The following is a 128,197-nucleotide window of genomic DNA, read 5'->3' as shown; positions in this document are numbered from 1 at the left end:
AGAAGATAGGAGCGTCATTCTCAGTCGACTAGTTACTCAGTAGGATAGATCTCCCTTACAGTGCCAAGGTGATGGCCACCCCACTCCCACCAAAGTTCAAGGTTTTGCAAATGGAGATGTATGACGGGTCTAAGTACCCAATCGAGCATTTGTAGAAGTTTAAATCTCACATGACACTCTAGGATTTCCCCGGGGGGATTGACTGTCCAACATTCCCTTTGACACTTAAGGACCCGCCAGAGAATGGTTCATGGCCTTGCAGCCAAGCACCATCAACAGTTTCGAGGAGCTAGGTAGCCAGTTCCTTACCTCAGCTTACCTCTCTAGATTCAACAAAGAGTGTATGACTATAGATGATCAGGATGAGAAGATTACACTAGCAGCACTATTGGGCGACATCTAGCCCCGAAGTCCCTTCACGGCTTAGTTGGAGAGAAAGACCCCGCCACGCTATGAGAATTCATAAACTAGGCCGATGTCTTTGTTCTTCGTGCCTTAACTGCCTCGAGAAAGTATGAGCCTTAACAAGTCCAAGGGAACCAACAACAACAGAAGCTAAAAAGAGAAGCCCAAGACGAGAAAATGACAATATGACAGGAGGGACGACAATGGAGCACCGTCTAGAAAAACACACTCAAGCATGTGTATGCAAGCCAAGGAACAGTCTCAGGGCGGTGACGATTGCGGAGGTAGGATCCATAAATATTGCATGTATCACAACACAAAAGGACACTGAATGGATGATTCTCATCACTTGAAATGGAAGATAGAAGAGTTACAGGAAAATGGGGACCTTAGGTGACTAATTTCCTAACATTCCTAGCCGCCCAGACATATAGAAGAAAGGAGACCTGAAAGGGATCGAAGGCCCCATAGAAATAAAAAGTGTAGAGAACACCCCTGTAGAAATCAAGATCCAAACCATTGCTGGAGGATTTGCTAGGGGTAGCTTGTCCACCAACAACACGAAGACGTATGCTAAGAGGGCAAGGTATGCATAAATTTTTAGCATCGGAAGATTGGCCAAGCAGGCTCGAAGCTATAAGGCCATGGCAATATCCTTTGATGAAAATGACTATCCAGGGGTAATTTATCCCCATGATGATGCCCTAGTGGTAACAATGTTAGGCACCAACTCGACCACTTGAAGGATACTAATAGACAGTGGGAGTTTGGTTGACATACTTTTTTATGAGGCATTGGCAAAGATGGGATCGACCAAGGAAAGTATTCACCAACACCCTTAAAAGGATTCTCGAGGGACACTATACAACCCATGGGTTCTATAACCCTACTGGTGATAGTTGGAATAGATGCATATAAAGCTACTACTATGATGAACTTTCTGGTGGTCAAAACTCGCTTCTCTTACAACGCAATCATCAGGCGGCCGACCTTGAACAAACTGAGGGTCGTGTTGGCAAGAGAATACTACGTATAAGAACTTAAAGAATGGGGAAAATAGGTGTGTATGGCAAAGCCACTTGTAACTAAATTATGAGCCCTACCCCCATCTCTTGAGGAGGGTTAGGATAGGCACAAGGATGGAGAGGAGGGTTAGGATAGGCACAAGGATGGAGCCCGGAATGAGATCACAGTTAAAACAACTACTCGCCGAGCACCAGGATGTCTTTGCCTGGAGTCATGAAGACATGCTCGGAATCGATGATGGTGTGATCGAACATCATTTGAACGTGGATCCTGACGCCAAGAAGGTTCAACAGAAATAAATAAGCTTTTGTACCGAGAAGTACGCCACAATAGTAGAGGAGGTTGATCGACTACTTGCCGTAGGGTTCATTAGAGAGACCCATTATCCTGTATGGCTCTCCAATGTGATCCTGGTTCGAAAGTCGAATGGCAAGTGCAGAATGTGCACCGACTTCACCTACTTGAACAAAGCATACCACAAAGACAAATTTCCTTTACCACATAACGACTTGACCTTGGATTCAACAGCTGGGCACAGAATGCCAAGCTTCATGGATGCTTACTCTGGATAAAACCAAATCCGGATGAACCCTAACGATGAGGAAAAAGCTACTTTCATAATGAACCAAGGATTGTATTACTACCGAATAATGCCTTTCGGACTAAAAAATGCCAGGGCAACCTATCAGAGGTTGGTAAACCAGATGCTTAAGGAACAAAGTAGGCATAACATGGAAGTCTACGTGGACAACTTGCTCGTAAAGAGTAAAGAACCAAAACAGCACACTAGCAACTTACAAGAAGCCTTCACGGTCCTTCAGAAGTACAAAATGAAGCTAAACCCCTTGAAATACACTTTTGGAATAGAATTGGGGAAATTCCTCGACTTTATAGTCTCAAGAAAAGCAATTGAGGCCAACTCAAAGAAGATCCAAGCCAGTATCGACATAAAGTCTCCCAAGACTCTCAATGAGGTACATAAACTAGCAGGAAGGATCGCAACACTTAACAGATTTGTTTTCAAGTGCTACGAAAGGTCCACGAGTGGAACAAAGAGTGCAAAGAAGCATTCACTTGACTCAAAGAATACATGTATAACCCTCACATTCTAAGCCAAACTGTATGAGGACAACTATTATACATGTTCTTGTCTATCAGGGCAGAAGCTGTATCGGCAGCATTGGTGTTAGAAAAGGACAAGACACAAAGGCCGGTTTACTTCACCAGTCGAGTATTGAAAGAAGCCAAAACTAGATATCTGTCGATGGAACTGCTAGTGTTCGCATTGCTAGCAGCAGCCCACTGATCGAGGCCATATTTCCTAGAGCTCTCAATAAGGGTCTTAATGCAAGCCCCATTCAAGAAGGTACTACAATGCTCAGACACATCTGGACGCCTAGTGAATTGGTCAATCAAACTTAGTGAGTTCGACATTGACTACACCCCTACCTTCATCAAAGGAAAAGCCTTGAAAAAATTCATTTTCGAGATGACAAAACCTCCAGAAGATGTGCCTACCTCATCCGTCGAAGGTCACTAACGAGTATACACTGACCTGCTGATCAGGTGGGGGTGTTAGGGTGTAGGGGTGCACATAATATCAAACTTCAGAGAAGAGACCTATTACTCAATAAGGCTTAAGTTTGAAATGAATAACAACAAAGCAAAATATGAGGCCTTACTGCTAGAACTCATCATAGTGAAAGTACTAGGCACAATGGAAATAGAAGTAAAGGCAGACTCCCAAGTGGTAATGAATCAAGTCAAATGGGAGTAGGTGGCAAAAAGAGAAAAACTCTAGCTTTATCTACGATGAGTATGGGAAGGACATGACTATTTTCGGAGCTTCACCATCAGACAAATTCCCCGAAAGAACAATTGGAAGGATGACCGGTTAGAGCGAGCTGCATTGGGCATGGGCGATGTGGCACTACCATGGATTGTGGTCACCAAAACATTAGAGACTCCCATTGTGGGGCTTGAAGTGTTAGAAGTGGGGGAAGGAGTACTCGAATGGGCATGAGAGATAACCCAATTCTAACCACAGGGGAGCTGCCTATGAAAAAGAAGAGGCAAGGACGCTGCAGAATAAGATGCTTGATTCACCTTCTTGCAGTATATCTCCCTAGAAGAAGCCCAATATGTAATAACAGAGATACATGGGGTGATATTTGGAAACCACTTGGGCGGAAGGACCTTGGCGGGTAAAGTAATGAGGGTCAGTTGAGCCCTCAATGACATGGAGCAATTTGTTAGGAAATGTGCAAAGTGCCAAATACGCGCATCAGTTCCACACTGTCTACCTGAGAAACTGGCATCTATTACTTCCCCGTGGCACTTCGTGCAATGGGGATTGGACATTGTAGGACCCATGCCCCCGGGAAAAAGGAGGTGTAAAGTCCTTCATAGTAGCAGTAAACTACTTCAGAAGGACCGTACATAGTTACAACCTACCATTGACCCAGAGCTTACTGGCTAAAGGATGCTAAGGGAAAAGATTTGCAGTGCCCATGGAATGCAGAGAATCTCAAAAGGTATTCTGCTTCAAACTCCTTATGAAAGAACATTTCATGGACATCATGTAAGCCAACATTTTCAATAAAATTATTTTGTGTTTGATTATATCTCAAACGCTTATTATAACATTGAAAGCACGCTCTTAAAGTTAAGCTCTGCGCTCGCCCGGTGAAGGAAAAAGGAAACAGCTTCCTTAAGCGTCTCCCTCCTTGCTCCCTAGCGTGGTCGAGTCTATATCCCGCCTAGCTCTCAAAGTCGATGTCCACACTCGCTCGGCGAAAGGAGAAAACAACTTCATTAAGCATTTCCCCCCTCGCTACCTAGAGCAGTTAAACCTGACCTAACAAAACAAGAAATCAAACTAAGGCAAGGAACCAACAAAGTCATGTAGGCCCAAACCATCCAAGGTCATCCGGGGTACTCACACTTAACATAGCTTGAGTAAACAAATGAAGAGAGGTAAAAGCACACGAAAACCAATAAGAAATAACGCTGAACTACCAAGACAAAAGGAAATTATCACCACACTCATAGTGTAAGAATTTGTGGGACAACTGGAGGGGATGTTCATACCCTATCAGGCTAGGCTTGGTCCACCTCTTGAAGGCCTAAGAACCATAAGCTACTATCCCAGCAAATGGCTTAGGAGAAGAAGGCTCAAATCCAAAAAGTAAGATGGTATGGTGTTCACATCGGCACACCTCTGACTAGATAATTTGTGGGGAGCTTGCCACATTAAATGATCCGGTAAGGATCATAGGCAGGAGATCTTGATGGAAGATTTTGTCTCTGACAGTCTACCCAGAGAAAGGCTGCGCCTCATGGGAGATGTGACCCAAGGATTCAAACCTATAGATACAGAATTCAAGCCTATAACTATCAGTTTCCAATCGTATCATCAGGTACCATGCATTCCTAGGACAACTTATGGTTTTAAATCGTTCTGATACCACTCACTGTGGCGCCCTCAGCCCCCGCTTGGGATTTGACAGAAACTGAAATGCCGGGACATACAATACCAGGTACCAGGGTTACCTGCCCCCCCTCGTACATGACAGATAAGATTCAATGCACCTACTGATAACTTGCAATAAGCAGTATATCGCAGTAGAAAGTCAACTTAAGTCAATTTAAAGGAAATATTAGTCATGGTACCGAAACATAAGATCCCAATACTTTTGCATAATTCCAAAATAGTCATCATAGTTGATATGAGTTTCTAAAAAATTCCAAAATGAAGCAAACATTTAAAAACTTAAACAGATGATCATTTCCCAAAAGTGGTCCCATAATATTGTCTTGATCTTCAAAGAGACTCGGGCCTTATGCGCTTCTTTAAAGCCCAGTCCTTGGCCCTATTGTGGGACCTTCTAAACTTTTCTATGTCTTCAATTATCTCAGTAATTGCTCTATCAATCGACTTGAGATTGTCCAAAATGGAACGCTCGGATGAGCCTATAACCATCTTAGGCACGATCCTCTCTGGAGGAGGTATTGTCCTCTTGAGCTTCATCATTTGCGTTGACTAAACCTATCATAGTTTTTATCATTAACCCGAGTGAGGAATGATAGTGGATAAATACAACAGTGAGATTTCGAGAAATCTCAGTAAGTAAACAAATAACGTACAACAGATATCGTAAGTAAATGAAGCAAGCTTAAGAATGAATGCATGGACATGAACTTATGTATATGCTCTTGACCTTTTAAAGACTTTGTATAAAAACATGACATTTCATAGCTTTGACTTTCGAAAACATGCTTTCTCCATTTCATAGTTATGAGTTTGTAACGTTTATTGACTTATAACGTATCATAACATAACATAGCATTGGATACCTCACGGCTACCTTGTTCCTCGCTAGTTACCGCATCAACCATTGGCCATTTTGGCCAAGGTGACTACGTCTTAACTTTTATATACGGCAGCTCGCATTTCGCCTTCACCGTAGGTGCACCCACTAGCTTTAGGTGCGATTCCACTCCGGTATACTTTTCTTTTAGGTACTATTCGAGATCCATCGACAATACTTCATCGACCTAGGGGTATCCCTCCATTTTAATCACTCCTGAGAGGACAGGGAAGTTCCACTAGGACATTCCCACGTCCCAGCATTTGGGGTCGTGATGAAAACTTTACTTTTTAAAAGAGTTTTTCCTTTTAAAAAGGATTTTCACAATTCCAATGTATGTGACATAACGATTGACCTTAGAACTTTCATGAGACACATGAAATACCAAAATGCTCCATCATAACCTTGAGATGCCGAAATGCTTTATCATAATAACCATCAAATATTCATTCATGAAATACATATTGCATTATGGCTTGAAAATATTAGAACATGCAAACATGTTCATTTATACTTACTCGAAGGCATGCATATCAACCAAAGGCATACATTCCAATCATCATCATGTCTGGGCCGAAACACATAAAACCCTAACCTAACCAAACCTCATTCGTATCACATCAATCTCAAGACACCAATGATCATGCTTCATCCATGGGGTTGGCCGAAACCTCTTATCTTAGTAAATATGCATTTCAATTAATTTTCATAAATTTAGAATCTTCTAGTACATTGAAGAAAAACCTTTAATAAAGAATTTCTCATGGGTGGCCGAAACCCTTCCTTGTGATCATGGAGAATATTTTCATGAGTTTAGTCTCATACTAAAACATTTGAGTGACAACCATTCATGTATAAACAAACATTGCAAAAACCGAACCCTCGCATGGCATTCTTACTCCGTTTTTTATATCATTCACAGCTTCCTTAAACCATTTCAACCATGCTTTAAAATAATCATAACAAAAGAAGTGCATAACACATGAAAGAACATCAAGTCTCAAACAATCATACAAAACCGAATCAACGAACAAGTTCCAAGCCATATGCATAAAATATCCAAGTATAAGTTAGAGGTGTACTTACAAAATTCTGAATGTGTTTAAAGCAAGTAAGCTGAAAATCACATGTAATACTAGTTAGGATTATTGCTCAAGAAAACCCTAACCCATGTGTTCATGTGTAGTGCTTCTTACACCCTTTTCTTTCCAAGAAAAACCCCAAGTTTTTGGACCTTTCCCTCTTGAATCCAAAACTTGCCTTCCAATAGAAACCCTAGCCACAACTCACTAATGTCATGACCCTCTTCCCTCAAAACACCATGTTTTTAGAGCTTTAAGACAAGTAGGGTTACATTATATTTCTTGAAGAAAAAAAACCCTAATCTAACTGTGTAAGTGTAGGCGTGGTTCATGAGGAGTAACCTTTCAAAATACAAGATAAATCCATCTAGCTCAAGTGTGTGGATGTTAGAGCATAAGTTCTAGATAAACTATGCTTAAACTGAAACTTCCTCTCCCTTCAATCCGTGCATGCGTGTGTGTAGTAAGGGAAATGTTGCTTCATACCTTCTAGTCTTTCCACTTGAAAATATGTCCTAATTTTGCTTAACTTCCAAGTGATGTTTGAATGAGAAGAAGGTATGGTGGAGAGTGTTTGGATGGTGAGAAAAATGATGAAAACTTGGAAGAATTGTGTAGTGACCGAAAATCACAAGAGAAGCATAAAATGGCCAAAGGTCCTAGGGTTTTTGGTTTGTCCCCTTTTATAGACATTTTAAGAAGCCTTTTACATGAAACAAGTTCATGCATGGATGCCATGTGGCGCCTCCCTCTTCCAAAACCGAATTCACCTTCCTCATTTGCCCTTCTTTTTATGTCTTGGTTCAATGTATCTAGTGGCTAAAAGTTACTTTGTCCACTCAAATCATTTTCAATCTCTTACATGTGTGCATTAATGCCAAATGGCATGTGAAAAGTGTGTGTGTAAGTGCATGGGCTGCCGAACCCCTTTCTCTTGCCTAGGAGATAATTTTCACCATACTTTTCGACAAGCATGTGATTGGTCCTCTTTTGGCACAAAGATCTTGCCCTAGCCGACCACCTCAAGGGTTTCTTACACAATCTTCTCTTCTAGAAGCCCTTAGGCGCCTTCTTCCCTCCTTGCTCTTGGTCCCTTCCAAGGCAACTTTTTACCTACCTTCATGCATGGAAGACACATGGCAAAAAAAGCAATCCTCTCTCCTCTCCTTGTTGCCGTCCAAGGTCTCTTGGCCTTCCCTAGTTCCCTTTTCCCATAATCCTAATCATTTCCTTCTAAGTTCATTTCCCCATGGTGACATGTGTTAAAGGCTTCCTTCCACAAACAAAGATTCTTCATGCATGCGTGACTCATGGCAAAAAGTGCTAGCTTTTCCTATGATAGGCGTGTAAGCCAAAATTCCTAGCTCCTTCTCACCTCCCTTCTCTTATTTCCATCTAGATTCATCATATCCTATTCTTAACCTCATTGGATGACAAGCATCATGCATAAACCTCAAGTTGGGCGTGAGCCCTAATTGCATTGGGTTCAAAACCCTAATTTCCTAACAAGGCCAAAACTCTTATGGGTTTTTTTTTTTTTTTTAAATACACAAAAGCCTAGAAAGTCTTGGTCGTCACATCGTCGACTAGGGTTTGAAACACTCCCTTAACAGATTCATTAATTAATAAAATAACGAATAATGGTTCCATGGTCTATAGTGTTATTTTGTAACTTTTTTAATGTGATGAGTACATAAAAAAAAAGATGATTTGTTTAAACATTCAATACTTGTGGCTATGACCCGAGTAAAAGATTGCATGAGCTTTAAAGAATTCTCTTTTTTAGTTGTATCCAATTCCATAAAATTCTCTCATTTTCAACTGCGTTTATGTCTCTAACTCGAAGCTTATAGATTCAGAAATTAACCAAAAGAAATCTCGATCCCATACATTATTACTAAATTCCATGTTATGATTCTTTAGTGTTAATACATAAAACAACAAGACAAATACCCTGAGTAAACTAGGGGCCTTGAGCAAGCTGAAAAGGAAGCTCTATTTGCCTTTCCCAGTTCTTTCAGACGGCCAAGAATAAGAAGAATGACACACCTAGACAATAGCTAAAAATCTCTGATTCTCCATCGTCGTCTTTAGTGATCAAAGTGGTAGGGCTAACTTGCCACAACCCTAAACTTGAGGTGACTATCATGGAGTTGCAGAGGCATAGCTTAACCCTATGCAATGAGAAGTTTGAGGGCAACCATCGAGTTCCATCTTCATTGATGGAAGTAAAAACTTTTGATGTTATTAATAAGCTTGGTTTTTTCTTTATAATTAAATATCTTCACATTTAGAAAATAAGGAGGTCTTTTGTTTATATGACATCTAGGTCTGGACATTGAACTTAGTAATTGTATTGCTCTTTCAGTGTACTTGGATCCTATTTATGATTAATTAGTGGCTTCTAATTTTTGTTTATTCATTATTGCCCTACTCAAATGTCCATAAACCCCAATTCTAGAGTCTTCTTAATTCTATTTTAAATGCTTATCCAGGTCCTATGCTTGGAATAGGTGATTTAAATTTCACTTTTAGCCAATCAAAAAAATTTGATGATCGCCCCTTTGTAAATTCTTCCAATCCTTTAGGTATGAAAATATTCATGGACAAAAAATGTTTCAGTAGATTTAGGGTTTGCTAGTCCTAGATTCAGATGCATTAACAATAGATATGATATTGGTAATATTCAAGAGAGACTTGATTGAGGGGTGGCAAAGCACCACAATCTTCTTATAAAAAATGTCACGCTCCTCAACTAGCTATTTGTTCCTTAGACCACTCTCCCTTATTATTAGACACCTTAGGATTTATTAATAGTCTGAGATCTTTTAAATTTGAAGATTTTTGGATTAGTGCTCCATTAAGGCCTCATTTGGGAACCCATCTCATTGTTTGGGTACCTATCTCATCTTCTTCCCAAACATCTCTCAAATACAAAAACTTTTCAATTTTAAATTTTCAACTTTTTCATATAATCATCATCTGATCATTATAACTTTTCCAAACTTCCAAACAAAACAATAAAAAAATTAACTTTTTCAAATTCAAAAATAAAAATAATATGATAACAATATTTTAACTTTATAATATTTGTATTCAATTTTTTCTCTCTTAAAATATCTTAATTCAAGCCATTTCACTGCTATTCACAAATAATTTCATTGCTATTTACAGATTTCTTATATTATCTCATCTCATTCCCCAAACAAGCCCATGACAAGTTACCTACTCACATTCTTTTTGTGACAACCTGGACTTAGTCAAGTCCTCGCCTACCTTTTAGTCACCGCAAATTTTAATCTTTGGGCCCAATAGAGAAAAGGAGTGCACTTAGGACCAAGGTTCTTATTCTTGTTCTTAGTGCATTGGGCATCCAAGCCCACAAGAAGGCCCATAGGGTTTTCAGCCACTAAAAGGGATTAGTTGAAACCCTAGTTGGGCTCTGTGGTTGAGAAGGGAGGCGCCACATGGTGGGGTAAGACCTTTTAGTTTCCCTAGAAGCTCATTATTTGAAGATCTAGGAAAGTGGCACCTCGATTAGCACACAAATGACACTTGGCCAACATGCACCTAAGGTTCTAGAAGAAGAAGACAGATTGGGAGAAGAGAGAAGGCTCGACCACACGTAGGACACACACCATTCTCACCAACCACATGCCATGTGTCTCACATGTACAAATCACCTCTAGGTTACTTTGTATCTAGACGTAAAAGTGGGTAAAGGGAGTGAGAGAAATTAGGGTTTCGGTAAACCCAAAGGACCCACACACCACCCATAGGATTTTGGCAAGTTCCAAGAACAATGTGCAATGATTTGAGAGAAGGAGAGGCGTATGGGGACACTACAAATCAGAGGCACAAGACTCCAAGAGATTTCTAAGGCTTCAGCCATAGGGTTTGCATGCATTACATGAAAAGCCAACCACCCTTTTGACACTTGTCATGCATGGAGGGAAAGCATGAGAGTTCCTAGAAGATACACATGGGGAAGGCACGCACACACACACACTCACACTCACCGAGGTTCTAGAAGAATCTTTGTGAGGTGAAAAGTAAGAGATGGGCAGCTAGGGCAAGACTCACATGCCACTGCCACATGGCAAGCATGCACACACCTAAAAGGACCTATTCTAGAATTTAGGATTTCATCAAAAGACCAATATGTCCCAAAGGTTCAATGAACCTGGACCACATAGTGAAACACGCCCTAAGGGCATTTAGGGTTTCAGATTTTTAAGTAAGATGATAAGCCACTTGTCACTTATGCGTGAGGATCACTTGGACTTCCCAAGGAAAAACAATCATGAAGAAGAAGGAGAAGAGGTTTTGGCCAAGCCAAGAGGACTTGTGACACTTGGCTTACATGCATCCAAACTCTTGAGATTCTCTATGTCATAGGAAAATGGGGCTAGAATGGGAACTCAGGGAACTATATAAAGGGGAGCTTAAGGGCTGGCACCCAAAGGGCACACCAAGGGGTCACTTTGCCACTTCATTTTCAGATCACTTGTTCTCTCTCTCTCTCTCTCTCTCCCACCCTGGAAGGAAGCTTACCTCCCCATTTTCTCATTTTTTTTGCACCAACCAAACACCACGTACGTCTCACCCATTTTGCATCCAACCAACCCCATGAGTGAAGGAGGAAAGTCTATGCAAGGACAATGAGCTCGCACTATAAGAACCATTCAAGCCTCTACATTAACCATTTTCACCTTCACACACACACGGTTACATGAATGAAGGGTGGAGAGGGACAGGAATTTTGAGTGTTTTGCCATTACTTGGAAAGGGCGTGCGGTTAAATCCATGTGTTAGCTTGCACAATACATGTTCGGGAAACTTGGTTTCCACAAGAAGGAGAGCCAAACCTTCATTAGCCAAACAAGAGTAAAAAGAACCTTGACGAGGATGAAAGGACCGGTCACTATTAGGGTTGGGTTAAGATTTTCTTTTGAAAGTGTTTCGGCTAAGAGAAGAAACACCATGCATGGCGCTACACACACATACACCCACACGTTATGTACAATTAGTGAAACACCATGACCAAGCCTTGTTAAGGAGGCGTGAACATCATTCAGCCTAGGGCAAATTCTTTTAGGTCAAGCACATGGAGAGCCATTCTAGCCACAGGAAAAAGCTTTACAACCGTAAGGAAGTAAACCCTGAACGCATCACACACACAAATACTCGGAGTAGGGTCTTGTGTTGTCACTAAGTCTAATGGTTTAAACTACAATTTCAGCTTGCTTGGTCGCAATACTTTCGTTTTTCTTAGGATTTTTATAAGTTGATTTTAACCTACTCTTGGATAATATTTGTATATGACGTGTGAACTTTGCATTGTTTATTAGTCTAGTGTAAACTTGACATTACTTGTTAATCAAATAAATGAAGAGATATTTGGTATAGCATGCTTTGTATTTGGTTTCACGCTATTCTTGTCATGGCTACATGCTTGAAATGTTTCGGCCATGTATAGTTGCCATGGTTGGGAAATTATCTCTTGCCATGATAGCATCAATTGTATTGCCCATGTCTATGTGATAAGTAAATTGCATACCTCTCTTTATTGCACTTTCAAGTATCTCTCTCTTTATCCCTCTATTCAGTAGGTCGGACTTCTTCTCTTTTTTTTTTTGTGTAAATATTCCATACCTTTTTTGACTGCCTTTATGGATGACTCTCATCGGTCTTTTCTTGTTGGCCACATAGTAGACGAGTTGATTTTTCACACCTTCAAACTTATGATTTTGATATATTGCTATAATTACTTTACTTGTAGACCTTCTACCTCTCTTGCCTTTCATGCTCTTGTTAGTTTGTGATTTTGTGTAAATTTAGTTCTCTTGAAAGGTAAAGAAATCAGTGTTTAAACTCAAATAGGGTAGGGAATATAAGGTTTACAAGAAAGAAAAATATAAGACCAAAATATATTTCAATAAAACTTAATTGGGTGACTAGAGATAAAGATAATAGATAGGTAAGCTTGAAAGGTTCAATCGGTCTAAAGAATGCCTTAATCATTTTCTCGGTAATATTTTGTCTAGGATTTTGTCTTAAGTGTGATCAAACAAGTTCTAGAGTAAGTTGAGACCATAAAAATTCACAAAAAATTTCTCTAAGTACTCAAAACAATTAATGATCATAAGAAGCATTCATTGAACATAGAAAATATTAAATTAAGTAAGATCAAGTAAAGAATTAACAACTAGACTTAAGTAATGAGAATTTTTCCTAAAAATTATAATCAATTTCAATCATATTCTTATCATAGGCTTTTTTTTTTATTCATCAAACCATACTGTTTTTATCATCATCATCATCATCATTATTATTATTATTATTATTATTTAATAAAATAATATCTCTCTGAGGCCCACTGATACTTGTTAGACGCCAACTCTTCCAGAAGTTCATATGCAACTTTTGGGGTCTTACTCATTAATGCTCATCTTGCAGCTGCATAAACCACAGATCGATTTGTGAGTACCAAACCATTGTAAAATATCTGCACTTGAAGCTAGGCTGGGAGGTCATGATGTGGACAGTTGCGCAATACATCCTTGTATCTCTCTCATGCCTCATATAATGATTCACCCTCAAATTGTGTGAATGTAGTAGTGATATCATTCCTTAATTTCGTTGTCTTGGCCGGAGGGAATTATTTTGTTAAGAATTTTTGTGCCAACTGCTCCCAGGTGATGATGATGCCAGGCGGCAAAGAATTCAACCAAGCTTTTACTTTTTCCTTAAGTGAAAAGGGAAAAGTTCTCAATCTAATTGCATCATCTGTCACTACATTGTGTTTCAAAGTATCACAAATTTCTAGAAAATTTACAATATGCACATTAGGATTCTCTTGTGACAGCCCCCAAAACTGGACAGTCTATTGAATCATTTGAATCATGACTGATTTGTTCTCAAAGTTATTGGCTTGTATAGATGGCCGCCTTATACTAGATGTCGCCCCATTGACAGAGGGCATCGCATAGTCTCTTAACGTCTTGTGCTCCTGATTGGTCATATTTACTTCGAAGGCAGTGACCTCTTTTTTCTTCTCTTTATTAATTCAATGTCAGGTTCTTTCAATCTCGGGATTGAAAAGTGTATGCTCTGATTATTTAGATTGGCGCATGCACTTCTTATTCCTTAAAAAAAAAAGAAAAAATCAAACTGAGATCTAATTTAAACCAAATATTTTTTTAAACTAAAAATAAAATTCAAAGTAGTAAAAATCTAGCTAGTATCAATATCAATAAAAAATAACTAATCCCAACAACATCGCCAAAAATTAGTTCGCATAAAAATATATCTGCAAGTGCACAGAATCTTAACGAGTATTAAAATATTTTTAAGAAAACGAATATCGAACCCACAGGAAATACTTATGCTATTGAGTATTAAAATTTACTAAATTAATTACTATTTGGAAAACTAAAATTTGAAGAATGGATTATCTAAACTATACTGAAGAAAATAACATCAAAATTTAGATTTGAAAGATAATAAAAATAAATTTAGAGCGTTTGATTTCACCTAACAAATCTCACACAATTTATTCTTTATTGTTATAGAATTTCAATTATTCCAAGTTGATGATAAAAATCCTTTAACTATTCAATATTTTCTCTTGAACAGTATAAAAAATATCTCCAACTAATAACTTCATATCTCTATGTGAGTTTAACTAATTGAAGACTCATTAAGTCCTTTGAATTTTTTCTTGAAAATCACACTAATCATGTAAAGGATCTCTAATTTCCCTCAACTAATGGTGCTTAATCCTAAAACTTTAATCATAAATCACCTCTCGGTCTTATTATGATTCAATAGATTGAACAATAATTAGGTAGAAATTTACAAGCATTAAGAATAAGGAATAAATACTTAATCATGGAAATATTAAAATAAAATAACTTAGAATATAAATTGTGTGTTCAATACTAGATTACATCAAAACTCTAGAAAATGGAATTAGTTCATAATGAAACTGAAAAGAAAAACTATAAAACTTGTGTTCTTCGTTGGAGTTAGTTGATGAAGGATGCAACTCTCGCCTCTGCTCCTCAGATCTGCCTCCGTGAAACTTAAATAATAAACTCTGAAATATTTTTACTCTCAAACTTAGACTCACAAAACTCAGAACCCCATATTCATCCCACAAGATGAGATTAAATAGATCTCAAAATTCAAACCCGGAAACAATATAAATCTGGCTACAATCTAGCCTAAAGATCTAGAGAATAGTTTCTAAAGATAAAAGTTAACATAAAATAAATTATCTCAAGAATAACGAAATTATCTAAAATGGAAGATTCAGTGATATGCGGCTTGATTTACGGAGTTTAGAAGGATTTGGAAGTCAGCAAATTGATTGCGGTAAAGACTCCTGATCGTGATGCCATGTGCACTGAATATAACTGGTCTCCTCACCTACCGAGAGGAAAGACTCCCTATCGGGATGATAGAACCATCTCGCCAACCTACCAAGCGGTAAAGCTGCTCACATTTGCTAGTTGTCACCCACGATGTCATTTAGGTTGATTGTTTAGACTAGTCACCTAATCTAGTCGCTTAGAACCTTATGCCAAGTTTTCTCGCCCAGAAGGTAAAATATATTGCTTATCGCCTAACTCTTGTCACCATTCTGGTCGCACTTGGGTTTTCTCGCCTACCAAGAGGAAAGACTATTCACCTACTGAGGGGTAAGTCTTCTTGCCTTTCGGATCTCGTCGCCTCTTGTCGGTCTGGCTTTATAGTTTCTTATTTTGTATTAAAATGCTCTCATTTTGTACTAAATCTTCTCATTCCTTCAAATCTAAAAAAATAAAGAAAAATATATATAAATAAAATCAATAGAATTAAAGGAGAACTGACACTTTTCATAAATATAAGAGTAATAAAAATAACATAAAAATAACACTTATCAATAAGTTATGCGTTCTAGGTGAGAAAAGGGTACGACAAGGAAAGATTTGGGTGGAGTAGAGGCAGGGGCATTAGGCGAGCAATGTAAACTATTTGAGGAAAAAAGATTTGACTAATGAACTTAGGCTTCCCAAGACTCCATGCATGTTATGTGTAACGTATAATGATTGAGAATGATTATGTCAGTACCTAAATATTATAGGTACATTTCAAAGCTTGGAGGCACACACAGTTAAACATAATTTACACAAGGATCGAGGTAAGTAATTGTTATCATGTTCTTCTACACATTGCTTTATGATAAACTGTAAAATTTCTTTTGCAAATATATATGTAGTAAAGGTTTACAAAGAAATATATATATATATATATGTATGTATGTATGTATGTATGTGCCTTCATTGGAAGCCTCTTTTTACAATGAAGAAAACATCTTACAATTTTAGAACTGCATAAATAATGCATGATTGACTACTATGTAGTACGACTATGTACTTTTAAGGAATGAACGGTGAGGCAAGATAAGGAAAAGAAAAGAAAATGTAATGGTATGACTGCATGTATACGATGAGATAAATGAATGTGCCATATGAGGATAAGGAAGGTACCTATGAGATTGAGACAGATTGCAACATCAGAATGCATCACTGACAATACACCTAGTGATGACCCATTCCTGAAGCTTGAATCTTATCCAGTTGCTCCAGGAAGAACCATTGATCGTAAGGGTCACTAACTCTAATACATGGGGATTAACAGTCTGTAACAGCCATAAAGGATTAGGTTAAGGAAAGGAATGATTAATGCTTGAGGTTGAGGAAAGGAAAGTCTTTCTATAAGGCATTGGGGTAGAAGTGTATTTTCTTTTAATGTTCTGAGGTAAATGTATTATGCTCAAGTAATGTTAATCAAGAATGTCAATGATAACTAAACTCAATGTTTATATTATGTTTACTGCATTATGTGGTTCTTACTACGTATTCGACTCATTTTAGTTACTTTATATTTTCTCCACCCAAGGTGTCAAAGATTTTGAGGATGTTATGGGCAGAGATGCTGATTCGGGGAAAGATAACAATGTTGAGGCTTAAGGCATTAAGCAAGAAATTCTTTCCATTATTTCTTTTCAAAGTAATTGTAATACCAAACATTTTACTATCGTATTATATATCCGAACAACATTATTTTGGGAGCTTTTAGTTTAATGAAAATATTTCACATTTTTTTTTATAAATGTCATGTAATCTTTTATACATGGTGCATGGAATGATTGTCTTAAGTTTGGTAACATCCATTCTAACTTTACAAGCCCTAGAGGAGCGCATCATTACACAAATAAAAGGAAAACCTTATCTTCACTTAATCAAAGCCCCTCTACTAAATCATTAGGCCTTGATGGATTCACTAGTCATTTCTATAAATATTATTTGAAGGTTGTACAAGTAGATTTTATTATTGCCATTATGAATTTTCATTAACTATCCGCTTCTAAAGGAGCTGAACCACACTTCCATTGCTTTGAACTAGAAACAAGATAGTTCACTAATTTTATCCAATCAATTTCTTTAATGTTTGCTACAAGGTCATAGCAAAAACCCTAATCAACCATCTCAAAACTATCTTGAGACCTTAGACAAAGTCACCCTTCGTCTCCTTTTCACTTCATCCTTAGCAACAAAGTATTGTCCACGTTAATATCTCCGAGGAACTACTTAGCCACCAAAAACGCATGAACATAAGTGTAGGTGGACATTTCAATATCACATCTACTATGTGATGATGATCTAACCCTCTTTAGAAAAGCCTTTGTTAAACAATACAATCCATTGCCCTTGAGTTCAACACTTCATGGTCAAGTCAACCACCTAGAAAAATCGTCCATTTAATTCAGCAATATAACTCCTCAACATTAGACATTAGAACAATTAAAAAGGTATTAAATTTCAAGATTTCTCCTTTTACGATTAGATATATCGGCGTCCTTCTATGTTTTGGTATTTCTAAAAGAGTTCTTCTTTTTGAAATCCAACAAAAGATCCAAACAAGGTTAGCAGGTTGGAGACCAAAACTTCTCTCACAAGCTAGTTAAACTAATCTCATTAGATTAGTAGCAAGCTCTAGTCGGCCTTCCAGTCATCTTCCCCGTGGAGTTTTAAAATAATCTTAAAAATGATAATTTTTCCTTTCGTAAAATTCTAGTGAGGTTTTGAGTCTTGACCCTAAAATTCTCATCACAACTTCACTCCAAAATAATGGAGTCCAATTTTTTAATATGACCATTTTTTAATATGACCATTTCAACTTCACAACAGTAGAACTTCTTTTGCACTTTAATATGACCATTTCCAAATTAGGATGAAAATTTATCGATTGGAGTGACGATTTTGGAAGCCTATCCTATCTCATAAATACCTTAAAAAACTTTTCTTTTATATTAACAAAACTTAAATCTTCTGATTCAACATTTTGAAAAAGCTTTCTCAAGCAAAGAATGGTTAATCAATCATGTTTTTGCTTCCAGATTAATATATAATTCATCAATTAGAGTTTGGATTAACCTTTAGATCCCCACCTTGACCTCCTTTAGACCCTTTTCCTATTTTATCAGTGTTGTCTTAGATCATAACACCAAAGTCTCATACTTAATTTTAAAGGAGCAAAGGAGATGGGATGATCTACTCCTTCAGGCACTATTCTCTTATGATTTCGTAGTAGAAATTCTCAAGATATCTTTGTTATAGTACCAATTCTCATTTCTTATTGATAAGCCAAAGTGGATTCACCACTCATATGAAAGTCTTTCCATTAAGTCAAGATATGCAGTCATAGCTGTGAAATTTCCATGTCAATCACTCTTCATGCACATCTATTACTTGAAAAAACATTCTAGAAACTGAAAATCCATGATTATTTAGATCCTTTCCTTTGGAAGGCTCTAATTAACAAATCACAAATTATATTTATTTTAGAAAACTTCCTCCAAATGAAGATATAATTCTCTCTCCTATATGTCATATGAACGAAGAGACTTTATTCCACTGGCTCTAATGTTTTAAATTCCGTTCCGGTGATCATTCCAGTTTAAGTACTGAAAAAGAATATTTCGATATCAGTACATTCTGATATATCATTTCGGGATTAATTATATATTATATGTAAATATTTATATGTTTATATAAACTAACAACTAATTGAATAAATACACACACACATATGTATATATATATATATGTAAGTGTGTAACATGTGTATATATATACATGAAGAATTGAAGATTGAAAAATGAATATACGTTGAAAAAAATCACAAACTTGAGTTGAGACATGAAAATAAAGAAAAAAAAAGAATAGAAAAATTATTAAAAACAATGATATTTTAAAAAAAGGAATGAGAGGATATATTTAAAGTTACAAAAAATTTAAAATTATATAAATACATTTTATATTCTAGAATTAATTAAATACCATCTAGATTTAAAATTTACAAAAATACCATCCAAGTACAAGAAAATTACAAAAACAATCCAAAACGTAATAGGGTCCAAAATGCCAATTCCGGCCGGAATGATTGGAATTTGACCGGAATGGCTAAAATTTGACCGGGATGGCCGAAATGGGCCGGAATTTGGAGTGAAATGGAATGATAAGGTATATTGATTTGGATACTACACCGGAATAGAAAATTCCGGTCAGAACGAAACGAAATTTAAAACTATGACTGGCTCTTAAGTTGCCCTTTCTTTTGCCCTTTCTATCTGCCCAACAGTAAATATGTTTATTTCTAAAGTCCTCAATGTTCACAAAGAACACTGCAATGAATGGGAGGTCAAAACCAAATCATAAAACCATAGTTGGATTCCACCCCCAAAAGATTTCTACTCTTTGCATTTTGAGGTAGTAGTGAGAACTAGAAGTACCAACACAATATGTAGATTAGATAATGGCTCTCCGATTTTTTTCAAAACCGATTTTAGAAATAGTTCAAGCCTAAATGGCGAAGCCATGGCTACACATATTGCAATTCAAAGAAGCCTTAGATATGGAGTTTTCAAAAGAGAGCATGGTTTCTATTCATGGTAAACTATGCTTGGTAGGCCTCATTGTGACTAAGAAGAGTGTTAGTGGGGAGGCTTTCAAATCAACCATGCAAATTGTGTGGAAGGCTAATGGGAAGGTACAATTCAATGAGGTTGGCTCAAATTGTGTGGAAGGCTAAAGGGAAGGTATAGTTCAAGGAGGTTGGCTCTAATCTCTTTATCATCGAGTTCCAACATGCAACAAATCTCCAGAAAGTGATGAAAGGTAGGCCTTGGACTTTTGACCTTTATTTGTTATGCTTGACTTCTTTTGATGGCTTTGTTGCACCAAAAGATATTACGTTCACTATTAAACCAATGTGGGTTCAACTTCACAATATCCATTTAGGAGGGATGACTTGTGATATGGTAGGCTGATTGGTGAAAAGATTGGAATGGTGGTGGAAGTGGATACTGATGAGGATGGGGTTGGCTGGGGTCTTTATCTAAGGGTAAGAGTTGGTGTGGATATCACAAAGCCACTCATGCATGGAATGGTGATCAATGTTCTTGGGAGTAAATCTTGGATTTCTTTTAAGTATGAAAGACTCTCAAATTTTTATTTTAATTGTGTTATTATTAAATATGGTGCAAATGGGTGTGACCAGTCGATGAATGGAAAATCCTTGCATAGTGGGCATCAAAGTCAATATGGAGTTTGGCTTAGATCTTCTTCCCATAAACTAGGTTCTAAATCACCTCCCATAAACAATGGTGGTAAAGATCATGTCAATTCTTGAAGTTCTTGGGACTAGGAGGAAGATGCAGATAGTTTTGGTAAGAAGTCAAACTCTGTTGGAAAAGAGGCACATTCAGTGGAAGAAATCAAACCTGCAGTTGTTAATATGGAAAGTTTCCTTCCTAGGACTGAGGAGCAGTCAAAGGGTCCAAGTTTTGAAATGGGGAGAGAAGATCAATTAGAGGGCTTTATTCAGGGAATTGATGGGTCTAATTTTGACAACAAGGAAAGATATGAGGCTTCTGATATGGTTTCTAATTTTGTTGGGATCATCGCTGAAAAAGAAATTCTTTCCAATTCAGTAATTGGTATTCTTGGGTCCTTAAAAGTTGTTTCTTCTAGTCCCCCTCTAGCTAAGGAATGTGATGATAATCATAAGGAGCAAACTATAGGCGTTGATCCTTTTAAAGGGAGCAGTTCTATATGGCAGTTGATGGCCTTAATGACATGGGGCATAAAAAAGAAACCAAATGGGAAAGGAAAGCTCGGAATAAACCTAGTTCCCCAGGGCACCATTATGAAATAAGGTCTCAAAAGAGAAGTAGTGTGACTGGAATTGAAGATGAGGTTGACAGAAGGAATTTTTCTAAAAAACAGAAGATTGGACCATATGCAGGAATGCTCACTCAATCTCAATTGGCAGCGGCTGGTGATCAGCCCTGCCAAAGCTAATGAGTTTCTTAAGCTGCCGAGGGCTTGGTAACCCTTGAACAGTTAGGATCCTTAGTATGTTGATTAATGAGAAGTGTCCCAGTGTGGTGTTTTTTATGGAAACAAAATGCAATAAAGAAAAAATGGAGGCTATAAGGGTTAAGCTCAAATTGATGCTTGTTTGACAGTAGAGAGCATTGGTAAAAGTGGGGGCCTAGTTTTACTTTGGAAAGAAGATTTTAATGTAACTATTAGCAGCTGTACAAGATGGCACATCAATGCAACTACTTTTGAAATTCATGGCAATCAGCAATGGATGTTTACAGGCTTTTATGGTTATCCTGAGACTTCTAAGAGGGAGTAGAGTTGGACATTTCATAAAATGCTAAGACAAGACTCGACTTTTCCGTGGATTTGTATGGGGGATTTTAATGAGCTCCTTAATCAAAATGAGAAAATGGGGGCTAGTACCAGAACCTACAAACAGATGGAGCAATTTAATGAAGCAATTGAGTGGTGTTCTTTGACTAGAGTTCACACACAAGGAACAAAGTTTAATTGGTCAAACAATAGACATGGGGCCTTGTTCACCAAAGAAAAGCTAGATAGAGCTCTAGCTGATACTAAGTGGCAACAGATTTTCCCAAACAACTATTTTCATGTTTTACCTGTTGTTAAATTTGATCATGCCCTTCTTATGTTGGTTCTTTGCAGAAAGGGGTTGCAAGAGAAGAAAATACAGTTTGTTTTCAGATATGAGGCTGCTTGAACTTTGAGGGAGGAGTGTCCTATCAAAATTAAGGAAGCATGGAATCAAGTTTGCAATGGGGACACACATGATGAGATTATCATAGAAAGACTGTTTAATTGTCAAAAGGCCCTTCAGAAGTTGACAGCCTACAACAAGAGGAAAACTCTCCAGTACATTAAGAAGAAGATGGATATGGTTGCTAGGTTGTAGGATAGTGGAGATGTAATGTTAAGCAGCTTTAAGAGGACAGAACTACATCTTGTCGAGGAAGAACTCAAATGGAAGCAACGAGCTAAACAACATTGGCTGCAATTTGGAGATGGAAATACAACTTTTTTCCACCTGTATGCATCACAAAGAAAGAAAGCAAACTCAATAAGGCAGCTGGTGGATCAGGAGGGGCATGCAGTTACAGACAGGCAGCAAATTTGTGATCTGTTCTCAAGATTTTTCATCCACTTGTTTACCTCTTCTAATCCTACAGCTATTAATAGTTGCATCTCAGGAATGGCTACAAAAGTTATAGAGGATATGAACAAAAGACTACTTATGCAATTTACAGAAGAAGAAGTGAAGGAAGCTATGTTTCAAATGAATCCCCTAAGCTCCCCTTGGACCCGATGGATTCTCTACTCTTTTTTATCAACATTATTGGGAGATTGTAGGCAAAGAAGTGTGCAATTATGCTTTACATGTTTTGAATAATGGTGGTTCTTTGAAGGGTGTAAATTATACCTATATTACTTTGATTCCAAAGTTGATAGAGGCCAAAAAAGTTTCTGATTTTAGGCCTATTAGCTTATGCAATTTCATTTATAAAGTAGTTGCTTAGATGATAGCTAATAGGCTTAAAACTGTATTGCCTCATATTATTTCTCCTAACCAAAGTGCTTTTGTTCCTGGTAAGTTAATTTAAGATAATGTTTCAATTGCTTATGAAACTTTACATGTTATGAATTCAAGAATGAAAGGAAAATCAAGATTTATGGCACTTAAGTTGTATATGAGCAAGGCCTACGATAGGGTGGAGTGGTCTTTTCTTGAAACTGTGATGAGACAAATGGGGTTTGATGGGAAGTGGATTGCTCTTATCATGGAATGTCTCTCTTCTGTTTCCTATTCTATTTTGGTAAATGGAGATCCTCAACAGGCATTTCATCCATCTCGAGGTCTAAGGCAGGGAGATCCTCTTTCTCCCTACCTTTTATTATATATGTTGAAGCCCTTTAATGTATGCTACATCAAGCTGAGGAATTGGGCAATATATCAAGTGTGCCAATGGGGAGGGGAGCAGTCCATGTCAACTACCTATTTTTTGTTGATGCTCTTTTGTAAAGCAAACTCACTTGAGTGGTCAAGGATTCTCCATATACTTGAGACATATGAGCAAGGGTCTAGCCATATGCTAAACAAAGAGAATACCTATATTCTCTTTAGTAGAAATACACCTCTTGAGGATCAGAATACTATATTGCAGATTGCTGGAATCAAGTCTCAAAGTTCTCTTGAAAAATATTTAGGTCTTCAAGCAATTGTGGGAAGGAAGAAAATGGTTGCCTTTCATTCACTTATCGACAGAACATGGGCTCGAGTTACAAATTGGAGATCAAAATTTTTATCAGCTATTGGCAAGGAAATATTGGTGAAAGCTGTGTTACTGGCCATATCCACGTACACAATGGAGATTTTCCTGCTGCCTCAATCCATTATACAGAAGTTGAATAAGCTATTAAGGAAATTTTGGTGGGGCTACAATGAAGACAATACAAAAATCCAGTGGGTAAAATGGAGTCTTTTGGGGAAGGGAAAAGAGCAAGGTGGACTGGGGTTTAGAGAGTTTAAATCCTTCAACAATGCTATGTTATCAAAGCAATGCTGGAGAGTTTTAAAAAATCTTGAGTCTTTGGTAGCAAAGGTGCTTAAACACAAGTTTTCTCCCACACAGATTTTCTAGAGGCCAAATTGGGATCCAGACCCTCTTATGTATGGAAGAGCTTTATGGCATGACTTACATTGTTAAAAGAGGGCTTAATATGCAGAGTTGGAGATGGAAAACAGATCAGGATATGGGAGGACAGGTGGCTCATGGATTCAAGTAGTTTAGTGGTTAATAACCAAGTTCAGAGTGATTCTAGGATTGAGAGGGTGGAAGATCTCATTAATCCTATGCTCAAAGAATGGAATGAGGCTCTGATTTCTAACATGTTCTCCTCAATTGATGTCAAAAGAATTATGTCCATTCCTCTCAGTTCTGTTGGAAGGGAAGATATGATGATTTGGGCATATGCTAAGAATGGAGTACGCTCAATTACAAATGCCTACTTGCTGCAACAAGAGCTTCTCAGTCAAAGGGAAGGGGAATATTCAAAAGTGAAGGAAATGAGTAATTCATGGAAGGCTATTTGGAAGATGCAAGTCTATAATGTGGTTAAAATGTTCATATGGAAAGCCAAGAAAAATGCTTTGCTATTCCCTGAATCAGTTTTTCATGCTCTTTGGGAATGTGAATCATCTAAAGATGTGTGGAGTCAAGCTAGTAAAAGGCTACAAAAGATGTTTATCCATAAGCCCTCTTTTCTAGAGTTTTTGGATTTTCTGGTTCAGATACTACAAAAGGATGAGTTAGCTAAGTTTGCAATGATTGCTAGACTTATTTGGTTCAGGAGGAACAACTTTGTCCATGGAAAATGTTTTTCTCACCCTGGCTCTATTATTTCAAAGGCTATTGAGGAGAGATTGAACTGGGATGCAACCATTGCTAAAGAAGCTGGTAAAGTTGGGATATGTGCAATTATAAGGGATCAAATGGGTCTAGTTGTTGGCACTCTTCAAGCTCAGAGAGTTCTTTTTGCAGATTGCTTTATGGTAGAGGTGCTCTAATGCTAGCTACCATTGTTTGTCGAGACATGGGTAGAGGTGCTCTAATGCTAGCTATCATTGGAGGGAGATGCGCTATAAGTCATCAATATTATGAACAAAGCAACTACAAATTGGAGCCAAGGTGGAGTTCTAATTGCAGACACTAAAATGATACTCAATACCTTGCATTCATGGTTAGGTTCTCATGTCAAGAGGGAAGGAAATAGAGCTGCCCACATTTTAGCTAAAAATGCTCTGTCCCTAGAGGAAGACTTATATGTACTAGAAGATTATCCAGCTTGTATGCATTCCACTATTCTTAGTGAGATGATGTAAGTCATTCTTGAGCAATAAAACTGTTTGGTTTTTTCAAAAGAAAGAAAAAAAGCCTTGTCACGAAATCTTAATGAAAACATCATCAAATGACATTTTTAGATGAGAAATGATAGTTGCAGTCGTGAGTACGCAAGCGCCGCACAATCATTTTGAAAAAATGAATATATACGAGATTTACATGAAAAAAATTAATTTTTTAATAATAAATCTCATTATTTTTTAAAATAATTACTCGACGTTGATGTATTTCACGACTATATTAATATTACTCTTTTTAGATAGTAACAAAGGAAATTACTCTGCTAAACTTATACCGGATTGGACACTTGAATCCATCGCAAGAGATACTAACTTCTTAGTGCAAGCTTTAGAAAGTTGGACGACTAAGGCCAGGTTTGGGGGGTGGGATGAGACACAAAATTCTCATCTCATCTCATATCATCATTACATATTTTTCAAATATCCATACAAAATATAATAAACAATTTAATTTTTTCAAATCTCAATTCAACTTTTTCAAATCCCAACACAATAATAATACTAAAATATAATATTTTAAACACTAGAGCAAAACATAAAATTCTCATCTCACCCTCCAAACCTGCGCTAAGGGATTAATCAAATTCCATAATGAAAAACTTCAAACAATGTGTACGAAATCATCCCCTCAAGTATCTATCCCGTGTTTACTTGATTTTCATAATGGAGAAGACCAATCTAATTTAAAATTGTATTATCCTAACGAATTCTTCGCAGTTCTATATTATATATTTATTGAAAAAAATAAAAAATAAAAGTAGATATATAAGATAGTGCTGAATAGATTTTTTTTTTTTATCTAAATAGAAGTGCTTAAAAACAAAAAAAATAGTATTGGTTTCATTTCCTTATCTTATTTTTTTTCTCTTGAACAGAGAATAAACCATGAGAGAGTATCTGTATTCCTTACCCTCCGCTTATTTCCCTCCAAAGGATACCCACTTTACCCTCTTCCCTCGCAGTGGATTTTGTTTCCTTCCCCTCCTAACTCCGAAGCAAAGGCCGCCGTCACAGGCCACAGTTCACGCGATGGAGGTCGGAGGATCAGATTCTGATGGCCGCGAGTTCAAGAACGCCGACGAGATGTGGAGGGAACAGGTCGGTGATCCCAGCAAGAAGACCGACTGGTACCACCAAGGCGTTGGCTATTGGCAAGTATGTAATACGCTGCTAGCAGCGTTTTCTTATCTGGCCCCTCTATTTTTTTTTGGCTTTGATTATTCCATTTCGTGTTAAATTTTGGTTTCTGGGAAAATTTAATGTGTTCTAAATGGGTTTGTGTTTGCGGAAGAGAAGGGCGTCGAGGCATCGGTGGATGGGGTACTGGGAGGGTATGGGCATGTGAATGAGGCGGACGTTCATGGTAGCGAAGCTTTTCTCAAGACCCTCTTGTCTGAAAGATACCCCAATGCTGGCACAGACGGCCACCTCGTTGCACTCGGTACCCTCTCTCTCACTCTCTCCAGCTACATGTGTATATCTGTCGACTTTTATTTGCGTGTTTCAAGTTGGAGAAGTTAAATTCATTGCCAAGTTTGTTTGGTCAAACTGCTATGAACTCGAATCTTGAAAATATTGAAGTTTCAAGCCAGCATGACATATGACACTGCAAAGAGATAAATGGCGGGAAAATGTTTTGATAATTTACTTATTTTTGATAAAGTGATACTTTGGCCACAAAGAAATCCCACAAAAGTAAATTATTTAGTTGAAGTAAATATCCCGCAAAGAGATGTTTTTGATAGAGATATATCTCCTACCCAAAAGCAAGGTCCAAGGCTTTTTGAGTTCACATGATATCAGTTGATTGAACTTCAAATGCTTAAATTAATCAATTTCAAACTCTTTGAAGAACAATGCAGTAGCAGGCTCCATTTCCCTTAATGAAATCAGTAAATGAAAAACGTGCTTGCTGAATGACTTGTAGCCATTGGTGAGATGAGCATTGTTTGGGAACTTAGATGAGCATCTCATCTCAAAATTTCTCACAATTTCCTTCCCACTTCCTCTGTACATGGGCTTTGCCTAGTTTCATTAAATAAAGCTTTTCTTACTTATCAAAAAAAAATTTCCACAAACATCATTCAAACATAAAACACTTTTCAATTTCAAATCTTCAACTTTTTCATATAATCATTACCTAATCATTACAAATTTCTCAAACTTTCAGATAAAAAAAAAAAAAACTTTTTAAAATTTCAAAACAAAAATTATACTCAAACAATTTTTTAACTTTATAATATTTTTATTCAACTTTTTCTCTCATTTCCAAAACCCAATAAAACATCTTAACTCAAACCATTTTACTACTATTCACTGAATTCTCATCTCATCTCATTAGCTAAACATGCCCTAAATTTATCTGAGGATAGCTGTTTTGTCCTTCCCGCCTTCCCATTTCCTAAAGTTGGTGTCTAGATTTTTTTCTGCCAAAAGAAGTCAGTCTCACCTTTTTGGAGTTGTTCAGAATTGTTGTGGAGTTTGTGTCAATATCATTGTGATGCAAGCATGAAAGGTGGAGTTATTGAGGTTTTCTACATGAGTTTATTGTGCATTTCTCAAATGCATGCTTTGCTTAGTTTCTTTGTGAAGATTCTAATTGTTGTGTCAGTAGATGAGTTAGGTCTTCTCTGATCCATAGTAGCTAATATTGATAGGTATTTAGATCCCATCATTCATCTAAGGTGGATCTACTATACTAAATATACAATGAAAATACTATCAGATGTTCTAATTTGAGTGAGCAAACTGCCTAACATTTTGCAGTCATATTTCCTATGTTCTTGGGCAATGCCCTTTGAGTTTATTGATAAAATATATAAAAAAGAAGAAGAAGAAAGAAATAAAGAAGAAGTTTTGCAGTCATGTTGGTGGTTCAAGGATCAATCTTGAGGTCACTGAATATTCTTCGCCATGGTTCTTAATTTCTGAACAATGATATATATTTTTTATCCCAAAGACCAAATGAAGAAATGGTTAAAGAAAAAGAAGAAGACAAATGTTTAAGATATCGTTTTATTATTGGAAACATCAAAACTGATAAAAGGAATTGCCTCTAGATGCAACATCTAGAGGGAAAGAGAAACTTCAAAGACAAGGAGCGTTCCCTAGTTGAACTCAGAAGTTTCTTTTCAAGACACTATTCCTTTGGTCAATTGGTTTAGATTTCAATGGGCTTAATCTTCATGATTTTGTTGTTTCTATTTCTTCTCTTAATAAGGTGTCTCTCTTGTATACTTCTTGTGTACTCAGGCTTTACCGTGATTCTATTAATAAAATTCTCTATTACTTATATAAAAAAAAGAATTGTACCATACATATTCTTGATATTCAGTTTAAATGTTACACATATTTGGCACCTATGCTTGTGTTTGGGTAGTGAGGTATTCTGAGGTATTCTGTGAATAGTAGTGAAAAGTAATAAAAAAGTAATGATAGAATATTGAATAGTAGTGAATAGTAGTAAAAAATAGGTGAAAAGTAATAATAAAATAATGAATAGTAGTGAGATATTCTCAGAATACCTGAATACCCAAACTAGGCCGACTACAGAATTAATGTTTGATGCCAATGAAAATTTTACCAATGATCAAACTGCTGCAGATTGTGGTGCTGGCATTGGAAGAGTCACCAAAAATCTTCTCATAAGATATTTCAATGAGGTGAGGTGAGTTTTTCTCCCTTATATGTAACTTTCCTGGTGTACCCTTTAGAATAGCAGTATAAACATATTTTTAAGTGATCTGGTCCGAACTGAGCTTTGGACTCATAGTGCGTGTTGTAAATTGTATATGATGTGGTTGGATCAGAATGGATGGAAAACATTGCTGTGGTTTACCATGCATCACTAATTTCTTTTGCAAGAACTGAAGCATAATGTTTATTAATAATTAATAACTCATGTAAAACGTGAGACAAAAACTAATCACACTGACGTCTGCATAGAGAAGAGAAAAGGAGAAATGAAAGAAAACAAAGAAAAGAAATATCAAAAGATCAGTTATGTCTCAAAAAGTCAAATCTTCATAGAAATATAAGAATTAGAAATAGGTGGGACAGGGTGAGCATGTTGCTGAAAAAAATTAGCTTGAGTGTATATAAGAAATGGTCAATGCCCTCAAATTTTGGTGGTTCCTCCAAGATTGAACACAGCATACCAGGCATTGTGAGAGCTCCGGAGATATGCAATTATTTTTTACCTGTTTATAGTCACTCTCCCAGTCTTTGCTACTTTTCTATTTCTTATGTTCTTTTTATTGCTTTAATTAAAATCAACATCGATACAATTTTTTGGACTGGTGCTGGTTCTATGTTATGTGTCTAGGTGTTAGTTTATGATAATTTTTTACCGTGTTGGTGTTGAGTTGCCAATTGCCACACATATGGCCACCTATGATGTGTTGTGCCAGCATGGCTATGTGAAATAAGGTTCTGAGTAACATATGCCATATTCATTATAGGAAATCTGGGCAAACAAACTGTTTTTAGTTTTATTTCATTGAGAAGTGCTACCCACCATCCTCTCAATTAACATCCTCTCATCATCCCCTTATGTGGTGTCAAATGATTGGAAAACTATTTATCATTCTCTACTTCCAATCATTTGATGCCACATAAGGGGATGATGAGAGTAATTGAGGCTTCCAGTCATACGTGATCCAGTCACAATTTTCACATTGAATATAAAAGTCCTTGGCAATTCCTTGGAAGCCTCAACTTCTACATAAGTACAAGCAAAGCTAATTCCTTTTTTGGAAGCTGTCAGCTTGTCTGTGTGAAGCGGTTTGTCCACTGCGCTGGCTATGTGACTTAAGCCTACCAGAGTCCAATATTCAAGAGGCACTCCTTGAAGCTTAACACAATGTCCCAGAGTCAAGAGGGGCATCTGACAACCGAGTTAACCCTTTTGGATAATAGGTTGCAGCTCTTGCTCTCTCTTCCGCTCTTCGTCTAGAAGCACTATTCGATTAGGAGCTACATGACTCAGGGTTATAAATCCAGAAAGTCCAGTGCAGTGGCTACATCTAGGTATCTGAAGCTAACTTGTCCATTTCATTTCTAGAACGACGCTACTTAAATTGAAGTGGGGTAGTGTTGTGGCATCCATAGGATCTCCACAGCCCCTTGGCATCAGTCTAGTTGCCATTAATTTGGCATCTTTAAGGATAACACTACTCAGCATGAAATTTGTCACCAGAGGCACGAGTCTTGTTTTGTGCCAATCATCATATTTCTTCCTTGGTACCGCTATCACTCAGTGTGACTTGTGTTATCTTCTTGTTTTGCGCTATTTATATACTTTATGGTTCTCCTTGGGAACCATTATTTTTTCACTTTTGTAAAAATTAAATAAATAGTGTATCCTAGTTGAGTAAAGCCGCATTCACCCCATATTGAATATGGCATAACTCCTGCCTTTTTCTGCTCTTTGGAGGGTTGCTCAGGATGGCATACCATGGACGCTCGTACATATTCTCATTTTCGTATTGTTTGTATATTAAGATCTCTGCCCATGCATTCTGTTGGCTGTACCTTATTTCATTTTTGTGGAAGTTTCTGTCAGATAATAAGGCTTCTACGTGTGCTTACATTTTGTCTATCAGGCATATGAGGCTTTTATAAGGATTATTACCTGATGCAACATGTTCAAATTTTGGAATGTGCAACTCATTTCTTATACCTGATTGTATGTATTTTCCCTGAGATCCAGGTTGATCTTCTCGAACCTGTGTCACATTTCTTAGAGGCTGCCCGTGAAAATTTGTCTCCTGAAAATCATATGTCCCCAGACATTCACAAAGCCAGCAATTTTTTGTGTATGCCTCTTCAGGTATGAACTCAGACATTAAATATGCATATAAACATGCATTGATACAGTGACTGATTTTAGAGCAAAACAAAAAGATAGTACAATAAGCTAATTAGATATTCCTCATGTATACACTCTGTATACTTGGGCATTCTTTTTGGGTTTTCTAATAATAAAACTTTCTATTAAAAAAGAAAGAATACAAATATATGGTAAATCTATTTGATTCAAGAAATTGTATTCATAAAAATAAAAATTTCCAAAAAACATAGTCAATTATGTTGGCCAATGAATTTGTAAGTTATGCAATGGGCACCCTCTTTTGTTTTCTTTCTTACGGTGTTTTCAAGGTTACGAGCACACTGATTAAGGAGCAGTTGGTTGTTATGTGGAGATAATCTGATTTACTTATGTTCCTTTGGATAGGGGCGATAGATCTTAATGGGCTAAGTGTCTAAAATTTCTTATTTTGGTTGTAAATCCTAGTTAGATTTTACTCATGTATACTATTTGTGTACTTGGGCTATGCTATTATATTATTAACAAAACTTCTTGATTACCTATAAAATGATTTATTTATATATATTTTAATGCATATAATTTGATTGAAAACATGATCTCATATAATGGATCTTTTTATTTTGTTAATTCAAATCGTCAAAAGTGTGGCACAGGACAGCACCCGGGTGCATCAGCATACACAAGAGGAGAGCCAAAGGCAACAATAAAAAGAAAGTAACAAAAAGAAAATAAATTACTGGATGTCCTAAGTCAATAAATATGTTTAGTGTACCTATATAAAAAAAATATGTTTTATTGTAGAGGGATGCAAACCCATCTTCCAAGCTTAAAGTGTTTGAATAAAGAAGTTTTTTGATATATTGAATGGATCTTTCAACACCACTGGAAGTATGCCCATTTCTCTCCAACCATAAACAACATTTGTTTTTAATAAGTGCAACCGTAAACAACATAGTGAACATAAACGGGAAACTTTCCAGAGCTCCTTGCAAATATAAATCCAAAACCAATTAATTTTTACTGTATCATGGACCTCTAAATTTTACCATGCTAATGTGGACTTTCAACAGATATTTTTAGGGTTAAATACCGAAATAGTCCATTTGCTTTGCCTTTTGGAAAGTTTGGTCCCTATAGTCTAATTTTTAATTATACTCTAATTTGTCTATAAGGTCAGCCATAAGAATTTTTTTTAATATTTTACCTTTTGTTTTAATGTAAATTGTAGAGACTAAAAAGTAATTTTGTAGTGATTGTTGGCCCTAATGTTTTTAGATTTTCTGTGAGAAAATCATAATTTAATAGTTGATGAAATTAAAAATAGGGTGGGAGCACTCCTAGTTGTAGAATATTCAAAAACCTGTTTTTGTTTCTGTAAATAAATAATTGAACCATTGAAGTAATATAGTAAAGAAGTAATATAATCCATGAAATGACAATATTTTCAAAGATATGTAAAACAGGAGTATATTTTCCTTTTCTATTTTTCAAATTTTTTAGCATCCTTTGAATGTTGATAGTAATTATAAGAAATCATTTTCTGTGTCTTTGAAAGAAAATCATATAAATATGTGATAATTTTCATTTGCTTTTTGAAGCTTCTAGTAATTTTTCTTAACATACACACCTTTTTTTAAGCTTGAATCGTTTGCAAAAATTCTGGATGTCTTGCCTTCATCTTAGGAATTCACTCCGGATGCAGAAAGATATGATGTTATATGGGTGCAGTGGTGCATTGGGCATCTTACAGATGATGACTTTGTGTCATTCTTTAAGAGGGCTAAGGTAATGTCATTCTTTAATGTATCATAGAGGGTAAATTTGTGGGTTCCAACCCTGTGGGTGTGCGTCTTTATCAATTAATAATAGTAAATGATAAACATGTTGAATTATTTACTTGTCAAAGGAAAAAGAGTGCACTATGATCCTCTTTGATTGGACTCACCAGAAGCCAAAATATTACATGTGTTAGGTTTCGATTTTAAAAGGTTCAGTAAGAAGAATGGAGAATCAATTAAAAGTTCATTTACAATTATCGACGGACTACTTAAATTCCCAGATTTATGCAATTCTGCGTCAAACACCTTTGAATTTTCTTTTCCATCATTTAGCTTGTGGCTTTTAGCTTTTCTCTTCCTTTGTTTCTGAAATTTCTCCTATTGCTTGGATAAGCTTTTGGTAGGAAACTTGAATGTGGCAACCGCCATGAAGATGCCCTTGATAATTAATCCTTTTATTCGCATGATGCTTCTGTGGTGATATCCTGCACAAGGGACTATTTGCTAGGTTATACCTTCAGATACCCTAGTTTCCTGCAATTGTTACTAGTAATGCAATATGTACACTTCCTCAAGTTGCCAATACAACCAAGTGGTTCGATTTACTTTTCCACAAACTGATTACTGAAACAATTTTCTCTTGCTTTCCATGTATTACTTTTCTTCTGGACCAGCTTGTTTTTCTGACAAAGTTTATTGCATAGGATTCAATGCTGCAAACCAGTTTTTCACCCTCAAAAGAAAAGAAAAAGAATAACGCATATCCTTTATTTAGTCTTGGCAAAATGATCATCCACCAAATGTTTAATTAAAACTATAATTGATCAAGATGTAATGTAGTCCTTCTCTGACCGTTTAGGAGTTTCAAAGGGGTAAACTAAACCTTTTTTTCATTTTTATTGTTGATCTCAGTTGTCCTTACTTTTGTGCTACCAAGTGGTTGAGCTTTATATGGTTTGATTTATCTGGCTTTGACAGATTGTTCAGCAATTTGGTGGTAAAGCTAATCATAATATTGCGTTTTTGCTTATTGGGTGGTAAAAATTAACTTTTTTTAGCTCTTCTTATAGTTTGTTGTGACAACAAAGTTGTATGGATGCTGCAACCTTGTATCCTTATCCAGATTGTTTTTAAATAGTTTGACTGTATTTAGTCATCTAATGAGCATCTATATGTGCTCCCCTTCAATGGTACTAAGTTCTACATTACTTCTAGGCTGGCCTAAAACCTGGTGGATTCTTTGTTCTGAAGGAGAACATAGCAAAAACTGGTACGTTTCCTCTTTTTTTTTTTTTTTTTTTTAAATTTTTTTAAAATTTTTTTTTATCACTTTTTCCATGTGGAAATTTTCATTAAAATTTCAACCTATTATTAAGTTTACGTTACAATGTGGTAACTTAGGTTTTTACCCAGCTTAAAAAATGAAAAAAAAAAAGTTTTTCACACTGCAACCTCGAAGTGGATGTCCATTTAATTAAATGGTAGCCACCAAAGTAGAGGGCGAATATCTTATGACATTCAAAAATAAGCTGTCTGTGATAAACTTTTCTCTCTGTACAACTTTTCTACGTACAACTTTGCTTCGTCTCAATGGCGGTGGTAGGAGCTTGATCGTGGTTAGAAGGGAAGGAGTATGGGTCATCGGAGAGTAGTAAACATAGAACTAAAGTCTATTGAGGTGTTAAGGGATCGGCGTAGGATCCTTATTACAGAAAAAGGGTGGAAGCTGGTGAAGAAAATGAGTCTGGAGTTGGCTATGGCGCACTAGTTCTCTCATGCTCTGGAAGATTGTTTAAGGGCTGGGAGAAAGGAGTTCTATACAGGGGCATAGGGAAGGTGACAGGGGCTTTATAGCATAGAGGTGCTCTAACCTCTAGGGTGTTTTCATGGCACTGTTGGAGTACGGTAGAGGTGTTCGTTGGAACTGTATCTTTATTCAGGAAGATAGGGATGGTATGGGTTGGAGGAAGTTGGTGGAGGTCTTGAAGGAGGCTGGGCGTGGTGGTCTCCATGGATCGGCAATGACGGCAACTCAACTTTCGTACTTGGAGGCTTTCAAAAATCCGAGGGTTTTGAACCCGTCACGTCAACTTGTTGTAGTGGGTGGTGCAGCGACGTTGTTCCTGTAGGGATGCAGAGCAGTGAGGGTGGTGGCAGAGGGGGTGTCTGTCAATAAGGAAGCTATTCTTCGGGCTGTGATGGATATGCAGAGACAAGTGAATATTTTGCGGTCTAATATAAATGCCTTAAAACGGTGCGTTCAAGAGGATAAAGAGTAGGAGGGCGTGGGTCTGGGTGACGAGGATAAAATGAAAAAGGCTAAGGCCTTTGGGCCAATGGGCCAGGATCTGTTGGGGCCTAGATGCAATCTGCAGGCTGTTGGGAAAGAAAAAACAGGGCTGGGCCCAGGTGTTGGGCCTCAGTGTCCAACACATCTCACGGGCCCATCTGTATGGAGTAGATGTCTCCCGTCTGCCTCTGCTTTGCCGTCGGATGGGCTTCAGCCATCCTTGCCGGCGATGAGCCAAGTGGTCCCGGTGAACACGGCGACACCATCGGCGGTGGCGAAGTAGCCGGATACTGGCCTGGGTCCCATTTTTGAGTTTCAACCCACGATGAAATTGGGCCAGTCTCAGCCCACGGTGAGGGACGACGGGGTTTTGACGGAAACAACTTCGCCGGCGTCTCCGTTGTCTTTGGCAGAGGTTCCGAACCCGGAGTCCCCTCTCTGTCCTGTGATGGGGGCGTTCCCAGGAAACTGTCGGGGTGTAAACTAGGGGGAGATGGTGGAGCCCCTGCCACCAAGCGCCGCTGCTGTAGTTCAGTGTAGCCAGATAGTGCCGATGAACTCGGTGGGAGGCTCATCCCCCTCGTTGGAGGTCCAGGTCCAACTCGAGGATCACCTCGAGTCGATAAGGTACGATGACAGTGCTGAAGCTCCAATTCTCGGGGTAGAGGGGATAGGGATGGAGGTGGTGGATGTTGGGCTCCTTGGCAGTGAGGTTTTGATAGTCCCTGAGACTCAATTTCCCCCTAGTGATGCTGTGGTTGAATGGGAGGGTAGAAATTTATTTGGGGAGGAAGAAAGGGGGGAGCCTATCCCTTTGAACCGTTTATTACCAAATGAATCAACTACACCGGATTGGATGCTACAGAAGGTGAAGGACCTACAACACTTGATAGGTATGGACTGTGTGGGTTATGAAGAGCAGTTTTTGGTGCTACTTACTGCCATTGAAGTGGGCCACGCACAGTCTAAGAAATCAGGGTCGAAAAAATAGCGGGAGCTCAAGCGCCTCACTTGGTCCTTGAATTATGAAGGAAGCTCAAGCCGTGAAAGATCAAAAGGGAAGGGGCTTGCTTCTCCCTTATGAAGCTAAAAATTGTATCTTGGAACGTCCGAGGGTTAAATGCGGCAAATTAGAGGCTTCGTATAAAAAATTTGCTGCGAGAGTGGAAGGCGGATATAGTATGTTTACAAGAAACCAAGCTGAAAACTGTTTCTAGATGACTAGTTCGAAGTGTTTGGAGTTGTACTTATGCGGATTGAGTGTATCTTGCTTCGAATGGGGCTTCAGATGGAATATTAGTAATGTGGGATAAAAGAGTTAACAAAATGGAGAAGTTTGTGGGGGAATATACAGTGGCATGCTCTTTTAAGAGTGTGGCAGATAATTTTGTGTGGGCCTTTGTTGGGGTTTATGGCCCAAATGTTGACAACGACAGAAGATTTTTATGGAAGGAACTTGCTGGGCTACACAGCTGGTGGGAGTAGGATGCAACCTGCAATGATAGAGTTCTTAGATTGTATTTATGAGTTAAACGTGTTGGATATTCCTCTCTCGGGGGGCGCTTTTACTTGGTCGAATAATCAAACATGGTCCAGTCTGGACAGATTTCTCATCTTACCGGAGTGGGAGGTGCATTATCCGGAGGTGTGCCAGTAGAGATTTCCTCGTCTTTGATCATATCATTTTCCTATCTTATTGGACTGTGGGGGCATTCGAAGTGGGCGCCGATACTTTAAGTTTGAAAACATGTGGCTGAAAAGTGAAGGTTTTGTGGATAAGGTGAGGCAATGGTGGTCTTCTTATCAGTTTTACGGTAACCCCTCTTTCATCTTAGCTTGTAAACTAAAAGTTTTGAAAAATGACCTTAAGTTTTGGAACACATAGTCCTTTGGAGATATAGGGGAGCATAAGAAACTCATGGTGGAAGAGTTGCAACAGTTTGAGCAAATACTTGAGGCTAGAGCTCTATTATCAGATGAAATATCGAGGAAGGCCAAGTTGGTTTCAGAATTAGAGAGAGTATTATCATTAGAAGAGATTTCTTGGCGCCAGAAGTCGAGAGTATTGTGGCTAGGGAATCGGAGTGCAAAGTTCTTCCATAGAGTTGCTAACTCTCACAGAAGAAATAATACCATTGAAATGTTGAATATTAATGGTATGGTGTGTAAGGAGGCCCCTGTGATTAGTGACCATGTGGCGGATTTCTATGAACAACTGCTTACTGAATGTGAGGGATGGAGGCCAAAGCTGAATGGTCTTGATTTTGATACTATTGAGCCCCAAGAAACGGCGTGGTTGGAGAGGCCTTTTGAAGAGGAGGAAGTGTATGATGTAGTGAGACGTATGGGTAAAGATAAAGCTCCAGGTCCAGATGGCTTCTTGATGGGCTTTTTCCATTCTTGTTGGGAAGTGGTGAAAGTGGATTTATTGAATGTGTTTCAGTAAGTATCCTTGGTTGAGAAGTTTGAGAAAAGCTTAAATGCCACTTTTATTGCGTTGATCCCTAAGAAGATTGGTGCATTGGAGATTAAGGATTTTTGACCCATCAGCCTGGTGAATGGAATGTATAAAATTATCTCCAAGGTTCTTGCCAACAGATTGAGGGTGGTTCTGGGGAAGATTATTACGAAACCACAAAATGCATTTGTTAGGGGGCGACAAATTCTGGATTCAGTTCTTACAGCAAATGAGGGCCTAGATGGCAGATTAAAGGCTGGATCCATAGGGATTCTTTGCAAATTAGATATGGAGAAGGCATATGACTATGTAAACTGGGATTTCCTCTTGCATTTGTTGGGAAGATGTGGCTTTGGGGATAGATGGCGTAGTTGGATCAGTTGGTGTATCTCTACGACCAGATTTTTAGTTTGATTAATGTCTGCCCGACTGGCTTCTTTAGTAGCTCTCGAGGTCTAAGGCAAGGAGATCCTCTGTCCCCACTTCTCTTTGATATAGTTATGGAGGCATTTAGTAGGATGATATCGGCGGTGGTAACGCATGGGTTGGTGGTTGGTTTTTCGATTGGTGACCCCAATAGGGGTACTATTATTTTGTCTCATTTACTTTTTGCAGATGACACCCTTTTATTTTGTGAGGCTGATCACAACCAGTTGAGGACATTGAAAGCTCTGTTATTGTGCTTCGAAGTAGCGTCAGGCCTGAAAGTTAATTTTGACAAGTCCGAGTTAATACCAGTGGGGAATGTGAGTAATACTAGGTAGCTAGCTAGCATTCTTGGGTGTAAGGTAGCTTTTCTTCCCATTACCTACTTGGGATTACCTTTGGGGGCTGCTGCCAGGGCCTCATCTATTTGGGATTCTGTTATTGAAAAGATAGAAAGGAAATTGGCAGGATGGAAGAGATTGTATTTGTTGAAAGGTGGCCGGGTGATTCTCATTAAGAGCACCCTTTCTAACTTACCTACGTACTTTCTATCTTTGTTCCAATTGCCTGTCATTGTAGCGGCTCGGATTGAGAAACTGTATCGTGATTTCCTATGGAGTGGGATAGGGGATGAATTCAAATTTCACCTGGTCAGCTGGGACAAGGTGTGTAGACCAATCTCGTAAGGTGGGTTGGGTATAAAGAATTTGAGAACATTCAATCGGGCCTTGCTCGGAAAGTGGTTATGGCGGTATAACATGGAGACAGAAACCCTATGGAAACTGGTGATTGATTGTAAATATGGAAGCTTATGGGGGGGTTGGTGCACTAAAGAGGTAAATGGGACAAGTGGTGTGGGGATGTGGAAACACATTAGGCGTGGGTGGGGGGACTTTATTTCTCATTCTAAATTGGTGTTGGGGAGGGGATCACGTATTAAGTTTTGGGAGGATATTTGGTGTGGGAGTGAAGCTCTAAAGGATGCCTTTCCAGCTGTTTTTTGAGTGGCTCGCAATCAGGAAGCATCCATTGAGGACCTCATGATTATATCAGGGGACCAAGTGCAGTGGAACGTGACATTTAGTAGAGCGGCACAAGATTGGGAAGTAGACATCTTTGAGGCCTTTTTCCGCCTCATATATTCTATGAAGCCGAATAGACAGCAAGTTGACAGTTTATGCTGGAACCCTGCGGGCAAGGGCATCTTCTCAGTTAGATCCTTCTATAAGCCCCTTTCCCAAGCCGCAACCATTCAGTTCCCATGGAAGAGACTTTGGAGAAACAAGGCGCCTCCGAAAGCGGTCTTCTTTACATGAACAACAGCGTGGGGGAAGATTTTGACTACTGACAACCTGAGGAAGCGACGGATAGGTTATACTAGACTGGTGTTGCATGTGTAAGAGATCCGGTGAGATAGTGGAACACCTATTGTTACATTGCGAGATAACTAGAGCCCTGTGGGTGGAAGTTTTCAGTCGAGTAGAGTTATCCTTTGTGATGCCGGCAACTGTGTGTTGATCTGTTGGCCAGTTGGACACTTCCGAGAGGAGTTCAACAAATTAAGGAGGTGTGGAAAATGATCCCGATCTGTATCATGTGGTGCATTTGGCAAGAGCGCAATGATCGGACTTTTGAAAACAAGGAACAGTCGCCGGAGGAACTTAGAGCTTTACTTTTCCGTACTTTATTGCTATGGGCCATTGCTTTAGATTTTAATGGCCTGAATGTTCATGACTTTCTAGCTTCCCTTTCGTTGACCTAGATAGGTTTTATCTCTTGTATCCATCTTGTGTACTTGGATTTTTACCTATCTCTATTTATAATATTATCGATTACTTATAAAAAAAAAAATACTGTTTGAATGTATTATATCAAATATGTTTCCAGATATAATACTGTGGGAAACTGAGATAGTGTATTATATCAAATGACGTAACATAGCTTCATACAATTCAAGCAAATCTAATATACAGAATTTAGTATTATAAGTTCACAACTGAGCATAGTTTTGATAATCTAGCCTGATTTAATAGCTCCATTAACTTTCTGATTTGTTTTTAATATTTTATGGACAATGCAAAGTAATGGAGTTCGAGACTTCTAAGCTCAAAGTAGATGTACTAAGATATTAGGATTGATACAAGTATTATGCAACTTATCTATTTTATTTGTGAAGTGGTCAAAATGTAGTCATTGAGAGGAACGAGGCAATAATTGCATACGATTGCAATGTTGGATGAAAATTTACAAGGCTGCTTTCAAGTGTTACGTCACTTTCAAATTGTAGAAATCTAATATTCAATCTTGAGTTTCAATTAGAAAATTGGATTACAGAAATAGAAATCCCTCAGTAGGGAAGAAGACATTAAATTCAAAAAATTTAAAAATATTAGGTATTACACAACTCTAATGCTACACTAGAATTAGGGAGGTCTACAGGAAATAGAAGCTAGTCAGAAAAGAAAAAGATCAGGCAGTTTCTTTCACTGGAAGGAGTTTGGGTTCCTTCTTGAACAAAGTTCATAAATCTTTTTTTTTTTTTTTATAGGTAATAGGAAATTTTATTCAAAGTAAATAGGCATAGCCAAGTACACAGGAAGTATACAAGTGATTATACCTAAATACAAGCTAAAGAAAACAAAACTAAAAAAAACATTACAAGTATTCCCATCCCTTGCAAGGTTCCTCACCCAAAAACTTAAAGAGCTAAAGAAAAAATCCCTAAATTCTCCCATAGTACATTCGCGATCGTCGAAACTCCTCCCATTTCTCTCTAACCGTAAACACCAAAACAAACACAAGGGGATCATCCTCCAAAATTCTGCACTGCCTCCACAACCCACTATACCATGCCAACTAGCCAAAAAATCCACCACTTGCAATGGCATAACCCAAACAATGCCAACCCTTGCAAATATCTCATTCCACAAGGCTGTCACAAACTCACAATGGAGAAAAAGATGATAAGCAGATTCACCATCTTTTTTACACATAAAACACCAATCCATTACAAATAATCCTCTTTTCCTCAAATTATCTGCGGTTAAAATTTTCTCAAGTGACACCAGCCAACAGAAGAATGCAACTTTACTAGGGACCTTTGTTTTCCAGATACATTTCCAGGGGTATGCTGAGTCACCATGACTATTTAACACCTTGTAGTAAGATCTCACTGAAAATCTGGAATTACAATCATGTATCCATAGCAGCCTATCCTCCCTATTCTGATCGATCTTCATATCATATAACTTTGCAAAGAAATCAGCAGCTTCACACACTTCCCAATCCTGTAATTCTCTATTAAAATCCACATTCCAGTGCAGAAGATTATTAGAGATATGATACTATTCAGCCATTGCAGCCCCTTTGTTTCTAGCTATCCTAAAGAGATTAGGATAAATAGATTTGAGAGCTGAATCCCCACACCATACGTCATGCCAGAAAAAAATATTAGTCCCTTTCCCCACTTTGAAATTAATGTTATTGACAAAATCCCCCATCCCAACCAAATGGACTTCCATAAACTCACCCCAAATGCCCCTTTAACTTCGTTAGTACACCAATTCTCCCATATCCTTCCATATTTGACATCTACAATCTGCCTCCATGATGCATTACTCTCTTTGTTGTACCTCCAAAGCCACTTCCCAAGAAGAGCCTTATTGAAAAGCTTTAAATTCCTAATGCCCAAACCCCCACATGACACCGGGACACAAACTTTATTCCAGCTCACCAAGTGAAATTTTCTTTCTTCCTCAATACCGTCCCATAAGAAATTCCTGAAAATTTTCTTGATTCTTTTAGCTACTCCCGCAGGTAAGGGAAAAAGAGAGGAAATAAGTGTGAAGGTTAGACAAAGTACTTTTAATCAAAGTAATTCTGCCCCCTTTTTGAAAAATAAATATTTTTCTAGCCAGCTAATCTCCTCTCTATCTTCTCAATCATCCCATCCCAAATAGACACTGATTTATGAGGGGCTCCCAAAGGAAGCCCGAGATATTTCATAGGCAAAGTAGTTACCTTACAACCCAAAATATTGGTCAGATCAAGTGAATTTCTGACTGTACCCACTGAAACAATTTCAGACTTTGTTAAATTGATTCTAAGCCTGGAGACAGCTTCAAAACACAACATCAAAGCTCTTAAAGGTCTAAGATGATCCTGATTGGAATCACTGAAAATTAAAGTATCATCTGCGAAGAGTAAATGAGAAACAGTGATGCAGCCCCAAGATTCATCACCCACCATAAAACCCGACACAAAGCCAGCTTCAACAGCCGCATCAATCATACGACTCAGCGTCCATAACAATGACAAATAGGAATGGAGATAATGGGTCACCTTGCCTTAAACTGTGGGAGCTGTTGGAAAATCCAACTGGAGATCCATTCACCAAAATAGAAAATCTGGCCGTCGAAATGCAATGTCTTATCCACGAGCACCACTTCTCCCCAAAACCAAATCTCCCAAGTAAGTAGAGTAGAAATTCCCAATTGACATGGTCAAACGCCTTTTCCATGTCCAATTTAACTAAAATTCCAGATTGCCCCATTCTTTTTCTGCTTTCCAAACACTCATGAGCAATTAATATTGAGTCAAGAATTTGTCTACCCCTCACAAAAGCATTCTGAGATTTCGTTATAATCTTATCCATAACCACACTAAGGCTGTTAGCTAACACCTTAGAAATAATCTTATACAACCCATTTACCAAGCTAATAGGGCGAAAATGTCTTATTTCAACAGCGCCAACCTTTTTGGGAATGAGAGCGATGAAAGTTGTGTTGAAACTCTTCTCAAATTTCAGGAAGGAATGAAATTCTCCAAAAACTTTCATAATGTCATCCTTCACAATATCCCAACAAGCTTGGAAAAACATCATGGAGAAACCATCCAGACCCGGTGCCTTATCTTTGGACATACCCCTAACCACATCAAGGACTTCATCTTCTTCAAAGGGTCTCTCTAACCAAACTGCAGAAAATTGGTCAATAGTATCAAAAGAGAGCCCATCTAACTTAGGCCTCCGTGAAAATTCTTCCCGATAGAGCTTCTCATAAAAGTTCACAATAAGACCTTCAATCTCCTCCTTGTCACAAATCACATTATTGCGTACATGAAGGACTTCAATAGCATTATTTCTACGATGAGAATTAGCCATTTTATGGAAAACTTTCGTGCATTTCTCCTTCCTTTAGCCATAAAATTCTAGATTTTTGTCTCCATGATATTTCTTCCAAAAGTGTTAATTTCTCAATTTCTGCCAGCACACCTTTTTTCTTTTCATTTTCCTCAAAAGATGGACCCACAGCTCCAATTCCTCCAAACTATGCAACTGTTTCATAAGAAGTTTTCTATATGCACATTACCAAAAGTCTCCGCATTCCATTTCTTCAAGTCTTTTTTAAGCTCTTTAAATTTTCCAGCCAATATAAAATTGGGAGTGCCAGAAAAATGATGAGTCCCACCAGCTTCTCACTCTTTCAACAAAACCTTCATCCTTCAATCACATGTTTTCAAATTCAAAATGTCTTTTCCCACTAAAATATGTCCCAAAAATCCAACAAAATAGGAAAATGGTCAGAGACTATACGCTGCAATCTTTTCTGACTTAACTCATGCAATAAAGCTTCCCAAGAGGCCGAAACCAAAAATCTATCTAGACGGGACCGTGATCTCCCATTAGACCATGTGAAAATTCCACCCGCCATAGGTAAATCAATCAACTCTAACTCAGAAATGAGTTTTGAAAATTCAGACAGAAATAGATGAATCCCCTTCTCGTTCACAAGGAAAACGAGTAATGTTGAAATCCCCTCCAAAACACCACGGAAGGTCCCACCAACTACAAATACCCGCCATTTCTTCCCACAATAAACTCCTATTAGAATCAGAATTTGGCCCATAAACACCAACAAAAGCCCAATCGACACTATCATCCACATTCTTAAAGTGACATGCCACCAAGAATTCACCCACGTAATGATCAACAATATCTACAGCCCTCCTATCCCACATAACAATAATGCCTCCCGAGGCTCCATTGGAGACAAACTCTATTCAACCCACATAGTTACAATTGTGTGTTATCGATTGATACATGACCTTTAATTTAGTTTCTTGAAAACAAATAATGTCAGCCTTCCACTGCCTTAACATATGTTTTACTCGGAGACGCTTTCTATAATCATTCAACCCCCGAACGTTCCAAGAAATGATTTTAGGCTTATGGGAAACCATCAACCCTCTCTTTGCCTTTTTCTCTAAAGGCACTCCCATCCCTGGATTTGTAATTTATTGTGCATTCCAATCTTTTTAACTCCCTCTCCTTTTTAGCAACTGATCGAGCTAGAGCAGGATGTCCAGCTTCAATAGCGATGAGCAGAGCTTTGAACTGCTCCTCAAATCCCTCACATGAAATGCCAACACAACTTCTGATTTCTTCCACCTTCCTCAATACCTAGTCAGGAGAATTGCTAGACCATTCAATGCCTGGGTTAATAGAACAAAGAGGAACAGGTTCTAGGTCTTCATCAGAATCAAACAGCTCTCCTGATTCGCAAGAAGTAGAATCTTCACCTCCACCTAACACCAATTGCAAGTTAGAATTAAAAAACTGAGTGCATTGAAACTGAGAGGTTAATTGTTTAGACCCACTTGCCTCACTACCTTCAGAATCAACCTCGACAACCACCCCTGAATCTGGAACAATGGAAGGCATCGCAACCCCCACACTAGGCCTAGAATCAGACTCCAAAGAATCCCCTTGAGAATCTCCAACCTCCAAAACTTTCTGGGTCGACACAACCTCCGGGCCTGACGAGGGTGAGTCTCCTAAGCTTGTCGATTTCTTTTGTGAAGGCAGAAGCTGCGGCGAACCATCCCCCGCCTCAGACGTAGCTCTACACTTCTTAGTCGAGGACTAATTCACTATTGCCGGAGAAATTGTAGCAGAACTCGTCGCCGGCGGATCTCCAGGAGGATTGCACGCCAGCGGCGAGCCACACTGTGCAGACAGACCAGGCCTTGGTTCCAACGTGTGTTTGGGTTGGTGAGGTAATCTTCTCGGGCTGCCAGATAGTCTCTTGCGATAGATAGGCTTAAACGATGGGCCTTGCTCGAGCCCAGGCTCAACATGAGCGTTAGTAGACTTAGGACACAACAACCTCCTCTCATCCTTAGTTAGCCCATCAGACACCTGAAGAGGCCAGGCACATAATAAAGCCCAACCCATCATCTATCGTCTTCATCATGGAATCGATACTTTCCTTCCCGCCTAGGAGCTCTTCCCACAGATGCCAAAGAGACCTTTCGACTTCACCAAATTTCAGCAACATCTCAGGATGCCATCGACACCTGAAGAATGTTTCTGAGTCATATCCTTCGAACCAACACCCTTATTCCTATCCCTCAACAACGATGCATCTTTAAAGTTAATTCCATCTCCTAGAATGTTGCTGGGACCAGGGTTAACATTAACATCTTCCAATGTAGGGAGCTAATTGAGAGGAGGCGGCTCCATTTTGAAGATTAACCATACATGCTTCTTTCCCTTTAAAGTCCCTATTAACTGTTCCTTTAAAAATCATGCCTCTGTTTCCTGGAGCAGAAATAGAGGAATTTGAACCGACACACTCCAACGTAATCCTACCAAACCTTTACCTTCCACTTCCATTCCTCCCTTTAGGGATAACAATAGTTCTAAATCCCTTACCAGTGCCCAACTCCATAATCTTCACAAACCTGCCGAACGTATTTTGACATACTTGAACTAAAAAGAATCTATTTCCATCCCTTTTGGACTGATACGGGGCCCTATTAGTTGTGAACTTCAGACTACCTTCAACCACCTTAGACAACTTGACCACCACCTCCCTGCTCATGTAAATAGCCTTCGTAAACTTGTTACACTTCTCGACAATACATAATTTATTCCCTTCTATTTTCCTAATCACAAAAAGTTTGGCTTCAATCCAAAAGCTAAGAAGAAGAGAGAGCATAATGGAAAAAGAAAAGGGTAGGGAATTTAGAAAATATTCCCGACGAGAAGCGTTGGGAACAGAAGGTGAAAGGTCATAGCCTTAGAAAATGAGAGAGTTTCGAGAAGAGAGTTAGGCCAAAATCGTAACCAACCCTGAGGGATAGCTCAGCTGGTTTAGCCTTGGGTTTGCTCCCCAATGGTCACCGGTTCGAGTCTCCTTAGGGCCATTGGAGGTTTACCTAGTCATTAACTTCAGGGCCCCGTGGAATTAGTCGAGGTGTGCGCAAGCTGGCCTGGACACCCTCGGTTATCAAAAAAAAAAATCTGAGTGTGTACAGCTTGCTCTCGTATGAAAGCGAGTGCTATGTAGCATCACATTAAACAAAGTACTTCACTAGTGTGTGGCTCCTACTTTAGGTACATAACCACACAACACTTGAGCTAACTAAGCTTTTGCTGATTGAAGGATCTGTTAAACTACTTATAAAAAAAGACCTATTAAACTAAATCTGAAGACTTGAGTAAAAAACTTAAGTTTCCTGTTTGCCCTCAGTTACCTATAAATTCATTTTCTTTTGGTTGGACACCTTTGACTTACAAATTTGTTGCAGTGGCATAGTGAATACATCTAAGCTAATCATACTTGTTTGTAGGATTTGTGCTCGACAATGAAGATCGAAGCATCACCAGGTCTGATTTATACTTTAAGGAGCTCTTTCGTCATTGTGGACTACATCTATACAAATCAAAGGTAAACTTAAATTGTTGCATATATCATCGTGTGTATAAAAACTGGGTGGTGACTTAAGTGTAGTGATGTATACCCTATGGATTGAATTGACCTTTAGCTAGATGACTTTAAACGTTCAATACCCCATGTGATGAATTAAATTTCTTAAAAATAAATGAAAATAAATATATCATTGCTGCATTTGTTTGTTTTGGAAAAGCCAAGGACAAAATGAAACTAAAGGGAAAAAAGTTATTAATGAGCAAAATAAAAAAGTGGCTCATAATAAGGGGAGAACTTCTTTAAGGAAGATCCTGACCATGGCCAAATTACGGATATGCAGGATCATTGTTATTGACTGGTGTTGCATGCATAGAAAAAGTGGTCAAACAGTGGATCATTTGCTACTTCACTGTGAGGTTGCGAGGTCCCAATGGGATGAGTTTTTCGGAAGAGTTGGTTAGCTTGAGTTATGCCTACAAAGGTAGTTGAGTTTATTCACTGTCCAAACAAACACCATAGTTTCATTAGAAGGACATATTATCGTAAAGAGTTGTAAAGTGTACATATAAATCTAAAATAGGGTGAAAAGTAAAGATTATTTGACATATATAATGTGTAGATAATTTTGAGAATAATGTGTTAGATCTAGAATATCTTAACTACAAGACCATGTTCTCAATTCGAGGGCCAGTTTCGTAGCTCCCGATCTCAAGATAGCCCTTGTTAGCCAACCAGTCTAAGGAGTGGTTTGAATTCAAAGATGAGTTGAGATGGGTTGAGATGGTTTGTGAATAGTAGAATAAAAGTTAAATTATTTATTATATTTTGTGTGGGAATTTGGGAAAATTGTTTGGGGATTTGAAAAAGTTGAATTGTTTATTATATTTTGTGTGGGAATTTGGAAAAGTTGTAATGATGAGATGAGATGAGTTGAGGTGAGTTTTGAATGCAAACGAGGTCTAAGTACCTTCACCAAATTCAGTGATGTTCGTGCAAGTTTTAAAGTCATGGACGTTGATTAGGGATACATGAACGTGGATTTATATTTCCTTTCTCTCTTTCTATCTCCAATGACTTCTATAGACAACTTAAAATTTGATCATAGGGGATCATGTAAGTAGAAGAAACATAACTTCTATCTACAACTTAAAATTTGTATTTACATTGCCCCAAAAGAATGAATTGACTACATAAGAGAGATTCATTGACAAGGGACACTGTTTTAGAGTATGTAGTAGCAAGGAAGGATATAATCCAATATTAATGGATTATCCTTGGCTGATCTCAATGATATGAACTGTTTCAATCTTGTTAGGAAAGCACTTGAGAGCCGTGGATAAAAATCGTTCCATGGCGATAATGTAGGTGATACTTTTTTGTAGTTGTGGTGTAGCTGATTTGATTGTATTGTAAAGAGGCTTTTGTCTTAGAGTAGCATTATAAAAGCAGCTAAGAGGTTCTCGATATAAACCAATCAACATACTTTGTAGTTTTTTAGATTTCAAATATTCTTGCCCTTTTTCCATCTTCTTACTAGTTGGGCATTTCTTTTTTGTTTATTTTGGTGTGCTAGTTTCACCCCTCAATGGTATTGCATTACTCATAAGAAGATATGTAAATGGATTCCTCCTACTAACCAATCAAGAAAAAAACAAAAAAACAAAAAAAAATCTTGATTGGTATATGAGGTTTTTACTGAAGATATTATTGATTGACTAGTTAGAGAAGATATTCTGAAGGTGTTTGCTGAGTTCCATTTGTATATGAGGTTTGAGAAGAGTTTTAATGTCACTTTCATTGCACTTATTCTGAAAAAGGTAGCGGCTGTGGAGATGAGAGATTTTCGGCCTTTTAGTTTGGAGAATGGAGTGTATAAAATCATTTCTAAGGTGCTGGCCTACCGTTTGAGCAGGGTGATGGAGAGGATAATTTTAAAATCACAAAATGCCTTTGTGAGGGGAAGACAGATTTTAGACTGTTTTAATTGCAAATGAATGCTTGGAGAGTAGAATTAAAATGTAGAAAGCTGGTATTTTAATCAAATTGGACATGGAAAAGGCTTATGACCATGTGTGCTGGGATTTCCTTGATTATTTGCTGAGGAGATATGGTTTTGGATATAAATGGTGTTCATGGATGAAGCATGTGTATCGACTATGAAATTTTCTATTTTGGTGAATGGAGAACCGGTTGGTTCCTTTAGTAGCTCACGTGGTTTGAGGCAAGGTGATCCCATCTCCCTCTTTCTTTTTGTTATGATTATGGATGCCTTGAGTAGAATGATTGAGAAGGCCGTGGATGATAATTCTGTCCAGCTTTGTGGCGGGCAATGAGGTATGGAGTAGTTTAAAGGTCTCACACTTATTATTTGCTGATGATACTTTGATTTTTAGTGAGCCCGATTCTGATAATCTATGTGTTTTAAGAGCACTTTTGCTGTGTTTTGAAGCCATTTCGGGGTTAAGAGTTAATTTATCAAAATCTGAAGTTGATCCTTTGGGTTCTGTTCAGAATATTTCAGACTTGGCAAATATTCTGAGGTGTAGAATTTCTTCACTCCCTATGAGGTACCTTGGGCTTCCTTTGGGGGCTTCTTTTAAATCTATTAATATTTGGGATGGGGTGATTGAGAAAATGGAAAGGAGGTTAGCTGGTTGGAAAATGATCTACTTGTCTAAGGGGGGAAGATTAACTCTAATAAAAAGTACTTTTTCTAACCTTCCAACTTATTTCTTATCTCTTTTTCCGTTGCTGGCAAGGGTTGAAAGAGGAATTGAGAGTTTATTTCGGAATTTTTTATGGGGTGGTAAAGGAGTTGACAAAAAGTTCCATTTGGTTAGTTGGAAGAAGGTTTGTCAACCAATTGATTGTGGTGGGTTGGGGATAAAAAATTTAAGAGTGTTTAAAAAAAGTTCCATTTGATGGTAATTTTGAAGTTACTAAATAGGATTGAGTATAATGTGTAGAATACTAGTTTCTCGATATAATGTCAGTTCAAACATTGGACCTTTGGTATGCATCAATCCATATTGCCCCTGACCTCTTACCCAATAATTGGTGTTTTCTAAACAAACAGTAGATGTCGAGGGTATGCAATGTGTATAATTTTGTTTTTACTCATCAAACAAAAAATAATGTTAAAAACTAGTAGGTGTTTCCTCAATGACAACTTCGGCAGTGATAATTTTAAGACTCAATGTGCCAGCTTGAAGTCAGAATAATATCTACATACAAAACCATTATGTAAAATTGTTGAGCGTAAGCATGGGAGGTTTCCATAGGCCATGGAAACGGAAACATGAAAAATGCCCAGCAGAAGTATTTTTGTTTGTGCTTGGTACTAATATTTCTTGAAGTTCGTTCTAATTCAGTTTGAAAAACAGGATTCCTTTTCTTTTCTGTTTTTTTTTTCTTTTTTTCTTTTTTCTTGCTGAAATTTAGAAGCATGTTCTTCAAAAGTGCATATTAAAATGAATTGCTGTTGGGTACAAATAAACTCAATTTTCTCGTCTGATATTTTGGTTTTTTAATCAGGATCAAAGGGGATTGCCTGAAGAATTATTTGCTGTAAAGATGTATGCATTAACTACTGATTCACCAAAGAAGGTTTGCAAGACCAGATCTAAAGGGCAAGCCAATAGACCTAGAATCATCAAGTGAATTAGCATAGAAGGAGCTAGGCTTTCTCAACCAAACAGAGATTTTGTGACTTGTAGAATTTGAAGACTAGTCCAGGTCTGCAATTTGCTAGAATACTCTGCCCTCAGATTCTTGTAAAATTCTATCTTTTCTACCTTGTTCATGTATTTTTAGTTTTCTGAGTTTAACCAGCTTTTATTCACCCACAACTTCTATACTTTGTTCCAAAGCTACATATATTTTTTTTCGGTTGTAATCATGCCTATCACTTGTAAAATATAGCCATGAAGGCTCTGTTTACGTTGTTCCCATTAAAACTCTTCCTTATTTTTTTTAATGCTTGGTTAAGTGGTAATAGTTTAGTGAACTACCACCTTCCAGTGTTCACATTTTTTTATTTCTTTTGTGAATTTTATGAACCGATAGAAGAAGTTGCATGCATACATAAGTTTGATACTTGAATTAAGCAAGCACATATGCAAGTATATGAGCTTTAATGAGCTACATTTCCAATGAAATCACTGGCAATTCAAAATCTCATACAGGACTTCGAAAATGACCTTTATTTATTTATAAGTTCAACTCAAGTGGAGCTTCGGTTATTCTTTGATTTTTCCCCTGTGCTCTGGATTTTTCCACTTTTGATGATATCTTATATGAGAAATCTGATCAATGCAAAAGGAACGATTCGAACACATTTCCATACTATTAAGTGAAATGGCAAGCCGGTTTGGATACGGCAATAACACTCAAGGTGTGTTTGGATGTTAAAGTGAATTGAGTTGAGTTAAGATGATAAAATATTATTAGAATATTATTTTTTAATATTATTATTATTTGAAATTTAAAAAAATTAAATTATTTATTATATTTTATATTAAAATATAAAAAAATTATAATAATAAATTAAAATGATTTTACGATCCAAACTCACCTTCAAACAATCTCATCTAAGTTGTACTATTTATTTTATCTGCGTATCAAAACGCACATTAAACCATGTTTTAACTCATCTCTGCATTCTGTACACTGTGCGTCGATGTGACAATTACTTTCCAGCCCAGACACAAGACTGTTCTCCTGTTCATCACATCCAACAGTCAGCACAAAAACGCCTGTACCTTACAATTGAAGGTGACTGCAAGTTTGAGATTTTATTACAAAATTCGAAACTAAAAATTAAGAAAAAAATAATTATCTCATTTTTAATATATATAATTATCTATTAAAACTTTTTATTTTATTATAATATAAAATTATAAAAACAAAGAAATAATTTTGGAACTATTTTATTATATATTTTATTGTAATATATAATTAGAAAAATATTTCGTTTAACAAAGAAATGCTTTTGTATTTAGAAATATTAAAATAATTACAATGAATTACAAAAAATATATTTTGGTAAAGTTAAAATATTTATGAGTTTTTAAATTAATAATAGATATTACTTATTTTTAATATATTTTTAATATTTTTTATTCAATAATTAAATACGTCTCAATAATTGATGGAACCTACCACTTTATCAAATCTTAAAAAGTTAAAATCATTTTATCTCATCTTATTTTATCTTACAGTCAAAATACATATTTTTTTATAACATCTTTCATCTTATTTCACTATCCAAACACATATTTTTTTACAAATTATTTTATCTTATCTTAAATAAAAAATTTCACTATTATTTAAAATATCTTATCTTATCTCATCCGAACTGCATAACCAAATGAAGAATTAGTAATATTGGATTGTGTTCCATTTTATCAAAACTTCGATGAAAGTTCAGGTAGGAGATGAATTTGGTTTGCCTCACCAAAATTAGTCACCCGAACAAACTGGCTCCAATATATAATCGGGTAGCTACATAAGAACTCTAGGCATGTTCTTTTAATTTGTTCACTTCTCTCCTTATACAAGCCATCGATATATAAGTAATATTACGTACAAGTCCTAAATAGATAAACTTCATGCAAAGTCTTTATAAAAAAAAAAAGATCTCACTAATAAAGAATGATTTTTTTTACACTTTTTTAAGATGGGGTCTACTTTTTTACAAAGATTTGCGTGGAGACTTATCTATTTAGTACTTATACAAATAATTTATCTTGATATATTTAGATCAGAAATAACTTATGCTCTTCTCCAAATTAAATAACAAATTAATTACCTGCACACACTAAAGATTAATGAAGATGTTTAGCCACATTCAAATACTGTTGAAATCATATTACTTAACCCATGTTTGTAAACATCAAATCCCATATACGAAAAAATGATCAACAGAAAAAGAGAGATGCATGCAGTACAAGATTTCATGAGGAACATATATAAAAGGTTCGAAGCTAAGATTGTTCAAGATTAACGTCCAAGCATGTTGCAGGGTATCTTCAAGATCATTGAGACCTAGTTTCGGAACGAGAATTGATTGCCTTGTAGAGAAATTGTATGTACGATTAAGGAAATATAGGCATGCAGCTAGCGTGAGGTTCCAAAGAAGGCCCCAGCTGGTTGTTGATCTTATTAGTACAGACTAGGAATGTAACCGGTCCGGTCCGTTCTGGTTTTGAACAAAATTTAGGACCGAACCGATATGTACTAATTTTGTATTTTTCAAAACCGATTACGTTCCGATTACTATCATAAACCGGTACCTTCGGTTTTATAGGTTTCCGGTCATGTCCAGTCCGGTTTTCTAGTTTTTTTAAAATGTAAAAAAAATATAATAAAATGTTACTTTTTATAGTAAAATGTTATTAATAATTTAATATATATTTTATGTTTAAAACATATGATCAATTAAATTTTCATCTTTAGATTAAACTTTTATTTTATAAATTATAATAACATTATCTTATATAATTATTAATAACATATGATCAAACAAATTACAAATATTCATATTTAAGATTAACATTTTATGTTATAATTTATAAATTATAATATGAAATTATTTCATATGTAATATATAATTATATATTATATATTATATATAAAACTCATATATATATATAAATATTTTATATAATATATAAAATTAATTTATATATATATATATTTTCCAACCGGTCCGGTCTGGTCCCGAAAACTATAGAACCGAAACCGGACAGGATCCGACCGGTTTTCATAATATAAGAACTGGTTTCGGATCGGACCGGTTCAAAACCGTACCAACCGGTCCGGTCCCAACCGGTTTTTCAGTTTACCGGTTTAAATTTACACTCTTAGTACAAACAGATGGATCTGTTTCTACCTAATACTATTTCGTAAACAAAATTCTTTAATTTGGTGGTGTGCTAAATAATTGAAAAGGTTCATTTCAATAGGAACGACAATATTGACAAGATTATGTGGATTCCACAAACCAATAGATTGATCTTCGATATAGTGAGTGTGAACAAGAATACTGGGGGAGAAACTGCCTCAAGTGTGGTGCCATACATGCCATGGTCTTCTATGGAAAGGTCTGTACATCCATCAAGAGGCATTACTATTCTGCAAAAACACACACACTAACGATGACAAACTGAAGTAAAAGCAAACACGATCAAGCACACGACACACAATATACGTGGTTCGGCAAATTACCTACATTCACAGAACTGCAGAAATCTTATTAACCATAAGAAAATTACAATCACTCAATCTCAACTCATACACTCTAAGACTTTTTGCTCTCTCACATAATATGCACTCACTTGACAATTGTTCTCTCTCAAAATATGCTGAAAGTCATAAAAAAAAATCAAATATAGCATATTTATAGTAAACGGCGCTGGAAACCTTAATCTGGCAAAAATTACATTCTTCGCTTGGGTGGCATATAGAGTGCACCTCGAGTGAACAACAAATGAACATTGGCTCGAGTGGAGTGTCGAGTGTGGCTCGAGCGAACACTAGGATTTGTGCCTCACTCAAGCCCACTATTGAGCGCACCTCGAGCAAACTTACAGGTTGAGCTTCGCTCGAGCCCACTATCGAGCGCATCTCAAGCGAACTCACGGGTTGAGTTTCGCTCAAGTGCCACGTCAAGCGACATCAAGCGAACTCTCTGTTTCTTGATTTTATGCTCATAGACCAGCCTCCACATGAATCCCAAAAATTACTACTTTCTTCTGTCTTGGGCTTGAAAGGATAGTCAAACCAAAGCCATAAAATTAAAAAACCAACAAGAAAACATACATCTTTCATTTAGGTCGTTGGAGTTTGGGAATAAAATACAGTGAAACTATCGTAACTAGTTGTATAGATAATATTATTGTTTGAGTTGCTGTCATTAATTTGCTTCTCATCTCAGAATGATTATTTTGGTCATGCTAATTATAAGTTTGACAGTTCATTTTTCCTTTTATAGATTGCACCAGCTCTTGCTTAACATTGGTTATGGTTGTTATATATAAAGATATATGCGCATAAAGCCATCGCAGTATGTGCTTTGAAATGAACAGGGGATTTCTAAGCTTTAGAGCTTACAATAACCAATGAACTTCTGCATAACCAAATCACCTAGCACGACCAGTGTCTTTCATATGTGCTTGTGTCCCTTACCTCTATTTACATGTGATCTATTCTGGACAGGAGATTCCAAAACATCCCAGGATTCATAGGCTCTAGTTAAAATATCAGAAATCTGACCCAACTGCAGATGATGATGACTGCCTGACTGATCTGTGCACATTAAACCTAGGCCTATTACCTTTTTAGCTTGGTCAAATATGCGTTCTGTCATTTTAATTTTCTCATCAATCACCTTCTGCAAATTTCTAGGATAATGCATTCTGACATGATCAATAAATCCATTCTCACCACTCTGGAACTCATGATCACTTGGTATCTTGTTCACTAATATCTCCAGTAGGAATAATCCGAAATCGTAAATCTCTGAAACCAAATTAGAAATCCAGTTAACTTAAAAACAAAACAAACATAAGAAAAAGGTTAGATAGAAACAAATCGTAAGATTTTATGCTACTTCTGGATAAGTTCACTTACTCCTTGAACTACTGCTTTGATCTCCAAGCTTAAACCTTGAAATCAGTGGCTCTAGGTCATCAGATAGCAAAACACTGCTTGTCCTGAGATCATACCCAACTTCAGGCCATTCTTCCTGCAGATAGCACATGCCATTCACTACTCCCATCAGTATTTTTAGCCTTTGCTTCCATGGGGGAGCTGACTCTGATATCCATATCTCGACATTCTTGCCCTCCATCCATTCTGTGACAATAGCCCTCATTCTTCGGCTATTGCACCAACCCAAAACCTGTAATATGTTCTTGTGGCATAATTGAGTAACAACCTTGCATTCTTCAATAAATCTCCGTCCACTTTCCCCTGAAATGTCATCCCAGTAGATCTCAATCCTCACTTCAGTACCGTCTCTCAGAACTCCTCTGTAGATATCAACACCCTCGCTCTTTCCCACCAAATTCTTCCTGGAAAACCCCCCAGTTGCTGCCTTAAGCATCGGTGGTGTGAACTTGTTCTTTCTACGAAACATTCTGGGCAGAAAATCAGGTCTTCGGAGACACAGACACCCGAAGCAACCGACTGTCACAATCACTAAGATAGGAAAACAAACCAATAAGAATACAGCCTTCATAGTAAACTTCTTCCGGTCTGGAAGGAGGCCCGAATGAAGAAAACTCGAAGCATTAAACCGTTTAAAGAACTCGGTATCAGACATTTTACTTTCAGAAAAGTGATTGTACGAGAGATTAAAAACTGTAAGGTTGGTAAGGGAGGAGATGCTCTGTACTGGGACATCACCAGAAAGCTTATTATGGCTCAAATCAAGGGCTTGGATCTGGGTGCAGTTGAGGACATCAATTGGAAAACTACCCTTCAAAGAATTGTTGGACAAATCAATCAATAGGATGGTCAATGGGCAGTACTTCCAGAAGAAACTGAACGACAAGTAGAGTGGCGCAACCTTTGGGCGGCTTCGGAGGTCTATTTTGGGGAATGATTCCGCACAGTTTGGGTTCTTCGACTCATTGCAAAGATGGCTTGCAACAATGGTGGATCTGAAGATTTCCGTTAGGTCCATAGGCGAGAAGTTACAGTATCTTAAAGATGGGTTATTGAAGCAGTTGGTCATGATTGTGGAGTTGAAATCTGGTGGTGGTTGTAATTTGGTGAGGTCTTCCACCACTGATGCTGAGAGTATAACAGGAGATAAGGTATAAACTAGGGAGAAGATGAAGAGAAGAGTACGTGCAGAAATGGAAGCCATGGATAAGGTTCTGGGTGATTGTGTAATTTGTGCGAGTATATCATAGTCTGGTACTTACTACTTACTCTTGGAAGTAATTAAAACGGTTATGAACAGTACTACGATCGATGTCAGTTCAAAACGTGTACGTACGTGATGTGGGAGTAATCCATGTTTAACAACTACTTTGTACCCTACTTTGGCGGGGTGAGTGTATAACCTCCATTTCTTATTCCCCACGACATGATATTGATGTAGTAATCCTCGTACTTGTTATGCTATATCTGCCGACTGCCTTATCAAACAATCAGGTTTTTGCCTCCTCATGAATGCATGCATGCCATTGGTTCATCGAAGCATTATATCATGCGCAGGAGGAAATACACGAAATCAACGTACATATATATTTAATTTCTTGTTGCCAATTAATGTGGAATATTTTTATATCAATAGTGTATTAAATGTGTAAATAAGCAATTAAACTTGTAATAGATTTTCAAACTAGTTCATCTCATTTGTGAGTGTATATATACACTCACAAATATGATCAATTCTAGCTCTCTAATTCGTTGAAGACAAGGCCTTCCTTCTCGTTAACCTTAATTTGCTACCACTTGATCGGGTGGATTCAATTTCCTCCTCATCATGCATGATCTTCACTTCCCCTGCTTCTTGCTCCATTGTTTGGAAATGGATCGGTAAGCCTCTTGAACTTGATGCGGTGATCACTAATGGACTTCTCCCGTAGTCTCTTCCAAAGCTCCCTTCATCGCTTGAGCTTTCTGCTTCCATGGGTGCCTTTGCTTTTGCTGTTGATTCCTCATCGTGAAATTCCGAGTCGGTCTCTTTCTCACTGCTGCTTTCTCCAGAAGTAGTGTCACTAAGTGTGTGGAATACTGTCACGCTCTCTTTCATTACACCTTGAAAAGAGTAGCTCCTTGCTTTCCCATCATATAGTGGAAGCAGAGATTTTGAGAGAGATCCAGTCCTATCCTTGCCCAGACTGTATGTTGTTGAGAGCTTCCTCTCTATGCCTTCCCTTTCTCGTACCATCTCCCCCAACTTTTCAGCAACTTCATTGGCCACTACCTCCTTTGCTGCTTTCTGCTTAAGCTCTGTAATTGTCCTGTCGAAGACTTTCTTTTTTAGCTGGAGGGAACGCTGAAAGACCGAAAACTATTGTCAGGCTATTGAAGACAACATTATATGGATTCAAAGCTCTTATTCTATTGTTAATTTCAGGGAAAAAAAATTACTAGGAATCAAAGCTCTTACTCGCTTTTCTAGGAAACTTCCAAGGTTTTGACCTTGAAGCTTCTTTTTCCTCCAAAATACACAACAGAATCGTACGATCCCAGCTAGAATAATGAGTACAGCAGATTCAAAGAGCAGAAGCCATATTATTGCTCTTTCGTTACCTGAGAAAGAGTATTAATGACAGTTCGTAAGTAACACTCCGAACGTCATTCTCTTTAAGTAGAATATGCAGAAGGTTGCCAACTTACCTGTGTAGATGACGATATGCTTGGGACTTGCTTGCGAACAGCTGGATGCAAGCTTCTGATCTGGTAATGATCGAAAAAAAATTATTAGATAGAAGTTCACAGTTTGAAGTAAAGGATCAGGGTAACACAAGAATGTTTACATTTGCTGCGACATTGCAGTGGGCTGTGGATCTCTGCATCAATTGCAATGATCAAGACGTGAGAAACTAATCTAGAATTCAGAAACAGTTCAATTAAGACTTTGTCGCTAGAAATGTGTAAAAGATTTAACCAAAGATGTTTAATCTCTATGCCCAAACACAGCAGAATTATCAAAGTGCAAAATGTAATTATAACATGTGCTTTGTAGGAGAATCTCACTTGAGGCAGCAAAGAAAGCAAGAAGGATCCCCTCATCCAGTACAAATTGGCGCAAATCACTCTCAGATAATAAGGACGAGAACTGACCTGAGACATTCCAATGAAAGCATTTCTGAGTATGTAAAATCCCTAAACATTTTATTTAAAAGGAAACAAGTTCAAACAATGAAAACTCAATTTTGAGGAAAGATAACTGAAGACTGAAATCACCAGGAGAGCTTTCAGACCAATAGATGGTCCCAATTGCTGGAACCAACAGAGTGAAGATTACAGTTTTCGGTCGCATTGCTGAGAAGTAAGTGTATTCATCAATTGTGCGGCCGATCTTTCCCTCCATTTCTGTCTGAGAAAGATAAACTGCATAGCCAGAACAGTCAAGCAGTGGACCAACTTGAACAACAAAATGCAGTGTATGTTCTTTTGAAAACTTCCTAAGTATCCCAGTCGGTGAAAATGAGTATAGGAACCCATCTAGTGAGCCAATGGATACCCAACCTGATACATCAAAGAAGGTCCTAACAATTACACAAATAAAAGGAAAAAAAAATATCGAATGGTTTAAAAATTTCTGAAGAAAAAACCAAACTAAAATCACAGCTAATTTCACTTCTAGTGGTACATACGGTAAGCAAAATTAAAAACATAAACTAAGCACATGTATTTCAAATTTATAGCGTACTAATCGACAAATCCCAAATCTGTATGGGATGACAGATTTATGGTACGAAGTATTTGAGTAAATGTAGTTACCATGAGAATCAACAACTGGTGTGCATTCTGCTGTACTCAAGGGGCCGATACTTCTCTGCCATAAAACAGTACCGGAAGAAGCATCTAGTGCCAGCAAAAGGGCCTTAGCTGGTACAGTGACATACAAACGACCATTGTTTCCAGGGGTGATGGTGAAAATCTTGTCGAGAGAACTAAAATCCTGGATCCATTTGAGGTTAGGGCTACGGATCGACAGACAATATAATTCCCCTACAGTATTTGAAATCTGCCAATGCATAACGTAAGTAAATACAGGTCAATAAGCTAGAAAGTTTGGGTGGAAACAGAGACTAGTCCTGGAAACATTGAGAATTTCCAGTGAAACTATCAAAGCAAATCGGTTCATTGAAACCATCAAAGCTTGAATTTGAGAAGAGGGTTGATCAAAGTTCAAAATTTTATCAAGTGGGTTTATCCCAAATTCCAGCAAAAAGAGTGAATGGAAAAAGGGATAAGCAAACCTTACATATATACTAGCTTCGCATTGATCAACCATGGGCGCCGAAGTAAAATAACAACCTGTAACATTTTTCCTGCAACCTAGACGGTAGCCAAATCGGTCAAGCATAGGTCCGGCACTCCAAAGTAGTTGTCCACGTGTCATGTATGCAAAAAGTCCTCGATTCTTGACATTGATAAATACAGATGAACTCATTGTGCTTACTGAGAGCCCAATAATTTCAAGCAGTCCCTCTTGATCTGGTACTGGACCAAAGAAAACTTCAGTAGCAGGTGGGGAAGTTGCAATGTCTAAAAAGCTTATCTTCAGGACTCTGTTTTCTGCGACTAAATATATCTGGATATAATAACCACAAAACAATAACGTTCCCGGTAATATTAAGCGATAAAATTGAATGAAAGCGTATGTACAACTACAGTGAATAGTTCATCTAAGCGCATTGCAATCTCGTAATAAAGTCACATAAAAGTTTGTAGTTCAGAGATAAAACTGGAAAAAAATCGTGTACCTTCCCTCGACTGCCATGAACTGGAGCCATACCAGCATGGCATGTGTACCCAAGATTTATGGTCCAAGAAATGGTACCATTACTTTCAAATGCATACAAATTCTTCCCTGAACAAACGTAAATCTTCCCATCTTCTCCAGTCAAAGGTCTCGAAAGCCTGTTTGCAGCACTTCTAGAAGGCTCTCGTGCTACAAAGGAAATGATGCCATCAGAAATTTGAATGGGAAAGAAAAAAAAAAACAGAGAGAGAATCAACCAAATATCTTGTACCCCCAGAAAACATGAATGCAGAAAACTAAAACCGATCATTTTCGTCTAATAAGATCAAATGGATTCCTTCTGAAAGTGTGTAAACATTCTTCTCGTGTGTGTGTGTGTGTGTGTGTGTGTGTGAGAGAGAGAGAGAGAGAGAGAGAGAGAGAGAGAGACCGGAAAAAGGGCGAGGATTCTCAGGGTCTATTTGGAATTCGGTGAACTGAGAGGTGATGGAATCCGATCGGAAGAGCAAGAGCAAGAAGAGAACATGTTGGATCATCGGCATTGCATAAAACGCCCCGTTCCTGATGGGTTGGAGAATTACTTATGTCATTTAAAATTATATCAAATTATATTTCACAATATAGATTCTAATTTCTCAATTGGACATAGGTGTCATTATTTTAAACCAATTCTTTCAAAATAATTGACGAGGTGCGCACAAAGTTTTAATATAAATGTTAATCTCTCAAGATACCACATCATCAAAAATAAATTTATTAAAAAACAATTTTGCAATAACTATGGAATCCTTTTATGCTTAATTCACTATGCTTAACTAATATCGTCATGCTTCTTAATCTTGATCCGCAATTGAAATATTCAAATTATCTCAAAAATATTGTGGAGATAAAGAATGAATTATCAATAACTCAATAAACAAAAAAATATACTAATATGTAAACGAGTCATTTATAGAGTACAAAGTACATATTAAAACATTTTTTAGTTTAAGAATACAAAACAAAATATATTATCAAAATATCAGAGAAACACTTCTAGAAGCATTCATATACAAAAGTCATTTGGCGTGACTTAACTGAATATCATTATCTTATCATATCATATCAGAATAGAAATCATGTTTAACCATCGTGATGTAGTTGTGTTATCCCCAGTGGCCAAACTAGGCAATATCAGAATATAAATTTTCTCCTTATTCTTCTCGGAGTCTCGAGTGTGTACAAAAAAGACCATGTAGAAAAATCATTTTGTTGCCAAAGTGAGTGCACTAAAAAACAGAAATATTGGTACCAAACATATAATAAAGACCATAGTTTTACATCCGTTGTAAGGTTAAAGCAGAACAGAAAAATAATCAGATACAAAATCAGAATGTCATACCAAAAGTTTTCAAATGCCACATTATATCTGAACATAGTACTGAACAAAATCATATTATCTTCATATAATCAAAACAGATTTAAAGCATCTTCACATAATCATGCAAAAATTTTCAGATTTCATATTCGCTCTTTTTGCACAATTCAGAAATAGAAATTCAAAATTTTTGTTCATATCTACACCAGTCATGACAAAAATATATTTCTCTTTTCTTGCAGAACAAAATAATCGAGGTTGTTTTTAATTTTTCTTTCATATCAAACATGCATATTTTTCATAAATAAATTTCAATCAATTTCTTTTTATGCAAAATCTAATATAGAAACTCCGCTTACTTATATTTTTAAATTTTTCTAAATTTTTTTACAACAATGTTGAACGAATTTCAATCGTCACTTATAAAATAAACACGTAATTTATATAAATTATATAAATTTTTAATTTAACACATATTTTGATATTTAAGTGTGAAATACTAAAATAATCTATTTTTTCTAAAAAATTAAAATCCTCGTAAACCTTAATTTCACCACTTTTCAAATTCATCGATATCCACTTAACTTCTCCGACACATAAATTAAACTCTAAATTATTTCTATAAAATATAATGTATGTCTAACATATTTATCCAATTAAAATTAAGTCCACGTAAAATACATCTCTACTTAATATTCACTTAAAATAATTCTAACTCGATCACAAGTCTGTTTAACAATCAAGCCCACAACATCAATATAAGTCCACCCCAACATAATCCAGCCCAATTTAAAAACACAAGTTGTCTGTTTTTAGGCTTTACAGAAGGCTACACGACAGAATAAGTGGCATGTTTGTAATAACAATAAACTTGTGGTACAGACTTCATTTCTGTTACGGAAATATCACAAAAAGGCAAGCCATGTTTTCTGAGAATAACACTCTTACAAGGGAAGAGCACCGTGCGACGGAGGCTGAGGCTATGCGGGCTTCCAAGCTTGGCTGAGATCAACGGCGGCCAACTTGGCTGAGTTCAACGGAGGCCGAGCTCTGTGTAGTAGAGGGACTGTTAGATTTCGTGAGATTGAGAAACGGTGGAGAGAAGAGAGGGAGAGAGGGCAGATCAGAGACCTTACCGAGAGGGGCAGAAAGACCCAGTGGCTGAAGCAAAAGTCGTCAGCGACAGAGACTTCTTGATGGAGGATACACGGAGGATCTGGGCTTACACGGTGGCTGTTGGCCGCGACGTCCGTGTGGAAGGGTTGTGCATGGCTTGGGTGCTCTGTTTCGGTGTAGGGAAAACAGAGGTTTACGGTGTTTTTACAGAGGGTGTGTAGTGGTGGTGCAAGGCAGCGGTTGGGTGGTGCAACTTGATTTCTCGTGGCCAAGCTGTGGCGTCAGTTTCTACAACACAAAGGTTGCCGTGCGTTGCAACCTTGGTGGCTTGGACGTGGAGGAGTGATGGTGGCTTAGAGCGGCTCCGTGGGACTGCGACTTGCCGTCGGTTGCTCATCTGTGGAGGAGATATGGTGGCATGCTGGACGTGCGTGGAGGCTGTTGTTTGGTGCTATAGGGGGCTGAGGGAAGGAGACGGCAGCAACGTGGTGGCTGAAGAAGGAGACGTGGCTTCTGGACTTCACGTGGGGAGGTGGTTTCGCTGGTGTAGACTGGAGGGGCTTGGCAGCGGCGTGAAGCTCACAGAGAAATAAAGAGAGAGAATTTGTGAGGAAGTGGGGCACGGAAAGGCAGAGGGCAGTTGTGGAGAGGAAGAACTGCAGTGGAGTGGCGTCAATGGGGATGAAACGGGGAGAGGGAAAATAGGGAGAAGAGAGTGACTGGGAGGTGAAACCGTCGAGGAGAAAAGAAAAAGAGAGGGCAAAAAGAAAGCTTCTGACCCAAAAACTACGCCGTTTCTTCGAGTGGGTTGGGCTTTCCTATGGGTTTGGGCCTTGGTTTTTCATCGCAAAAGTGCTTGTAAGAGAGAATTTTACGAGACAGAAAAAAGGTTGAACTGCTATCACAACTTACGATATTAATAATTAATCACGTATTATGAACATGTCAACTGTTCAAAGAATTTGGTAATTTTGAATTTAAAATAAGAAAAAAATTGATGAAATAGACTATCACTCAAAATATTCATCATTTTAATAATTGATATATCAATATGTACTGTTATATGTGTAAAATTATAAGTATATATAATATTTTCTTAAATAAAATTCCAGACTTTTTTCTTTTCAAGCAATAAAATTCCAGATTTTTTTTTTTGAGGGAAAAAAATTGCTCTTTATTGATATAGTCTCCTCAAATTGAGGGAAATAATACAAGAATGACAACTGTCCATCTCAACTCTTAAAACATTTTTAGCTAAAGCATCTGCAGATGCATTAGACCCTCTCATTTGATAGTGCTACCTATTTAGACCGCTATATTTAAAAGAAGATGCTACTTTATTCTATAGTTTTGTCCTCGTATTTTGATTGTTACTGAATTTTATTTATTTTATTTTATTTTATTTTATAACCTAATAGTTAAGTTTTACTTAATAGTTAAGTAATTGATTATTAATATATTTGCATATTTTTTTAAATATTTAAACAGATTTAAAAATATTTAAAAGAAAAAAAATACAATTACACTAGAGACACGCCCAACGGTACGTTCTAATTTTTATGAATAGGATTGTCCATTTTTTGTTTTTTGTTTTTATTTAAACATTAGAGGGGCGGGCATTGAACCCATGATCTTAATTTTGGAGATGTGGGTCTTGCCACGGGCGTTGGCCCATATTTAAAACTAAATTAAGCAATAAAAAACCACTAGGCTTCTTCAAACAAGGGAAAAAACAGCAACACTTTTTTTGGAAAGGAGAAATTTACAAGAACAAGGGAAAGACAAAGATAATATGTTTATGTTTTGCCTTTTGTCTATTCTATTTAAGAGAGATTCTCACATTAAATTATCCTTCTATTAGTTAAAATAATAATAAAATATTATTAATTTAAATAATAATAATATTTTTTTCTTAATTTTTTTTTTTTTTTATATTTTCCAATTATATATACTGATTATATGTTAATTAATAATTAATAATTTAATTTCTAATTAAATTATTATTTTCCAATTATCTTTCTTTACCAACCTAATAATATTTTGGAAGAGATCATAGAAATAACTCATAAAATATTCAGTAGATGGGGGGAGCAGTAACTCTCCAAATATATTTTGGAAGACATTTTTCCTTTTACACCTCTTGACGTTAATTGGTTCTTCAATTTCATGAGTTAAATTTGCACCGATATTTTGCACTTTTTCCCTGATCTTATTGCCCTTTTGTCGGTGCTATCTCAACTGTAAATAAAAATAAATCTAACGTGCATGCATGCATGCTATGGTAGTTTTTCATTTTTTGTGCAGTTATTTCAGAAAACATGCATGTAGGTTATTTTTTCTTCCTGATTTTGTTGCACCTTTTTCGGTACTGCCATACTAATTAAATGCAAATAAACATATGATCATGGCAAGCGGCTATAATAATAATTTGTTGCACCTTTTTCGGTGCCACATGCAAGTTTTTCATATATTAATACATCAAATTAAAAGAGAGATATATTATATTAATTCTCGTATTAATGCCATCTGATCTGATCAGTACTATCATGTGCTAGCTAGCTCTGAAATGAAATAACGTTCATGGGATTATATATATATTAATTAGCCTCAAAGCTTACAACAAACAACGAACTTCTGTGAAATAAAATCACGGCCTAGCTTGAACATATTATATAAAGCAGTGTCTTTCATATATATGTAAATCATGCATGGTTATTGACCGTACGTGTAATCAAGATCAGATCGACAATGGAAACAACTCCCGCCAATGTAGGCCACAAAATTCATGTTAGTTAAACAGTACGGGTGATAAAAACGGTTTATTAACATATTATATGATCATGAGTACTACGTACTATATATATATATATATATATATATGATGTCATGAGTACTGAAATATATATATGAATAACCTCCATTTCTTAATTATTTCTCACGACAAGATATTAATCATGTACAGCTCGCTCGTAAGAATAGATGGCATTTTTTTTTCAAAAAATAATTACGAAAGAAAAGTAAAATCATATCAAGTGATCAATACTTATAATTAATTCATTTTGGGTCCTCTCTTAACATGATATTCTGCCTTCAATCTTTTGTAATTCGTATATAATTAGGAAAATACTCAAATGGATTACATAAAAGTAAACTTACAAAGTAGATTTAACAAATTCCATAAACCCACATCAATTTGTGGTCTGATTTATTTTATGTAATTATTTTATATCTGTAGCGGTTCTGATATAATTATAATACTAGGTACGTATGAAGTATGAACCGAGGACTCATTAATTTTTGGCAAATCATTATCGATTGTCTGGGGAACACAATCTATTAACTATCTTGAACCCTCTTTTACTAGGATATAGGACCGATCTTGTACTAAATAAAAATTCGAAAAATTTGCGGACTTTTGACAAGGGTTCATGTGAATGTACGTACGACCTTTGAACGTACGGTACCCAATTTTAGAACGCTGTATTTAAAATAAACTAGATTCAATTATAAAAATAAATAAATAAATAAACATTTGGCATCTTCATACAAGGGAGAAAACATTAACACATCTCTTGGAAATAAGAAATTTACAGGAAAGTGATCATTAGACGTAATTAGCACCTAGCTGTAAAAGTGGATACTACGTATACGAATTAAGAGAAAGTACAAAAAAAGACTAATTAAGGGAAAATAGAGAAACGAAAATAAACTTCTGTAACATGCAAATCAAGCTACAAGCATTATATTAATTATATAATTAATGGGTTATGATCAGGCGGCATTGGTTCGCAGCAACTGATGAATGTCCTTGAGCATCAATGGCTTTGATTGGATTTCACGATCATTAGCTAAGGTTTGAAGAAATTGTTTGGGAACCAAGCACTTGGCCTCTGAGTACAACTTCTCTTGAATAAGGGGTGATGCAAGAAGATGATCTTGGAGTTCTTTCGTATCATGCATTATTGGTTGATCTTTATCGGCCTGCATGCATATATATATAATATATCGATCATGTATACAAATTAACACATAATAATAATGACCAAAAGAGCAGACATATCATCGAAATTAAACATGGAAATGAATTAGAGGCTATATATATGTATGTTCTAGAAATCAACCGGCGACGTCAATTATCAAAATGCTTTACTTTATTTAGCATGGCCATTTTTCCCAGCATCCACCCCACCACTCCTCAGACTTACGTCGATTAAATAAGACAATATATGAAGTACTCATGCATCAAAAATGGAAAAGAAAAAAAGAAACAGAAACTTGAAGATAGATAAATAGGTGTTACATTACCTGAACTGACGCCATGATTTGAAGAACTGAAACTTGAGCCTGCAAGTACTTGACATACTTGAAAGCAGCATGGAACATCTCAGCTGTGTTCAACTTATTCCCTCCTGGAATTCGCTTCCCAAGCTCCTGGGTCTTCTCCGTTATCTTTCTTCTCCTTTCACGGGCAGCAATGCTCTGAGCAGACAAGCTTACTCTACTAGTGGGATTCTTCATATAACTCTCAGGAGTATGTTGATTGCAGGAATAAGATGCCACCGGCAATGGTGGAGCGAGAAATTCCGGCAGTGTCTCAGGAAGCAGACCAGGATTTGGGAGATAGCCATCGAAGAAACCAGGAGCGAAATCCGAGTAATTATGATAATTTCCACAGCTGAAGTACTTCTGGCGCTTCGGGTATTGGTAGGACCTGAGTTCATCTTGGGGAAAGCTTTCTGGTGAGAAGTAGGTTAAATAATCTGATGGGGTAGAGCAGTATGGGAGGAGATTAATGTTGTAGTTGTCTGCGTAGCAGAACTCGTTGGGATCGAGCAATGGATCGAAGTCTGCAAGAGTAGAATTGCCGTCAAAAGTCATGAGGACTTCTGCTGCCATCTCCGGATCATGTATTTGTTGGAAGCTGCTCATGATTTCTGGACTGAGATGATGCTCAAAGGACCCCGAGTTGGAGCAAAAGCTTAAAGCCATGGAAATAGTTAACTGAAAAAGGAAATGTACGGTTATAAGAATGCAAAGCAAACAATCATTAGTTATATCAAAAACCGTTTTCATTTCATTCACTTGTTACTTAATAGTGTAATAATTGTTCCATAAACAGTACAATAATTATTCCTCCTTACTCAGAGGAACAAAACTGCCTTGCAGAAATAAAGCAAGCAGAGTTAACTGGGAAAGAGATAAAGAAAACAGGAAGAGAAGAGGTATTTTCAACCCATTTGTAAGCATGAAAAAGATAAAGTAGTAGAGCTACAAAAGCAGTTAATGACGTTCAAAAATATCAAACTGAGAATCCATGCGTGGGGGGAAAGAGAGAGGGCAATAAGAAAGACATGTTTCAAAATGATATCCAGAGCAAAAAGAAGACATGATCAGAGAGAGAGAGACCTTAGAATTAGATGGTGTCTTGTGCTGTTGTTTGTTGAATACTAACAACCCTTCTCAAACTATACAAACTAACACACACACACACTAGTGCTGAGTACTTACTACTGTTGCCAACCCGCTATATGTAAATCGAGAGAGAGAGAGAGAGAGAGAGAGAGAGAGAGGTAAAAGGTGTACGTGAAATGTGGGAGTAATCCATGTTTAACAACTTTGTAGCCTACTTTGGCGGGGATAGTTAGTGAGTGAATAACCTCCATTTCTTATTCCCCAAGACAAGATATTGATGTAGTATTAATCCTCGTACTTGTTATGCTATATCTGCCGACGGCGGCCTTCTCAAACAATTAGGTCTTAGCCTCATCATGCATCATGCATGCATGGCATTGGTTCATCAAAGCATTATATCATGAGCAGGAGGAAATACACGAAATCAAAAAAATAAGCGAGTGTACCCTTTTTTTTTTTTTTAATGTATGTGTTTTATTTAATTAATTTTTAAAAAAAGCACATAAATGCTAAATTAAGAAACAAAAAAACAATAATATTGCACCTATCGGTACGTACGTACATTGGAGGCAGCCAGGGCACAGTGCTTTTAGATCCCGGCCCCTAGCATTATTCACAAGTGCAAAATAACTGAAACGAATTAAGAAACGGTTTAAATTTGAAATATGCAGTTTAAAACTTCAATTTAGGAGCGCCGCAATTATAAATTTTCCAAAATAAATGTAAAAAAGAAAACTGAAACGAGAAAAAAAAAAAAGAAGGTTTAAACCATGATAATGCAAATTACAGAATAGTAACGTTTAAATTTGTGACAAATTTGTAAAGAAAAATAATTCTCTAACACCGTTTAAAAAATCGATCGAGAGCGCCGTCTTATCTGGACATGAAATGAAAAGACCAAGGTTTAAAATGGTTTAGAACATAATAACAATTTTCGAAACGCCGTCTGTTTTGAAAATCATCATGATGACATGCATGCAATTGTTTTTTTAATTTTTAAGAAAATCATTAATGTTTCTTATAAATATGTCGACTCTATTTTTTCTTTTTTTCGTTTCATTAGTTGCTTAGTTGCATGTGGGAAATAAATATTTAAGAAAATCTCATTTCGAAGTTACTAATTGGGTGAAATAAATATGTCGACTCTAGATCAAGGAAGGTATATATATATATATATAGCGACTTCCGTACGTACGTTTTGCCTTTTAATTTGAAGAATTTAATTATTAGTTGAAGAAGAGCGCCTACTAGTACTAATGATATGACATGCATGCAGGATTTCATTGTGGAAAATGCTGACAGCTTTAATATCATGCCTAAAAAAAAGTCTTCTTATATAATCATCTTTACTCAAAACCTTAGGATTCTAGTGATCATAAACCTAGAACCTGCATATACTTACTTACCTCCGTATATATGCATGCATGTATCATGCATGGTAAGTTGGGGAGTACCAAAACATAAATTCAAATCATCAGCAAGCTAGCTGTTAATAGAAGTGATCAATCTTACTTTATTTTATATTGTTTGTGCAATTTGTTTTAAAATGGATTGTCTAATATTGCCCATTTGTAATGAGTTATTTCCTTTTAGCAATATATGAATTATATATCACAAGATAATCTCAATGTTAAGACGTATATTGTGTTAGGAAAATAGTTACACTAAAATATAAGTACTTTACCATCAAGAAAATATATAAGCGCTCCCATTGTGCTGGTTATAGGCTCGATCGTTAACATTAATTTTAGGGCTCATTTGGATATTAAGAATATCTCATATATAATATTTGTTAATGGTAGTGAAATAGTCTATCATGCATAGTAGTGAATTAAATAGTTTGTGTTAAGATATTTTATTGGATATTGAGAAAGATTAGAGAAAAAATTGAATAAAAATATTATAAAGTTAAAACATTATTTGAATATAATTTTGTAATAATATTTTTGTTTTGAAAATTTAAAAGTAGTTTTATTTTTTGTGTTTTGTTTGGAAGTTTAAGAAAATTATAATGATTAAGTAATGGTTAGATGAAAAAGTTGAAGATTTAAAATTTAAAAGTGTTTTGTAATTGAGACGTCGTGATGTTTGGGAATAAAATATTTGAGGATATTTGAGAATACCTGAAAACAGTTGTGTTCTCAAACGGGCATTAAGGATACTAAAAGAAATAAAAAGTAAATTTCCCACTAGCCTAACCTCAAATTAAAAGATTAAGATCAACAACAAATAATTAAACCTCAGCAAGCGGCAACTTCATTGATCGATCGGGTCCTCACTCCACATTGTCTCCAATATTTGAAGTGATTCTTCTAGTTTGCTTCAATCTTTTGTAATTATGGTGTGAAGTATGAACTCATGTGTCCATTTTTGGCAAATGATCGATTTGCCTACGGAAGCCACAATCTATTAATCATTAATCCTTTTTTTTACTAGGATATAGCTAGGTACAATCTCGTACCAATAAAACAAACTGCTACCATGCATACTTACAATTTTACACACGTAACAATAAGTGCTGACATGTCAGATATTTAAATTGTGAAGATTTTGAAATTTAAATATAAAAATTTTGAAATTTAGATTAAAAAATAAAACAAATTGATGAAATGGGACTAGTCTCACACAATACGTATAAGCTTGTAGCAGTACTACTCTTAACAGTATGGACGGCCTATCCCACCGAAGTGCAAATATAATTTTCAAATTTTTATTTTATTGATGGAATCTTACAAGCTTAGTATTTCTTATTTATTTATGTCAAATTAATACATATCATATATCATAAACTTATTGACAACGCCTCTAAAATTTATTTTACTGTTTACAAATAGACTCTAATTATAGTTACGAAAACCTAAAAGTACCAATGTATTTTTCTTGTTGCAAATTAATGTAGAATGTTTTTAGATCAATAGTGTATTAAATGTGTAAATAACCAAACTTGTAAAAAGATTTTTCCCACAATGAAGTAATAGATTTTCAAACTGAAAGTTCTACTCATCATCCTAATTCTCATAATCTTCATATCATTCTATAATGTGACATTAGATGATTGGAGACTATTTATTATATTTCACTTTTAAACCTATCATCTAATGCCACATCATAAAATGATGAAAAAATAAATAATAAATAGATTTTTTAGTTATGAAATATGATCAATTATCCGCTCTCTAATTCATTGAAGACAATTAATGCTATATATCTTTTTTTTTTTTTTTTTTTTGCCCCCTTTTTGGATTTGAATGCTATCTCAGACTACCTTAACTTGGCTTTTATATATAGTAATAGGTTGCTAATTATAGTTTGGTAACTGCCACAATCAAATTAAAGATATATATATATATATATATAATCGCTAAAAAAAAAAAAAGTAATATTATATATACTACATCACTATTTCACTTTCACTTGTCTATGTAAGATGTGGCATATTTATCACAATTAATGGATGATAGCAAATCATTCAATAAATCATAATTTAATGGCGATAAATATGTCACATCTTATATATATAATAGAATGAAAGTGAGACGGTAGTGTGGTGTATAGAATGTTTCAAAGATTATATGCATGGGTGATCATGATTTACTTTTGGAAGTAATTTAAGACGGTTATTAACATGCATGCATGCATGCAAGCGCATGCATGCATGAGTACTATGATGTCAGTGAAATGCGGAAGTATTAATTAATCCTTATTTAACAGATGAATAACCTCCAATATTTCTTCATTATTAATTCCCACGACAAGATAATATTAATTATGTAGTACGTACTCTACTACTCCTCCGATCCTCAGTACTCCTATATACGTAGTAGAATTAGGTTTTTAATTAGCCTCATCTTGATTAATGGCATTAATGTGTATTAATTTTCAGGAAATTGAAAAAACTTAGAAACAGAGAATATTTGGCCTAAAATTATAAGTATTATATATAGATAGCATTTTGTAAAGAATAATTATGAAAAAGAAGTAAAAGCACAGTAAGTGATCACAACTAATTCATTGATCGCGTACTCTTAATAATTAGTACTATTTAACATGATTTCAGCTTTAAATCTTTTGTACGCTGTATTTAAAATTAGATTCAATGATATATAAAAAAATAAAAATAGAAACGCTTGTCATCTTCAAACAAGGGAAAAAACAGTAACGCATTCACTACAAGGGGAAATACATTTTCCAGCAAAAATGAATCGTGGGAAAATGCCACAAAATCGCCGCCTATAACCTTTATTAGCGATTTATAAATTGCCGGACGTTCGTTGGTATTAAAGGCCCACTTTAGATCTACTCCAACGGAAGCCAAAAATCACCAGCAAAGAAATTTTTTCCCAGTGAATTTTACGTGCCGCAAATAGCACCTTTAATTGCCGGAATTTCAAGATATGATTTATATGTTAATCGTTGGGAAATATTAATTTCAGCGATTAATTTATGTCGCTAAAAGAGTAAAAATCGCCAGCAATTGAATTTAGCAACGATTTCTTGAAATCGTCGTAATACAATTAATTGCTATGAAATAACGGTTGCAGCGATAACAGTTCGCTGCTAAAACATAATCCCAGCGAACTTTTATCGTTGCAATTGACGTATACTCATACGCAGCGATCATAATATCGCGGGGAATAACTCAATTACGGCGATTATAAAATCGCCGTAAGTTAGTGTTTCGTTTTCAAAATTAATTAGCGGCGATTGATAACTCGCTGGCATTGATTTTGGAACTCGTTTGCAGCGATCAAAACTTCAATGGGAAAAAACTAAAATTAACCGGCGATTTTAGATCGCCGCCAAGTATCTAAATTACCAGCTATTTATATATCGCTACAAATTACTTGTTGCTTTGGGTAAGTCAGTTCCAGCGATTTGAAAATCTCTGGGAATGAGCGTTTGGTTATGAAAATATGCTGGCGGCGATTTCCAAATCGCTTGGTTGAAGATTTTAGCAGCGATCATGACATCGCTGGTAAAGGTTGATCATGTTTTTAACATATTTACTGGCGAAAACTTATCACCGATAAATACCTTAAATTCGCCGAAAGTTTAAGGTATTCATGTAAAACTTTTTGACCCAATTTTCTTACTATGCCTGGTTTTTTGTTGTTCCTAAATGCAACATTCAACCAACTCTAAGCTTCATTCATTCAAGTTAAATATCGAAAACACATGAAGCAAATAAAATCCATCAACTCATCCAAACTCATATGTATTTATACACTAGGGCGGTGTATTATATTCTCATATCAAGTACAAACTGAGCTACATCTAAAATAATAAATAACCATCATGGTCATAACAAATTGTTTAACTCTACTATCCACTGAAATAACCATTGAAATTCTCATATCAAGTATAAACTGAGCTATATATCGCGCGTGACTTCTCATACTCTTCATCCGTGTATTTGATAATATCAACAAACTGCACAACATCAAGGAAAACAAAAAAATTCAGTACTAGGAGATTACTCAAGATAGGTTTGATGACATTATGACTAGAAGAAAAACCAATAAACCCCAAATTGAAAAATATATTTGTGAAATTTCCACTCAAATTTCCCTGCACAGGCTTGGAAATATTCTCCTAACCTCTCTCATGAAAGAATCCATCAATATGTATATAAATGCCTCTAGTTTTGAGAAAAAAATATAATGTGTAGTGTGTAAATGATGAGAATAAAAGCTTTATATATACATATATATATATATATATATAATTTCAGGATGGAAATGGATGGCCTACCAGAAGTGTACACTACACCCAAAGTTTGACAATTTATTGAATGATATAAGAGCCCAAACAACACTGAAAATATATTGTTACATGCCCTTAATTAGGGGTGTAACCGGTCCGGTCCGGTCCGGTTTTGGATAAAATCTAGGACCGAATCGGAATGTACCGGTTTTATATTTTTTAAAACCGATTACGCACCGGTTACCCTCCTAAACAGGTACTTCCGGTTTTATTGGTTTCCTATCCGGTCCGGTCCGGTTTTCCGGTTTTTTCAAAATATAAATTTCACAATTTGTCATCAAAAATTTGTTTATAAAAAAAAAAAATTGATTTAAAAAAAACTGTTTTATACTTTTATTAATATATTAGACTATATAATAGTATTAATATTAGACTATTGGTATAGTTATAAATTATATATTAGTATTAGTTATAAACTTTTAGTGATTTAATATTAACATTTTATGTAATAATTTATAAATTATAATAAGAAATTATTTCATATATGAATATATATGTTATATATAAAATTTCACATAAAAATTTATAATTATACATTATATATAAAACTTATATATATTAATATTTAATATATATAAAATATTTTGTATAAAACTTATATATAAAAATATTATTTTTTATTTTTTTTAATCAACCGGTCCGGTCCGGTTCGGTCCGGTCCAAAAAATTCCGGAACCGGAACCGGCCGGTTTTTACGTTTTAAAAACCGGTAAAACCGGTCCGGTCCGGTCCGGTTTTCCGGTTTGAGTTTACACCCCTACCCTTAATTGTTCCACGCTTGTATGTTTTCTGATCTAGGGAATTGTTCTTACAAGGCATTATTTCTATTTTTGATAGTTATAGATGATCAATATATCATACAGAACTGAGAGGGATGGATCTAAGTATTTGTATATATCAAAAACAGAAAATCTAATGAGTTTTCAAAAAAGGCATTTATTCTAACACGTTTACAAAAGAAAGAGTTAAAGTACAATAATTCATGATCAGCAAAATAATTAACACAAAACTCTAAGAAATGCACATTCAAACAACGCAACATTTTTCACAGAAATTTTCTAATTACATATTAGAAGCTACATGTAAAGGGCCATAAACGCTGCAACAGAAAAAATAAAACATAAAAGCAATTCAACTTTTTCAAATTTCAAAATAAAAATTATATTAAAAAAATTATATTATAACAATATTTTAACTTTATAATATTTTTATTCAACTTTTTCTATCTCATTTTTCAAAACCTAATAAAACATATTAATTCAAACTATTTCACTAATATTCACAAACTATTTGACTTCTTTTCACAGATTTTTCATCTCATCTCATTTCAATATACAAACGAAGAGAAGTCAAACTAGACTTGGAGAATGATACAAAGTACATTATTGTCTAAGTAGCTTCGAACACTTAAGATATTGCTTATCAGTACTTCATCTTAGTACCCCTTAGAGCATTGACAATGGTCTAGCTATTAGTAAATCTAAAATTTGACTAAAAGTTTAAGTTTTGGCTAAAGTTAAAACCATTGAAGATATTAATTCATATTGAACTATCCATCTCAAAGTCAAAATAATAATAAAATATTAGATATCTTAATAATAATATTTTTAATTTTTTAGTAATCGACCACTGTCATTGCACTTCTCTCTCTCCCTCTGTGCCTCACAACCTCTCTCTTCCTCCATATCTACACGAAAGCTTCTCTTTGATCTCCTTGTGATATCTTCGATACCAAATCTAGTAGTAATATGAAGCCTCTAACCTTCACTATACCCACTACCTACATAATCAGTATGTAAATCTATTCACTTTGATTTCTTATCATAGTTAGTGATAATATGCAGTCATTTTTATCTAGCACAAATCTGTGCTGAAGCTCGTCACTTTTACAGTTCATATAGAAGGTTATGTTTGTTCGGAAAAATGCTAGGTTCTTTGCCAATCTTGCCCCTCCCTGCTCCTCCGTTTGATGGAAATTTTGGCCCTCTTCCCACATCTCAAGTGTCTGATGTGGAAATGGATGAAAGGCCATCAAACGGCGACGGAAAGATGGACGAAAATGGGGGCGTTGGGTGCGAGTTCTCTTTCGGCGTGAGAGAAAAGGAAGAGAAAAAAAAATAAAGGAAAATGGGAACTAAAAAATGAGGGAATGAAGAAGATTGTTGAAAATATTTTTTGAGTAAAATATTATTTTAGAGATGAGCAGTAACTGGCTAAACTTGGATAAAGAAATGACTTTACTGTAGCTCAAAAGTAGAGTTTTGGAGTTTTGACTACTCCAATGCAGACCACTTCAATAAAAGTTAGCCAAAATCTGACTAGGCACTGACATTTGGCTAGGCTCTTAGAGTGGGAGTTTCAAAAGCTAGATTTGATTGATCACTTTCTTTAATTGAGCTCATTTTCTCACGACTAAACAAAGAACCATTTAGGAAGTAGCATCTAAATTTGCGAAGACCATGACATGATGCTTTGAGGAGTAATTCATTATGAAAAATAAACGATTTTGAGACTAAGGCTGGTTTGTTTTCATAAATCAGTCAACTCATCTCATCTTATCTCATCCAATCATTACAATTTTTTTCAAACTTTCAAATAAAATACAATAAATAATTCAACTTTTCTAAATCTCAAAATAAAAATTATATTAAAAAATTATATTCTAATAATATTTTCTTTAAATTTCATCTCATATCATTTGTGTAACCAAACATGACAAGAATGGGTTGATAACTAATGCATGCGGCATGCTTAACAAAGGTATAAATGAGCTTCAAAGAAGCAGAGGGCTTGGAAAGGAAGAAAATGAATGCACAAGAGTGGCGAAACCCGAGAGTTTGCTAGATTCAAAGTAGACGTTTGGTTGAGCGAACCACTAAACAAGTCTCACTTACTACTCAAACTCGCAAGACACACAATAGATCTTAATTTGAGCGAGTGAATTTGTCTATAATCATTTCATTTGTTTAGAGAATTCTATATTTTCTTTGAATTTTTATTTCAACAAGTATTAGAGAGAATAATAAATTCATATGGACAAGATAATTCTTATTAAAAGTTTGGTTTTTATTATGTAGATCAATTAGTGTGATTCACAGAGATGAAGCCCCCCAAAAATTTTGATTGAAATTGTTTTTTAATAATTCTCATTTGTTAGGTGTATAGCCACAATTTATAAAGTCTCAAGGCTCTTGACATGTAAATTTTTTTTCAAACATTTTTCTAAATACCTTAAATATTGGAAAAACATTCAGAAATTCACAAAGTCACAACTTCCTTAACTACTAAAACAAGTCATTAAAAAATATTTCTTTAACTATTAAATAAAAAAAAATACAATTAGTATACCCACTCTTGGTGGGTATTTTCTATAGGACTAGGCTGTTTCATGAAAGAAAGTTGTAAATCATGACTGTGGACCCATCTCTGGTGTTTAAAAATATAATGGGCTCCAACTTTTACTTACAACAAATGTCAGTGCTACAGTACAGTCAATATTAATTCCTCTATATTTTTTCCGCCGCACTGATCTTCTCTACCGGTGGAACCCACTTCTATTTTACTCTTACAACTGTGCATCAATCAGAAACAAAAATAAGAGTATAAAGAATTCTGTTGATTAAGAACGTAAGTTCCTAAATTCAAAGGTACGATAATTGACATAATTTTTTTTGTATTTACGTAATCTTTTTACAATGAGTGATTGCGTTTCAGTTGAAGTTTCTAGTCTATATTTATCGATGAATGGTTATATAATTTTATTTTAATCATGTTTATGTCTACAATATGCACATCAAACAGTCAATCAACGTGTGAAGTAATCTTTAACATCATCACATCAACCTAAGTAGGGCACGTGTCACATGTAGTGCCAACTAGCGGCTCCCCACTAGTCCAGTCGTGGGTTTCAACACCAGCTTTAGTCTAGGTCGGTGGCACAAAATCTGGTGTAGGCCCTAGCCTCATGTTGAGCATGTGGCTTGGCCTGTCCAAGATTGTGTCTATGTGATTTCATGTCAAATGGGCTAATCTGCTGGACTAGCCACTTCTCAACTTGGGGCACTACTCCCAACCGTAGTAGCATCCAAGTAATAATTACCCCATATGGAAGATTGTCGATGGAGATAACCCTAGACCCGTAACGGACCCTTGGAAATATCCGTAAAGGCAAGTGGAAAGGATCTCCCTATGCCAAAGGGAGGAGGAACTACGCATTAGCTGAAGGTGGCCTTATGTCCCATCGAGTCTATGTTTATTGCAATTATGAGTTGCAACATCCTAAAAAATAGGAGCAATATATTCTGGTGGAAGGAGCTTTTTGCCTCGAACAGTGAGCAATATCTCCCAATGAAAGCCGAAAGTGCTCTTCATGGTCTTCATTCTGAACAACAATCTCGGCATTGTTTGATAAGGCATCATCTATGTCCGTAAGCTCATCCTCAATAGGGGTAGAACTAGTAGAAGTCCCAACATCCGATGATTGCTCAGCTTGATCCACAGAAAACGAGGTCTCAGATACATGAGAGATTTGCAGTAGCTCAGCAAAGACAGCCGCCAATACCTCAAACTGAACACCCTGTACAGATATGGTATGAATCTTTTGTTTGAAGATCATGGCATGTCTAACATATGTATAACTCCTACACTATTTATGATATAATTTGGACAATTTCAAATATATAATATCTTTTATGTATTTCTCAATTCTTATTAAACTTATGTTCAAATGTAAACCTATAACTTTCAAATTTAAACTTTACATTCGATTTGACATTCAAACATAAATCAGTTAGAACGTACAGTGGCAAATGCTTGAATGTATCAATGTTCAAACAAACAAGACCACATATGAAGATGTGGCATACAACATGCAAACGTAGGTTTGTACATTCGAACGTTACAAACTTAACGTTTAAACAACTTATAAACTAACATTCAAACTAATCACACTGTAGCATTCTAATGTTACATAACCTACGTTCAAACTTTTTTTTAACATTTTGCTCACACTATAATTGAATGTTACAACATTACATTCGAATATGCATCTACCACAACATTTGACGATATCATTCGAATGTTATTTGGGTGACACAAATAAACCGTCATAAATTGGATGTTAGGTTTGAACAATAAACTGAATAGTGGAAATACAACTGTCACAAAAATATGTTTTGTGACGGTTAAACAATAAGCCAACACATCTATTTGGTGACGGGGTTCATCATGTGTTGGTTGGGTGACCATTTTTTTCCATTACATCAAGTATTTAGAGTTGGTTTTTTTTTTTTTTTTTGTGACAGTTTCGTTCGTTACAAAATGTATAATCTGTTGTAGTGTGTTGAATATTATTATGAACAATAAAAAAATGTACGCATCCCATGTAAACCTCGTTTTTCCTCCTTAAGATGCAAATGAACAGAACAACTTGTGAACAATTTGACCTCGGCTCGTATATACTCAGTTCGAATCCGGTTCATTTAATAAATGATATGTTTGTAAATACTAAAATTGACTCGAATATTAAACGAACAAAACTCATATAAACTCAGTTCAACTAAGTTTAGGTTCGTGAATAAAACTCGTATAAGCTTGACTTAACTCATTTGAGCTCGTTTTTAAGCGAGTAATATGCATTGTATATGTATGTGTTATATTTATTACATATTAGTTATATTTTATATACTTAATTATATATTATTAATATATATATTATATATAGTTTACCTTATTTAATATACTTATTATGTTCGCAAAGTGTGTTTAGGACAATTTGTATTATTATTTTTATATATAGAAAATCTTTTGTGTAATTAGTTATAAATGTTTAGTTGTGTATTTTATTATAAGTTATATGATATATCAAGCTATTTTATGTTTGTAATAATTTATTTTATAAATCTAGTTAATTATGTATTATGTAATATAAAAATTCTAATTGTTACAAGGATTATAGCCTATTGATATTGTAAGGAGATTTTCCCCCTCACTAAGACCAAGAAGCCTATGAATGAATGGGGATTGAGACCAAAGGCTTAGCCTAGGGCAACTAGTCTTCAATCCGGCCCATGGAAAAAGTCCTCTGAATGCAACCTGCAGGAGGGATGGTGCTATAAGGATGAGACTCGTTGATCTGAAGACCCCTCGAGTAGTGTCTAGCCTTCAAGTACCCGCCCGCATAGCAGGCATAATATGCGGGGAACCCTTGATCTATTAACAGGAAATACATCAATGGACCATTAAGAAGACAGTCTGGGAAAAGGAGGTCGGAGAACCACGCCGTATTAATGGCTATACTACTCGGGCTATACGCCACATTAATGACGTTGTCGTAGAGCCATGCCGCATTAAAAAACTCTGAACTAGGGAACAATCCAAAAGATGCGGACTTTATGGGGATAGGCACGATCTGTCTTCCCAGACTTATAGTATAAATAAAGGATTCCAGGTACAAGAATATCTCTCTCTGATCCCTAAACTATTTAACTTCTTTATAAACTTCCAAGAATATTTACTAACTTTGGCATTGGAGGTTCCCTGGTCCCGAGGCCGCCCTTTCCTAGTTGCACTACTCTTCATCTTTTGCAGGTCCATTTTCAAAAACCTGAATTGTTGAAACTTGGCCTAAATTTGTACGGAACATGACATTAACAGATATAATAATAAACCAACGAGTGAATACACATTTACTTTAAACGATTACCAAATTAACTATAATTGATTAACTTTAAAAACAAAAAGAAAAAAAAGAAAAAAAAAGGCTATAATATTTTAACTATAATTTGTATATATAATGCACATAATAACATAAAGTTGATGTAATTCTTTTTAATTAAGGAATCATATCATTAACCTTAAACACAATATGGTTTTCATTATGCTAGATAAATGATAACACATATTGTAAGTTATAACTATTACTTATTATTTATAGTTGCATATTATTATATTTTTATATGTACTTGAACTTATATGTTATAATTAAAGACTTATATCGTGTGCATGTAATGCACTAATAAATATAATATTTAATAATGTGAGCTATAATATATTCATAGCTTATATTTAATAATAATATATTATACAACTAGAACTTTTGATTTATTATGTTATCTATAAATTAAATAGTTTATTTTAATACATTGATCTTATGTATTATTTTTTTTATTTATAACTATAAGTTAATTTATTTTATAAAAAATTATATCATAAGAATTTTTAATCAAAACTATTTGGCTGAATAGTTAAATGGTTAGAATTTTTTTGTAAAATTTAAAATTTTTTATATTAGTCAAAAGATAAGAATTAGAATTTAAAAAAAAAAACCGAGTTCGAGCTTGAGCTATTCGAGTACTAGTTTGTTTATTTTTACTCAAGCTGGAGTTAAATTCAAACAACATTAATGGTTAACGAATCAAATTCGAACAAAAATATTCGAGTTCGAACAAATAAACATGTTAATCTAACTCGAGTACCCTTGTTCGAATTCGGCTCGACTTGATTTGTTTGTAGCCCTATTCCTCCCCATTCGAGTTTTACTGCTCTTCTCATATTAGTCACAATTAATCTAAGAATGAGATGTTTTGTAAATGTGATATGTCTGTTAAAAAAAATGGAGTGTAATAACAGTTTCTCCCCCTCGTTTGGGCATCAAAATATAGGTTGGCATTAAGATCAATTTCTAGCTTCAATTGAGAAGTGAATTTACCATATATTTGTGGTAAATGCTTGTTTTATTATTTTTAAGCTCCTTTCCGTGCGTGCTTATGGAGTACATAGATCATACAAATAAAATACTATACCATCTATATAGTTAAAAAAAATAAGATATGAAAACTTCTAATTCTCCATCTAATATACTTATATTTCTTTTTATAAGTAAAAATGAAATAATACACAAGTACAGTACGTAATTTGAAAGATAAAAGAGCATAATTGAGATCAATGCTTACAGGGTTCAGAGATTCATTAACAATTAGAATATAGAAATGAATCACTGCAAGTAAACCAAGTTGCTCTCTTCTGAACAAATATGCAAAAGTTTCTTTCACATCTGAATTTAGCAGTGATCGATTACCTCCCATGATTAGTTGAAAAGATGGCTAGTATCTTATACTCTTTTCTTCATCTGCTTCAAAAAAACAAACAAACAAACATTCAATAATCCCTACTTATAACAAGCACCAAAACTTAAATTCAAAAATAATCTTGACAGCCTTATCATACACTTACATGGTGAAGAAGCTTGTATTCTATCAATCATGTACTTTGTATGAGCTATGCCTCTATATTCCATTGTTTGCAATCTATGGCTCATATAACATTGCATCTTCAATTACCTTCTTCAGAGCATCTGGTCCCATAAACTTCAGAACCTATGGCGTCAGATCAAACATCACGATGCTTGCATGGTACTATACAAAAAAAATACAACAGAACCTTACAGACAATGAAAGTTAGATAAGCAATATTACTAGGTGTAATGGACCTTGGAAAGAACTTTTCTCCAGGTGCAGCAACAAACCCCATTAATAAACAATCTCCCAGGGAGATGCACAACAAGGGAAGATAAATGTTCTTTACTTTTTTATTGTATTATATATTTATCAGACCTATTTTGACATTTTGTAATGTAATAAGGTTTATTAAAGGCAATGCAAAAGGAGGTGCGACCCTAACCCTGATAACAAGACAAGCACCAAATCATGATTTTCACAGCTATCTCAACTCTTTAAGATCAGGATAAGTATGTTGAGGCTACGTTTGGATGTTGAGTTGAGTTGAGTTGAGTTGTGAATAGGTAGTATTTTGTGGGTCCCATTGAGATGGGTTTAACTTTTTAGGTTACAATGTATGAAGTAGATTGAGATGAGTTTAACATTTTATGCGAAGTTGAAAAAGTAGTGGATCCCATCAATTATTGGTTTGAGATGAGTTGAGTTTGGTTCAACCAAACCCAACCTAAGGCCTGGTTTGGATACTGAGTTGAGACGAGATGAGTTAAGATGGTTTGTGAATAGTGAGATGGTTTGTGAATAGTGAAATGGTTTGAGTTAAAATGTTTTATATGGTTTTCGGAAATGAGAGAGAAAAAGTTGAATAAAAATATTATTAAGTTAAAATATTGTTAGAATATAATTTTTTAATACAATTTTTGTTTTGGGATTTGAAAAAGTAGAATTTTTTTTTGTGTTTTGTTTGGAAGTTTGGGAAAGTTGTAATAATTAGATAATGATTAGATGAAAAAGTTGAAAATTTGAAATTGAAAAGTGTGTTTGTGGTGTTTGGATATTGAGATGAGATGGGATGAGATGAGATGAAATCATCTCTCTATCCAAACCAGGCCCTAGGAGTTCTCAAACATAAGTGAAAATTGTCCAGACAAAAGCTCATACAATGCTACGCCCAAATTTTATATTAACCAAAACCTAAGAAGCTCGAAGGAAAAAAGGGGAAATTTTACTTAAAAAAGTATCAGACCTCATTAGCATCTTTAAAACAACTGTGATCATCTTTCTTTGGCCACCGTACTTGCCAACATCTGCACCGACAAATTAAAATAAAGAAGCACATTATTCCAAAGTATGATATCTACGCAACCTTTAATTTGACGAAACTAAAAAGTAAGCACATATAGGTTGCAAGTCTAAGGCCTCGTTTGGTTACAGAGATGAGATAAAATGAAAGTTGAATAAACTATTGTTAGAATATAATTTTTTAATTTTATTTTTGTTTTGGGATTTGAAAAAGTTGAATTGTATTTTGTATTTTGTTTGGTAGTTTGGAAAAAGTTATAATAATAAGATTAGATGAGATGAGATGAGATTTTCACAAACCAGGCCTAATAGTCCTCAATAATGATATGCAAATTGCGTACAACCTACCCATCTAAAATCTTCAACATGAGTGAGAATTGCTAGGCCTAATTCAAATTGTGTAAGACCATATAAAATCTATCAAGGCAGGCCAACTAAATTCATTCTTTTATGTAGTAATTCATCAAGGTCATGATATGCAGCTACCCACTTTGATTGTCTAACACTTGACTTGCCCTAGCAAAATTTTCTGTCTAAAATTATAAAGGAAAAGTCAACATGATTTGGCTGGTCCGATTACCCTGCTGCTAAGACATTTTAGATGCATTCCATCATTTTTAAGTTGGACTTGCAAAGCTATAAATGGACCACAATGCGGAATTCTGAGTTCCTCAACTAGACTGTAGAATTTCTCAAAGAGGATAATTGCTTCACATAATGTAACCTGTCTTTTCCAAGGCGGCGTGCTAGCTCTTTAGCCAAAGCTTGGCCTGATGTGTCGCCATCAGTTGCCAGGATAATGCGAGAAACCTATTAGGTGAAAAAAGAAGGAAGAAAACCTGATCAAAAGCTTCATATCTGAATGGGCACTATTTTAAAGACATACATTAAAATACATACCTTATCCAAGTACTCTTTGCAGTTCCAGAGATACTGATAGGCAGTGTCCTAACTTCACATGTGCGTGCACACAAATAAACAAAAAATAAATAAGAATAAGATACAAAGTTTTCAGACAAAAGATGCCATCAATGTGAAGATTTTTTTAATTAGCAAACGAAGAAAAGCAAGAAAATTTGAAACCAGACAACATTAAACTTAAATTGATTCTCATTTGCAATTCATTTTTTTTATAAGTAAGAAATCTTCATTAAAAGGGAAAAAGGCATAACCAAATACATTTTTGTTTATGACAGGGGAACCACCCCAGAGCAAAGCCCTTAAGACTCACCCATGGAACCTAAATCCCCAGGGAGACTAGCACAGAAACCCACCACCATGGCCTCCCACTTAAGCATAACCAAATACATAGGATGCATATAAGGGTGACACCTATCGAGAATGACAAAAAAAAAAACACAAGAAAACCATGGACGTTTAGCCCATTAAAATCTATTGAGGCTGTCTGAAGGAAAAGAGTATTGATAAAGAAAGTCATGAGCTCCTCTGGTATCCGTTACAGTCCTCAACATTCTACCATTCATTTTCTTCCAAATACAACACATATAGGAACCATCATACTATGCATTTTGCAGGTTATCACCTATCCTTGGAGAAGGAATAAAATAAGTTTAAAATTTTTCTTGGCACAGCCTTAGCCAAACCAACTCAATTGAAGAAGTCACTCCACAATGCACAGGAAATCTCGCAATGGAGTAAAAGATGATCAACAAACTCACTACTCCACTTACACGTACAACAAATCAATCACAACAGTATGTCTTTACCTTAAATTATTCATTGTGAGTATCTTACTAGAGTGGCTGTCCAAGCAAAAATGCAGCCCTCAATGGATCCTTAGCCCACCAAGTACTCTTCCAGGCAAGTGAATTGTTATGAGAACACTTCAGAAAGAACGAAATATTGAACATCTATGAATCTAGTGCTATACAACAAACGAAGCTAAAATTCCACTGAGGCATCCACCTCCAAATCTTGAGCTCCTCTAACGAAGCTAATATTTCACTTAGGAGAATTAATCTCCAAATTGTCTGCCACAAAAGCATTCTTAGCATGAACAACATCATACACATTTGGGAAAACTTCTTTGAGGAGCCCATCTCCACACCACAAATCATGCCAGAATTTGATCCTGATCTGTCTCCCAACTAAAATTTGAGATGATTAGAAAACCTCTCCTAAATTTTCGTTATGTTATTCCATAAATCCAACCCATGAGACCCTTGGACTTCATTAGAACTCAACCCACCCTACAAGCACCCCTATGTGGAGTGTACTACTCTCCACAAGACTTCTTTGTCATTCTGGTGATCCCAAATCTATTTCTCTATATGAGGAATTTTTTTATCACAAGTTATAGACGCATAATGGGACTTGATCCCAAAACTTTACACCCATCCACTTCTGTTCCAGTTATGCATCCCATTAGAAAATGAATTTTTTGGGTAATCCCCAATTAGAAAATAAAAAAATTTAATGCTTATGAAGGCTAGGTAAACATTATTGTAATGACTCAGAGAAAGCGAGCCACATCTGCTCTATAAACCAAAAGGACCAATCAATTTGAAGCTTCTGTAGAACTACTTATAAAGATCATCTTCACAAAGGTCAAACAGGCTCCAAAGAAGTTCATATCAGTGCATACCTTTTCAAAAGATGGTAATTCTTTAGTTGAAACTTTTCCAGGCGCACCACCAGGAACACTAACACAATTGCAGAAGCCAGCTTCCTCCAGTGAAAGCTTATCTATTTCACCTTCAACCTGCACTCAACATCACATGCAATAAAACCACGATATAGAGTGTGCAAGAAATTTGAATAACAGTAGAAAAGCAGCCCAAAGAGGTGATAGAATTACTACAATGATGATTTCAGGCACATCATTTATATCATCAAGTCCGTACAACCTCTTCTCTGTACCCTTCTCCTGTAAATCAGTGAAATAGAAAGTCACGCAGAATTAAGATAAATAAGTGCATAACGGCTGATGAAATAGAACTCAAACATTTACATTGGAGTCCATTATCCTAGTTTAATAAAATTATAAAAGGTCAAGTAAATACAGAGTTAACAAACAGAATCCACCAATTATCAAGACATCATTTCCTTGAAGCTACATGTTCATCTCAAGGTTTAACGCCCCCCCAATCGAGCTTCGATCACCCAAATACTACAGATTAATGATTTGGACAACATTCATCACTATCTTCAATATCAACTAATATAAAACTCCAAGCTAAGTCTCAGCACATTACCTGCCAAAATCTTTTTCCCACAGTCCGGTATTTGCAACCAACAAGCAGCCCATTTTGTCTGTAAGTAAAAGCAATGACGTTCTGCGTATGAAAACTTCTGCAGTAATTAGAAACTATAAACTTCTCGCGGTTCAAGTTACTGAGAATTAAAGCAACAATACACCACGCACACACAGAGAAGAGTAGTTGAGAATTTAAGATGGATTATTCCGGATGATGAAATGATAAAGCAAAGAATGTGGGGGTGGAAACAGAAAAGCTTTTCACTATTTGTTTTTTAATAGGTAAGGCTTTTTGCTATTTTCATATGATTGAGAACACAAATAAGGTTAAAAGCTCATGACTCATCACTACCCAAATGCCGTGTGTGTGCTGCTGAGCAGTTAGAATCCTCCTTAACTAAATGGATTGTTGGATATGGATTCTAAACATTTTTTTATAAGTAATAATATATTTTATTGAAATAGAAATAGGCATAGCCCAAGTACACAAGAAGTATATATGTGATTACACCTAGTTAGGAACTAGCAACAGTTACAAGGAAATCATGAAAGTTGAGACCATTAAAGTCTATAACAATTGCCCACATAAATAGTCTTCCAGAAAAAAAGTCTAAAAGCTTTTCCAAAGAAAACTCTCGATCCTCAAAATTTCGGTCATTCCTTTCACTCTAAATACACCAAAGTAGGCAAATGGAAGCATCTTCCACATAGCTGCAATCTGTGGTATCCCCGTGATCCCTCTCCAACCAGCTAGTAGGTTGACCACCCTCCTCGGCATAACCATGCTAATCCCATTTTGCAGAAAAAGTAATTCCATATGGCCCTTGCAAACTCACAATGTAGAAGAAGTAAATGATCCATTGTTTCGCCGCTATTTCTGCACATATAACACCAATCCACAAGGATATGCCCACGTTTCCTTGGATTATCAATGGTCAAAATCTTCCCTAAGGATGCAGTCCAAACAAAAAAAGCAGCCTTAGGAGGTGCTTTATTCCTCCAAACGCTTTTCCAAGGAAAGTGATTACTAGTTTGAGTAGCGAGAACCTCAAAGAAAGAGTGTACAGAAAATTTTCCTTTGCTGGAAGGCGACCAAACCAACTTGTCCCCCCCTGTAATAACTCCAATGGTGTATAACAAGTTAAAGAACTCAAAAAGGATACCAACCTCCCAATCATGTGCCTCCCTAATGAAACTAGCATTCCACTGTAGCATTTTGGGGAGAAGAGCAATGAATGTAGCATTTAAACTCTTCTCAAATTTCCTAAAAGTGAAAATTTCTTGAAAAACCTGCATGACATCCTCTTCCACCACCTCCCAACAAGTCTGAAAAAATGTCATGGTAAAACCATCCAGGCCTGGAGCTTTGTCTCTATTCATTTTTCTAACTACTAGTAAGCTCTATTCATTTTTCTAACTACTAGTTGTACCTCTTCCTATTCAAAAGGTCTCTCAAGCCAAACCATACTTGTCTGATCAACTGCCTCAAAATCTAGACCATCTAATCTAGGTCTCCAATCAAAAGGTTCCGAAAGTAGCTCTTCAAAATGTTCAACTATATGGTCCTTGATCACTAATTGGTCTGACGAAGCAAAGCCATCTTTGGTCAGGGTCTCGATGGCATTGTTCCTCCAGTGTGAGTTGGCTACCCGGTGAAAAAACTTCGTGCATTTGTCCCCCTCCCTCAACCACAGTGCCCTTGACTTTTGCCTCCAAGAAATCTCCTCCATTAGAATCACCCTTTCTAATTCTGAGGTGACTTGGCTATTGCGAGTGTTCTCGGCTTCAACACCCCCCATACCTTGTAATTCTTGTAATAAGGTCTTTTTTTGAAATTCCACATTGCCAAAAACCTGTTCATTTCAAGACTCAAGTCCTTCTTCAAATCTTTCAATTTACCTGCCAAGATAAAACTCGAAGTACCTTGTAGCTGATATGAACTCCACCATTGTCTAAACAAATCCACAAACCCTTCAGCTTTTAACCACATAATCTAAACATTTTATTAGATCATTCATAAATGGGTACATGGGAAATTACACACGGAGACAAATAATGAACTATCCCAACCTGGTCAAATCAACCTATTTGCCACCCGTAAATATATCTTTTGAGAACTGGTTGGAGGCAACCATTTTACAATTCCATAATAAAATAATAATTTTTAAAATTCAAATACATGAAAGTCAAAGCAATAGTCAACAAAATTTTAGTATTATGTAGTTAGTGACATAGGGAATCGCATCTAACTTAAGACTTCAATGTAACATAGTTCCTACCCCATGATCATCCACATAAATGTAGATGTTAAGGTTTAATATTTATACATTAGGTACCTTATCACTAGACATTTGCATAACAGCATTTCTTCGCAACGTCTTCTCAGATATCATCCGCTCACCAAAATATGCAATCAGCTGGGACAAAGAATAAGAGCAATTGATATCAGTAAATTAGGCATCGGCAATTGCATTGATGGAATTACGGGAGAGGGAGAAGAAAGAGAGAGAGAGATAGAGACTAATCAGGAAAAAAAAAAAAAAAAGGTACCAGGAAGGGGCTATCGAGAGGACCATTATTCAAGTTCTCAAAGCTCTCCTATATACATGGCTTTTATCTCGATGCACACAGAAAATCATTTAACATGTGGATCCCATAAACAAATTTTTTAGCTAAGTTCGTTGCAAGTAATCACACACAGTCCTTTTTGTTTTTTCTCCTAATTCATTGGAGGCATGTTTTTGTAGAATTGTCAGCATAGAAGAAGGCAACAACTCAGAGCCATTTGATTTCTAGCCTTATGCTTCCATGATGGACCAAAAAGTGGGAAAGGCATCTCATTCAATCATGCCAGTCAATTGTTAAGGAGGAAATTGTATAAAGTTTTGAATGGAAAGCACCGGGGAAAAATATCAGGTTGAATAATTAAACCATCCATGTCAGGAATATAGGTTAAATGCACTCTTTTTCCTCTAGTAGTCTCGACCCCTTACGAAAGGAATAAGAGCAATAAAAGGACAATATAGGCACTACTTCTTAAGATATAACAAAGACATCACATGAATTTCCATATAACCAAATCAAGAATGGAGCCTATGTGCACAAAGTCAGAAGCAGCCCTTTTTATCCCTTTAAATATCCTATCCCAGGTAAAGGTAGGATTTAATCTCAAGTCCTTGGCACCATGCCAATAGTCCTTATAACACATTACATTCTTGTTATTATTGTCATTATTACTATTGTTGTTCTGGTCGTTGTTATTCTATACCCGTATGACGGGAGAGTTGAAGACAAGATTTTTTGGTGCCCCTCTAAAACAGGGAAGTTTTCTTTTTTTTTTTTTTTTTGATAAGTGAAAAACAAGGAAGTTCACAGTCCACTCTTTCTACCAAGCCATGACCATGCATAATAAAATCCATTCTACCAAGACATCATTGATTAAACAAAGAAAATCTTAATAAGGTTATACTGGAAAATTGAAACAACTAGGATGGAGACCCCCTGTATCTGCAGTAAATAGAATCTCGAATTGTTGACAGCTTCCAGTACTGCTCTTTTAAGCCTGTCTCTATATATATATAATGTGACGAAGTTTTCCTTCTATTTGTACAACTACACCACAGCCTCTGCCTAGAACTTTTAATTTATTCCTCCATCTTAACGAATAATGGTAAATTTGATGGATGGTAACTCCATTCCATTAATAGGCCTAATGCCTCTCCCGTGAATGGCTCTCGTGAAACACAAAGTTTGAGTCGAAGCTAAATGAAAAAGATCCACAGGTAACATTTAATGTATGATTAAATGAAGTGCAATGAATGTTTTTTGTGATAAATCTCAATGAGTGGCTGCGTCAGCCTATAGCATTAATACTCATTCTATAATTGTGGACAGATGGTCTAAAGTCATGAGGCAAAGCTTCTACCATGAGTAGATACACCTTGCTTGATGCCGACAGTAATCATAACCGTATGATACATAAATGCCCGTCAACTCAATCAAACAGCTAATGAATAGCATGGTCTCTATCAATCACAATGGCTTGAATGATGCAGCACACACAGCAAGACAACCAAGTCTACTTCAAAGAGACTAATTTGTTTGTATAGTCGATGAATGCTTTGAAAAATCCAAATGGTTTAAGTAATTGACCATTAGGTTATTGTTATTAATTACATGTAATGGTGCTTGTGTTTCTTCTTTTTCATAAAATGGAAGGGAAATGGTAGGAGAGGAATAAATCCTAGGCCGGATACTGGTACATTTGTTAGTGATTAAAGAGTAAAACACTAAGTTTGAAGGGAAGATAGTCCAACACTTAAAGGTGTTCCATTGATGAGGACAAAAATATTGCTTCCAATGGTGCTGGAAATTGCACATACCAAAGACATGTTCATGCTGATAAAATCCTGCTTTGCGGCCTTTACATTTTAATTTTTCAGAATACCAGTTCATTTAGAGTGAAAACTCCAGATTGGGATGATAATTTTTCTTTTATATAAGTAAAAATATTATATATATATATATATATATATATATATATATATATATATTAAAGGAGCAACCAAGTACACTGAATGAATACAAGAGAACACCGTGCCCATAATAGAAAACCCTTAATAACCCAAAAAGCCTGTGAAAAACAACCCAAAATACACCAAACCCAAGCCCAACCCCAACCCCAACCCCTTGCTTCCCGTAGAACTAAAACTCTACCCAAAAACCCCACCCCAACTCCTAGTTTTCCCGTCTTCACAATGCCCTCCTTTATACTTCCTTCCAGATGAGCTACCACCCTTAGCGTCGTAGTTGAGCTGATATAATGGAATGAAACATCCTTTTTTCAGAATTAGTTCAACTATTCCCCAATAATATTAAGCCTGATCTCCGTTGTACTTCAACAGCAAACCTAGTCATTAAATGGCACCCTCCCCTTGACAACAATGTCGAAGGGCATGCCCTGAAAAGACCCCCCAACAATGATTCTTGATAAGACAATTTTCAAAAGCTCACATAACTGGATAAAGAGTTGTTATAATCTATACATAGAGAGAGAGAACCATATAGTACCTTTGCACCTAGTGGTTCTAAGCCCATACTTTCCTCTGATATTTGTCCAAAGGACTCGACTTTTTTGGCAACTCCATAGTATGATGCTCTGCTCTCTGCAAACGCCTAAACCAAACAAACAATTGGCTTAGTTTTTCCATTTTGCATAAAACCTACAAATATTGACACTTGTAATATTTTTACCTGGCCTGCCCACCCACATTCAGTGTGAAAACATCTCCACATTGCAAAACCCCTACAACTTCAGTCACATAAGAAATAGAGCCTACTTCCTCAACCTACTAGCATCAAAACAAACTAGAAGAAGCATCTTACCCATCTTGGATGATATGAAGAGATAAACTCCTCACCATTGACTGCCCACCTTTGCACTATTTTACCAAAAAACAGGAGATTCAAACACAAATTGGAATTGTTTAGAATATAAAATTGCAAAGAAGATAAAAGAATATTGACAACCAGAGGTTATCTACAAAAGAGAAAAGTACAGTATGCCAAAAAAATGATTTATTATGCAATAAGGTATTAACAAAATTGTATGAGGGAGGATATACCTTGGGGCAAAACAACCGATGGTACCGTCCAGGCGTAACAAAATCATCACAGTTGATGCCAAGGACTTCCAATTTCTGTGTCAACAGTCTCACTTTGGAAGAACCATCAGTTTCAGCTCCTTTTTGCTCCACATGAGCTACATGAACAACCCATATTGTAAATTAAAACGATAATTCACTCCCCATTACTTCTGAGAATAACCAAAACTTATATATGTATATATATAGACCACACTAAAGGGCAAGTTGTCGCCTTTGAATTGAATATGAAGTTTGAGATAATTTAAAGAATAGTGTGAAAAAAAAATCTCAGTGAGCATATGGTTTACAATTATTTTCTAAATGCCCTGTTTGGTTGCTGAGCAAATGTGATTAAAGAAAGTAAAATCTAACTTCTGAAAGAGCAGCCTTTTGTGTAAAACCAAAGGAAAATTATAGCTACTTTACCGAGCAAAACTCAAATAATCGAATCTTTGTTGAGCCAACATCTTGCTAATTGAAAATATATGCGAGAAACAAATGAACACAAAAGGGAAATGGCCGGAGCTTTAAAGATAGGGAGCGTTATCTGGATGAGGTTAGAAGTTTCTTTTTCCACACTTTATTTCATTGGGCTTCTGCTAGTGATTTCAATGGAGCCACTTTCATGACTTTTTTGTATCACTTTCTAGCTCTTAACTTGTAACTAGCTGTTCTAAGTTGTATAATTCCTGTGTGGTGCCTATTTAATTCATTCAATAAAATTTTATTTTATCCATAAAAAAAAAAAAAAAAAAAACACACACACACACACACACACAAAAGGCAACATAAGAATAAGATTCCATATTTATTTTCTTTTTCTTTTTTTCTTTTCTTTACAGCCAAACGAGGCAAATATAATGTGTGTGTGTGTGTGTTGCGGAAAAAAAACAGAGAGAGAAAAAAAAAACCAGTAAATGAAAGTAAGCAACAAAGCGGTTGATTAAAATAATTGGGTATGAGTTGCAGTATAGAGTATAAATTAACAAAACAGGGTAGAGCATTCAAGTGCATGCTGAGAACCTAAGCAGTACCTGGAGAAGTGGAAGCCCTGGTGGAGAGGGGGAGAGAGCAAGCCCAAGCACGGGAAAAACTCCTAGAAGAGGTAGTTACGGAGGCACTGAGCAAGTGTTTGCAGGAGGGGAAGATTTGGTAGAGAGGACGGCAAAGAAGACACTGCCGAATGACTGCCATTTTTTCGCGTCCAACTTATCTCCTTCCTCCACTAGTTCAAGGAATAGGCGGCGATTTATTTACTTATTTATATTTTAATGCCTTTTGGAGCCTATTTCTTTTTATTTTATTTAATGATTAAAAAAATATTTTTTAATAATATTATAATATTTTTTAAATTTTAAAAGATATAAAATAAATAAATTAAAAGATTAAAAAATAAAATAAAAAAGGGAGCCATTCTCGTGAGAACGGCTCTTTTTTTTTTCCTATTATTTGACTTAAACAGTTATTTTTTGAGCACTTCTTATAAGTTTTACATTCTGTGCACATATTTAAAAATATATCTTTTTATTTTTTTATTATATTTTACTTATAAACATGTCTAGAATTATTTTTATTATGTAGATAAAAAAATAAAATAACATATTTTTAAATAGATATGTAAAATATGAAATTTATGTTTAAAATTTTTCTTTTTTTTAATTTTGTTTGCAGAAGTTTAATTAATTTATGCTCGCACAGTAATTTTTTTTAAAAGTTCGCTTATCAATATTCTCACTTTTAACGCTATAATAATAACAATATCTCCTATATTTAGACAAGAATTAAATATTATACAAGAATGTACCACCTATTTTACGTGAAATAGTAGTGGTGGCAATTCGTGTTTATTGATCGTGTTCGTATCGTGTCAAGTAATGAGCATTCAATTATATGAATCAATCCAAACTCGACCCATTAAATTAAGAGTGTCAAACTTTCAAACCCTAAACCAATCTGTTTAAATAACAAGTCGTGTCGTGTTATCACAACACGACTCATTTCAAAAAATATTTATTAATAGTGACAATATTTAAAAAAATAATAAGACGACTTAATTACAATAAATATAAATATTTTTCAAATTTTAACCTATAATAAAACTAATATTACAAACCCTACAATAATAAATATGAACATAGGTTCAAAATTACATGCCCAACAATAAAAATATGAGCATATTAAGAAATATCAATATTATTATTCAACAATAATAAAATTTTAATTTTGAAATAAAATCTAAAAGGATTAATATTATAGATTTTGAGTTAAACAGGTTAATCTGTTTATTAATCGTATTTTAACAAATCAACCTGTTTTGACACAAATCTATTTATTTGACAGATTGTGTCATATATTGCCATTCCTATAAAATAAGAGGATCCATATGCATTCTTCGTTAGAGGTGAGGAATAAGTTAATAACCCACATGCACCCATTGTTTCTAGGGTACGTTTGGAATTAAAACTCATCTCAATTCATCTCAACTCATCATTACAACTTTTTCAAATCTCAATATAAAATATAATAAATAATTCAACTTTTTTAAATCCTAAAATAATAATAATAATAATAAATAATATTCTAACAATATTTTATTATCTCAACTCAACTCAACTCAACTCATTTCAACATCCAAACACAACCTAAAACTGTAATCCAGAAGTCATACTTGTCATTTGGGTGGGGGGTTTGTAGGAAGGAAAATGATACGCTTACATTTTTACTACTACCACTCTACTACTCAACCCACGTGGCTTTCTATTTCTACGTTTTCTTCTACCTTTTGCATTCTGTGATTAAAAGCCGTCAGAAAGGCTCAGACTCGTCTCCCCTTGGCACCCAAAAGCCACACACGCTACGCTCAGAACTCTACCTTCTGCACCCAAATTGCAACTTCCGAATCTAAGAAGGTATCCGAGTTGCAGCTCGAGCTTCTTTGTCTATATCCAACTTTAGCCGAAAAACCCTTTCAAGGGAATGTGAACTTCATGGAATAATATTATTATACTTACACCCTTGCAAACAAAAAATAATTCCCACCATCTTTAAATACTTAGAAAGTTCTTAGAGCTTGAAAGAAATGCTCTGCCACGAAGTGGAGGTCAATTTCTTTGTGACTCGTTCATTAAAGACCTAGAATAATCTTGAGATGATGATTCCGATTCATTTGTTTTCTTAGTATGTACTGTGAAAAATCATGAATGAGCAAACAAAAGATAATTTTTTTTTATAGGAGGTTTTGAAGAAAATGAATTCAAAGATGAATAGTCAAAAGTATACCAGTTCAAAGATAATTTTTGACGGGAAAGTTCCATTTGGGGCTTGTGCTACAGTATTTCTCCATGGCCATGGGTGTCTTTTGGGTGGATGATTTGAGTTTGTAGTTGCCCAATCTTAACGACAACTTCTGGGTACAAAGGGGAGAGTTTTGAGCGAGCGTGGCAAGTGGAGATGGGGTCTTGAGCGTTTCTGACAGCTATTTGATTTTGAGAGAGCAAGAGGCAGAAAGAAGTGAAAAAAAGAAGAATAAATATTTATAGAAATTATTATTAGGAGTATTTATTTTGTGTACATGATGTAAAATTATTTAGATTATATATATTTTTAAGTGAGTATTAAAAATAATCAATTAAAAATAATCATACAGTGAATATAAAGTATACAATACTATAATAATTTCTTTCTAGCATTAATCAAACAAGAAATGTGGGTAGTAGAGCGGTAGTAAATAAAGGGAAATGCTATGCATCAACCCCACACCAGCACACACTTCACATCACTTTTTTTTTTTTTTTTTACACTCAATAGGTTGAGTGTGTGCTGGTGTGGAGCTGATGCAAATATTTTTCCGTAAATAAAACGTAGGGATATCATTACCCTCGCAGGAAATTAATTTCTTGATCTAATATTTGTAAACCAATAGAAGGAGGCGGCCGTCTGGCATAACCAGTACCTTTTTGTCGTTGTAAAATGGCCTGGAGGATTCATTATTGTAAGAAGCACTACTAATTCCCTTTTTGCTCATTTCATTAGGCAAACAAATTTAGCAAAACTTCAAGATTTTTTTAGTTCAGTAAAACCTTTATTGTATATTTGGTTAGGATAGATTTTGAGAATTATAAGATTTTTTTATTTTGGAGAATTTTAATTCTTTTTTAGATCATGTATTGTTTATTGAACTTTGGGAAATGGGGAGAAAATTCTGAATATAGTTTCTCTAAAAAGTAGTTTTGTATTTGAGTTTGTCAAAGTAAATAAGTAGATGAGTTAAAAGATTGATTGAATATAATTTTTTTAAATTATTTTTTCAAGTTTATAAAAATTGAATTGATTTTTATACTTAAGTAATATATGATTGGAGGAATGTTAAAATAGAAAATATTTTTGTGATTTAAAAGTGTTTGGTTTGGTTTAAATAGAAATTAATTAAATCTAACTCTTTTTATGAGCTTAAGTTTTTGGCAAGAGTTAGATTTAATTATTTGTATTATATTCTTAACACTCTTCCTTGCATTTATCTTTAAAACTGTCGGCTAAGGGTAATACCCGCCCCTTAAGGGAAGGGGCCACCCCTTCCCCGCACCCCCTCCTGCATGGGGCTGGGGGTGGGGTTTAAATTTATTAGTGTATATTTTGTGTAAATTTTAGTATATTAATTTTTAAATTATGTAGTTTTTAAATTTGTTATTACATATTTTGTAAATAAGTCTAACAAATTGTAATATATATTTATATATATAAATGTAAGCGGAGGCGGGGTGGGGGAAATGCAGGGTTGCCCGCCCTGCCATGTGGGGACTAGGCGGACAGGGGTGGGGCAGCGAGCTGATACAAGGAAATGGTTGCATACTATTTGAATTTTCAGTTGAATTTTCTTACAGTTAATAAATTTGTTTGGGATAAACTCGCACTTAGGCTGGTTATTATTTGAATTTTGTTTTTAAGAATAAAGATATCTACCAAACTCACTAAGGAATTAAACACGTACGTTCCAACAACAACAATGTACGTACGATAAATTTTCAAGAAATCAAATTAAATAGTCTCTTAAAGATAATGTAAGCTAAAATTATATTTATATGGGTTTAGAAACGCCAAAGCATGCAAACAAATATAAATATATATATATATATATATATATATATATATATTTAAGAAATTATATTTTATGGGTTTAGAAACGCCCATGCATGAATAGCCGTTTGCTCTTTTTGAACTGTGGCCGGTCTAATTACTTGCTTAAGCTCTCGATTATTGTATAGATGTTGTAATGGAATTTTTCCACTTTACAAAGCCCAGTGGGCCTCGGCCCAATACCCTACCTTAGAGTTCTAAGATCACCCAGAAAGCAAGATGCTTACAAGGAAAAGTAATCAGGTGGCTAATGGGCCTGACTTGCCTGATATCATTTGGCCATACTCTGGTCATGGCAACTCGTATAAGACATAACGGGAAATACAGAGAACTCTCAATTCTCTAACATAGGAATATTGACGGATCACAAAGGATGAAGCAAAGTCAGGGAACCACGCCGTAATAATGGTGCCACTACCTGAGCTACAATCCACATTAACGGTGCCGTCGCAGAGCCACACCGCATTAAAGGACTTTGACATAAGGAACAATATAAAGGGCACGGACTTCGTAGGGACATACGCGATTTTTCCCCTCTCCTGTCCTTGGTATAAATAGCAAGTTTCAGGTATGAGAAACTTTCTCTAATCCTTAGATTGTCTCATTTATTTACAAACTTCTAAGAGAATTTACTGACTTTGGCATTGGAGACTCCCCGGCCCCAAGGCCGCTCTCTCCCAGTTGCATTCTTCTTTATTTTCACAGGTCCCAAGTTTTGAAGACCTAAATTACTAGAACCTGGCCTAAAAAGGTACGAAACACAACATTAACACTTGTGTTTGTGCTTTTGTTCAATTTGATGTATGATTGAGGCCGGCACTCTACCCTTTTATTAACTCTTTTCACGACTCAAACTCTGTCTTCTATTTTTCTATCGGCAATAGTTACTAGCTCCAACAAGAAGTATGCATGCATGCTGTAGGACAGCATGCAGGAAGCTGGTGGCTTTGTGCATGTCAACTTATTTTTATAATGCTTAATTTCATGTAATTGGCTAATGCTATGAGTTGGTCATTTACTAGTTCTGCGTTTTTGGTCGTAATAGGTTTGTCTTTTATACAGAAACAAATTCGATGCGTGTTTTCTCGTTTGTTTTTAAGAAAAAAGGTAAAAAGAAAAACATGCATGAAAGCTAGCTGCATCCAAAATCTGTTTCTAGATAGCTACAAAAGTTCTTGTACGTGATGCCTGCCATTGTTTCCATTGTTCATTCGATCTCTCCGGCCCCTCTATGTATATATTTGTGTGTACTATCAAAGCAATCTCAAAAGTTCAAACAGATTGATTAAAGGACTAATTCGTCCATATATATAACATCGTGAGAAAAATGAAAATCATGAAATTGTCATTCCTGCTGTTTTTCTTTGTTCTTCCCCTTGTCTTGGCTGACCTACGAGTTGGTTTCTACAAATCTACCTGTCCGCAAGCAGAATCAACTATACAGCAAGTTGTGCAGAATGAATTCTCCAGGGATCGATCCATAACCGCAGCCTTGCTTCGCATGCACTTTCACGATTGCTTTGTCGGGGTAAGATATAGATTTGCACTCAAACATTTAAGATTGCTTGATTAAAACTTTCGGATTAAGGTCCCTTAAATTATTGTCGGCAAAAATTTGATGGTCTCAGTGAAAGAGAGAGAGATAACACGTAAAGTACTACGTCATGCCAAATTTATTACTCATTTAATACTGCTCGAAATATTTATACCGACGTCGGTAAATATTATAGGATTACTTTTAAAAAGTGCATTAAAATTTTAAAAAAATATATTTTGTATGCTCGCTTATTAACCAAGTAAACACACTACTATGGCTACAGAAAAATATAGTTATTGCGTCGATTTTAGATGTTCGTTGTAGCAAAAGTGAATAAACAATGGGAAACGATGTGCAGTGAACTAAGAAATGAAGGGAAAGACTTAAAGCGGCAATTTTAACAACTTTTTGCGACAACAAATGGCGCTGTAAAAGGGCGTTTTTCTTGTTGTGATGTTTTGACTTTTTATAACGATAGTGAATCTCATATAAGTGGTATATATATACATCTACTTGTATGCAGAAAAAGTGCGTGATTGGAATTATTTTTCTGCCCATGATCATCATCAACTTGTGTGTACAAACGTTAATGTCTATACTTGTATCAGGGTTGTGATGCATCTATACTGATAGACTCAACCGAAAACAAACAATCCGAGAAAGATGCCGGGCCAAACAAGACCGTCCGAGGATACGAGATCATTGATAAGGCGAAGAAAATCCTAGAGGATGCATGCCCTTCAACCGTTTCTTGTGCAGACATCATTACTTTGGCAACCCGTGATGCGGTTGCGCTAGCCGGAGGGCCCAATTATACTCTGGCCACAGGAAGGCGCGATGGACTAGTCTCGAATGCCGAAAACGTCTCTTTGCCGGGACCGAGAATCTCAGTGCCTGGAGCAATGAAGGTTTTCGCCGACAAGGGGATCACCCTCAATGAAATGGTGACCCTTTTAGGTGCACACACTGTCGGAGTTGCGCATTGCTTCTTCTTTGAAGATCGGCTTTCCAATGTGTCTGGGGGTTCTGATCCTCCAATGGATCCTACTTTGGCTGCCAAGCTCAGAAAGACCTGTGCAAAGAGTCAGGACGCTACTGCATTCTTGGACCAAAGTACTTCCTTTGAAGTGGACAACCAGTTCTATAAACAAATACTTTTGAAGAAAGGTATACTGCAGATTGATCAGGAACTTGCATTGGATAACTCCACCTCTGGTATTGTTTCTGGTTTTGCATCAAACAGGATTAGATTCCAGCAGAGTTTCGCGAAAGCTATGAGAAAGCTAGGGAGCGTAGAAGTTCTTGTTGGAAAAGACGGAGAAATTCGTAAGAACTGCAGAGCTTTCAATCCGGCCCAGAAACAGCTAGTCTTTTAAGAACTTTACATTTCCTATATTCTGAATATTTGCAGCTGAATATTATTTAATCCTGTTATCTGTACGTGGATCTTCGAATATAAATTAATATGGCTGATTTCTCTTCGCTTTTTATAAATTAATGGCTTGAGTTCTTAATTCGTGGCCTGAATTGTAGTTTGGGTTGTGTTGTTGGCGTAGATCGAGGATATAAATTGATTATTAAGAAAATAAAACTTACATTGAAAACACATGGCAGGACTTGTTCGTACTTTGGATGTGAACAGAGTTTTAACTCGTAAGGTTTTGGACTAGTGTTGAGCAACGATCTTAATTTTAAGGCAATCAATCGACGAGGCTTTGGTCTCAACGTCACCTATAGCTAGCATGTATTTGGGGCCTTTGGTTGCCCTCATGTGGTGGCTCATGCATACTCCCCGAAGTTAAATTCTTTAAAGAGAAATGCTTTAATAACATACAAATTTTACAAAAGTAAACTTATACATTGATGTGACTTAATATAGTAAGTTAGGTTATAAAACTACTTTTATTATAAACTAAGTCTAATATATCATAATATATACGAAGTCATGTCAATTTGTGAATTTATTTTTATGAGATATCTTTGTAACTGAAGACACTTCTCTAAAATGAAAAGATGTAGAAATTGTTACTCCAAATGAGCCACTCAAAGTGAGCTTTTAAGTTTATAAAGAGATCTTACTGTAGTAAATCTATAAATTGATATTGTAATTTAATGTGATACATCGATCATATGTACTTTATTAAAAAATTGTTTAACAATACAGTAGATTTAAGTAAAAAAAAAAAATTATATTTCTAACGTACCATATCATGCCATAATAGTTTATAAGTTTTATTTTATAAGATACTTTTCTAGACCGAGCATTTCTTCTATCGCAATATTGGAATGAGAACACAATCCTTGCCACCATGTCTTGGCCTTGGCCTTGGAAAACTCACTTGAAGATTTTTAAAATTTTATTATATATATTTAACTGGTCAATTGACAATGACTGTAAATTGAAAGAAATCAATATTAATTTGGAATACTGAATTGTTATTTTTCATAATTTGGAGTGCAATTTGAAAAATAGGGAGGCAGTTATACTTTTGGTATATGAGATGAGATTTTCCCCAAGATCATGTATCTTTTTGTTTCAATTGCTATATTGTCCAATGAAACAAGTAAGGACAGAACCATAGAGGTGCCAGTACTGGCCGTGATCGTGGCCCCATAGTTTTATTTATTTATTTTACACGATGAGCATAAAAATTAAACTATGGCCCATTAGAATTAGTGCAATCTACGTACAGTTTTCATTTGACAAATTTAGTTAATTTTATCTTTAATTTTTTTAAATTATAATAATATTTTTATCAAAATTATATTTTTTTCTATTTAATGAAGGGTTTGCACATACAATCTCTAAATAAAAATTATAAATAACATTTATCTTCGAATAATTAAAAATGGATATACACAACTATAAAGGCTTGGGTCTTGATAAGAATAAATCTTAATTTACTATCTTATTCATGTTTTGGCCTCTATATACAAACAAAAACAAAAAGTACTGATCCCGGTGCCGTCCTTGAAAAGCAAGCATGTGAAAAGAAAACCTTTTGCACATGCACTTACATGCGTGCACACAACCAAAAACAAGATATATGGAAAGATCAATGGTGCAAGGAATTCTGTAAAGAGGTTGGCCTAAAATGTTTTCTGACCTTCTTCTATTCACTCCAGGAGAATACAATTGTTGAAGATAATTTGATTTGATATTATCTTAATTTGATTTTCATAATGTTTAAGATGTTTATCTTATCTTGTCACAATGTAATTTTTCTATAAATAAGGATTTATACCTTGTATTCAACAACAATTGAGAAAACAATAATGTAGCCTTCAAAATCTATTTCCGTCTCTCTTTTCTCTATCTTCTTTTATATTATATTATATTTTCTATTATGATATAAGAGTCATTGACTAACACTAGGCTCGATCCTATGAAATATTTATTCTTCCGCTACCTATATATCTCACAAAATTTACGTCGTTGTTCAATTATGTGCCGTCTCAAATTAATGAATATGAAGTATCTCTATTAGTTGTGTGACCTTTTTTATTGAGTTTTGATCTATTGTAAATATTGTTTGAAACTTCAGATCCAATTTTGACCTTTTGATTTTGGTTCAACAGTTGATCAAGGTCATATATAACCCATTGTTGGTCACAACTTCAGATTTGATGTTCCGGTACTTACCAACCACTTCATCACCAACACCATCATCTTTTTAACGATTAATTAATGAATATGAAGGTTACTTTCAAATTTCAAACTCAAGATTTCAAAATTCTCCATTTTGAGTTTGAGGAGGGATGTTGATATTATCTTAATTTGATTTTCATAATATTTAAAATATTTACCTTATCTTATCTCAATGTAATTTTTCTATAAATAAGGATATATGCCTTGTATTCAGCAATAATTGAGAAAGCAAATTATATGTAATGCTCAAAGTCTCTTTTCCTATTTCTCTTTTATATTATATTTTATTTTCTTTCAAGAACTAGCTAGGTTGATATGATCATGAAGGGCTGCATATATATATCTATCTATATATATAAAGAGTCTATCAAACAGAATTTTCTTGTTTTAACAGAATTTTCTTACGTTAACAGAATATCCTTATTGGCATTAACTTTCCGTTAAGCCTCTGTTTGCAATAATTTGTTAAGCCTTCGTTATAATAACTTTAAATAAAAAACAGTGCCCATGAATAAATCAGTAATGAAATACAAACCGACACAAACAACTCTCCAAAAACCAAAATCCTTTCCTTCTTTGCCTCTTCATCTTCTCTTTTTCTCTTCGTCTTCGTGAATCGTATCTGCAATCCCTGATCTGCTAAACACTGGTTCACCAAAGTCCACTGATGCCTGTGATGCGGATAAATGTGCTGGTTCCATTGTCGAAGGCGAGGCCTTGGTGTCGTCGCTGTCTTTGGGTAAAATAATTTCGAAGCTTTAGCTTTTGGGTTTGGATTTTCGCAGTTTCTACTGGACCTGTGTTTCGTGCATTTGGGTTTGTCTAGATGGTTTTGCATTTTAGGGGTTTTGGATTTAATTTCTTTGATTTTTTATAATCATTTAAAGCTTTATTTACTTTATTTTTTTGACATATGAATCTAGGGTTTACTGATATTTTGGTTTTCAGGGGCGCCAATTTTTGCCCCTGTTCGACCGAGTGTAGTGATTTCAGTTTCTGTCTCTTTCATTTCATCCGTTCAGTGGATTTCGAAGAAGTTAATTGTTTTGGGTGTCTGAACAGTCTATGGCGAGGCTTTTTCGGAACGCTTCCATTTTCAGACACTATCTACATATTTCGGAGGTCACTCTCTTCACCCATTTGCATACAATTTTTTAGAGCCTTTTTTCATTCGATGTTTATTCGGGGACTCTGTTTCTTACACTCTATTGGATCACCAACCAAGTGTGCGCACTTTTAAGAAATGGAAGTTTGGAGAGATTGGAATCTTATGGTTTGGGACCATTGAAGATAATGGTCCTCGTGCAAAGGAGCCGATTGCAACTGTTTGACCGAATGGAGTTTGGTAGCTTGTTTCTAAGAGGCAAAAAAAAAAAATGTAACATGTTCAGTTTTAGCCTCTTTCGGGCTTTTTTTTTCTTTTGAAATAAAATGGGAATTTTCATATATGAGCATTTCTTTTGTTTTTCCCTGTGTTTTTTGTCATTGGAAAAAATATATGCTTTTGTTGTACTCTGTGTTTAAGGTACTCTGTGTTTAAGGTTTTGATAGAATTGTTTCTCTTTATTTGCCTCTTTTACAGTTTCCAGGTTTGGCGCGTTCGAAACTTATTTAAGTTGATTTATTTATCTGATTGCTTATCTGCAGGGCTTTAGAAGAGTCATATTGGGCACTTCTTCTCAGTTTTGCGAATTTTCTACAAGAGGTACTGAAATTATCTGGCTGTTGACAGAACCATAGTTTGGGAATTCTTAAATTGGTGATTTAGGTTGTTGTTGAATTTTATTTCAGCACCTTTGGCGTGTCATAAATTAGTCTTGTTTCTCTAGGCCCATTGAATTTATGAAAGACTCATCTAGATCATATAAATTCTTTATTTTCTATATTGAAAGTTTTCTTTTTTGTCGTCCAAATGTAGACGTGAGGTAGTACAATCCATGTGTGAATGCCATTTATTTGTCACTACATACAAACGCATTGTTGACTACAGTTTTGGATATCATCATTCTTAAGCATTATGAAGTCACATGTCCAATTTTAATGAAATTAGCAGGTACTATTCTTCTATACTCAGAGGCTACTAGATCTGCTTAGCTTGTTACTACATAAGTGCACATTATTGACTACAGTTTTGTTCTTATGCATAATGAAGTCACGTTGTAAATTTAAGGGACTTTCATATGGCAGGTCTCTATAATTTCATAAAAGAAGAGACTTTAGATGCAGAGTAGGTTGGTAAGGCTTATGCATGTGATGGTGAATGCAAAATAAGGAGAATGCAACCTTGGAAACCCAGGTAAATGAAACTAAGAGGAAAGTAAACTATTTGACTTTGAATCTAAAGAGAGTTACTTATTTTGAGTCTTCCAAACTCATGATGTGCCAGATATCTCAAACTCAGATTTTCAGTCTTCCACCCCTTCTAAAAAACATTTATTTTGATCCAATCAACGTTGCTAGGACAGGGTCCACATATTTTATTCAATCCAAGGATCTCGTTGGCACTCCCTCTTGGACTTCATCATTCTGCCTTAGTTCTCATGCTTACAACATAATGTAATTTTTGTTGCCACCATAGTTTCCTTGGCTTAATTCTCATGCTTACAGTGTGGCTATTATATTGCTTCTAATATTGATACTATGCTTGCAGTTCTTTCCAGAAAACGCTAAAGCTAATCGCATGGGTTGGTTTCAGGTAATAATAAAGCTTGTGCTAAAGTAGATTTATATTCTTAAGTGACATATACATATACATAGAGACATATATTCTTAGTGACATATACATAGAGAGGGATCAGAGATGAGACGTGATAATAAAGCTTGTGCTCAAGTTGATTTAGAAGTAATCTATTTGGAAGGTGATGGAATAATAGAAAGTATTTATTTTAGATTAATAATATTTATTATTTATGTAGTGTATTCTGCACAACTAAAAAAATATTTATTCTTTATATCTTGAGGCATTTTGTTGATTTTATTATTGATTAGATGCACAAATACCTGCTTAAATTCTAGGAAAGCGGCTTAGAGTTTGTTCCTTATATTGTTATCTTCACCTACCTATAGATGCCTCTTATAGTGTGAGGGTTTTAGTCTCCTACATTTGGTTAACGTGGTCTTTACTTGTTTCTGGATGAATCCTCCAGCTTCAGAGGCGCCGAAAAGAATGCATATGCTTGGAGCAGATCCTGGTAGGCAGTTTTCGTAGTAGTCTCATAAGGAGCCTGTATTATGAACAAGTATTATATTTTTCAAATATACTGTCTACTGTATTATATACATATCATGTTTACTGGGAGTTAGTTGTTGATTATATACATATACAAGTATTATATTTTTCAAATATCCTGTTTACTTTATTTTTATTTTTTAAGGGACCTTTTCCAGTGATAACAATTCGCTGGAAATAGTCTTTTAAATCTGGAGTATTTGCGGCGATCTCTAAATGCGGCAAAAACTTATTTCCGGTGATTTAGAGAGGGAGAGATGTGAATCTTAGAGAGAGAGCTTACTGACGTAAGACAATGCAAGATGAGAAAAATGCTGGATCGTCATTTTAGAATTAAAATTACTTATAAAAAAAAGAATTAAAATTATCATAATTAACTTTCATAAAACTATGAGCGATATTGTTTATTTATAAGATTATATCTTCTATTAATGCTCTTCTTTTATAATATATCACAGAGTGTAATTATTTATAAATTATATAAATATTACATCTTTATTTAATTAACCAAAAACATTACATCCTTATTAAGGAAAAATTAATTCTTAACAAAAAAATTAAATATAAACTAAGTAAACGTGCATTGCACGTTGTTTTCATCTAGTATATATATATATATATATTGCTTCTCTTTTTTTCAATAGAGTAATGATATACACCACATTACTATCAATATATCATCCCATTATATAAGATGTGTCATATAGTTTATTATCATTAGATGATAAAGAATCATCTAATAAATGATCATTCAATGGTAATAAATATGTCACATCATGTATAGTGGGATGAAAATAGAATGTTGGTGTGGTGTATAGAATTTTCCTTTTCAATAATATACTACATGGATGAGAATCTATCTCAAATATAAACAATAAAATGCATTTAAAGTGTAAAATTTACCCTAATCTACTTATTAATTAATGAGTATTCTAACTATTAAAGGTTGTCCCCATAAGTTGTCAAATGATAAAGAAGATCATGGCCGTGATAAGATATATAGACATATAATAGATAAACTGCTATGCATGACCATGCGCATGAAGGGATACAAGTAACCATGCATGCATGTTGGCGCATCGACATCACATGAGTACGTACGCTTGGCGGGGTGGTAGCTAGAACGATTCAAAAGAAAGGCGGCCGACGACGATTGTGTGATTTTCATTCCTCATTTGAAATTATGTAGAAATATATGGAAAAAACATATATATATATAGGTAAGTACATTTTTAATTTGGTGAATGATAACTCCAATGTCCAAGATTTATTTGCACACACTATAAGAAAAATGGACTTTTGTGATCATTTAATTGCAACAAAAAGACTATTTGTGACTAAAACAGATTCATTTTAATTATAAATAGTCATTTTGCTAGAATTAACTGGCCACAAATAAATAGTTTTCTTATAGTGACACTAGAACGATACATTCAATTATTTATAAACTTTTAGCAAACAATTTTATATGGTGACCTCTTGAGAATTATCTATATAATTTTAGCATGTGAGTCTTAAATCATACTTACATATAATTTAGTGCCTTAAAAATTACCTATAATTTATCCTTAATATATAAGACCCAATCCTCTTTTTATCATTGGAATCTCCCTTTTTTCACATTATACAAACTAATTAAGATACTTTTTATATTTAAGTGAGAAATATAGAAGTATATTAATTTTGGGATGAACAGAAATGATCACGATGGTGGTAGTGCTCTTATTAATCCTTAATTTTGCATTAATTTCCATATAAGCCTCACATGGTTGTCCTCTCCACAGTTTCTTCCCAATATCTAGAAAAAAACATATTTTCAATTTGTAGACGCAACTAACACATAATACAGTATTCAATATCTATTTTTTTCAAGAAACATTTTAATATATGGGTGTTGCTAGTTTGCTGCCTAGCTTTGACCGCTAGGCGTGCTCACTAGTATAAATTTCATATTCTATTTATTTATTTTTTCATATTTTTTAAACATCTTTTAAATATTTTTAAAAAATAAAAAAAAATACATCAATACACTAAAAATCATTTCCTTAATCATTAAGCAAAAAACAATTAAAAAAATTAAATACATATAAATTTATTTAAGAGGATAAATTTATGGGACATACTATCATTTCCCATATATATAAATATATATTTGTTTAAGAATCTTGTAATTTGATCAATTCAGTCTCGTTTGTATAGTGAGATGGGATAATTTTAAATAAATTGAATAAAATATTATTTATTATTATTATTATTATTTGAGATTTAAAAAAGTTAAATTATTTATTAAATTTTATATAAAAATTTAAAATAATTATAATAATAAAAAAAAAAATGAGAAGAGATAATTTCTATATTCAAAAACCGACAAATCCACCACACGTGACTTAGCCAGCTAATTACGTACGTTTTCACGGGGGATGTTATATATACGACTAAGTCAAATAATGTGGTACTCATCAATAGCCAATAACGCCTTGCCAAGTGGTAGACAATTTGTATAAGAAGCAAACTAATTAGAGTAATTATATACGCAATATATTTTATAATAATATTATAAGATGATAGTATTTTTTATAATATTATTATTTTTATAAGATATTTTATAAAATTATTCTTTATTTAAAATATAATTGTGTAAAATATTATAAAAGATATTGCGTGAAAATTATTTTTCAACTAATTTTTAAGCCACCGAATTGGTAAATAAACTAGTGGGCCCTATACAACTTCTCCGAAATTCGTAGGTAAAATATAAATAAATAAATAAATGTAGGACAAGCACATAACAACATGTTTTCACACATTTAGAGGGAAAATGGTCAAATTTAATGATTGTTAATAGAATATTGTTCCCAATGTTGGAGAATCTAAAGGACAATTATTAGGTTCCAATCAACAAAGCAACTCCATTATAATATCGTGCCATTAATCAAAGTTTCAACAATTTCTATAGTTAGGTGAATGAATTGTGTTTTACAATAATTTATTTTAGAAATCATATATATATATATATATATATAAAGAAATAACATTTATAATTTTAAAATTTACAAACTTCGTATTATTCTATTTAAAAAAAAATGAGATAAATCTCGAATTCATAAGAAAAAATTATCTTTATAATAGTGAACTCTACTTTTTTTTAAAAAAAAATACACGCAATTTACACACCTTAAAAATATGTCTATTCTTACTCAAAAAGAGAAATGATATTTATGGAATATTAAATTCAAAAACAGATTAGAAATTCAAAATTCAAAAAAATCTTAATAATCTTAGTTATGTTTGCTACCTAATAAGCCATTTTTATGGAGCGAAACCTTGAAAACAAATGTAAAGCCATTTTTCAGGAAAAAATAAATAAAGCAATTTTATGGTCAAGAAAATTCATGGAACAACTCACAGTTGGCAGTTAAGCTGGACACGTAGCCATATTTGATTGGCTCAATTAATAAAACGTTCTCTCACTTCAGCCAATGAAATTCATATATAAATAGTTGCTCATGATCAAGGGGGACCATATCACGGCAGTGGGCCCAAAACGATTCTCCCACGCCGAAATGTGCTGGCCTCCAGGCTAGCAAAACCCTTGGGCAAGGCTAAAGAGAATCCCAACGGCTCCCAAGTCTTTTGCGGTGGGCCCCCCAGGTAAGGTGACCGTTGGTGGGGTCCTATCTTCTTAAATTTTAAAAATTACATAACCGTTACAATGCTCCCTCAAATCTCCCTCATTAACGAGGAAGAGACCAGACTGTCGATAGCAAGTGTGAGCAAAATTCAGGACCTAAAGGCTAAAACAGCCTAAATCCAGGTGGGTTTCCTTTATGCTCTGATTTTCTTTTATAGTAATTTTCCTTTCAGATTTATGGGGTTTTCTTACATTTTCTGTTTGGTGCTTGCCTATGTTTCCAGTCTTGTAGTATACATTAGCAACAATGACTGTTGAAGTTAATGCTGAAGAAACCCGGATGACCGAGGTTATTGCTGTTGTTCCTACTCAAGAAGAGACCGAGAAAGCTGTTGAAGGAGACGAAAAAGTGAAAGATGGGGATGAATCTAAGCCCAAAAAAGTTGAGAAGTGCTCTTCTTATAGGGAAGAGAGCAACTTTCTCTCCGATCTTAAGGAGTTTGAGAAGAAGGCACTGAATGAGCTGAAAGCGAAACTCGAGGAATCCATCCTCGGCGACAATCTGTACAAGAAAGAGGACCCGGAAAAGACACATGAAAAATCGGTAGCAGACGAGAAAGATGCCAAAGGAGGCGACGAAAGTGAGAAAGCTGGGAAAGAAGAGGCCCAAAATGAGGAGGAAAGGAAAGCAGATGGAGGGGATGAAAAGGAAAACACAGCACAAGAATGCGAGGAGGAGAAACCCGATGCAGGTACTGTAGAATGCGAGGAGGAGAAGAAACCCGACGCAAGTAATGAAGGAAAAGGCGTTCAAACTGACACGGAAATCTCCCTTTGGGGAGTGCCCCTTTTGCCTAGTAAAGGCGCCGAGGATACTGATGTAGTCCTACTAAAGTTCTTGAGGGCTAGGGAGTTCAAGGTGAATGATGCCTTTGAAATGCTCAAGAAGACACTTCAATGGAGGAAGGAGGCCCGGATCGATTCGATCTTGGACGAGGACTTATGCGCGGATCTAAGCACGGCGGCTTACATGAATGGTGTAGATCGCGAGGGTCACCCGGTTTGCTACAACATTTTCGGGGTGTTCGATAGCGAGGAGCTTTATCAGAAGACGTTTGGAAGCGAGGAGAAGCGTTCGCAGTTCCTGAGATGGAGGTGCCAGCTGATGGAGAAGGGTATTCAGAAGCTGGATTTGAAGCCCGGAGGTGCTTCTTCGTTGCTCCAAATCAACGATCTTAAGAAGTCCCCCGGACCCGCCAAGAAGGAGCTTCGGATTTCCACAAAGCAAGCGATTGGGATTCTACAAGACAATTACCCAGAACTCGTAGCAAAAAACGTAAGTCTCCCTAATGCTTTATATCATTTACCATATTTGGGAATACCATTTTTTCTTGGTTTTCTTATAGGGAAATGGTAATCATGTTCTGGGTCTTAATGTGGATGCAGATCTTCATAAATGTTCCATTCTGGTACTATGCTCTCAACGCCCTAATATCTCCTTTCTTGACCCAAAGAACCAAGAGCAAATTCGTTGTTGCTCGTCCGGGAAAGGTCACAGAAACCCTGCTTAAGTAAGTATCTTATAGTCCTACCATTGTCAAACATTCAAGCCTTATTTCCTACCCTTTAGAAGCGGACAAAGTTAACACGATTCTTCATTGCACAGGTACATTCCGATGGAGGAGATTCCTGAAAACTACGGCGGCTTCAAGAAGGAGAACGATTTTGAGTTCTCCGGCAAAGACGGCGGCGTGGCTTCAGAACTCATAATGAAGGCTGGATCAACTGAAACCATTGAGTTACCCGCATTGGAGGTACCAAATATGGTTCTTTTACTTTTGATGTTAACATGGATTGATGTTACTTGGAGCTTTGATAAAAATAAATGCTGATTAAAAATGGTGGCAGGTTGGAAGCACATTGGTCTGGGATTTGAGTGTTTTGGGCTGGGAAGTGAATTACAAGGAGGAATTCGTTCCGATCGATGAGGGTTCTTACACCATCATTGTGCAGAAGGCCAAGAAGATGAGCTCTCAGGAAGGACCTATTCGCAACAGTTTCAGAACCAATGAACCTGGGAAAGTTGTCCTCACGATCGAGAACACTTCGAGCAAGAAGAAGAGGGTCCTGCATCGGTACAAGGTCAACAAAAGCTACTAATTTGTCTTGGATTCATGTGTAGGGCAGAGGACAGATGAAAATTAAAAAGTGGGAGAGAAATTTATTATTTTGATTCGTTTACATTTTAAGTTATTTGAGTTGGGGAGATATAGTCAAATTGAAAGTTTCATTCTTTTGCAGAAGTAAAATATCAATAATGTATGTAATTTTGATTTGTTGCTCCGTTTGGATCCTTTGCGTGGGGTTTTCTTGTGCAGACTCGCGAGAGTGAAAGATTGTATTTTTCTATGTTTTGAAGAAATTAATTGAGATGATGTTTTTCTTTTCTTGTTCTTTTTTCTTTCCCTTAATTTTGTTACGGTTTTTCTCAAATTTATACTTTAAAATATTATTTTCCATCCTGATCGTTTTATACCTTAACCACTCACACCCGGCCACACGACCCTCAGCTTGGGAGGGTTCCCCAGGGCCATCCGCACTACAAGGACCTCAATGGGTCCCCCCATCACAGCCCATTTAGGCCAAGAACACTTTTGGGCCTTTGTAATTTTTTGGGCCACTATTACAAAATTTGAAAATCTTTTAACATATAAAATTAAATAAATGAAAACTCTAATAAATTTAAGGTATCACATTTATGAAGTGAAATGACTCCCCCCCCTCCCCCTCCCCAAGGGCGTTCGTCTGGATGGCCTTTGAGTGCATTGGCCCCCCAGGGCTCTGTTCCACTCAGTACTCAGTGCCCAGGGCGAGATATGGGTTTGGGAGCAATGGCAACAGAATGGGACAGCGGGAAGAGAGACTGAGAGAGGAAAGAGGGAGAGACGTTAAGGAAAGGGGGGGAGGGGGTTTTAAAACAAACTAATGGTGTATCAACGTACTACTCGGCTGACATATTCCCTTATATTAACGACTTGAATTCATGCGCTTTCTATTGTTTACAAATATTACGATTTGTCAAATGACTTGAATGAATAACAATGTTAGAACGATTGAACTACATTTAAAAAAATAAAGGTAACAACATAAGAGATCATTTGCCAACTCCCTCCAACTCCAAGTGACATCATAAAACCTGAAAACAAAAGGCAAAAAAATGAGGATATAAATAATATGATGTCTAAAAAAGAAAAGAACATCGATTAAGAAAAAAAAGTAACATGAGTACAAACTATAAATAATTAACTAACAAACTAATGGTGTATCAAAGTCAAACAACCAATGTTGCGGCCAATGTAGATTGAGATGGAGTCTCTTTTCCTAAAGTTTTCCATACAACATTGAAACCCTAATCTAGTTTGGGGTTTCAATTGTGAAACCTCAAAATAGATTAAGTTAGAGGTTTCAAATTGAACCTCTAACCTAATTTATGGTTTCTAATTTATGGTTTCAATCTGAAACCCTAAATTAGGTTAGGGGTTCGGATTGAATCACGAGATTATTTAAGATCTTGAATTCGACACTCTAAAATAGTCTAGAGGTTCAATGTGAACCCCTAAACTAATTTAGGCTTTCAAATTGAAACTCTACAATTTTTCCCAAAAATAAAACACAAAAAATCTAACCTAATCAGACAATCCAACTCCACAGTATCCCAAACACAACTCCATCATTCATTGAAAATATAAAACAATTTGTATTTCAGAATTTCAAACTTTGGGCATCGAGATACTTACAAGGAGAGACTGAGAGAAAATGAACTCTGCGACAACGACGCCGTGACTGAGTAAGAGAGTTTGAGAGAGAGTCTAAGGGGTTGTTTGGTAATCATTTTCATTTCATTCCATCTCATCTCCTTCCCAAACATTCAAACACAAATACTTTCAAACTAATCATTACAAATTTTTCATACTAATCATTATATATTTCCCAAACTTCCAAACAAAACACAAAAATTGATTCAACTTTTTCAAATTTCAAAATAAAAATAATATTAAAAAACTATCTCACTATTATTCATAAACCATGTTAATATTATTTACAAAATTCTCATCTCATCTCACTCTCCAAGTATTCCCTAAGAGAGGCATGAGAAAGAGACACAAAAATGTAGGGCAGGGGGATGATTAAACCTAAAATGAAATGACACCGTATAAACTCTCCAAAACGACGTTGTTTCATTATAACACTTATTTCTTTTTAATATATATATATATATATATATATATGGGCCAGACGGACAAGTGAAATTCGAGCGGGACAGAAGCCTAGCCCAGCACCTATCCCAGCCTTTCACAATGGGTAGTTGCTTGCCCGTTCGCCTGTCTACCTGCATGATACGGGAGGACAACGTTGCCCACCCTAAGCAGGGGTTGATAGGGGTGGGCAGCGGGGCCCCGTTCCCCGCTGACTGGCCCCGTTCGCCCCGCCCCCGCCCATGCGGGGCGGGGACTCTGGCCCGCTTAAGCGGGGTGTGGGGGGCCCCGCCCGCACCCTGGGGAATATGCGGAGGCGGGGGGCAGATGGGGCGAAGCCCCGCCCAGCTTTTCCCCCGCCCCGCTTAAGTTATATATATATAATATAATTAAAATTATATATATATAAATAAACAAATAAGTAGAGTGAAACGGCGCCGTTTCACTTGGGATTGGTAAGTGGTAAGCCGCCCCTCAACTAATAGTGAAACGGCGCCGTTTCACTTTTAGTTAAGGTTCCCCCCCTCCCCCTTCCCTGCGTTTGCTTCCCTCATTTCTCGAACTCTCCTCTCTCACTCTCCTTTCTCACTCTCTCTGAGTCTCTCGCGCGATCTCTCACACTCACTCTCTCTGAGTCAATCTCGCACTCGCATCCACAAGCCTCTCTCTCTCAGTCGAATCTCCGTCTCGCACGAGCAGCACCACCGTTGCCACTTCTCCGTCTCCGTCTCTCACTGGGATTTCGCCGCCACTCAAAGGTAAGAAATCCGAAACCCATTTTTTTTTTTGTTTTGGATTGGAGATTGGAGGAAGGTTGGGTTGAATCGGAGATGGAGGATGGAAAAATTGTGAATTTGTGTGCTGTGGAGAATTTTGTGCTTGTGTTTGATTCGTGTGTTTCTTTGTACTTGTTTGTTTGTTTTTGTTTGTAGATTGGAACCTTAAATCAATTTAGGGTTCCAATCCGAAACCCTAAATTGAGTTAGGAGTTTCAATTGAAACCCCTTAATTTTCAATTTAGGGGTTTCAATTGAAACCCCCTCAATTTTAGGGTTTCGGATTGAACCCCTAAATTGATTTAGGGGTTCAATCCGAAACCCTAAATTGAGTTAGGGGTTTCAATTAAAACCCCTTAATTTTCAATTTAGGGGTTTCAATTGAAACCTCCTCAATTTTAGGGTTTCGGATTGAACCCTTAAATTGATTTAGGGGTTCAATCCGAAACCCTAAATTGAGTTAGGGGTTTCAATCCGAAACCCCTAACTCAATTTAGGGGTTTCAATTGAAACCCCCTCAAATTTAGGGGTTTCAGATTGAACCCCTAACTCAATTTAGGGGTTTCAATCCAAAACCCCTAACTCAATTTAGGGGTTTCGATTGAAACCCCTAACTCAATTTAGGGGTTTCAATTATGTTTTTCAATTTAGGGGTTTGAAGTTATGTTTTATATAATTATTTTACTATTTAAAGGTCCAATGTTAATGGAAATAATAATGTGATTGATAAGTGCATGTTTGGAATTATGTCGTATGTTGATTGATTTTTTTAATTTTTTTATTGTGTTGTGGAATCAGGAATGTATTCTCAAAGAGATTTCACTGATAGTTCTCCCACCCCTACCAGTACCCCTGCCCCTACCAGTACCCCTGCCCCAGAACCTAACCCTACTCCAACTCTTGGGAGTGGGAATACACCTTGCCCCGCCCCTAAGCCCACAGAAAGTAAGAAACCTGTTTCCATAGTTTGGTCTTATTTTACCAAACTAGAGGGTGGTGACCCCAATAACCCATAAGCTAAATGTAATTATTGTGAGAAAATATATGGATGTCACTATAGGAAACATGGTACATCCCAGTTAAAGGTTCATTTAGAGAAACAATGCAAGAAGAGTCCAATATTAAGATCTTTAGTAGAAAAAGGTTAATCAAGACTAGAAATTGGACTGAAAAAAATGGCGGATGGGAGTAGTGGGGTTCAACATTGAAGGGGTTCACAAAGTATAATGTTGATGAGTGTAGAAGGAAGTTAGCTCGTATGGTTGTCATAGACGAGCTACCTTTTCAGTTTGTGGATGGGAGAGGGTTTCAATAATTTGTCCAAGAATTGGAACCTAGATTTATGCTTCCTTCTCGCCACACTGTGGCAAAGGATATTAAAAAAATGTACTGGAAAGATAAAGATATTTTGAGGGGCCAATTGGCGAGTTTGGTAGTTTGCCTCACTACCGATACTTGGACTTCTATCCAAAATTTTAATTATATGTCTTTGACTGTCCATTTCATTGATTCTGACTGGATTTTTCATAAAAAGATTATCAAGTTTTGTCAAATAACTGATCACAAGGGTGAGACAATTGGGAAGGCCTTAGATGTCTCAATAAAGGAGTGGAGGTTGAGTAGGGTTTTGACAGTTTCGGTTGACAATGCCTCATCTAATGATGTCGCCTTGGGATATCTGAAGACTTATCTTAAAAAGGCAAATAAGACATTCTTGGGTGGTGAATATTTGCATGTTAGATGTTCTGCACATATTTTGAATCTAATTGTGACTGAGGGGTTAAAAGATGTTGATAATTCGGTTGCACGAGTTAGATTGGCTGTAAAATTTGTGAGGTCTTCTCCTTCTAGATTGGAGAAATTCAAGATTGCTGCGAAGAGTGTGGGCATAACATCAAAGAGGGGTCTTTGTACTGATGTTCCCATCAGATGGAACTCAACCTTCTTGATGTTAGAGGCGGCACAAGAATATAAAAAAACCTTTCAATTATTGGGTGATGAAGACATTCAATATGTCAAATACTTTGATGAGCACGGGGGTTTAGGATTGCCTAATGATGATGATTGGGAGGTAGTTGCTACATTTGTTGATTTTCTCGGGCTGTTTTATGATGTCACGTTGAAGTTATCTGCTTCTTTGCACCCTACATGCTATGAATTTTGTCAACAAATATGTAGGGTGAAAGAAGAATTAGACGACATATGTAGGGGTTCCAATCTAAGGATGAGGGAGATGGAATTGACCATGAGGGTCAAATTTGACAAGTATTGGGGAGATTTGACTAGACTTAATATTTTGTTATATGTGGCTACTATTCTTGATCCCCGCCTAAAAATTTCAGGCATGTTATATGGTTTGGGACTTGCGTATGATCATGCATGGACTGATCTTATTGGTGAGATGGCCCGCGATACCCTTTATAGATTTTATGATGAGTTTAATGCAATTAAGGGTGGTACTACATCTACTACACCTACACATATCCCAACACCTCCTCCAGACACCGGGGCAACAAAGAAGCGTATATTGGCATGGACGAAAACCCTCGCACATAATCCCACACTAGTCCATCAATCTACGGAGGTGGTTTCAAAGTTAGACAGTTATTTGTCAACGGATCTTATTCAAGAAGATGATGATTTTGACATTTTAGGATGGTGAAAGGTAGCATCAAAGAAATATCCCATCCTTTTTGAGATTGCCCGTTGTATATTGGCCATCCCTATTAGCACCGTTGCCTCGGAGTCTGCCTTTAGTACCGGAGGGTGCATATTAGATCCTTTCCGTAATTCATTGTCTCATACAACTGTGGAGGCATTGATATGCACACAGAGTTGGACGATGGGAAATGATATTTATGTTTCGGATGTGTTAGATTTTAAAGAGATCGACAAAGAGGGTGGTGATCAGTCTGGATCTGGACCATCTGGTAATTATTATTTTTATTTTATTATTTTGATTTATTTATATTCATTTCAATTTTATCAGTATTAATTTTAGTATTGATTGTTGTAGCAACACATGAGACGACTCAGACGATGTCTACCTCCACTGCTATATGAACATATGCTCAAGTCTCAAAAGAGTCAAAGACTACCTATCCGGCCGCCCCAAATGTCACAGTCAAAGACCTAAACCGCTCGCATATTTTTTAGATTATTAATTTTGTAGATTTTTTAATTTTGAATCAGTCTATCAGATGTATGTATTATATATTTTATTTGTAATTTTGTAATGTTGATACAATGTCCCTTGGACATTTTTTTATTTGTAATTTTGTAATTGTTTAGACTTTCCATTTTGTTTTTGTAATAGCTTAGTTATTATTATTATTTATTAGTTTATTAGGTAGTAGACTTGTAGTCTATACTCTATAGTAGTACTTCATTAGTCTTAATTATATAAAATTGTGTATGTATATGTTATTTTCATTCATGAAATTTTTTTTTTAACTCTTTTTTTTTTAAAAACACAAAATTATATTTTTATGGGCCTAAAATGGCCCAGAAGCTGTTTCTGGGCCATTTTAGGCCCATTATAGCGGTTTCTGGGCCAAAAAAGGCCCATAAACCGTTTCTGGGCCTTTGGCCCAGTAGTGGTGCGGGGGTGCGGACGGAGGACCCCCTCCACCCACACCCCGTCATCTGGGACGGGTAGCACCCCTAGGGGTCGAGTAGGTGGGCAAAGCGGTACTCGGCCCCCAGGCCTAAGCTAGTGTAGCACTCAATGTTTTGAATACCGTACTGGAAGCCGTACCGGTCAAGACACTGGAACGAAATATTTCGGTACCGGTACCATTTCGGAATAGTCGATATATGAATAAATTATATATATAAATTATATTTCAAAATAATAGTCTATATATAAATAAATTATATATAAATACATATATATATATAAATTATAAATACCTTAGTTTGAATTGGGGGTCAAATAATAAGATTGTAGTTTGAAAAAATGAAAAAAAAGGAAGGCCGAAATATAGGCCGGTATAAGCCGAAATTGAGGCTAGTACGACTAGTACAAGCCGGTAAAGCCAGTATTTGGGCTGGTACAAAACGTATGTGGTACCTGTATTGGCCTAGTTGCTGGTATGGAAAATTTCGACCATACTGACTGGTACGGTACAAAATTTAAAACAGTAATAGTACTGCCACAATTATATCCCCACCATCAGATTCTTTGCCCGCTAATCCACCAACCACCATCCACTGCTTATTCCCAATGTGCAGGTGAGGTTCATGTGACAGCTTTATTAATTCATTAACAATTTGGTTCCTTTCATCCCATTTTTGAGAAGCAAATCATGTACGCCACTATCTTCAACGTGGGATTCTATATGACTTTTCTTTTATCTAGAGTTGGTATCTGTTCATGCTTTCCTATATTTTGATGTAGCGATATTATATGGGAAGTGATAATCTCTATTTGTGAAGAAATTTATGAGTCTAACTCATCTCATAAAATTGATTTTATAAGAGAGAATCGATTGCTCATTCCTCCCTCACGTGTTGGATAGTATTTTTCTCGGTTATTGTCACGAGGTAAGTAATATGGGTTCCCATTTATTCTGTGGCAGACTTAGATATCATGAGAAATTTATGGGTTTAACTCATCGCATATAACCTATTCTACAAGAGAGAATTGATCATTTCTTATAAACATACCAAAGATCTTATACACAGGCAATGTAATATTATTCATCAACAATTTGTCAACTTACTACAATCAATCTCAACGAATTCTTTTCTTGTTATATATATCAACCAAAGCTATTAAGCTAGATTGCTTTAATAAAAACTATCTTGGCCACGAAAATCCATTTATTTCATTTGTAAAAAAATATATTGACTTTTTTTTTTAATAAGTAGGAAAGATTTTATTAATATAAAAAAGAGAACGCTACTATATATATATAAATATATATATATATATATATATATATATGAAGCTTTACACCACACACTACCAATTGATCAACATGTAATTTGTTATTTTTATCATTCTAATATATTTAAACATACACATATTTAAGTATTAAGATAGAAGAGAAACAATGACAAATTATATATTGCTTAAATGAATGTGTGTGATATAAAACTTCTATATAAAATTTCTCATATATATATATATCGATTTGAAGTTTGCATAATGCACTGATCATTAATCTCCATAATTAGGACTTTTTCAAAGTTCTTTGACTTTTTCTTTAATTATAAGCTGCTTTGACTAAATTTAAAAAATTACGGTAGCTAGCTCTGAAGAATTAGCTAGGAAAAGGTCGTTTTGTCTGGAACTCAACGGTCAGAGGTTCTGAAAATTTCATTTTCAAATAAATGGAAAAATTCCTGCATGCCGGCCCATTGTTAGAAGCATCTGACACATATGCAGTATGCCTAGTCCTTGCGTGTTCCGCAATTGTTTCGCAGTATATAGAAAGAAATTCAGAAAGCAGAAATTCGTACGTAAACAACTCTATCATATAAGAAAATAAGTACAAGTTCGTAGGGTCCATGCAATTTGGGAATTACTACGTGCACGATAGCTGCGAATTTTCTCTCTTTCTATGTACGAAATTTGCAAGTATTCAACAAATTACGTATACTACATCTCCTCATAAAACTATAAATAAGGAAGCTCGCATCCTGTTTTTAGCACAGAAACACAAACAAAAATGAAGCCCGTTAGCTCTTCAGTGCTTATTCCATTTGTTATTACACTTCTTTTCTCATTTTTATGGGCAACTTCGGCTCACACTCATGAAGACTTCCTTCAATGCCTGACCCTTCATGCTGGAAACTCCACCTCCTCAATTTCTCAAGTCATTTACACCCCATTCAATTCCTCATATTCATCTGTATTGGAATTTTCCATACAAAATCCTAGATTCTCAACACCAGCCACCCCGAAACCTCTAGTCATTATTACGCCATTGCATGTCTCCCAAATTCAAGCAACCATTAAGTGTTCCCAAAAACATGGCATGCAAATAAGAGTTAGAAGCGGTGGTCATGATTATGAGGGCCTTTCTTATGTTTCTTATGTTCCATTTGTCATAATCGATCTGATAAATCTTCGTTCAATCAATGTTGATGTAGAAAATGCAACTGCATGGGTTGAAGCCGGTGCCATTATCGGTGAAGTATACTATAGGATTGCCGAGAAAAGTAGAAACTTTGGCTTTCCGGCGGGAGTTTGCCCGACTGTGGGTGTTGGTGGACACTTCAGTGGGGGAGGGTACGGCACCATGTTGCGCAAATATGGCCTTGCTGCAGATAATATTGTTGACGCCCAAATGATTGATGTTAAGGGCAGAATCCTTGACAGAGAATCCATGGGAGAAGATCTATTTTGGGCCATTCGAGGAGGAGGAGGGGCCAGCTTTGGAGTCATTGTTGCGTGGAAAATCAAGCTGGTCCATGTTCCATCAACTGTGACTGTATTCACAGTTAATAGGAACTTGGAACAAAATGCAACCAAGCTTGTTCATCGGTGGCAATATGTTGCAGACAAGCTTGATGAAGACCTATTCATTCGCGTCATCTTAAGTGCTGCTAATTCTAGCCAAGAAGGGAGGAGAACAATACAAGCTTCATTTAATTCCTTGTATCTCGGAGGGATAGATAATCTCCTTTCATTGATGCAAGAGAGCTTCCCTGAACTCGGTTTGGTAAGAGAAGATTGCACTGAAATGAGCTGGATTGAATCAATCCTCTACTTCGCGGGGTTTCCAAGTGGGGAATCCTTGGATGTACTGCTAAGCAGGACTCCTCTAACAAGACCAACTTTTTTCAAAGCAAAATCTGACTACGTGATGGAACCTATTCCAGAAGTTGGGTTGGAAGGGATTTGGGAGAGATTTTACCAAAAAGAGGCCGAGGAAGCAGTTTTGATCCTGAGTCCGTATGGGGGAAGAATGAGTGAAATCTCGGAATCTGCAATTCCTTTCCCACATAGAGTTGGTAACATCTACAAAATCCAACACTTGGTGTATTGGGAAGAAGAAGGAATTGCGGCATCCGAGAGACATGTAAGTTGGATCAGAAGGCTTTACAGTTACATGGCTGCCTATGTTTCAAAATCTCCAAGAGCTGCATACGTCAACTATAGGGACCTTGACATAGGAACAAATAGTAAGGAAGGCAACACAAGCTATAGACGGGCAAGTACATGGGGTACTAAATATTTCAAGAGCAACTTTAACAGGTTGGTTCATGTGAAGACCATGGTCGATCCCACTAATTTCTTCAGGAATGAACAAAGCATCCCGGCTCTTTTATCCTGGTGAGAGGTGATATTAATTACAGAAGATATTGTACTCAACAATAAATCCTCTCTATCATGTTTTACCTATTATTCCATTTAATAAGCACATATCATAAAGTCTATATATCTATATATATTTTATGTGCATTGTAAAATAATAGGGATTCCACAAATTGAGGCATATAGTCTGCTGATGATGATGCATATATATATATATATAAAGAAAAATAAATATTGTATTTTGTGACATGTTTATGTTCCATTAATAATACATATAGTTTTCGTTTACGTCAATTATATATTTTGATATGTTGGTTTGGTATGGTTATGATGTAATGATACTCAATTACATCACTAACCAGCTCTTAGTCTCATTTGGATACATAAATCTCTCATTTCATCTCATCCTTATAATTTTTTCAAATTTCTTCACAAAATATAATAAACAATTCAACTTTTTTAAATTCTAAAATAGTAATAATATTAAAAAATAATATTATAATAATATTTTATTCAACTCATCTAAAATTATCTTATTTTATCTCATCTCATTTTATATCATTATCAACGAGGCCTTAGCTCGATTATATATAATATTCAGAACTACAAAGAAAGTCTCTGACAATTGCTAGTCACAAGAAGCGAGCTGCTAAAAAATGCTTTCCTTTTCAACAAAAATTTGACATATGGTTAGCAGAAGGTGGAAAAAATCCACGATCATTGTCTAATATATTTCTATGGATAAATTAATTGCAATTAAAATAAATGATTAGGTGGCTTATACAAAAATAATATTAGATAAAAATACAAGCTCTATATATCCATCTCATCCTTATAATTTTTTCAAATTTCTTCACAAAATATAATAAACAATTCAAGTTTTTTAAATTCTAAAATAGTAATAATATTAAAAAATAATATTATAATAATATTTTATTCAACTCATCTAAAATTATCTTATTTTATCTCATCTCTTTTTATATCATTATCAACGAGACCTTAGCTCGATTATATATAATATTCAGAACTACAAAGAAAGTCTCTGACAATTGCTAGTCACAAGAAGCGAGCTGCTAAAAAATGCTTTCCTTTTCAACAAAAATTTGACATATGGTTAGCAGAAGGTGGAAAAAATCCACGATCATTGTCTAATATACTTCTATGGATAAATTAATTGCAATTAAAATAAATGATTAGGTGGCTTATACAAAAATAATATTAGATAAAAATATGAGCTCTATATATCCATCTCATCCTTATAAGTTTTTCAAATTTCTTCACAAAATATAATAAACAATTCAACTTTTTTAAATTCTAAAATAGTAATAATATTATAATAATATTTTATTCAACTCATCTAAAGTTATCTTATTTTATCTCATCTCATTTTATATCATTATCAACGAGGCCTTAGCTCGATTATATATAATATTCAGAACTACAAAGAAAGTCTCTGACAATTGCTAGTCACAAGAAGCGAGCTGCTAAAAAATGCTTTCCTTTTCAACAAAAATTTGACATATGGTTAGCAGAAGGTGGAAAAAATCCACGATCATTGTCTAATATACTTCTATGGATAAATTAATTGCAATTAAAATAAATGATTAGGTGGCTTATACAAAAATAATATTAGATAAAAATACGAGCTCTATATATCCATATATACTTGAGGGTATTTTACTATCTAGAATTCTAAATTAAAGCATTGCCAATTAAAATATATTAATTTATCTGCTTCTTCTTAAAGAAAAGTCTGTACGAGAACTACTTTAAAATTAATAAAATCTTTAAGTAGAATCAAAACGAGCATTTATAACGGATTATTTGAGACTAGAATGATTATTTGTAATGAAAATAAATTAATTTATTTTAACAGGAAATAATTATTTTTACAGGAAATAGCCGACCATAAATAAACAGTTTTCTTATAATGACTCTTATTGATATTATATTCACACGTGTTTGTGTGTGATCTATCCATATCATGTATATATGTATGCATATATATATATATAGATATATACACGTATGTATGTATGTATGAATATTTAGAAAGAATCCAAAATTTACACAAAAGAAATTTGGTGAAGAAAAGTGACAAGTTACATTGTCAAAGTTCAATATTGTCAAAGTTGCCATGCAATTTGGACTTTACTACTTGCAGACGTACGCTAGCTTCAAATTTTCTCTGTTCCGACCTATTTAATTTCTTGTGGCGATTCATCTCTCCAATCTGGATGTTGGAATGGTCAGCTGCAAATTAACCTTAGAAAATACAACATGCAAAAGATAATACCGCCGTAACGTTCACGTACATTAAATTTCCAATTCTTAAACAAGCAGTGGATCCTCCTCATAACACAAAATTAATAAATAATGATGCTAGCATCCAATTTCTAGCGCAGAAACACAGACAAGAATAAAGTTTCTTAGGACATCAGCGCTTGCATTTGTTTTTACTTTTTTCTCATTTCTATGGGCAACTTCGGCTTACACTAATGACGACTTCCTTCAATGCCAGACCCTTCATGCTGGAAACTCCAGTACCTCCTCAATTTCTCAAGTCATTTACACCCCCGCCAATTCCTCATATTCATCTGTATTGGAATTCTCCGAAACCTGCCACCCCGAAACCTCTAGTCATTGTTATGCCATTGCATGTCTCCCAAATTCAAGCAGCCATTAATTGGTTCCCAAAAGAATGGCCTGCAAATCAAAGTTAGAAGCGGTGGTCATGATTATGAGGGCCTGTCTTATGTATCTGATGTTCCATTTCTCATAATCGATATGATAAATCTTCGATCAATTAGTGTTGATGCAGAAGATGGCACGGCTTGGGTTGAATCCGGCGCCATTATTGGTGAAGTTTATTATAGGATTGCCGAGAAAAGTATAAATTTTGGCTTTCCGGCAGAACTTTGCAAATATGGCACTTCAGTGGGGGAGGATATGGCACCTTGATGCGCAAATATGGCCTTGCTGCAGATAATATTATTGACGCACATATGATTGACGTCAAGGGTAGAATCCTTGACAGAAAATCCATGGGGGATGATTTGTTTTGGGCCATTCGAGGAGGTGGAGGGTCCAGTTTTGGAATCATTGTTGCATGGAAAATCAAGCTGGTTCATGTTCCATCAACTGTGACTGTATTGACAGTTAATAGGAACTTGGAACAAAATGCAACCAAGCTTGTTTATCGGTGGCAACATGTTGCAAACAAAGTTCATGAAGATCTATTCATTTACGTTGTGTTTACTGGTGCCAATTCTGTTGGGGAAATCAACATAGCGGAATAAATAAAAATGAAAATAAAAGAGCACACCCACGCATTTAATGACACCAAAAATTTAACGTGGTTCGGCAACTGCCTACATCTACAGAAAATAGTTTCACTAATAAATAGTAGAACACAAGAAAATATTACAGAAGTGAAGGATCACACTCCACTCCACTCAACTCTCTTCTTTTCTCTTAGAGCTGTCCTAGCTCTCTCTCTTTTCTCTTCTTCTTTGATGTGTATGAGGCTCTCGCTGGGAGCATCAATTTATAGGCAAATATTAGTATGAATGCATTTAATTTGCATTCAATTGGTAACTGCAAATGCAGTTACCTGCTGAGCGCTAAACAATCATTGTGGACTGCTTAGGCATGGGCATGCGCTAAACAACCCTTGATGTTCTACTAAACAGGACTCCTCTAATAAGACCCTTTTTCAATGCCAAATCTATGTGATGGAACCTATTCCCGAAGCTGGCTTGGAAGGGATTTGGGAGAGATTTTATGAGAAAGAGGCAGAAACAGCATTATTGATCTTCACTCCCTATGGGCAGAAAATGAGAGAAATTTCAGAGTCTACAATTCCTTTCCCCCGTAGAGCTGGTAATATCTACAAAATCCAATACTTGGTCAATTGGGAAGATGAAGGAATTGCATCATCTGGGCGGCATATAAGTTGGATAAGGAGGCTGGCTGTACAGTTACATGGCTAACTATGTTTCGAAATCTCCAAGAGCTGCATACATCAATTATAGGGACCTTGACATAGGAACAAATAGTAAGGAAGGCAAGACAAGCTATAGACGGGCAAGTATATGGGGTGCTAAATATTTCAAGAGGAACTTTAACAGGTTGGTTCATGTGAAGACTATGATCGATCCTACTAATTTCTTCAGGACTGAACAAAGCATTCCGGCTCTTTCAACTTGGTGATTAATGGTGACATTTAGAGATCTATATGATCTCTAAATTAAAGATTGCATGTACTCGGCGATAACGCCTTTTTCTCTACCTATTTTCACCTATTGAGCTTCCATTTAATATGCACGGCTAACGGCTATATATGGATACACACATGCAGTACGCACACACACTGGATTGTAAATTTTTCAGGTTAATTTTCACAGATATATATATATATATATATATTAATGAGACATGCATATATGTTCATGGAGATCATACAAAAACAATATTTATTTTCTGACATGATCATGATTATCATGTTCAAATCTTTCTCATTATTTATATCAATTATATTTTGGATCCGTTGGTTTATAATTTGGTTATATATGAATACATGATCGAGCGAGACTCATGATGAATTGCTAATTAATTAATTATGAGATTTTAAAAAGGAAGTCTTTGAAACATATTTCCGGTCATAAGCGCTAATAATGCTTTCGTTTTCTGCACTTTTGACATTGATGGGCACTGCTAGCCAGTGAGAAGGGGAAAACATTTAAAAAGAAGAATAAGAAGATCATGATGGTCAGCACGGATCATTGTTGTCAATATTGTACCGCGTTATGCATGGATATCTTGCGATTTAAGTAAAGATTAGGTGGGTTAATATTCTATATAAAAATTCTGATTTTTAAAATCCTCTATAATTCTTAGGTTATTTTATTATCTAGAATTTTTAAATTTAAGCCAGGAAATTCAAATTAAATAATTAGAATTTTTACTACATGAAACTTTCTCACTTTTAAAGTAGGCTAAAATATATGAGATATCCTAAAAAAGGGAAAATTCTTGAAATTGTTGACAGTTGCTTATATTTCCTACCCATTCGAAGCTGACAAAGTTAACCCGATTCTTCATTGCACAGGTACATTCCGATGGAGGATTCCTGAAAAGTTAATCGTTCTCCGGCAAAGATAGCGTGGCTTCAGAACTCATAATGAAGGCTGGATCAACTAAAACCATTGGAGGAACCAAATATGGTTCTTTTACTCTTGATGTTAACATGGATTGATGTTACTTGGAGCTTTGATAAAAGATTAAAAATGGTGGCAGGTTGGAAGCACATTTGTTTGGGATTTGAGTGTTTTAGGCTGGGAAGTGAATTACAAGGAGGAATTCGTTCTGATCGATGAGGGCTCTTACACTATCATTGTGCAGAAGGCAAAGAAGATGGGATATCAAGAAGGACCTATTCGCAACAGTTTTAGAACCAATGAATTAACCTGGGAAAGTTGTCCTCACGATTGTGAACACTTCAAGCAAGAAGAAGAGGGTTTTGCATTGGTACAAGATCAACAAAAGCTACTAATTTGTCTTGGATTCATGTGTAGGGCAGAGGACAGATGAAAAAAAAGTGGGAGAGAAATTTATTATTTTGATTCGTTCATTGTTACATTCTAAGTTATTTGAGTTGGGGGGGAATATAGTCAAATTGAAAGTTTCATTCTTTGGCAGAAGTAAAATATAAATAATGTAATTTGATTTGTTGCTCTGTTTGGATCCTTTGTTGTGGGGTTTTCTTGTGCAGACTCGTGAGAGTGAAAGATTGTATTTTCTTTGTTTTGAAGAAATTAATTGAGATGATGTTTTTCTTTTCCTTAATTTTATTACTGTTTTCTCAAATTTGTACTTCAAAATATTATTTTCCATCCTAATAATTTTATCCCTTAACCACTCACACCCACACCCCCTCCTGCTTGAGACGGTGCCCCAGGGCCATCCGCCCTCACACAAGGGCCTCAATGGGTCCCATAGCCCATTAAGGCCAAGAACCTGCTTTTGGGCCGTTGTAATTTTTTGGGCAACTTAGCCCAAAACCTATTTTTCCCTTCAAAACTATTACAAAATTTGAAAATCTTTAACATATAAAATTAAATGTCTCTAAATAAATAAATAAAAACTCTAATAAATTTGAGGTATCACATTTATGAAGTGAAAGTTGGCCACGAGGCCTCGACCCTACCCCTTGTGGGCATGTGGGGGTCTAGACGGCTATGAGTGGATTGGCCCCCAGGGCTGTCCACTCGGTGCCCAGGGCGAGAGAGAGAGAGAGAGAGATGGGCTTGGGGGCAATGGCAACTAGATGGGATAGCGGGAAGAGAGATTGAGAGAGAAAAGAGAGAGAGAGAGATAAAGACGTTAAGGAGGGGGAAGGGGGTTTTAAAACAAAACCCTACACCAAAATTGTAATGCTCTAATAGAAGGCCAAAACCAC

At 35.7% G+C, this 128,197-nt stretch overlaps 9 protein-coding genes, 1 non-coding gene and 1 pseudogene across 17 annotated transcripts; 7 read left to right on the top strand and 4 right to left on the bottom strand.

Moving 5' to 3' along the window:
• The first annotated feature begins 13,413 nt into the window (after nt 1-13,413).
• On the top strand, nt 13,414-13,523 carry LOC118348098. The gene has a single exon (XR_004801244.1). It is a non-coding gene; the product is annotated as a small nucleolar RNA R71 (small nucleolar RNA).
• Nucleotides 13,524-26,058: 12,535 nt separating this feature from the next.
• Nucleotides 26,059-50,769, top strand: LOC108985678 (alpha N-terminal protein methyltransferase 1). Of its 2 annotated transcripts, XM_018958057.2 has the most exons (8): nt 26,059-26,416; nt 26,558-26,702; nt 28,865-28,923; nt 30,972-31,091; nt 32,775-32,876; nt 34,085-34,139; nt 46,678-46,775; nt 50,292-50,769. In XM_018958057.2, exons 1-8 carry the CDS (start codon nt 26,147-26,149, stop codon nt 50,415-50,417), a joined length of 975 nt encoding a protein of 324 aa, XP_018813602.1. In that variant the 5' UTR covers nt 26,059-26,146; the 3' UTR covers nt 50,418-50,769. The 2 variants fall into 2 exon arrangements, with proteins under 2 accessions (XP_018813602.1, XP_018813603.1); XM_018958058.2 differs by lacking the exon at nt 34,085-34,139 and having other exon boundaries at nt 26,111-26,416; nt 50,292-50,652.
• Nucleotides 50,770-54,921: 4,152 nt separating this feature from the next.
• Nucleotides 54,922-56,631, bottom strand: LOC108985674 (putative leucine-rich repeat receptor-like serine/threonine-protein kinase At2g24130). The gene is made up of 2 exons (XM_018958054.2): nt 55,389-56,631; nt 54,922-55,277 (listed from the first exon to the last, which is right to left on the bottom strand). Exons 1-2 carry the CDS (start codon nt 56,629-56,631, stop codon nt 54,922-54,924), a joined length of 1,599 nt encoding a protein of 532 aa, XP_018813599.2.
• Nucleotides 56,632-57,041: 410 nt separating this feature from the next.
• LOC108985673 (protein GAMETE EXPRESSED 3) lies at nt 57,042-63,320 on the bottom strand. Of its 3 annotated transcripts, none has more exons than XM_018958052.2 (12): nt 62,702-63,320; nt 62,519-62,620; nt 60,644-60,774; nt 60,215-60,402; nt 59,713-60,042; nt 59,226-59,472; nt 58,686-58,970; nt 58,476-58,562; nt 58,256-58,288; nt 58,116-58,175; nt 57,886-58,028; nt 57,042-57,771 (listed from the first exon to the last, which is right to left on the bottom strand). In XM_018958052.2, the coding sequence occupies exons 3-12, from the start codon at nt 60,753-60,755 to the stop codon at nt 57,172-57,174; spliced, it is 2,085 nt and encodes a 694-aa protein (XP_018813597.1). In that variant the 5' UTR covers nt 60,756-60,774; nt 62,519-62,620; nt 62,702-63,320; the 3' UTR covers nt 57,042-57,171. The 3 variants fall into 3 exon arrangements, with proteins under 3 accessions (XP_018813597.1, XP_018813596.1, XP_018813598.1); XM_018958051.2 differs by having other exon boundaries at nt 62,707-63,320; XM_018958053.2 differs by having other exon boundaries at nt 58,686-58,832; nt 62,707-63,320.
• A 2,919-nt stretch (nt 63,321-66,239) lies between these two features.
• LOC108985675 (transcription factor bHLH52-like) lies at nt 66,240-68,162 on the bottom strand. Its single transcript, XM_018958055.2, has 3 exons — nt 68,093-68,162; nt 66,992-67,687; nt 66,240-66,667 (listed from the first exon to the last, which is right to left on the bottom strand). Exons 2-3 carry the CDS (start codon nt 67,673-67,675, stop codon nt 66,458-66,460), a joined length of 894 nt encoding a protein of 297 aa, XP_018813600.1. The 5' UTR covers nt 67,676-67,687; nt 68,093-68,162; the 3' UTR covers nt 66,240-66,457.
• A 13,542-nt stretch (nt 68,163-81,704) lies between these two features.
• On the bottom strand, nt 81,705-93,489 carry LOC108985682 (primase homolog protein-like). Of its 5 annotated transcripts, none has more exons than XM_018958064.2 (14): nt 93,294-93,489; nt 92,239-92,375; nt 92,000-92,055; nt 91,868-91,925; nt 91,685-91,789; nt 88,951-89,031; nt 86,613-86,693; nt 86,219-86,284; nt 86,003-86,119; nt 84,298-84,345; nt 84,122-84,207; nt 83,342-83,402; nt 82,094-82,236; nt 81,705-81,992 (listed from the first exon to the last, which is right to left on the bottom strand). In XM_018958064.2, exons 1-13 carry the CDS (start codon nt 93,451-93,453, stop codon nt 82,168-82,170), a joined length of 1,125 nt encoding a protein of 374 aa, XP_018813609.2. In that variant the 5' UTR covers nt 93,454-93,489; the 3' UTR covers nt 81,705-81,992; nt 82,094-82,167. The 5 variants fall into 5 exon arrangements, with proteins under 5 accessions (XP_018813609.2, XP_018813608.2, XP_018813610.2 ...); XM_018958063.2 differs by having other exon boundaries at nt 81,705-81,989; XM_018958065.2 differs by having other exon boundaries at nt 81,705-81,989; nt 91,868-91,919.
• Nucleotides 93,490-99,519: 6,030 nt separating this feature from the next.
• LOC108985677 (peroxidase 44-like) lies at nt 99,520-100,382 on the top strand (the record flags this gene model as incomplete). The annotated part of the gene is made up of 1 exon (XM_018958056.2): nt 99,520-100,382. A coding segment is annotated over one exon (786 nt), but the record flags the coding sequence as incomplete, so codon positions are not given.
• Nucleotides 100,383-103,098: 2,716 nt separating this feature from the next.
• LOC118347991 lies at nt 103,099-105,988 on the top strand. Its single transcript, XM_035688705.1, has 6 exons — nt 103,099-103,317; nt 103,641-103,700; nt 104,226-104,283; nt 105,229-105,273; nt 105,725-105,904; nt 105,953-105,988. Exons 1-6 carry the CDS (start codon nt 103,265-103,267, stop codon nt 105,986-105,988), a joined length of 432 nt encoding a protein of 143 aa, XP_035544598.1. The 5' UTR covers nt 103,099-103,264.
• Nucleotides 105,989-109,529: 3,541 nt separating this feature from the next.
• Nucleotides 109,530-111,892, top strand: LOC109020042 (patellin-4). Its single transcript, XM_019002432.2, has 5 exons — nt 109,530-109,621; nt 109,723-110,774; nt 110,885-111,009; nt 111,105-111,252; nt 111,347-111,892. The coding sequence occupies exons 2-5, from the start codon at nt 109,746-109,748 to the stop codon at nt 111,596-111,598; spliced, it is 1,554 nt and encodes a 517-aa protein (XP_018857977.2). The 5' UTR covers nt 109,530-109,621; nt 109,723-109,745; the 3' UTR covers nt 111,599-111,892.
• An 8,241-nt stretch (nt 111,893-120,133) lies between these two features.
• On the top strand, nt 120,134-122,019 carry LOC108997730 (berberine bridge enzyme-like 18). The gene has a single exon (XM_018974106.2). The coding sequence runs from the start codon at nt 120,146-120,148 to the stop codon at nt 121,757-121,759; it is 1,614 nt and encodes a 537-aa protein (XP_018829651.2). The 5' UTR covers nt 120,134-120,145; the 3' UTR covers nt 121,760-122,019.
• Nucleotides 122,020-123,974: 1,955 nt separating this feature from the next.
• LOC108997747 lies at nt 123,975-125,949 on the top strand (annotated as a pseudogene).
• Nucleotides 125,950-128,197: the final 2,248 nt, after the last annotated feature.

The sequence above is a fragment of the Juglans regia genome, chromosome 3 (assembly GCF_001411555.2).
Source record: "Juglans regia cultivar Chandler chromosome 3, Walnut 2.0, whole genome shotgun sequence".
Classification (NCBI taxonomy): Eukaryota; Viridiplantae; Streptophyta; class Magnoliopsida; order Fagales; family Juglandaceae; genus Juglans; species Juglans regia.
Note: the sequence above shows the minus strand (reverse complement) of the source record. Positions and strands in the feature narration are given on the sequence as shown.

Coding starts and splice junctions, on each gene's coding strand:
- LOC108985682 (XM_018958064.2), bottom strand. CDS start 93,453: ATGGCAGTCATTCGGCAGTGTCTTCTTTGCCGTCCTCTCTACCAAATC. Junction 86,120..86,218: donor ATGTGCCTGAAATCATCATT/GTAGTAATTCTA, acceptor TGTTGAGTGCAG/GTTGAAGGTGAAATAGATAA. Junction 84,346..86,002: donor AATTACCATCTTTTGAAAAG/GTATGCACTGAT, acceptor ATGTGAAGTTAG/GACACTGCCTATCAGTATCT.
- LOC108985675 (XM_018958055.2), bottom strand. CDS start 67,675: ATGGCTTTAAGCTTTTGCTCCAACTCGGGGTCCTTTGAGCATCATCTC. Junction 66,668..66,991: donor AAATCATGGCGTCAGTTCAG/GTAATGTAACAC, acceptor ATATGCATGCAG/GCCGATAAAGATCAACCAAT.
- LOC108985674 (XM_018958054.2), bottom strand. CDS start 56,631: ATGGCTTCCATTTCTGCACGTACTCTTCTCTTCATCTTCTCCCTAGTT. Junction 55,278..55,388: donor TCAAAGCAGTAGTTCAAGGA/GTAAGTGAACTT, acceptor ATTTGGTTTCAG/AGATTTACGATTTCGGATTA.
- LOC108985673 (XM_018958052.2), bottom strand. CDS start 60,755: ATGCCGATGATCCAACATGTTCTCTTCTTGCTCTTGCTCTTCCGATCG. Junction 58,563..58,685: donor TTGGTCTGAAAGCTCTCCTG/GTGATTTCAGTC, acceptor GGAATGTCTCAG/GTCAGTTCTCGTCCTTATTA. Junction 58,289..58,475: donor TGCTTTCTTTGCTGCCTCAA/GTGAGATTCTCC, acceptor CAATTGATGCAG/AGATCCACAGCCCACTGCAA.
- LOC109020042 (XM_019002432.2), top strand. CDS start 109,746: ATGACTGTTGAAGTTAATGCTGAAGAAACCCGGATGACCGAGGTTATT. Junction 110,775..110,884: donor CAGAACTCGTAGCAAAAAAC/GTAAGTCTCCCT, acceptor ATGTGGATGCAG/ATCTTCATAAATGTTCCATT. Junction 111,010..111,104: donor GTCACAGAAACCCTGCTTAA/GTAAGTATCTTA, acceptor TTCATTGCACAG/GTACATTCCGATGGAGGAGA.
- LOC108985678 (XM_018958057.2), top strand. CDS start 26,147: ATGAGAGAGTATCTGTATTCCTTACCCTCCGCTTATTTCCCTCCAAAG. Junction 26,703..28,864: donor CGGCCACCTCGTTGCACTCG/GTACCCTCTCTC, acceptor AAACTGCTGCAG/ATTGTGGTGCTGGCATTGGA. Junction 28,924..30,971: donor TCATAAGATATTTCAATGAG/GTGAGGTGAGTT, acceptor CCTGAGATCCAG/GTTGATCTTCTCGAACCTGT.
- LOC118347991 (XM_035688705.1), top strand. CDS start 103,265: ATGTGCTGGTTCCATTGTCGAAGGCGAGGCCTTGGTGTCGTCGCTGTC. Junction 103,318..103,640: donor GGTGTCGTCGCTGTCTTTGG/GTAAAATAATTT, acceptor GTGTCTGAACAG/TCTATGGCGAGGCTTTTTCG. Junction 105,905..105,952: donor TTGATTATATACATATACAA/GTATTATATTTT, acceptor TTATTTTTTAAG/GGACCTTTTCCAGTGATAAC.
- LOC108997730 (XM_018974106.2), top strand. CDS start 120,146: ATGAAGCCCGTTAGCTCTTCAGTGCTTATTCCATTTGTTATTACACTT.